At 38.3% G+C, this 135,548-nt stretch overlaps 4 protein-coding genes across 9 annotated transcripts; 2 read left to right on the top strand and 2 right to left on the bottom strand.

Annotated features, from left to right (window-relative positions):
- Window positions 1–11,409: 11,409 nt before the first annotated feature.
- GDF9 (growth differentiation factor 9) lies at window positions 11,410–14,374 on the bottom strand. The gene is made up of 2 exons (XM_029217693.1): window positions 13,920–14,374; window positions 11,410–12,780 (listed from the first exon to the last, which is right to left on the bottom strand). Exons 1-2 carry the CDS (start codon window positions 14,314–14,316, stop codon window positions 11,813–11,815), a joined length of 1,365 nt encoding a protein of 454 aa, XP_029073526.1. The 5' UTR covers window positions 14,317–14,374; the 3' UTR covers window positions 11,410–11,812.
- Window positions 14,375–16,622: 2,248 nt separating this feature from the next.
- Window positions 16,623–17,899, top strand: LOC114891693 (cytochrome b-c1 complex subunit 8). Of its 2 annotated transcripts, none has more exons than XM_029215909.1 (3): window positions 16,623–16,723; window positions 16,881–17,048; window positions 17,700–17,899. In XM_029215909.1, exons 2-3 carry the CDS (start codon window positions 16,895–16,897, stop codon window positions 17,792–17,794), a joined length of 249 nt encoding a protein of 82 aa, XP_029071742.1. In that variant the 5' UTR covers window positions 16,623–16,723; window positions 16,881–16,894; the 3' UTR covers window positions 17,795–17,899. The 2 variants fall into 2 exon arrangements, with proteins under 2 accessions (XP_029071742.1, XP_029071743.1); XM_029215910.1 differs by having other exon boundaries at window positions 16,657–16,714.
- Window positions 17,900–22,415: 4,516 nt separating this feature from the next.
- Window positions 22,416–23,839, top strand: LEAP2 (liver enriched antimicrobial peptide 2). The gene is made up of 3 exons (XM_029215911.1): window positions 22,416–22,873; window positions 23,085–23,224; window positions 23,532–23,839. Exons 1-3 carry the CDS (start codon window positions 22,817–22,819, stop codon window positions 23,566–23,568), a joined length of 234 nt encoding a protein of 77 aa, XP_029071744.1. The 5' UTR covers window positions 22,416–22,816; the 3' UTR covers window positions 23,569–23,839.
- A 205-nt stretch (window positions 23,840–24,044) lies between these two features.
- Window positions 24,045–117,660, bottom strand: AFF4 (AF4/FMR2 family member 4). Of its 5 annotated transcripts, none has more exons than XM_029215906.1 (23): window positions 117,173–117,660; window positions 103,458–104,154; window positions 87,921–88,012; window positions 87,325–87,451; window positions 84,389–85,183; window positions 82,364–82,408; window positions 78,182–78,268; window positions 59,581–59,617; window positions 57,839–57,887; window positions 55,541–55,595; window positions 55,054–55,091; window positions 54,448–54,610; window positions 52,923–53,840; window positions 50,780–50,868; window positions 49,930–50,170; window positions 45,957–46,051; window positions 45,281–45,344; window positions 45,031–45,167; window positions 43,560–43,631; window positions 35,343–35,436; window positions 34,427–34,470; window positions 32,977–33,197; window positions 24,045–30,262 (listed from the first exon to the last, which is right to left on the bottom strand). In XM_029215906.1, the coding sequence occupies exons 4-23, from the start codon at window positions 87,445–87,447 to the stop codon at window positions 30,135–30,137; spliced, it is 3,495 nt and encodes a 1,164-aa protein (XP_029071739.1). In that variant the 5' UTR covers window positions 87,448–87,451; window positions 87,921–88,012; window positions 103,458–104,154; window positions 117,173–117,660; the 3' UTR covers window positions 24,045–30,134. The 5 variants fall into 5 exon arrangements, with proteins under 5 accessions (XP_029071739.1, XP_029071741.1, XP_029071740.1 ...); XM_029215908.1 differs by having other exon boundaries at window positions 87,325–87,470; XM_029215907.1 differs by lacking the exons at window positions 103,458–104,154; window positions 117,173–117,660 and adding an exon at window positions 90,772–90,789.
- Window positions 117,661–135,548: the final 17,888 nt, after the last annotated feature.

Below are 135,548 nucleotides of genomic sequence, written 5' to 3' on the forward strand. Positions count from 1 at the left end.
TGCGGATACCAAACTCCATGATGTTCAAGTCCCTTATATAAAGCAGTGTAGTACAATCAGCCCTCCCTATCCACAGTTTGCACGTCCTGAGGTGGGTCGAATCCAGGTGCAGGACGCCATCCGTACTGAGGGTTGACTGAATAATCTGTGTACTTTGTGTCAGGAGCTCTACCTTGGGGTGGGGGCAATATCAGGGTGGAGTTTAGAGTGAAATCACATGAGGAAGAGGCTGTTGTGCGGTCCAAGAGAAATAGAATGAGCCACAAATGTAGTCTTAAGTTATCTAATAGCCACATTAAAAAGTAAAAGAGAAACAGGTGAAATAAATGTTATATATTAAATATATATAAATAATATATCCAAATAAATTCAACATGTAACTAATATAACAAAATTAGACGTTTTACATTTTTTCATACTAAGTCTTTGAGATCTGGTGTGTAGTTTACCTTCACAGCTCACCTCAGTTTTGATAAGCCACATTTTAAATGCTCAATAGCCACACGTAGCAAGTGACTACTGTATTGGACAGCACAGGTTTGGAGCATCTTAGTTATGGTGGTATTAATAAAAGCAGCACTTAGTGAGAGTCTATTTGCATGACATTGTTCTAAGCTCTTTAGATGTATTAACTTAGTTAATCCACAAGACAACCCTATGAAATAGGTACTGTTTTTCCCCCATTTTACAGATGTGGAAACTAGGTTCACAGAGGTTAACTCACTTGCCTGAAGTTACAGCCAGGGTGGTTCCAGAACTCATGCTCTGTTCCCTGGGGCGTGCCTACTGTCCTCTCTGGAATATGATCTGATGAGTAGGAATAAACCAAGTACTGCTCTCTTGGGGATTCTTTTTACCTCATCTGCCTATAGTTTTGATGGAGAAGGAGCTGGATAAGATGAAGCCATGAATTCCAGGAAGTGCTCAATGTCTGACATCAACTCAGAAAATCCCCGAGATTCCTTAATCTCCACAACCCTGCTTTAGCCCTTTACAAATATTTCACAGACTGGTAATGGTCAAGGGTATGAACACAAGGAAAACTTACGATCCTGATTACTTTCTTCTCCAATCATGCAATGATTTGCAAGGTTTGAAGTACAAATTTTCCTGGCAAATGATGCAATGGAAGCTAGGCACATTCACCTTTATTTCGACTTTAATAAACTCTTAAGCTTGTATTCCCCTTTTCTACAGGTACAATTGAACTCAGTTTTCCTACATTTAGACAAAACTTCAGATTATTTATTGGCAGGTAGTTAATACTAGTCCTGCTAGTCAATAGTATCTAATGAAGTACTTTTTTACATTAAATATGGTATGCATCCCAAATATTGGATGTTCTCCTGTTTTAGACATACTTCCACTTTCCTTAACCAAAACTGACTAGACAAGGATTAGATGGTGAAGTTTATGGAAGCCATCAAATAGAGACATGTGGAAAGTTCTTTTCAGGTCACAAAGGGATTACAGTTTGCAATAGACTTTTTCTTACCCACTTTCTCTAAGCAGAGGTTTGAACAAGGACTTTACATGCTGCTTAAAGATGTACCCATTTTTGATTTGGAGAGCTGAGCACATGCACTGGTCTCTAGTCCCTCCCACTAACATTAGAAGTGATTATCAAATATACCCATAGGGCAAAGAACAGGTAAGGAGATCACAGCAGGTGTGTGAACAAAGTTTTGGAATTAAAATTGTCTGGAAGAATGAGCAGAGCTAATTAAAAAAGAAACCTAAACCTGCAGGGGGTGAGGGTGTCATTGAGAAGCTAGGTGAGTCACAGCAGAGAATGCTGGGAAGCTCAGGAAATGAAGATGCCACGTGCTATGGAAGGCAGCCGTGCCAGCAACAACTAAGTGGGTATTGCCTGAGCATGTAGATGGAACAGTTGGACCCAGTGTGTACTCCCCCACCCCAAGCAGCTAGGGGATCACCCGCCACCCAGCAGGAGACTAGGGGTTGACTTTGTGGAAGAGTTGAATCAAACATGTTCCATACAGAAGAGTTGAAGCAAAGAGGCATGGCGGAGGTTGGGGGAAGAGATGCAATATTGGGATAAAAAGGGATTAGGTAAAATCTTACAGCCCTTTGCACTGCTGGGCTCTAAGAACACCAGCAGCTAAGTGTACATCTTTGCCCCATCTTCCTCCCACAAGAAGGCTGGATAATTCTTTTGTGGAAAAACTTAAAGAAACAGAGGAGCCTCAAACTAAAGAGCCCATTAATTAACACATCCTACCCTCTCATACAGAGCTTCCAACAGCTTTCTAAAGCCTTACACGTATAAATGGACAACAAAAAACATTTGAGAAAAGCCTCCAACATTAAAGGCAAAGACTGAAACAAACAGAAACAAAACAAAACTCAAGAAATAATGCAAGAACAAACAGAACAAAGAAAAACTATAATTAAGAGGCAGCTCATGTGGATGGGAATATGAAGCCAGGGAATGGGATAAGTTTTATCCTCTCATTTCACCATAAGAACCTAAGTGTCTTCTCTTAGTAGAAGGCTGCCATCCTACAACCTTAGAGAAATAGGCCAAGTAACAAACGGAGAAGCCACAAAAGTAAATTTCAAGTTTCTTCACGTCTCTGCATCCCCATCTCCACTGCCATACTCCAAGGCAGCATAATCTCTTCCCTGGACCATGACAATAGCCCCCTAAAACCCAGAAGTTCTCTCTGCTTCAGACTCATCTCTGCCAAACAACACTACATAGAACACTGAGATGATATTTAAAGAAATGAATCTAACCATTTCAGGCCCCGAATTAAACACTCTCAAGGGCTTCCTATTGAACCTAGCATAAAAATCCAACCCCCTTGTGCTGGCCAACAAGGTCTTGTATCATCTGGTCTGTCTACTTTTTCAGCCTCATCTCCTCCCACTCCACTTGCCCTTCAACCCATTCTTTCTCCTTTCCCACTTGCAATCACACGCAGTTCTTCCTGTTCTTTGAACACAAGTTTCTTCTCACATCCATTTGCTCTGCTAGAAGTTCCTGTATATGGCTACTTGTGTTGTTTGTTTTCGTCTGTCTCTTCCCCACTGTAATAGACGCTTCATGAGATCAAGTGCCACGACTATATTGTTTACCACTCTCGTATCAGCATCTAGAAGAGTCCCTTACATGTAGTATATGCCCAATAAATATTGAATAAATAAAATTGTAGTTTAAAAGTCTCCAAGTTTCTGATGAATATAGATACAAAAATCTTCAACAAAATATTAGCAAACCAAATCCAACAATACGTTAAAAGGATCATACATCATGATCAAGTGGGATCTATCCAGGGATGCAAGGATTTTTCAGTACCTGCAAATCAATGTGATACACCACATTAACAAATTGAATAAAAACCATATGATTGATTCTACACATAGAGAATCCGAAAGATGCTACCAGAAAACTACTAGAGCTAATCAATCAATTTGGTAAAGTAGCAGGGTACAAAATTAATACACAGGAATCTCTTGCATTCCTATACACTAATGATGAAAAATCTGAAAAAGAAATTAAGGAAACACTCCCATTTACCACTGCAACAAAAAGAATAAAATACCTAGGAATAAACCTACCTAAGGAGACAAAAGACCTGTATGCAGAAAACTATAAGACACTGATGAAAGAAATTAAAGATGATACAAACAGATGGAGAGATATACCATGTTTTTGGATTAGAAGAATCAACCTTGTGAAAATGACTATACTACCCAACGCAATCTATAGATCCAATGCAATCCCTATCAAACTACCAATGGCATTTTTCACAGAACTAGAGCAAAAAATTTCACAATTTGTACAGAAACACAAAAGACCCCGAATAGCCAAAGCAATCTTGAGAAAGAAAAATGGAGCTGGAGGAATCAGGCTCCCTGACTTCAGACTATACTACAAAGCTACAGTAATCAAGAAACTATGCTACTGGCATAAAAACAGAAATATAGATCAATGGAACAGGATAGAAAGCCCAGAGATAAACCCACGTACATATGGTCACCTTATCTTTGATAAAGGATGAAAGAATATACAATGGAGAAAAGACATCCTCTTCAATAAGTGGTGCTGGGAAAACTGGTCAGCTACATGTAAAAGAGTGAAATTAGAACCCTCCCTAACACCATACACAAAAATAAACTCAAAATGGATTAAAGACCTAAATGTAAGGCCAGACACTATCAAACTCTTAGAGGAAAACATAGGCAGAACACTCTATGACATAAATCACAACAAGATCCTTTTTGACCCCCCTCCTAGAGAAATGGAAATAAAAACAAAAATAAACAAATGAGACCTAATGAAACTTAAACACTTTTGCACAGCAACGGAAACCATAAACAAGACAAAAAGACAACCCTCAGAATGGAGAAAGTATTTGCAAATGAAGCAACTGACAAAGGATTAATCTCCAAAATTTACAAGCAGTTCATGCAGCTCAATATCAAAAAAACAAACAACCCAATCCAAAAATGGGCAGAAGACCTAAATAGACATTTCTCCAAGAAGATATACATTGCCAACAGACACATGAAAGGATGGCTCAACATCACTAATCATTAGAGAAATGCAAATCAAAACTACAATATCATCTCACACCTGTCAGAACGGCCATCATCAAAAAATCTACAAACAAAAAATGCTGGAGAGGGTGTGGAGAAAAGGGAACCCTCTTGCACTCTGGTGGGAATGTAAATTGATACAGCCACTATGGAGAACAGTATGGACGTTCCTTAAAAAAATAAAAATAGAACTACCATACGACCCAGCAATCCTACTACTGGGCATGTACCCTGAGAAAACCATAATTCAAAAAGAGTCATGTACCACAATGTTCATTGCAGCTCTATTTACAATAGCCAGGACATGGAAGCAACCTAAGTCCATCTACAGATGAATGGATAAAGATGTGGCACATATATACAATGGAATATTACTCAGCCATAAAAAGAAATGAAATTGAGTTATTTGTAGTGAGTTGGATGGACCTAGAGTCTGTCATACAGAGTGAAGTAAGTCAGAAAGAGAAAAACAAATACCATATGCTAACATATATATATGGAAGCTAAAAAAAAAATGGTTCTGAAGAGCCTAGGGGCAGGACAGGAATAAAGATGCAGACGTAGAGAATGGACTTGAGGACACGGGGAGTGGGAAGGGTAAGCTGAGATAAAGTGAGAGAGTGGCATTGACATATATATGCTACCAAATGTAAAAAAGATAGCTAGTGGGAAGCAGCTGCATAGCACAGGGAGATCAGCTTGGTGCTTTGTGACCATCTAGAAGGGTGGGACAGGGAGGGTGGGAGGGAAATGCAAGAGGGAGGGGATATGGGGATATATGTATGTGTATAGCTGATTCACTTTGTTATACAGCAGAAACTAACACAACAATGTAAAGCAATTATACCTCAATAAAGATGTTAAAAAAAAAACCACATGATCATCCCATTAAATACAGGAAAAGCTTTTGACAAAACTCAATATCCATTTATGATTAAAAAAACTCTCTAGAAAGTAGGTATAGAGAAACATACCTCAAAATATAATAAAGGCCATATATGACAAACCCAAAGTTACCATCATTCTGAACAGTGAAAAGCTGAAAGCATTTCCACTAAGATCAGGAACAAGACAAGGATGTCCAATCTTGCCAATCTTATTGAACATAGTTTTGGAAGTCCTAGCCACAGCAATCAGAGAAGAAAAAGAAATAAAAGGAATCCAAATTGGAATGCAAGAAGTAAAACTGTCACTGTTTGCAGATGACATACATAGAAAATATACATACTATACATGGAAAGTAAACATACAATACATATAAAATCCTAAAGATGCCACCAGAAAACTACTAGAGCTCATCCAAGAATTCAGTAAAGTTGCAGGACACAAAATTAATGCACAGAAATCCCTTGCATTCCTATACACTAACAACAAAAGATCAGAAAAGGAAACTAAGGGAACAATCCCATTTACCATTGCAGCAAAAAAAGTAAAATACCTAGGAATAAACTTACCTAAGGAGGTAAAACACCTGTACTCAGAAAACCGTAAGACACAGATGAAAGAAACTGAAGACAACATAAACAGATGGAAATATGTACCATGTTCTTGGATTGGAAGAATTAATATTGTTAAGATGACCATACTACCCAGGGCAATCTACAGATTTACTGCAATCCCTATTAAACTACCAATGGCATTTTTCACAGAACTAGAACAAATAATTTTAAAATTTGTGTGGAAACACAAAAGACCATGAATAGCCAATATAGCCTTGATAAAGAAGAACAGAGCTGGAGCAATCACACTTCTTGACTTCAAACTATACTACAAAGCTAGAGTAATCAAAGCTTTGGAACAGAACAGAGAGCCCATAAATGAACCCACACATGTATAGTCAATTAACCTATGACAAAGGAGGCAAGCATATACAATGGAGAAAAAACAGTCTCCTCAAAAAGTAGTGCTGGGAAAACTGGACAGCTACATGTAAAAGAATGAAATTAGAACATTCTCTAACACCATATACAAAAGTAAACTCAAAATGGATTAAAGACCTAAATGTAAGACCAGATACCATAAAATTCCGAGAGGCAAACATAGGCAGAAGACACTTTGCCATAAATCTTTGCAATATTTTTTTGGATCTGTCTCCTAAAGCAAAGGAAATGAAAGCAAAAATAAACAAATGGGACCTAATTAAACTTAAAAGCTTCTGCAGAGCAAAGGAAATCATTGAGAAAATAAAAAGACAACCTATAGAATGGGAAAAAATAATTGCAAATGATATGGCCAATAAGGGGTTAATATCCAAAACATATCAACAGCTCATACAACTCAAAGAAACAAACTCAATTTAAAAATGGGCAGAAGACTTGACTAGACATTTTTCAAAAGAGGACACGCAGATGGCCAACTGGTACATGAAAAGATGCTCAACATCGCTAATCATCAGGGAAATGCAAATTAAAACCACAATGAGGTATCACCTCACACCTGTCAGAATGGCTATCATCAAATAGAACACAAATAACAAATGTTGAGGATGTGGAGAAAAGAGAACCCTCATACACTGTTGGTGAGAATGTAAACTGGTGCAGCCACTACGGAAAACAGTATGGAGGTTTTAAAAACAACTAAACATAGAATTACCATATGACCCAATGATTCTGCTCCTGGGTATATATCCACAAGAAACAAAAACACTAATTTGAAAAGATAAATGCACCCCAGTGTTCATAGCAGCATTATTTACAATTGCCGAGAAAGTAAAGTAAGCGCCCATCAACAGATGAGTGGATAAAGAAAATGTGGCATATATATATATATATATATATATATATATATGTATATACTCACGCATATATATACACATACAATGGAATACTGCTCAATCATAAAAAAGAATGAAATTTTGCCATTTGCCATAACATGGATGAACTTGGAGGGTATTATGCTAAGTGAAATAAGTCAGACAAAGACAAATACTGTATATCATTCACATGTGGAATCGAAAAATGCAACAAACTAGTGAATAAAAAAAAAAAAGAAACAGACTCACAGTTATAGAGAATAAACTAGTGGTTACCAGTGGGGAGAGGGAAGTGGGGAGGGGCAAGATAGGGGTAGGGGATTAAGAGGTACAAACAATTATGTATAAAATAAGCTACAAGGATGTACTGTACAACACAGAATATAGCCAATACTTTATAGTAACTGGAAATGGAGTATAACTTAAAAACTGTAACCTACTATATTGTACACTTGCAACATAATATTGTACATCAACTATACTTCAATTAAAAAACCCTCAAAATTTCAAAGGTAGAGATGAAATGGTGTTAGACAAAAAAATATTGACCATTATTTCCACCCAGAGATATCAAAACTTCATTGATGTTAGGGTCAACATTTCCCTTGACCCAAGTTGGTTTCAACGTGTGAAAAATTCTAACCTAGTGTATCAATGTCAATATCCTAGTTGTGACAGTATGCTATAGTTTTGCAAGATGTCATTGAGGGAACTGGATAAAGGATACATGTGATCTATTATTTCTTACAATAACATGTGAATCTATAATTATCTTTAAAAAGTTTAATTAAAAAATTCTAAAGGTAAGATAATTTAGTATCCATTCAGCCTGCTTATGTAGTACCACCCCAAAATGTCTTCCTCCACAGAATGTTCTGTGGTGCTGAACGCTCACTGATGGAACTTAGGATAATAAAGGAAGTCTCCATTTCTGGTAGGTGATATATTTTTCCCGGAGCTGAGGACATCAGACTCTGTTCTTAAGCACACACAGCACCTGCCCATAGTCAGTGTTCAATAAATATTTATTCAATGAGCTAATTATTTCTGAGAATGCCAAAATGACATCCAGGCACAGGCTATGAACTCCTAACACTGCCTGTCACAGCACTTCAATGTGCAAAGACACCAGCACCACAGACAGGTCTGTAAATGACTCTGAACTGTTCACAAAGCACTTATTCTTAATAAGATGTCCAAAATGTACAGCTGACTCTTATCCACATTTATCTAGTTACTCAATTCTTCCATACAAGTTGTATTACATAGTAAGGTAGAACGAAGAAATTACTGTCAAGCCATCTATAAAATCCTGTTCTTTAAATGGATATTGAAATAGTCCTAGTCTTACTGACCAATCAAGCCCCTTTCCAAAAATTGACTAGTATAAATGGGGTTTGGGAAGGACATCTCCATCAGGAAGTAATTAACCACATGAAGAGAACCTACTTGGCTTGTCAATTCTGGTAAAGGATGAAGTGTCTAAATCTCCAGGTTGTGTTTATTTTTCCGTCTATTTAGAGAACAGTTAATGTATAAAACAGCATACTTTTCTGCTCTATCATAATCCACTCAGCCAATCTCTATATTTAAGGAATGTTTTGGGGACTTAACATCCTCTAAATATTCTAAAGAGTATTTTAAGTGTTTTAATTTCATTTCAATTATCATTTTATAAGTTACAATCTCTCCAAAGTTGCAAATTGAAATCAATTACTTAAAATTTTGATATAAACCAAGTTCTTCTGTCTGAGCATTTTTCTTTTATCACTTATACAGTCAGGAATACTTCCTCCTTTACCTCGTGAAAGAGCAACTTAATTTTTCCCACAGGCTGTCTAAATTGAGTTCTAAACCAACTCGAGCAGCTGCTGCTCCTGAAGCTGATTAGTAAAACAAAGTATTCAGCGTAACACAGGAGTTGATTTAAACCGATAAAGAGCAGGAAACTCAGAGCTGAAGGAGAACCCAGCTCCTGACATGGCCCATTGTTCCTTGGTACACTAAGGCACTCATCAAGTTAGGTGACCTCGTATCTCATCTGGACTAAATACCAAAGCTGAATGCACCTATTTAAGGCAGATGAAGCCTCATCCTTGAATTTCCAGATCTAAATCACTATGGTCCTTTCTCATTTATTTTCTAAATTGGCAGCTTTTATAAGAGTAACTGAAGAAACACAGGTTTCATACGGAGGAGGCAGTTAGGAGACTAGTGTATCCTCCTCGATTGTGCAGAAGAGAATCTTTGAAGTTTAAATTCAGCAGATATAGAAGCCCTGCATATTAACGCTGTCCTCTGAATGAAAGAGACTAGATTTACAAATAAAGCCTAAAGGGATGGGGGAAGTAAAGCTTAAGGTTTTCAAGCTATCATTACTCAGCTATAGCATCAAAACACTGTGCAAAAGTGTTTTAAGTCAGTCAATTTTAGAACTTACCTATACAGATGAACTAAAATATTTATCTACTCCTAATTTTGGCATTGACCCTAATACTTAACTTCCACCAAAACTACGCCACCATTTTCTTCTTTTCAAAACCTCTGATTGCCGACCATATTCCATACTCAGCCGCAGAACTAGGCCATGAAAAAAAAAAAAAACCACCCCAAAACAACAATAAAGCAAAACAAGCTCCCCTGTTTAAGGGGAAAAAATGTCAGTTTAGGGCATTTGGGGAACTATGAGGAATCCTTAAAGTTGATGTAGATTTCATGTGGTCCATTTGAAAACAGCCATATTTAAAGGAGATTTACCTTTAAATAAGCTCAGTTGTACCTTGCCACCATCACTCGTGCCCTGGCCATTCCAAATATTTTTTTACTCCTAAGAATGACAGAGAATGATACAAAACCCTGAAACACCATTTATCTTTTATACTTGCAGCTTCATTTACCCAAGAGTAATGACTCCTTCAAGTTATACAACAGATGGCAAAGTTATTTGGAAACTAGGCCACCTAAAACTTTTCAGTCCCATTTTTTGGAAAAAATGTTTTTTGGAGGGAAGAAAATCATGAGCAGATAAATAGAGCATTTTGGACGGTGTGTGCAGGTTTGTAAGGTGTATACAAGATAACACCAGGAAACAATTCAAAAATAAAGCTAAGAAAACAATTTCATTCCTAACAGCATCAAAAGAGAATACTTAGAAATAAATTTAATAATGTAAAGTGCAAAACATACTCGAAAACTACAAAATATTTTCTAAAGAAATGAAAGATCTAAATAAATGGAAAAACTTCTCACACCTGTGGATTGGAACACTTAACATTGTTAAGATGGCAGTACACCCCAAACTAATCTATAGATTCAACACAATCCCTATCAAAGTCCCAGCTGACTTCTTTAGACACTAAGCACCAAGCAAAAATCATTTACAAGAATGAGAAGTACTTGCATCTTGGAGTTACTTTTGGTTTGTAGATGAGGGTTTTACAAACTCTGAAAAAAATCACTGCATCGGCCCCGGACTCTGCGCCTCCAGGGCTTTCTCAAGGTAGGTTTACTGAAAACCCACATAAAAGCCCTCATATCCAAACAAGGCCCGCTCTGTAATATAACCTAGTCACTGCCAGCTTAATTTAGTGCTAACAGTGCTATATCCACCTGGAAAAAAAACCTGTCGGGGTGGAGTGGTAGGAGCTGAGGGAAAGCAGCAAAAACAAACCAACCAGCCAAGAAGAAACGCTTCTTGACCTCCTTGCAATGGGTCAGAGTTTTAAAATATATAAAGGAGAAAATACGTTTTAAAAACCTTGAACTCTGCATTTTCTTGGGAAAATTTGCAAGGCTATTTCCTTTAAATAAATGGGGCGAATGTTATTGTTTGACATGAGTCAACCAATTTATACAAGCCATCTAAGGAGCAGAGTTAGTACCAATCACTAATACAACAGAAATGGGTTATATTGCATACTCTCTAGTCTAATGACTCTCACTTCGTCAGGATATAGAGAAGTTAGTCTCTCTCACTCTGAAAAAGGGATAGTAAGTGGAGCTGAGACTATCTTTTAGACACATTTCCTCTCCCTCTCAAATGACCATTTAAAAGCAAATCTTTAATTAAAACCACACACAGAGAAAATTTATGCCACTCACAGGAATTTATGGTTCCATTAAATAAGACTATAGCAATCTGAATTGTCTATTTAGAGCTGCAGTTCCATCCAAGATTTATGCTAATTAAGCTTTTTTTTCTTACATCAAAAACAAGACTCCTACAAAAGAAAAAAATAATCACTCGGGAAAAAAATTTAAAGCTTTCCAAAAGAAGTACATTTTATTTACATTTGGAAATGAGAAAGGCAGCTGTTATCCCTTTACAGTGATAGATGCCACAGAATGTGCTAATCTACACAGGCTCCTCCTTACACAACACACTGCATTACATTTAGAGATTTGATACATGAAACTTTCTCCCAAAGGCACAGACAGGCGCACGATATTTACTTTGGCCAGGAGACTCACGGTTTTACTTGAGAGGAGCTTATGTTAACGACAGGTGCACTTAGTGGCTATCATATCTTCATATTCTTTATAAGCGATTGAGCCATCAGGCTCAATTACCAAAACACTCAAAGGGCTGTACTTGGCAGGTACACAGGACGGTCTCGGCACTGAGGAATCGAGCTTCTCATGGATGATGTTCTGCACCATGGTGTGAACCGGAGAGCCATACCGATGTCCGACCGCCCTGGGACAGTCCCCTTTACAGTATCGAGGGTTGTATTTGTGTGGAGCCACAATCCAGTTGTCCCACTTCAGCTGACTAAAGCTGAGTCTAAAGTCATGGAGCTCACACTCATTTTGGGGAAAAAGAAACTGTTTGAAGTATTCACTCAGATTGAATGAAGCTGGAACCAGAGGCTTCTTCAATTCAGAGCTGACAGTTTCCTGATCTCTCCGGTGACGGGACGATCTTACACCCTCAGCAGCCTCTTCTCCCATGGGATAGGCAGACAGCTCTCTCTTCTGGTCAGGACCCTGTGAAGGCCTCTTTTTATAGTGGAGGGAATACCACCTGTGATAAGCCTGAGCACTTGTGTCATTCAGATATAAAAGCAGTGAGGGGGCTACCAGAAAAGTCATGTTAAGTGGACCGTCCTGGGCTGAAGGATGCTGCAGCTGGTCTTTCACACACGTAACGTTTACAGACATGTGAATACTCCTCTTGTTGGAGGCCACTAGAGGCTGAAGGAGAGCCGTCACATCAATCTCAATCCATCTGTATTTCTTTCTAAGTTCAAACTGTGAGGGAAAGGTAAATGAGTATGGAACTCTTGGGAGAGTCTTGCTAGAAAACTCTGGCTCTTTTATCACCAGGTTGCACACACATTTAACAGGAGAGGGAAAAGAAACGGAGTTGTTGAAAGTGTATAGCAAGACTGACTTGAGTAAATGTTCAACAGCAGTAACACGATCCAGGTTAAACAGCAGGTCCACTGATGACGGGAGGGTACCTGAGGAGAAAAACACGCCACCAGTAATGCTCAATACAAATCGAAAGTAATGCAAAGTCAGATCAAGGAATTAGCACCTCAGAATGTGCTTCCACCCTTCTTTTCCCACTTTCTCAAGTCTCAAAACAAAAGCTGGGGTGGGATGGGGGTTATAAAAAAAAAAAAAGCAGGTAACCAGTACCATAACTAAGTCCCAGCACTTACAGCTGGATACTTAATCACCAGCAATTCAGAACAGCTCTGGTGGTGAATTAAAATGGGGACTCACTACATTCTGAAGTTTCAGAATCTTAATAATTTGCTTCAAACATAGAGGAAGCTAAGGAGGAGAGCAGTATTTTTCTCTTGAAGAGTCTCTAAGGGGAAAAATGTAATAAAGACACTTGCCAGGCTTGTTAAGAAAACATTCAAGTCCTTATGGACAGAATCAATAAAGAAAACATAATTGTCTAAGTTAATTTGGAACACTTGAGACCGACAACAAATGGAGGCTCTAAACCCACTATAACAAAACAGGACATCAAGGAAGGAGGAAAGGTTTTAAATAGCCACAAAGGACCTGCTGAGTTAGAAGGGTTTTCTGTAAGTTATGAGCTAGTGAATATAGATTCTGTTTTTTAATAGTGCTGTTCCGTTCTCTCTCACACACAAAATTGTTGACTAATGCTTTGTTCTTATAAGAATCTACTGTTCCACATAGGTACTTAAGCTTTCCTCTCACAGAGAGCAACAAACATGGGGAAATACCCTGTTTCATAAAACACACCAACAACTGAAAGAGATTCTTTAGGCACATATCCAGGCCAGAATTGGTAGAATGAGAAGAATATGCAACTGGAAGTCAAAATACCTCTTTTCCAGTCTTGATTTTGTGACCTTGGACAAGATGCTAACCTCTAGCAGCACTTTCCCAGCCTTTAGGGCCATTAAGTCTCTTCTATCATATTAGCGCAGCTTAACCCATGAGAGCATTAGGAAGAAACAATAAGATCAAGTACCAGATTTGTCTGGAATTTGATATTGAGTATCATGCAAAGTAAAATGTAAGTCAAGGAGCAAGGGCCAGATCCTTTCTGTAACTGAAATGCAGAAGGTCTATCTTCTTCCCTCCACACATTAACCAGTCTGCTCCTACACACCTGTCACCTGGTCCCCAGGAGCCTGCTTGTGCTGGGCACAGGGGGTGAAGAGCCGAACAGTGTTGTAGAGGTGACTTCTGTTGGATTTCGGGATCCCCTCCTTGGTAGCACATGCCTTATAGAGCCTCTTCATGTAGTGCAAAGCTCTGTCATCTGGCTGCAGCCTGGGGGTCTCCGTTTGCCCATCGTACAGAACCTTAAAGAGAGGGGAAAGGAGGCCAGGTCTGTGTCTCCCATCTAGAGGCTGCAGAGAGGACCGAGGCTCAGCCTCAGTTTCCAATGGAGCACCAGCTGCAATCTGAGCTTCTCCTCTAGAAGCCTGAGAACCAAGGCTAATAGGAAAACAGAGCCAGGCAAAGCAGCAAAAACAAAGGAAGAACTTGCTGGGAAGTGCCATGGCTTGGAAGAATTAGCAAGAAACACGTTTCCCCATACCAGTCTTCTTCCTAAAAGCCAGGAAGAGCCTCTGTTGGTCTCTTAAATAAATTTTAGGTGTGTGCGTGGGCTAGGTTCACTTCTGTAATCAGACATCAAGGATGCCTAGCTGAAGGTAATTTTATCAGCTGTATGTCAAACAGCTATTTATCCAATTTCTCCTAATTAGATACAGATTTACTTGGTTATGTAGCTTTCCTTTTCCTTTTCCCTGGCATTTATTTAAAATCGCTTAAGTTAATGGACTAGTTATGTAGCTGAAAGGCTAAGAGGAATTGAGGAAGGATCTTAAAATAAAACCACCCATTTTCTGAGAGAGATTAGCATTCTTAAAGTGTTCCTTAGGTGCTTGCTGAAACTTCCAAGGGACATGGAAAGGCTAACTAATTATTCATGATGATACACAGATCTGTTGGTATGCAACTTATGGTATTCGGTTTACTCTCCCTCTCTATTCTCATCACCTCTCCCACTTCCAGGTGCTTAGAATAATTTACTGCATGTTGATTTGGAGGGTGAGAGAAAGTCACAATTGGCAATGAAATTCCAGAGAGCACAGAACTATTAAGTTGCCTAGTTCTCTCAGGTAGCTTAGTAAGGATATGTACTTGGAATACTGCAATATGCTTTTAAAAAGGAGGACATCACCTTTAATCCTGACTCATTTTTAAATATAATTATCTTGATGCCTTTACTTTGGTCTGCACATTCATCTGTACATACTTTAGTTGAGAGGTTTAGAGGTGTTTTCAGGTGCTAGAAAATAATTGAAAGTTTTATTTTTTATTAATCACTCTAATGGTGGTAGAATTTGCTAGGATATTTTTGTTCTTAACTGTTATAAGTATTTACTTTCTTGCCTCTGAGCTAAAATCAGGCTAGAGATTATGTTTTAGAAAAAATGAGATGCGTGCACAATGAAGAGCTGAATATACTCATGGTATAAGATACAGACCAGTCTATGCAGTACCCAGGCTGATAAAACCGAGGTATATTTGTAAATATTTTTAAAATAAATTTATTTATTTATTATTTATTTTTGGCTGCATTGGGTCTTCATCGCTGCACACGAGCTTTCTCTAGTTGCCGCGAGCGGGGGCTGCTTTTCCTTGTGGTGCACTGGCTTCTCATTGCGGTGGCTTCTCTTGTTGCGGAGCACGGGCTCTAGGCGTGCCGGCTTCAGTAGTTGTGGCACGTGGGGTCAGTAGTTGTGGCTCGCTGGCTCTAGAGCTCAGGCTCAGTAGTTGTGACACATGGACTCAGTTACTCCACGGCATGTGGGATCTTCCTGGACCAGGGCTCGAACCCGTGTCCCCTGCATTGGCAGGTGGATTCTTAGCCACTGCGCCACCAGGGAAGTCCCTATTTGTAAATTTTAAGTTCATTGCCTGCCAAGCCTCCCTGGCCCGTGGCTGGTAAGCAGGGTTATAAAACACAGCCAAACTGTTGAATGAGAACTTAGTCCTAGATTACACATGGCCAGCAATGCCATGAACAAAACATTTACAGACATGCCGCATCAAGTAGAAAAGTCAGTCAGCTGTACAGGACAGCGGCATCCTTAAGCAGACAGCACTTTTCCGAAAATGGAATCGCTCCCCTCCTGGGAAGTGGAGTGAACTGTGGGCAACGTGACATCCCGCCACCGGCAGAACCCTGTCCGAGAGAAGCCGGCTGCTGTGGAGGTCGCCTCTTTCTTCCCTCCTACCACCACTAACAGCTGTTCAGCAGTTGCTGGACTATTACTTGAGGGCTCCTGTGGCTAAATTTGAGGAAACATTTTTATTCTCTCTTGGGAAAGTCTACACCCCACCAGTGGATTCTAATCCGGTGGGTGCCAAGAGAAGTCCCAGATCCGTGTCCCTGATTCGGGGCCTGAGGTCGCTGAGAGCTTGAACATAACCGATTCCTGTTCCAGCTACTGGACAAAACCCTACAAAACCTCGCGTCGGCTGCCGGGCGGCGGCCTCAGGGGCGCTCTCCACCGCGAGAGAACACCTGACCCTAAGCGCGCGGCCAGCGAGGCCCTCGAGGCCGGCGGGGCCCTGGCTCTTCAACTCTTAGCCCGTGCGGCTCCCGGGAAAGGCGGGAACCGAGGAGAGGCCTGAGAGGCTCGAGAGGATGCCGCCGGGCCGCAGAGCCCACTCAGTCGCGCTTGGCCCCACCCCCAAGCAGGCACCACCCACCTCACGTCACTCGGCCGGGGCGCTCTTCTCCCGCCCGGTGAGGGTGGCGCCTTCCACCGGAGACAGCCGAGAAGTGGTCCTCCCGGAAGTGACCTCACTGCCTCCTAGCGCGGCGTCCGATCCTACCGGAAGTGGTGGACGGAAGCCGGTGGATTCCGCGCTGCGGAGGGCGAGGTGACCTCGGTGCGGGAGTGGGGTCCGGTAGTGCGGTCTCGGTGGCCCTGGGGGGGTGGGGGCGCCGTCTAGGCTGGGAGGGATGAGGAGCGCCGGGGAGAGCCTCGGGTTGGGGGCGGCATGTCCAGGGCCTGAGCCCAGCGCCTTTCCACCTTCCGTCCTGCAGGCGCCACCGCGACCATGGGCCGCGAGTTTGGGCATCTGATGCGGATGCGGCATGTAATCACCTACAGCTTGTCGCCCTTCGAGCAGCGCGCCTTCCCGCACTACTTCAGCAAGGGCATCCCCAACATGCTGCGCCGCACTCGGGCGTGCATCCTTCGCGTCGCGCCGCGTGAGTGCTGTGGCCGGGCGGGGGGCTGGACTCCCATCCACAGTGGGCACTGCGGGTCCCTCACTGAGCACTCTACAGCTCGCCATACACACGTTTTCTCATTGAATAGTCCTGAATGACGTTGAACTGGTCATATCCTCCCCATCTTATAGATGAGGGAGGTGAGTCATAGAGAACTTAAATGACAGGCCCAAGGTCACTTGTGTGACTCCAGCGTCTCCCTCTGAGGTCATCTTTACCCACTTCTTAGCGATGAACTGTTTTGTGTCACAGGTGCAGCAGGTAGTGATGATAGTTGCACAACATTGTGACTTTGCTAAAAACCACAGAATTGTACGTTTCAAAATGGTTCAATGATGAAGTGTATGTTATGTGAATTTGATCTCAGTTATCTCATTAAAATATTTTAAAATGTGCAACAGGGGAGCGGTAAGGGAAGAGCTGGTCACAAATTTTCCTGGGTAAACCCCTTTCTTTTACACACCTGTAAAAATGGGTTTGTAATGTAACTTTTCTTGATCGTCTCGTTTAAGAGTGGTTTCTTAAAAACTAGACACAGGAAGGCAGAATATGTTGTGAGTCAGAAAAGAGGACTGAGATCCATGTGTCTTGTAAGTGCTCACTGCTTATTTTCATTTATTATTTTTATAGCATTCGTAGTGTTTTATCTTGTCTACACATGGGGAACACAGGAGTTTGAGAAATCCAGGAGGAAGAATCCAGCTGCCTATGAAAATGACAAATGAGCAACTCATCTGGATAATAGTTCCTTGTCTCTGAAAGACCCTTCTCTGGGAGAGGAGTCTACATTGCAGTGTCTTGAAGACACAATAAACTTATTGTAGGCTGCACTGTTATGATATTGCGTTTTGTGTGAGCAGAGTCCTTGGATGTGACTGTTACTTTTCAAGTTCATGAATCCCCCTCCCCAGCATGAGTCCTGAACGGTTTTGGTTAGTCTGAGTTTGGTGAAGGATTGTAGCTCGCTTCTTGTTCCATAACCTACAAGAATGTAGCTGCAGCTACTCCTGTAGCTGAACAGTTGTGGATGGCATCGACTGTGGGTAATGTTGGCTCCCTGCCCACTATTTCCATACTGACAATAAAATCTAGTAGTTACAGTGTGTCAGGTACTCTTCTTAGCCCTTTACACAAAAAAGTTCTTTTAAACCTCACAACTACCTTTGGTTTTTCGGGTTTTTTCCTTCAAAGCTGCCTTTGAAGTATCACTATTACACTCATTTTGCAGATGAGGACACAGGCACAGAGAGGTTAAGTAATTTGCCTCAAATTATACAGCTCGTGAATGGTAGAGCACCAAAGTTTGTGCTCTTAGAGCTGTGCTGTACCACATGATAGGAAGTCAGCTGTGAAGGGAAAGGGTGAGGTGACCCCTTTGCCTCTAGAGCTGGGGTCAGCAAGCTGGCTGTGTTTGTACCAGGTTGCTAACAGTGCTTTTTAGCTGTGTATGGAAGGAGATTTCCTGCTGGTCCAGAGCAGCAACTTTCACAGGGCAGCCAGCATCTGGCCCAGGCTGTGTCTTTCCTTCTTATTCTAATAATTGTTCCTGCCTTTCAGGAACCAAAACTACCTCAAAACAAAACAAAATTCAGTAAGATGGCACTGATCGTGAGGCAGGAGAAGGAGGTACAGCTGAGACTGACAGACTGGGGCCCATAGCCTTTAACTGTTGCTTCCTCAATGTGTGATAAAGGCAAGAAACCCTCATTCCTTAGCTGTGAGCTTCACATTCATCAAATAGATGTATTAAGACAAAGCCATAGGTCTGAGGTAACAGTGAAATGAGTGGCATGTAAGAGTCTGGCAGGGTGGTACAGGCTTAACAAAGGACAGCGGTGTGATGAAAACTCTTGTCTCACCAAACATAGTCTAATTTTCCTGTTTGGCTTTTTGTCCAAGTTTATTCCCAGGGCTTGCTGCCTGATCTGCAACGTATATGGGTTATAGACTCCTTTGAGAATCTGGTGAAAGCTGTGGGCCTGAAGAAGGTGTAAATGCATCCTTAACCTGGCATAGTTTGAACAGGTTCACCGGCCAGGGGAGGATCGATCACTGCCTTGACAGGCCATTGATCTCTGTTTTTTTTTTTCCCTCCAGTTTTAGCCCCAAGCTTCCTAGGGACTATGGCCACCCTTCCTTGTCCCATATCTTGGCTTCATTTTACCCTTAGACTTTTATTCTGGTTCTTTTGAGTCCTTTGGAGATATCAGCCCGAAATCAAACTTACCCTTTCTTAGCCCAGACCAGGCACTGAGCCTCTTGGTCTGAAACCTTTTATCCCAGGAGTGCTCTACGGAGAAGCCTGTCCTATAAGCCCTTGCACGTGCTAAGCTGCTGCGTTTGGATAAAATTGTTAAAGGCTGCTTTAAGCCTGTCCCTCACCAAGGGGCTTCCCTCTCTACGCTTGGAGACCCAGAGCTCTGTGTAGCAGGGTCCTGCGGGGGTGGTGTGGGGCTGGTGGATGGTGTGGAATGTGAGTTATAGCTCAGTGCTCCTGTACGTGATATGTATGGGATCTGGGATCATTTTATGGTTTATTCTATCTGTAGAAATCCATAAAGAAAGGAAAATGGGTGAAGTCTCTTAACGAGGGATCACTGTTGTGGGCCTCTGTGCCTATAACCCACCCACGTGGAGCCTCCAGCCAGGGTGTGGCTCCTTCATCTGCTGCTGGGGCACAATCCCGTGTTCATTTAGCCCTTCTTTTCCCCAGCAGTGCACCTGCTCCCACAAGGGCTTTTATCTCTGCAGAATGCGGCAAAGGGGATTCTTCCCGTTGGCCAACAGAGTCCCAGAGATGCAGGCCCAGAAGTCTGTGCCAGTTCTAGCCAGCAATTGAGCAAATACACTTTGACCCTTTGTTGAAGTTTTACCTGGAAAAGTCTTTCCATTTCAGAGGCTTTCATTTTTCATTAGGCATCTCCTGCTCAGGGGCAGCAAAAGTTTCCAATTACTGTCAAGCCCTTCATGATTTCCCCTCTACCTGGAATGTGTTTCAGATAGCTGGTCATGTAGCTACACACTCTGTCTCCCATTTCACCCTAGGCACTTAACCTCAGAAACACTTGTATTGTTGTATTCAGAGTTTCCAAGCTGTAAGCTATCAAACATGCTTCAGTCTCACTTTCTTCTTCTAAATCATTTGAACCCCCAAATGTCAGTGCCTGAGGGGCCTCAGAGAGACGCTCCCATCTCATTGACAGAACAAGAAACTAAAGCCCAGAGAGGGTCAGGGCTGGCATCTGGTCAGCTCCCCTACCTGGGCCCCCGGCTCCTGCCTCCCAGCCAAGCATTTCTCCTTATGGCCGCCTAGACCTTTCTGCTGGAGGAAGGAACATGTACTTTGGGTTGATTCGTTCAGCAAAATACTGGATTGTAGAGAACCCCTAGACTTTTACAATTTTTATTTTTTAATGTCAGGAATAGGCCACAGCTACTCAAGGGATGTGGGATGGCTGTGGACAACTTCTGTCACTTCAGTTTAATGCTGTTTGGATGCTGCTTTGTTTTTAAAAGTTTGATTTTGCTCCATATTTAAATAAAACAACTACAGAGTTTGTAGACACATGAAATACTCTCCCTCACAGTGATTCCTTCCACAGGCAGTAACTAATGCATCTTTTCTTTTGGGAGGAGGGATGGCATACAAGATAGAGGCTTAAGGGACTTCCCGGACGGTCCAGTCGTTGAGACTCTGCGCTTCTACCGCAGGGGGCGCGAGTTCCATCCCTGGTCGAGGAACTAAGATCCTGCATGCCTTGTGGTGAGGCCAAAATAAGAGAGGCTTGAGCTACAAAGGCTTCTGCAGTGTCGTCACACCCATGATGATGAATAGTCCTTCTCCCCGCCCACAGAGGGGGCCCAGAGTCTCAGGCCCTTATCCTTGGCTGTCGTATTGGCTTTATAAGTTAATACAAAAGGCTACTTTGATTTTCCTTGAAATACAGGAAGGCAGAAATGGAGGATTAGGAGAAAGTATCCGTCTTTGGAATCAGCACTTTCCAAATCCCATTTGGCACATCCGTCTATGCTCGTTAACGGGAGGCTGGAACTCAGTCCACAGACCCAACTGGCTCTAGGATATCACGCTGTTCAGTCTTTCACTTAATCAGATTTGTGTTCTTACCCAGTGTTCACTAGGTCACCACACAGCCTCTTCCCCACCCCACAAAAGTTCTAGCTAAGCCCCTACTTGGGGTCATTCTGTATCAAAGCTCAGGAGTAAAGGGAAGGAACAGCTAACTAGTCTCAAAATTGCAGGATTGCTTAGGTGAGTTTGGCATAGTTCTGCTTCTCAGTGTTCCTTAAGTGCAAGCAGTGGTATCTCCCTCCAGGCCTTGCCTGGTCCTGAGAGGACTGGAACCAAGCAGACAGATCTGTGGAGTCACAACCCGCCTGATTCTGAAGTCAGAATCAGCTCTGAGGCCCACCATACCACCCTCTTCTCCCTTGGCAAGAGGATTCGTGACTGTCCTGTTCCACCTTCAGCTGTGCCACATCTCCTCCACTTTTCCTTGGGAACAGGCAGGCCCTCACCACATATCCAACCTGTGAAGATGAGAAGGGCTTTGGGAAGAGGTAACAGCCAGGTGTTCAGGGGGACACAAGGCTGAAGAAAAATCTTGTTGCATTTGTCTTCTTGGCTTTTCCTTCCAGGTTATAGGAAAATCTGAAGTCCTATTTATCTTACTCAGAATTCACACCTTTCCGCACAAATTTATTAAAATGTCTATGTCATTTAATGGGTACCCATAACTACTCATGGTTTAGGTACATGCTCTTTTTTGGTCTAGAAACTTGTGTTGGTTCCTACTTAAGGTGACAAGATTTTGCGCTTTGGAGAGATCTCAGCCCTATGCCTGCTTCCCTGAGGCTGCTGGAAGGATGTGCTCTGTAAAAGGCCCAGTCAGCTACTGGCAAGAAAGCTAGTAATTCAAGGTTGGCAACGTTTATCACCACCATCAAGCTCTCTCACTGATTTAGGGGCCCCTGCTATCTCCTCATTCACATTTTAAAAAAGGAAACAAAGTCAACCTATACTTATTCATTCAATTCACCCATGATTGAAAACACCACCAGTCAGTCCTGATTGTCCTTCCCCTGGGAGATGGCAGGTAGGCCAGACTTTGAACTTTCTGCAGCTGGGTTTCCATTCTTTACAGAGATGATGTGGAACAAATAATTAGGGTGATAGTCCATCTATACAAATGGGGATCTGGGGCACTTGTAGAGCATGCTTGCTGAAGTATCCTCCCACAGATGGGAGATAAGGGCCTTATCCAATTGCCTGTAACAAAATAGGTCAGTGCTTCTTTCCTAGGCAAGGCTGAAAGGGGTCAACACTATTTCTGAAGACCTCATTATTAGAATTCTGTTTTGACTAAAGTAATCTCACTAAGCTATTTTGGAATCAAAACGTGGCCAGGTGTCTGGTCTCCCTCAATGGCTTCACGTGGCTTTTCAAAGGGGAGGAGGTAGTGCTGACTTTTGGCAAAATGGGTGAAAAGGTCCACGCCAGCAACACGATCACTCAAAGTCCAGATGAGGGATCAGTAAATACTACATGCCTGAAAGGCAGGCCTTGAGCACATTCCTCTCTGGTAGACATTAACTTATTAAATTGACCCTGACTGCAAACATAAACTTTGCCCCCATCTCACTTGGCAACCATAGAAGAGGCAGATCTACCTATAAAAGGGAGTGGGAACTGTCCCCAGCCTTCATGATCCAATATCCCATCTACTGAGATGTGGCACCTCAAACTCTTTGCAGTACTCCTGGTCTGCCTGTTGCTGTTAGGCCAGGTAAGAAGAGAAGGATACATGCGTGGGTGGGTGGGGATGGTAGTGGTGGTGCAGGAACTGTAAGGAGACCTTGAGCACCAGACTCAGTCCCGAGGAATGGACCCTCTGCTCTGAGTCTACAGCATCTGGGGCGGGGGGGATCATTATTCCAAGTTGTACAGCAAGGCTTCAGCTCTTCCATACCTGAGGTGAATCTGTCTTTGTCCTACAGGTATATGGCTCCCCAATACCAGAACTGAGTTCAGCAAAGAGAAGGCTGAGGAGAATGACCCCATTTTGGAGAGGGGTTTCCCTCAGGCCCATTGGAGCCTCCTGTTGGGATGATTCTGAATGTATCACAAGGCTATGCAGGTACTCCACAAAGCTGGGCCCAAGAGGCCTGGGAAGCTGCGCAAAGGAGAGATCAGCACATACACAGACCTAAAAATAAAATTGGGGTGGAAGAGTGCCTGGGTTGAGGTGGGAGCTCCACAGGGGAGAATCCCTCAAGAGTTAAAAGCCAAGAACGGCTCCACACAGGTACCATGAAAGAGTAGTTCCTTTCCTTTCTTCGCTCTACCCTGAGATTGGATATCAAGCAGAGGAAGGAAATGCAGTAGACGTGGCTCTGGGCACTGCTAGACCTCTGTCTTAAAAATCACCTTTTCTTCTCCCTTAGAAAAAGACGCTGTTCCCTAAATGTGGCCCAGGAATGATGTATATACACCAGGGGAAAAGAGGACAGCACTTACCTACAACAATGCTCCGTTCTATGGAATATTGATTAACTGCATTTGGTTGGAGGCACTTAAGTGAAGCAATGTTGTGTTTTTAGATGTTTAAAGGCAGGTGTATGCTTTAAATTGGTCTCCGTTTCTTCTTACAATGTTGATATGCAGATAAGCATAACTAAACTTGTCAACTTAAGAGTTTATTTTTCTATGTATACTATAAAATGTCTCAAACTGAAATTCTGGCAGCCTGGAATTCATGCTTTTGAGGGGAAGAAGGATTTATTTTGTATACTATAGAAAACCCAGCAAGGCCTAATAATGTGTTAACTTCTCAATCCGGAAAGCGCAGTGAGAGTTAACATTTCTTGAAGAAATAAAGAACACAATGGCAGGCTAAAGGCAAAAGTTTACTAATAGCTAGTGATTAACCTCGGCAAGTTCATAAACTATGGCCCTGGATCCTAACCCTTCACTCCATGTAAAGAACATTTCAGTGAGGTGTCAAAAGACAGGCGATATTGGCACTCAGTACCTGACGATGTGCCCTAGTTTGTCTATGAACAGAGAACTGGAAGAAAATGAAACAATAAAAGCCCAAGCCATGAAGAATAACAAAAAGGATGTGTATGAGATTTCTGTTGGAGCAGGGTGAATTCTGATCTATGCAGAAGGACCCATGGCCAGCCAGTTCAGAATTTCTATAATCAGAAATTAAGACCTGGACTGATGGGACCAGACTTTTAAAGAAGAGTAGCACTGGACCCTAAAATACAAAACAGAAATTACACGAAAAGGGCAAAGTAGGAGTTGAAGAAGTGTAGAGAGCAGTGTTTATAAACTTTAATACAGAAAATCTATTTGATATTTATTAAACTTCGTTTCTCCAGCTATGGTTTGGCATTATACAAAGCATCTTAATGACACAGTAGAGTTAAAAAGATCTTTACAAATTGAAATGTGATACCCTTGTCTCCAAATATTTTAATTGCCATAAATTTGTTTAAAAATACACATTAAACGCATGTTTGACACTCTAAACTTTCTATAATCTCAATACCACAAAATACATATAATATACTATACAGATGTGGAAAAATCTAGTTAGTATATAATACTTTGCTCACCATTAACAGCTTTGTTATGTGAAATGCACATACTGACTTAGAAATCCTAGCTTTTGAGCCCCAAAGTACCTCTGAAATTTTAATGTATTACAACAAATAAAAATCACAGTATATAATTGAAATTTTGGTTGAAAATGTCAGATGCCTAAATATTCTGGATAAAAGAAATGTAAAACAAAGATTTGGATCATGTACAAAACAAAGGCATTCTATCAGACACTAACAGTACCTTTCTGCAGAATCAACAAGGCTTTTATCAGCGGCATTACCTCCCCTCCAAAACCCTCCCCAAATATCAAACCATTATTCACCAAATAATTTTAATTTCAAATAAAAGGATTTTCAATAAATATATAAGTATTTCCATCCTCCATATACAAAATTTCTTAAAACCATTCAAAACGGAGGCTAGATAGAAATTTTCATAACTGTGCTTACCAACCCTACATCTGGTCCTCAAGGATGATGCCTTTTCAGGCACTACCACCTGGGCCAGCTCTGTTGGTGAGCCCCGTCCCGTCCCGTCCCGCCCCGCCCCGACCCCAGTACTGCTGAATGCTCATGTCAATGATTTGCCAGGTGTGTGCATAAAGTTGTAAAATGGGGACACTTCTTGAACAGCAACAACAAACTCAACAGTATGGATAATCATGGCATTGATTTGAAAGGCAGCATTTCCAAATAGATATTTTCCAGAGAGGAACACAGCAGGTAGAAAATTCCAATGGATAAAACCTGAAAAGAAACCCTATGTGGAAGCAGTAAGAGGTCAAAACTGAATATTACTAGAATTTCTGGGTGAGAGCATTTTTCCCCATGCTCATTTAGAGAGCTTTTTAGCTGTTTCTTTTTAAAAATGGGAATTTATGCTTAGCCAAGCAATGGTGGCAAGGAGAGGTCCAAGCTGACATTCCTGAAAGTCAACTTCGTTACATGACGATTACTTAGGTTGCTATTTTAGGTTGCTTAAAGATTATAAGACTTGGTTTAGACTTAACTCTAATGCCTTATTCTGTGATCAAATTCTATCAAACAGAAGAGACTGAGATATTCTTTCCATTCGCTTTTCTGGAGACTGTAAGTTCTTTTTAATTAACCATACGGTTTGAGTAAATAGAATCTGTATCTGCTTTACCAACTGTTAATAACTTACTTCCTATCACTTGCCAGCTTAGTTACAGGGTCTAGGGGTCTAAAATGAATTTCTCTATTAGTGAATATGTGAAAGATATGCTCACAAACATGAACAATTTGGCCTCTTGTCACTACATATTCTAAGTCATTCAATACTTATCTCTTCTATTTATTTTACTGAATAGCAACCTTAGATGTGCAATATTATTTATTATTGGGAAAAAGTTTGCCTCTCCAACACATAGATAGATAACATGAAATTGAAATGAAATCTGTGTTCCACATAATTAGGGAATATGAGTTATAGGAATCCATATGGACTTGATATGTTTTGCTTCCCAATTTATTTAGGAAAACTAAAAAATCATCACAATCTGCCTAAAGCATCATTCCCAGTAGATGTTCATGGGACCCAGAGGCAAACTTCTATAATTCAAAATACATTATGAGGCCCTTTTGTTCAATTAGCAACTGGAAAATTAAAATCCTTCCCACCCTGTAAGAGCCCTATTATACTACGGAAGGGCTCAAATATATTTTAAAAGTTAATTTACTACAAATCATAGTAATTAAGCTTTAACAATCTAAAAGGAATATACATTGCACCCTTGAACATTAATATTCAAGGTGTCAACAAGAAAGTGTCTTAGATCAATTTAATAAATAATGTGGAAATAGTTGCACTAAGTTAAAATACTAAACACACACATTTTTGACAAACTAACTTCATGTTTTCATACATACATACATACATATATATAAAGTGTGTATGTGTACATAATTTTAAAATCCAAAGTCGCATACCCTCACACTTATAAGAGTGCACAGCGTACCTCTCTCCTACACAACTAGGCATCACTGACTGGAGCGATCACGGGCTGTGCTGAAACTCCGCAGAGTGCTGCTGGCCTCCAGAGCCAGAGATTTCACTTAGAACAGGTGTGTTTTGTAGGCTCTTGCTTCACAATGCAAGCTTATTCAATAAGGTAATTTCTCGAAGTTACTGTCATTAAATATAAAAATGATGCTGTCTGATCTAGCTGATTAAACCTTTCTTTAATGAAAAGAAACAAACAACAATTAAAAAACAACAACAGCAGCGAACCTAATAAAGCCGTAAGTGTGTCGCTCAAAGTGCAACCCAGATGCCTGTGGATCCACCAGCATGAGAGCCCCACAGAGCACAGGCATGTGTGGGCATGTGCACACATTTCTCTAGACAGCTTTTACATTGGAGAGTTAAACTAGTGATGCTCAACCTTCTCTACTCTTCAGCAACTACAGCTGTAAATTTATCTGAAGTACTCATTGCTTATAAAGTCAGTTCTTAACTACTTGCCCAGAAAAAGGTGGCAGTGAGGCAAGAAATGGGCTGAATGCTCCCCAGCCAGACTGGACCTGGGCTGGACTGAGGAAGCCTGAATCACCTGGAGGGGAGTGCTCCCCACAGGCCAGCCTAGGCCGGGCAAGACTATACCATGTGACAACTTCATCCACCATAATATGTTCGTTGGTTGCCTGTAAAGAGTCCAGTGGGATAGGCTACTGCCTCCTGGCATACAAGTGTGGTCTTCGAGCAGTCAACAGAGTAATTTTTTAAATAGCTGCTATTTTTATAATTAACTATATTAAATACAAGTCTCAGACTAAGTAAGTTTTTAGCTATTTGTCAAAATCAGTTGTAAATAGTTAGAGAACACTGAAGACACCTACTGAGGAAGAAGGAATGGTCGCCTGTGAAGGAGTGCAAAGTATGTGCTGGAACAGATGAAGACAGACAGAACTTCTGAGGAGATGGACACAGAGGAGAGGGAGTGGTGTTTCCAGAGACTATTACACTGAAAATTCAATTATTTAGAAAAGGATTTTGATCCATTGCCCATTACCACCTGGTGGGAAAAACCCTCAACAATGAAAAGCTTGTAAAAATTCATTTTCCAAGAATTAACACAGTTTTAGAGAGAGAGTACTTTACCACAGCACCAAAAAACATGCAGGAAATTCTGCTTTAACAAATTATCACTGTGATCTGGGAAATGCTCCTGCTACCTCTCAAGACCCACAAGAGACTAGAACACACTGGAACTCAGAAGTGCCCCACTGGCTGCTGTTGCTGGAAGTCTAAAAGCTCAGAGGATACTTTTTCCATTTCTAAGATATCATGGAAAATTAAGGAATCAGAGTCAGAGAAATCAGAGAACAGGACAAACATCTACTTGATTAACTGTGGCAAGTTTCTTACTGAATAACGATCACTGAGAAGCTGTCCTCTTAAGGAAAACTGTTCCTAAAACACACTAAGATTAAGTTAGCAAGGTATCAGAGGCAATTTCTCCAAGGGAAAATTGTTAAATTCAGCATAATTTGGAGATCTGAATCTTCAGTGATATGCAAAAACAACTTGAGGTACAAAACCATTAAGAAGCTCTATAGAGGCCACAGGACAATGAAAGTTCACTAGCCTCATAAGTAAGTGTAGACTCAGATGCAGAGGAGTCATTATACCACTGGGCTTGGAGATTTTCTATCCCTTCTTTCCCATTTCAAGCCTTAGCAATCATCTATAAATAGCAGGGCAATCCTTTTTTCTGATTGGATGGATTCATTTTTGAAATTGGGAGAAGGACAAACTATTTTTTGAAGCAGCATTACCCAACAGGTTAGACTAAGTCATGTACCAAAGCATTAGCTTTTCTGAAATAATTAATCTTTATGTGACCCTAAAGGACGATTGAAAAGGAAAGAGAATTTAACATTATTACTACAGAATACCAACCATATGGGTGATCTGCAACTAGTGTAAAACTTCATCTGTAAACAATCCATAGACCCTTCATTTAAAGGTAAGATTTAAGGCACACCAGACATGATAGGGGCACTAAAAACAAAAGATAGAAGGTATATTTCTCACTTTTGACTCCTATATGCACCTTATAGGGAAAGGTACTTTGATATACAACTCTTACAGAGCTGGCTTCTCAAGCTCTACCCCTGCTTCCCTCCCCTTCCCAAGAGAATTCATACTGAACCAAGTTAGGTACTTTTCTAGTGTGAATTTTCTGATCCCATCAGAAACATACATCATTGATGAGGGCCTTCATAGTACAAAGGTAGTAAACACAAGACAGGTTTAAAAGGAGAAACTGATCATCTCTACATCAGGCATTAGAGCTCTAAGTTGTATAGCAAAAGCACACACACCAAAGCTCCAGCCCATTCCTACACCAGTCACTGAATGCTCCTATCAGAGCATCACAATCTAGTGTGGGAAAAAAATTTTAAATTAGAATTCTGAAGAGAGATTTTACCCTACAAACATCATCAATGCAAGAGATATAGGCAGCAACGCTCAGGAGTTAGATCATCCTTTGTTCAACAGTAACTTATTCTGTTTCAGTGTCAAATTATTAGTAACAAAAAACCCCAAAAAACAGAAAACATGGTTTTAATAAAATCCATAAGGTTCAAGATTGTCCTTTTATGAAACCCTTCACATGATATGCTTCTCCTAGAAAGTTTGCCTGCCCTCTTTTGTAATGCATTAAATGCAAGTTATAGTCACCTTGTGATTGCTATAGTGTTATTAACACATGTTCACAGTTCTTGAAATAATGCATACCAAATCAGACACATTTCCTTTTACATCCACGTAGAACGCCATCTTCTCATATTTAAGTGATTTTTCATGTGTAGAAGAATATCCTTAATATTAAGTATAAATTCTGCAATAATAAAATTGTACTTAAGATCTGAAGTAATATCAGGTAGTAGGTGTAGAAAGAACATGTCCACATTCTAGATGAACCAACTCTTACTCTTAGAAGAGTTACCACAAAAAGACATTATTTTTAGGTAACAAAGCTCCCAAAGTATATAAATAAAAATGCCTACATTAAATTTACACAAAATATTCAACAGAGTAAATTCATAGGCAGAAATAACTAAGTTTTAAACTAGCCCCAATCTGGGCACTTAAAAAATTAAAATAAATAGAATTTCAACTGATTAGTTATGAATTGCAACTGAAATTTCAATCTTATTACAGATCATTGAAACCAGCTTATCAACGTGCTGCAGATTTAAAAGCATTTAAATAATTTTTCATATTGGGAATATTGAAGGGGTCAAACTACATGATGGCTTTGGGTTATAAAAAACAACACATGAACCAGGGAGGAGAAAACCATTCCTCATTCTTAGTGTCGACTAGGTGGTATGTTATGGCAGTTTTCCTTCGTGATGTGACACAGTGTTGTGGAGAAAATCAGAGGCAACAAGAATGTGTTCAGTTCAGGATATCAACTTGGCATCCTGGCGAAGCCAGTGCAGTCCCTGCCGGGTATAACGAACTAGGTCTGTCATGATGCTTGCGTTAAAGATGAGAGGACCCATTACTTTATCCAGTTCAGCAAAGAATTCTAGAAAACCAAAAACACTTATTAAATGATGCACACTCTTTTGAATAAGTGCTTTATAAAGTTTTTAGTCTAGACTGTAAAATGCTATTCATATAAAGTAAAAAGCACTCCCTCCTGCACTAAAATAACTCTTCGTGTTTTAAAACAAATCATCCCATAGTCTGTCAAAAGTTATATTTTTTCCCTAAGTCACGAAACATTTTTAAAAGACTATACGGTCAGGAATTAAGAGTTATACATATAAACAAAATGTCACTGATGGAAATTGCTAGTATGCAGCAAACATTATTAAAATGGAGACCTAATTCTACAATGTACTATGACTCAAAACATTCTCTGTGTACTGTTTTTGTATAAGAAGCAAGTGGTACAAAAAAGGAGGATGTTATCTGCATTTTTCCCGATAAGAGCCACTGTGAGGTTAGACAACCTTTCTGCTATAATCATATGTCATACAACTTCGATACATTAAATCTCATGTTTTAGACAGTAGTTTAAAAATGTAAGAGACAGAAATGAAAGGATTCTTCCTATGCGAACAAATACAGACTGATGTGCATGTAAGGCAGGGTGCAGAGAGGAGGAAGGAATGATAACATCCTGACATTTGATCCCAATGCAATTTTGGAAGAAGACGGATGTAGGACTCAGTAAGGAGAGTTTTTACATGTGCAGTGATGACAAAGACCTCGGTATACTTAAACAAGATAAGAAGTAATCAAACAGTTGAGGAGAAAAGAATCTTCTTTATAGAATTCCAGCTAATAAATTCCTGATGAATTTTCTGTTTCCTAATGGAATAGCACATGTAGGTGATGACCATCAATGGATGCTAAAAGCCTAAGTTAAAGTTTAATAGGGAATCTTAACATCAAACTGAGTCAGGCCGACACCATCTGAATGAATCAATGGTCAAATCTTACTGACACTAAAAAAGGGATAATCATTACATGCCTCGTAATATGATGTAATAGGAAATATGGAGTAACACCTATGAAAAGTTCTTATCTAAAATAATGAACTTGAATCTAATCAAGTCTCAAGATATAACTATCAGCATGAACGAAATGAGGTGGACAGAAGAGCAAGCTAAATGTACCACGAAGAAGTAACCAGCCAAATCTAAGACTATGACACATGCTATGCTGCAGTTTCTCCTTGACATCAATGGCATGCCTGCCCCCCACCCCCCCAAAAAAAAGTGGAGGAGAGGGAGATACTTAAGGACTGATTAATGAATGTTTGGATCCTGTTTGAAACAAACCCAACTGTTTAAAAAAAAAAAAAAAGGCATATTTGAGAAAATAGGGAAATCTGATGGGAGACTATGTCTTAGATGACATAAAGGAGTTATTGTTAATTTTGGTGGCTGTGATAAAGGCATGGCGGTCATGTTTTTGAAAACTCCTTATCACCTAAGGATGCGTACCAAAGTATGTTCAGGTGAAATGTTTTATCTGATACGTGCTTTAAAATACACAGGGTAAAGAAAAGTAGGACGGGGGGCGGTGGGGAGCAGTCAAGGGTGGGAGATAAAACAAGATTAGCAAAATATGTTGTTGAAGCTGAACTTGAGTAAAAGGTACATGGGGTTCATTATACCATTCTCTTTCCTTTAGTCAATGTTTGCAAACTGCCACACAATAGGTAGGTAGGCAGACAGGCAGGCAGGCAAGTAAGTGTGTAAGCAAGAAGTCCGGGAGAGAAGAAAGAAAGTGAGGGGGGAAGGGATGGAGGGAGGGAGGGAAAGGAAAGTAAGAATGATGCCAGAAAACTGGCATCAGGGAGAAGAATGTAAAGTAGGGATGACTTAAGAATTTCAGCTTTGTAACCTTTCCTGAGTAGCACTGACAATATTTAAAATTTTAGAAACAAATTAGGTTTTCAAAAACACAACTTTTTACTGCATGTTGGGGTTCCCCTTCTACCTTTCTCCCACTATGATCCCTCTTTAGGGATAGGAATTTTTCATTTTCATCTGATTACCTGTTCATGCTCTAAGTATTTAAATATACTCTGTGACAAAAGGACACTTGATTGATTTGCTACTTCAAGTGTTTCTCTACAAAGGAACTGCCTGAATAGATGCTACACACACATATTTACTAAAAACATCTACTAAAATAAGATGGTGTTTATCTTGTTCTTTTCCAAAGATCCTTAATACTTTCTAATTCTCAGTGTTCTTAGTTTTGGAGATAACAAACAGGGTGCAAGGCCTCAAACGACCTAATATTAAAGAATGTTATATGTCCATTCATTTTGCAGTCTCTTTTATCATATAAGTTTCTTCCAATATACCTAAAAATTCAATATGAACATGCTTTCTTACATATTAAATATCTCATATGTACAAGATGTCTGGATGTAATCCTATGCCCATAGCCAAATTTACTGTTAACTATCCCAGAGTAGAATATACATTTTATTACTTTTACAGTATAAGCTGTAATTAAATTTGCCTGAATAAAGGCATATCTGTCTTAGACCAAAAACTATTTTTTGTTTAGTTTGTGTCACCACTATAGTACAAGGTATTTTTTGACTGAATTCAGTATATTCACGATTGATAAGCAATGGCAATCAGCAAACTGATTGTCATTAACTCTAGACTAGATAATAAACTAAATGCATACCAGAGACTTACTTAATTATATCACAAAAGCTCTTTTTAACAATTCCATCATTCAGATTCTCTCCAGAGACCTCCCTACCTTTCTGCTCTTTGGAAAGCTGTTCAGCTTGGTCCCAAATTTCGGTGGCATAGAGGAAGTTGGATGTAACCTGAACATAGCTGGCTGCCATGTGGTGGATCCTCTGTGGAATGGTCACTGAAGAACCACTTGCTGAAGCACTACTGGCCCCAGAAGAATAATTTCCCGAATTGCCTGGTGACAGCTTTGGAGAAACAGGGGAAGGCATCCCAGCAGCTTTGCTACACACAGAGAAATAGGAAGTTTATTCATATGAATATGGTGAATGTGATGAAATCAATGTACTACTGGCTCTTCCTACATGAAGACCTTTAAAATTTAAAGATTCTTTTAAACTAGAAGAGTTTCGAGAGAAGTACAATTTCTTTTAAATAAATACTTAGCTCACTGAAGACCACTGCAAATTATCATTTTATCTAGACTCTTTCCTTTAACCAACGGCAACAGAACAAAAGATGGGAAAGAAGTGAGGAAGTCATACACCTTAGTAGTAGCGGTTCCAAGACCTAGAAGCTACATCATCTCACTCCCAGCTCAACACACTTTCCACCTATTTGGGCAAATAATTGGGTACTTTCCAACTGTTTCATAGAAAGCTGGGTGGATTAACAACTAACACACAAAAAAATGTGGTAGTAGATGGAAACATCTTATTTTGAACTCCATAATTTCTGGTACTTTCCTAGTTTAACCAACTTATTCAGAGCTGACAAAGAAGAACAGCTTTCTCAATCAACTGCAATCATCTCAAGCTTCCTGTCAATTAAGCATTTCCTAGAAAACACATGTTGAAATCTGGCAGGTTCATTTCAGCAGTACTAAAATTTCTGAAAAGGCCCAAGACCATAAAAAAAGGAAAGTCAAACAGTAGTTGAGGGGAGAAAAGCTATTTGTTAAGAATATTTTTATCTGCACATTTCGCACTTTAAATGTGGTTAAGAAAATACATAAAGGCAAAAGACAGACTGTCGATTAGCATAAACAAAATAATTGAACAAATAAACTTAGGAAAAAAAGATTTCATGGTGTTTTTCCTCCTTTTTGTGGGTGGGTGGGCTGGGAGTGATGTGGGAATGGAGGAGAAACTGTAATCATGCCACTGTTATTAAATTCGTGTCAAAACATGAGTAAAGATAAGCTCAAGGTGATAAAAACTAGGCTAGCCACAGAAATCAAACTGTGAAAAGGGTTGAGGTGCTGTAAAAAACTTAAGACTTCTGCAGGTGAAACGTCCCCTCTTTAATCTTTCTAAGATCATGTTCATGATATTTTCAACTTAAAAAAAAAAAACAGAAAAAAATACTTTAAAAAATACATTATTAGACATGGCCTTAATTTTTTTTTAAAGTTGTCATCTTTCCATTTTTGGAAAGTGGCCAAACCCATTCCACTTTTACATAAAAATAAATAAACTTGTCATATAATATTTTATAGAATAAAATTTACCCACCTTCCCAAGCCTGGTGATGGTGCTTGAGAATTATTATAAGAATTCTGTAGAGAAAAGAGAATGTACTTAATAAAAAACAAAAACAACAACAACAAAAAACACTACTTATGAAGTACTAAATATATTCAAAAGCATTGGGCCAGACTGATCTTAAGAAAGTTTACAAACTTAAGAAACCAAAATGTGTGTGTGTGTGTGTGTGTGTGTAAATGTGCAACAGAAGGAAGTTATTTAGATGGGAGCTGGGGTGTTGTGGACAACTGAAAGGGAGAGACAAAGAATGAGTAACATTCAGATGGATAAAGAACAGGAGAGAAGGCAAAGAGAGGTAAGTCATACTATGTACAAAGGCTGCAGAAAAGAGAATGTATATGACCCATATAGTTTATCTACAGCAAAGATTTAGAAAAGGAACGAGAGAACGACAGAGAGAGAGAGAGAGAGAGAGAAATCTTGAGGGCCTTGCAGGTCAGGGTAAGAATCTTTGACTTGACTTGACTCTGCAGGGAATGATAAGCTATGAAAGGGTTCCAAGTCATAATCAGGGCAGAATTTTAGGAAGACTTATGTAGTGCTATCATGAAAAAACATATGAAGATATTTTAGGAAACTAAGAGAATAAGTTAAGGAAGGATGGTAGTGAAAACAAAAGACCATTTAAAAAGTATAAATTAGGTTTTGTGATAAAAATAGGCTACATCTACTGAAATATTATTAAGAGCTACTGAATATGGCTACATAGGTTCTACAATTCAGATACGTGTGCAGTTTAAACATCAAATTATTTGAAAGTTCCCAAATAGTAGCCTCTCCCCTGTTCTGGTAGGGAAAACATGAGGGCACTTCTGGGGTGGAGATAGGAGACTTTATAAATTTTTTGCCCTGGGAAACAGATACTCCTCTTTTGCACACTTACCTTCAGGTGCTCTGTTAGTGTCTTTGAATACTTCAGAGCAGTTTCTTTCTTCAGTTTGAATAGCCTCAGGTACAGCAAAGACTGGCATCGCAGGCTAGCCAATGGAAAAGGGCAGCTTATTTACCAGGACAACAGACTCTGGCCACATCTGTATAGACAACCTTTGCGTCGTGCCAGACTACATGACTGGCTCATGTGAGCAGACCATGGCATAAGGACAACAACACTAACTCTTAGGCAAAACCAAAAGATGTGATCTTCTTATGGTACATACCCTAGGGAGAGGAAGGAAGGGGAAGAGACCTAGGACTAGCCTCCTATTTGTTGACATTCAAAAATCAAAACCTCACCCACAGGACACCAACATGTTATTATAACATATGGACTAAAAAAATCCCTGCGGGGAAATTCCCTGGCAGCCCAGTGGTTAGGACTCAGTGCTTTCATGGCCACGGTCTGGGTTCAATCCCTGGTCAGGAAACTAAGATCACGCAGGCCACGTGGCATGGCAAAAAAAAAAAAAAAAAAATCACTTTGGGGCAGAATCTCTACATCAAATTACAATATAAATAATGTAAAATAGTAAAACTAGGAACTCAACTATGAATATCACAATTCTTTCCTTTTTATACATCTTTATTGGAGTATAATTACTTCATAATGCTGTGTTAGCTTCTGGTGTACAACAAAATGAATCAGCCATATGCATACATATATTCCCCATATCCCCTCCCTCTTGAGCCTCCCTCCTACCCTCCCTATCCCACCCCTCTAGGTCATCGCAAAGCATCGAGCTGATCTCCCTGTGCTATGCTGCTACTTCCCAATAGCTAAATATTTTATTCGGTAGTGTATATATGCCAATGCTACTCTCACTTCGCCTCAGCTTCCCCTCTCCCCGGCCCCATGTCCTCAAGTCCATTCTCTATGTCTGCCTCTTTATTCCTGCCCTGCCACTAGGCTCATCAGTACCATAGTTTTTAGATTCCATATATATGCATTAGCATACAGTATTTGTTTTTCTCTTTCTGACTTACTTCACTCTGTATGACAGACTCTAGGTCCATCCACCTCACTACAAATAACTCAATTTCATTTCTTTTTATGGCGGAGTAATATTCCATTGTATATATGTGCCACATCTTTTTTTATCCATTCACTGTTGATGGACATTTAGGTTCCTTCCATGTCCTGGCTATTGTAAATAGTGCTGCAATGAACATTGGGATACATGTCTCTTTTTGAATTATGCTTTCCTCAGGGTACATGCCTAGTGGCCAGATTGCTGGGTCATATGGTAGTACTATTTTTAGTTTTTAAAGGAACCTCCATACTGTTCTCCATAGTGGCTGTATCAATTTACATTCCCACCACCAGTGCAGGAGGGTTCCCTCTTCACCACACCCTCTCCAGCATTTACTGCTTCTAGATTTTTTGACAATGGCCATTCTGACCGGTGAGAGGCGATACATCATTGTAGTTTTGATTTGCATTTCTCTAATAATTAGTGATGTTGAGCATCTTCTTATGTGCCTCTTGGCCATCCATCTTCTTTGGTAAAATGTCTGTTTAGGTCTTCCTCCCATTTGTTAATTGGGTTGTTTGTTCTTTTGATATTGGACTACATGAGCTGTTTATACATTTTGGAGATTAATCCTTTGTCCATTGTTTCATTTGCAAATATTTTCTCCCATTCTGAGGGCTGTCTTTTCGTCTTGTTTACTGTTTCCTTTGCTGTGCAAAAGCTTTTAAGTTTAATTAGGTCCCATTTGTTTATTTTTGTTTTTATTTTCATTACTATAGGAGGTGGGTCAAAAAAGATCTTGCTGTGGTTTATGTCAAAGAGTGTTTTTCCTATAAGAGTTTTATAGTGTCCAGTCTTACATTTAGGTCTTTAATCCATTTTGAGTTTATTTTTGTGTGTGGTGTTAGGGAGTGTTCTAGTTTCATCCTTTTACATGTAGCTGTCCAGTTTTCCCAGCACCACTTATTGAAGAGGCTGTCTTTTCTCCATTATATGTTCTTGCCTCCTTTGTCGTAAATTAGGTGACCATATGCGCGTGGGTTTATCTCTGGGCTTTCTATCCTGTACCATAGATCTATACTTCTGTTTTTGTGCCAATATCATACTGTCTTGATTACTGTAGCTTTATGGTATAGTCTGAAGTCAGGGAGCCTGATTCCTCCAACTCTGTTTTTCTTTACCAAGACTGCTTTGGCAATTCAGGGTCTTTTGTGTTTCCATACGAATTGTAAGACTTTTTGTTCTAATTCTGTGAAGAATGCCATTGGTAGTTTGATAGGGATTGCACTGAATCTGTAGATTGCTTTGGGTAGTCTAATCATTTTCACAATATTGATTCTTCCAATCCAAGAACATGGTATATTCCTGCATCTGTTTATGTCATCTTTGATTTCTTACATCAGTGTTTAAAGTTTTCTGAGTACAAGTCTTTTGCCTCCTTAGGCAGGTTTATTCCTAGGTATTTTATTCTTTTTGTTGCAATGGTAAATGGGAGTATTTCCTTAATTTCTCTTTCTGATTTTTCGTTGTTGGTGTATAGTAATGCCAGAGATTTCTGTGCATTAATTTTGTATCCTGCAACCTTACCAAATTCATTGATTAGTTCTAGTAGTTTTCTGGTGGCATCTTTAGGATTTTCTATGTATAGTATCATGTATAGTACCTGCAAACAGAGACAGTTCTACTTCTTTTCCAATTTGTATTCCTTTTATTTCTTTTTCTTCTCTGATTGCCGTGGCTAGGACTTCCAAAACTATGTTGAATAAGAGTGGTGAGAGTGGACATCCTTGTCTTCTTCCTGATCTTTGAGGAAATGCTTTCAGTTTTTCACCATTGAGTATGATGTTGGCTGTGGGTTTGTCATATATGGCCTTTATTATGTTGAGGTAGGTTCCCTCTATGCCCACTTTCAGGAGAGTTTTTATCATAAATTGATGTTGAATTTTGTCAAAAGCTTTTTCTGCATCTATTGAGATGATCATATGGTTTTTATTCAGTTTGTTAATATGGTGTATCACATTGATTGATTTGCGTATACTGAAGAATCCCTGCATTCCTGGGATACATCCCACTTGATCATGGTGTATAATCCTTTTAATATGTTGTTGAATTCTGTTTGCTAGTATTTTGTTCAGGGTTTTTGTATCTATGTTCATCAGTGATATTGGTCTATAATTTTCTTTTCTTGTGATATCTTTTTCTGGTTTTGGTATCAGGGTGATGGTGGCTTCATAGAATGAATTTGGGAGTGTTTCTCCCTCTGCAATTTTTTGGAAGAGTTTGAGAAGGATCGATGTTAGCTCTTCTCTAAATGTTTGATAGAATTCACCTGTGAAGCCATCTGGTCCTGAACTTTTGTTTGTTGGAAGATTTTTAATTATAGTTTCAATTTCATTACTTGTGATAGGTCTGTTTATATTTTCTAATTCTTCCTAGTTCAGTCTTGGAAAATTGTACCTTTCCAAGAATTTGTCCATTTCTTCGTGGTTGTCCATTTTATTGGCATATAGTTGTTTTTAGTAGTCTCTTATAATCCTTTGTATTTCTGCAGTGTCAGTTGTGACTTCTTTCTCATTTCTAATTTTATTGACGTGCATCCTCTCCCTTTTTTTCTTGATGAATCTGGCTAAGGGTGTATCAATTTTGTTTATCTTCTCAAAGAACCAACTTTTAGTTTTTATTTGTTTGTTTATTTATTTATTTATGGGCTGCATTGGGTCTTTGTTGCTGTGTGCAGGCTTTCTTTAGTTGTGGCGAGCGGGGGCTACTCTTCGTTGTGGTGTGAGGGCTTCTCACCGTGGTGGCTTCTCCTGTTGCGGAGCACAGGCTCTAGGTGCGCGGGCTCTGTAGTTGTAGCTCGCAGGCTCTAGAGCATAGGCTCAGTGGTTGTGGCTCACAGGGCTTAGTTGCTCCGCGGCACGTGGGATCTTCCTGGACCAGGGATTGAACCCATGTCTCCTGCATTGGCAGGTGGATTCTTAACCACTGCGCCATCAGGGAAGTCCCCAACTTCTAGTTTTATTGATCTTTGCTACTGTTTTCTTTGTTTCTATTTCATTTATTTCTGCTCTGATCTTTATAATTTCTTTCCTTCTACTGACTTGGGGTTTTCTTTGTTCTTCTTTCTCCAGTTGCTTTAGGTATAGAGTTAGATTGTTTATTTGACATTCTTCTTGTTACTTGAGGTGAGATTGAATTGCTATAAACTTCCCTCTTAGAACTGCTTTTGCAGCGTCCCATAGGTTTTGGGTTGTCACGTTTTCATTGTTATTTGTTCCCATGTATTGTTTTATTTCTTATTTGATTTCTCCAGCGATCTCTTGGTTACTGAGTAGCACACTGTTTACCCTCCAGCTATTAGTGTTTTTTACAGTTTTTTTCCTGTAACTGATTTCCAATCTCATAGCGTTTGTGGTCAGAAAAATGCTTGATATAATTTCAATTTTCTTAAATTTTCCAAGGCTTGATTTGTGACCCAGGATGTGATCTATCCTGAAGAATGTACCATATCCACTTGAGAAGAAAGTGTATTCTGCCACTTTAGGGTGGAATGTTCTATAAATATCAACTAAACCTATCTGGTCTATTGTGTCATTTAAAGCTTGTGTTTCCTTATTTATTTTCTGTTTGGATGAGAGGTCCATTGGTGTAAGTGAGGTGTTAAAGTCCCCTACAATTATTGTGTTCCTGTTGATTTCCCCTTTCATGGTTGTTAGCATTTACCTTATGTATTGAGGTGCTCCTATGTTGGGTACATAAACATTTATAATTGTTATATCTTCTTCTTGGATTGATCCCTTGATCATCATGTAGTGTCCTTCCGTATCTCTTATAACAATCTTTATTTTAAAGTCTATTTTATCTGATATGAGTATTGCTACTCCAGCTTTCTTTTGATTTCCATTTGCATGGAAATATGGAATATATTTTTCCATCCCTTCACTTTCCCTGTATGTGTCCCTAGGTCTGAACTGGTCTCTTGTAGACAGCGTACACATGGGTCTTGTTTTTGTATCCATTCAGCCAGTCTGTGTCTTTTGGTTGGGGCATTTAATCTATTTACATTCAAGGTTATTATTGATATGTATGTTCCTATGACCATTTTTTTAATTGTTTTGGGTTTGTTTTTGTGGGTCTTTTTCTTCTCTGTGTTTTCCACTTAGAGAAGTTCCTTTAGCATTTGTTGTAAAGCTGGTTTGGTGGTGCTGAATTCTCTTAGCTTTTGCTTGTCTGAAAATCTTTTGATTTCTCTGTTGAATCTGAATGAGACCCTTGGTGCGCAGAGTAATCCTGGTTGTAAGTTATTCTCTTTCATCACTTAAGTATATCCTGCCACTCCCTTCTCCCCTGCAGAGTTTCTGCTGAAAGATCAGCTGATAACCTTATGGGGGTTCCTTTGTATGTTATTTTTTGCTTTTCCCTTGCTGCTTTTAATATTTTTTCTTTGAATTTAATTTTTTGATTAATATGTGTCTTGGTGTGTTTCTCCTAGGGTTTATCCTGTATGGGACTCTCTGCGCTCCCTGGACTTGGGTGACCATTTCCTTTCCCATGTTAGGGAAGTTTTCCACTATAATCTCTTCAAATATTTTCTCAGATCCTTTCTTTTTCTCTTCTGCTTCTGGGATCCCTATAATTCAAATGTTGGTGCGTTTAGTGTTGTCCCAGAGGTCTCTGAGATTGTCTTCAATTCTTTTCATTCTTTTTTCTTTATTCTGCTCCTTGGCAGTTACTTTCACCATTCTGTCTTCCAGCTCACTTATTTGTTCTTCTGCCTCAATTATTCTGTTACTGAATCAGTATTTTTCATTTCAGTTATTGTGTTGTTCATCTCTGTTTGTTTGTTCTTTAGGTCTTCTAGATCTTTGTTAAACATTTCTTGTATTTTCTCAATCCGTGCCTCCATTCTATTTCCGAGATTCTGGGTCATCTTTACTATCATTACTCTGAATTCTTTTTCAGGTAGATTGCCTATTTCCTCTTCATTTATTTGGTCTTGTAAGTTTTTACCTTGCTCCTTCATCTGTGACATATTTTTTTGCTGTCTCTCTCTTTTTTCTTTTGATGGTTGGGATTGTTTTCCTGTCTACTGGTTGTTTGGCCTGAGGCTTCCAGCACTGGAGTTTGTAGGCTGTTGGGTAGAGCTGGGTCTTGGTGCCGAGATGAGGACCTTTGGGAGACCTCACTCTGATGAATATTCCCTGGGGTCTCAGGTTCTCTGTTAGTCCAGCGGTTTGGACTCGGAGCTCCCACAGTAGGAGCTTTGGCCCAATCCCCAGCTCGTGAACCAAGATCCCGCAAGCCATGCAGGGTGGCAAAAAAAGAAAAAGAAAAAGAAAAAAAGAGCAGAGCAATAACAAAGAGTGAAAAATAAAATGAGACCAGGAAACTAACAGATATGTTAGAAAGAATATAAAAATAAAAATACAGATGAAACAACAATCGGAAGGTAAAACAGAACCCCAATAGTAAAAATGGGGGAAAAAAAAAGGAGAAAAGGCCTTGGCTGTGTGGGTGGGGCTTAGGCAGGGGTGGGGTTTTTAGGCTGTGGGCAGGGCCTATGTTTAGGACCCACAGGGCTGGAAAAGGCCCTGGAGGGGGGCGGGGTTGGGCCTAGGCTCAACAAAACAGAAGGGGTCCAGGCGTGCCCCTGGTTTGCCCTGAGCGGGCAGGGCAAATGCCATCCTCACCTCTCCTGCTCCTCAGGTCCTGGAGGGTCCCTCCCACTTGCCTCTCCTGTTCTCCCCCGCCTCCCTCCTATGCTCCCAGGACCCACAGGGCCTGGGAGGGGGCTGTGGAGGGTTGGGGACCCAGCCTGGGAGCCCAGCAGGCTTCCTAGGCTGAGTGGGCAGGGCAAAGCCCTCTGCATCTCTCCTGCTCCTCTGGTCCTGGAGGGTCCCCCCACCTGCCTCTCCTGTTCTTCCCCACCCTCCCTCCTATGCCCCCAGGACCAACACAGCCTGCAGCGGGCCTCTGAGGGCATAGGATCTGGCCTGAGAGCTGGGCAGGCTTTCCGGGCCAACTGGGCAGGGGAAACACTAGGCGCACTCCCCACTGATCCGAGCCCCCAAGGGTCCTTCCAGGTGTGGGAACCCCTCCCCCATCCCAGCCACCCCTCAGTGGCGTGGTCCTGTCCCGCCTCCACTTCTCCTCTCCCCTCAGTCCCCCCACGTCCTACCCGGTCGCTTGGGGGTTCCTCCCGTCTCCTTGGGCGTCAAGGTCTCCCGCCAGCATCCGGCAGGCGCCCTAGTTGTGGGGAGACGCTAACTCCGCGTCTTCCCATGCCGCCATCTTGACTCCTGGCTCTGAATATTACAATTCTGATGTAACATATATAAACCCAACACGGCTTACAAAGGCCCTGCATGATCATCACTGCCTACCTCTCCAGTTACTTTCACTTCTCCCTGTCTTTTAGTTCCTTGACAGAAAGTTTCCAGTTTCTTTCCACTATCCAGCTGTGTACATGTTTCCTCTACCTAAGGATTAAGTATCCCTACATTTTACCGTTATAGTTACATAAACTTTTGCTTCAAAGTACTTAATTCATATACTTGTGTGGTTATTTGATTAATTTCTGTTTTTTCACACTAGACACTAGACTCCATGACAAATAGGACCATGACAGTTTTTCCCAAGGCTGCACTCCCAGTTGTTAAACATGTGCCGGGTAAAGTATATACCCACAACAAATAAACTATCCCTCTGGGAACAAGCAAACAAACCATATTCTTTATCCTGAGCAAGCTAGATGTTTGCTCCCTAAGGTAAGGCATATGTATATGTAAATGGAGAGAGAGGCTACCAAAAGAAAAAAAGCCTGGATTTTTTATGGTGTCCACCTTTACTTCAATACACAACAGAAGTCTGAGAGTAATAAAAATAAACTATAGTTAAATATAAAAAACAAAAAAACCCCCAGAGTCTGAAAAAGTGACCACTTAAGACAACAGAAAGTTCTAATATCAGTCCCCCTCTACCAAGGCTTTTGCCAAGAGGGCAATGGATTAGAGACTCACAGCAACTAAAGTATTTCTGAAGGAATTCTGAGTTATTTTCTACTTTACCCATAAAGAACGGATTTATGACTGAGTTATGGAAGGAAGATTCAAGGATAACTTTCAGACGAACATAGCAAATTCATTATGAAACTGCTTTGTCATCTAGCAGAGGCTAAAACACATAATACTTACCAAAGTACTGTGAGTCTTTTATCTGCAGCTGTAGCATCTGGTGCCAAGTAATTCTTTAGCTTCATGGTGTATCTGTGAGATAATATAAGAAACAAATGACACAAAATAAAATACTTCATCTGTCTTATGACCTCCTTAGTCCTCTAAACATTAGAATCAAACCTAAATAAAGGCAAAAATACCCACTAAAGCAGAGGTCCCCAACCCCTGGGCCATGGACCGGTACTGATCTGTGGCCTGTTAGGAACTGGGCAGCACAGCAGGAGGTGAGCAGTGGGCGAGCAAGCGAAGTTTCATCTGTATTTACAGCTGCTCCCCATAATTCACATTACCGCCTGAGCTCCATCTCCTGTCAGATCAGCAGCGGCATTAGAGTCTCATAGGAGCATGAATCCTACTGTGAACTATGCATGTGCGGGATCTAGGCTGTGTGCTCCTTATGAGAATCTAATGCCTGATGATCTGAGGTGGAGCTGAGGCGGTGATGCTGGCTCTGGGGAGTGGCTGCAAATACAGATTATCATTAGCAGAGAGGTTTGACTGCACCGAGACCATAATAAATCAATTGTTTGCAGACTCATATCAAAACCCTATCAGTAGGGCTTCCCTGGTGGCGCACTGGTTGAGAATCTGCTTGTCAATGCAGGGGACACGGGTTCGAGCCCTGGTCTGGGAAGATCCCACGTGCCGCGGAGCAACTAGGCCCGTGAGCCACAATTACTGAGCCTGCGCGTCTGGAGCCTGTGCTCCGCAACAAGAGAGGCCGCGATAGTGAGAGGCCCGCGCACTGCAACGAAGAGTGGCCCCCACTTGCCACAACTAGAGAAAGCTCTCGCACAGAAATGAAGACCCAACACAGCCATAAATAAATAAATAAATAAATAAGAGTAGCCCCCGCTCACCACAACTAGAGAAAGCCCACGTGCAGCAACGAAGACCCAATCAGCCAAAAATAAATAAATAGATAAATCATTTAAAAAATAAAAATAAAAAAATAAAACCCTATCAGTGAGTGGCAAGTGACAATTAAGCTGCATCTTACAGAGTAGACGGGACATAAGCAACACACTTTGGGTGTGACTGTCTCCCATCACCCCCAGATGGGACCATCTAGTTGCAGGAAAACAAGCTCAGGGCTCCCACTGATTCTGCATTATGATGAGTTCCATAATTATTTCATTATATATTACAATGTAATAATAATAGAAATAAAGTGCACTATAATGTAATGCGCTTGAATCATCCCAAAACCATCTCCCACCCCCAGTCCATGGAAAAATTGTCTTCCACGAAACCAGTCCTTGGTGCCAAAAAGGTTGGAGACTGCTGCACTGAAGGGTCTAGTTCTCCTTATCCAAGGACAATAAAGGACTAAGGATTCTCTTTAGCTTTACTGTATATAACTATATTAGTCTTTTCCTAGGACCAGAGAAATGTTATTGCCAGTGATGTGGCAAGTCTTCCCACTTACTTGATGAGCTCCACTGTCTCTGAATACATAAGGAATGGGGATTTGGATTCCTGAGCATTTTTCTCTAATGCATTCCCACATTCAATGAAAGATACCACAGCATCAAGATAGTATACAGCTTTCTCAAACCTATCAGACTGAAGAAAGGAGAATAAAGGTAAATGAGAGCCGCACTGATGTACTATGAGAACAAATGAAGATTTAAGTTAATTTGATTAAATATATAAATGTGAGGAGAATATTTACATACCAATGCATCTGCATTGTGTTTTAGCTTTTTTGCTTCTTGTAAATAATGGTCTGCTGAATAATTTCTGCAATGTAAATTTTTATTATAAGTAAAATGGTAAATATATTCATGATACTAGTTCACTTTAGTCTCTAATATTCCTCAGTTTTCATGTCCTCAAGTAAAGAAAATGAACTATTACTAAACATTCAATTCAGTTTTTTCTGATGAATGTTTAAATTGGGTTAAGAGCATAAATCATTTTGGCCAACTTGGCAAATTTTCTACTAGGAAAACAGAAATCAAACTCCCTAGTATTAACTGCTAACTTACCCAAGTTGTTTGAAAGATTGAGAGTAAACAAAATGTGGGTAGGAAACATAACCTTTTATCAAAATGGAGGGAAAAAAAGCAACATTGCTCTTACTTATTTAAGAAAGCCCTTATTTTAAACAGTAAAGTCAGCAGCAGTAAGATTCTACTGGAAGGTACATTATTCACATTCCCCATGAGAATCATGGAGTTAATAAGGTAAAGGAGCAATACTTGGACTAGTAGGTGCCTTTCAAATTAAAATCTGAATATTCTTTGATCACAACTCAATCAATTCTTCTGGTCACTGACAGAAATTAAAATGAGTTTTTATATGCTGACTGGAATGATTTCTTGAATGCATAAAAAATCATATTTATCTCACCTGTCATCAAAGGCAAGCTTCGTTCTCCGAGGCTTAGAAGCATCAGGAGTTGGTGTAGATGGAGGACAGTTAGAAGAGCTATTTGGAGCCTTTTCCTGACCAAAAAAATATATATAACTATGTTGAAAATTGTGAGATTAAAATTAAAAGTATTTGAGCCAGTGGTTAAAAAGCAAACAAAATTCCATTGCCTTTGGTAATTAATTTCCTTGTTATAAAATATTAAAATTTCAGAATGTAAATGTCCTTTTTATGGAATAAACCCATTTTATATAACCAAAAATATTCTTTATAATATCAGGGGTCTACTATGTGCCAGGCACTGACCCTGGCACTTGTAAAAACATAAGGAAGACACAAACCTATTATCAATATAGCAGTACTACTTAAGACAAAATTTACTGGTAATAACTGGTCGATGAAAACAACAATAATATCTAACATCTACTATGTGCCTCCTACTTACTAGGCACTCAGTTAACCAAGTACTTAGCACAATCATTAATCCTTCAACAACCCTATGAAATATGTACTGCTATTAGGATAGAATAAAAAGTAGTCTCAAGGAGACTGAGTAACTTGTCCAAGTTCAAACAGCTTTAAGCAGTATTCCTGGAAACAGGGCTTTAAGTCCAGATCTGTCAGATTTCAAAAGCCTGGACAGGGACTCCCCTGGGTCCAGTGGCTAAGACTTCAAGCTCCCAATGCAGGGGACCCGGGTTTGATCCCTGGTCAGGGAACTAAGATCCCACATACCACAACTACTGACCCCGAGTGCTGCAACAAAGACCCACCGCAGCCAAAAAAGGAGCCTGGACACTTTCTTAAATTTTATTCTGCCTCCTATCAACATGTCCATCCTGTCTCCTATCAACACAGACCTCTATGCAATGGCTATGACCCTGTCCTCCCAACTGCTTCCCCATCCAACCCTATGATACAATAATATATATTTTATTACTTCTGCTTAAAATTTATTTTTAAAAAACCATGTAACCATTTTTTTTTCTTTTCTTGTAAAAGAGTCCTTCAGTTCCACCCATTACAGTTTCCTTCAAGAATGAAAATAAAAGCCTGAGATTTGAGAAAATGCTAAGCTCTTTACGCAGTCTGCATGTTTATGAAATTGCTTCCTAAATACTGTTGCAATCTAACATTACTTGGACAGCTTTCCCTCTGTGTTTTATAAACAGATCTACAAATGCCTAAGTTTAAGTTTATTGATGGAAAACTGAAGTTTCTGAAAATAAAAAAAGAAATTACTATGTGTGGTAAGAGATGCTAACTAGACTTACTGCAGTGATTGTTTTGCAATATATACATATATGTAATCATTATGTTGTACACCTGAAACTAATATAATGTTATATATCAACTATATCTCAATTAAGAAAAATCTAGAAGAACTTCTCTCAGTGAACAATAGGACAAACTGACAAAATATCAGTCAGCATATAGGTGTGAAAACATGATTAATCTAATTGAATTATATAGCTCCCTGTCCCCAATTCATGTGGAAGACACAGTCTTTTCAAACAAATATAGAACATTACAAAAATCTACCGTATACTATGCTCTTTTATAAAGCAACTCTTAACAAATATCGAAAGACTGCTACACGCAGATCACTTTCCAGCCCCATTGCAACTAAGGTAGAAGTACTAACCAAAAGACAACTAGAAAAATCTCTATGTTTGGAAAGTGAGTAACACACGTTTAAATAAGTCTTGGATCAAAGATGAAATCAGAAAGGAAATTAAAAAACATTTTAAACTGAATTATAAAAATATTATATACCAAATCTTGAAGATTAAGCTAAAGCAGTATTTAGAGGGAAATACATAGTCTAACTGCTTATATTACAATATTAGAGAAAAAGGACTGAAAATTAATTTTAAAAAACTTGAGCTAGGTATCCATCTTTAAAAGTTAATAAACAGAGCAGCAAAACAAAAAGAAATTAAAAGGAAATTATAAAGCATGTAAGTTAATGAAACAGAAAACAAAAATAAACTACAGAGAATAAAGACAAAGAAAGGTTGTTTTTTGAAAAGACAAGTAAAAGTGATAAGCCTCTGATGAGACTGATCAAGGAAAAGAGAAAGATGGCACAGAAAACTAATACTAAAAATAAAAGAGAATCATGGGCTTCCCTGGTGGCGCAGTGGTTGAGAATCTGCCTGCCGATGCAGGGGACATGGGTTCGTGCCCCGGTCCGGGAAGATCCCACATGCCGCGGAGCGGCTGGGCCCGTGAGCCATGGCCGCTCAGCCTGCGCGTCCGGAGCCTGTGCTCCGCAATGAGAGAGGCCACAACAGTGAGAGGCCCGCGTACCGCAAAAAAAAAAAAAAAAAGAGGATCATAAGTAGCAATATTATAGATATTAAAAACATAAGAGACTATAATGAACAAAATTTATGCCAGCATATTTCAAAAATTTGATACCAGCAAATATCTAGAAAAACAAAATAAAAATTATATGTAATTTTGGTTTTTCACGTTATCTAATTTTTCTTTAGTTGATATGAGAAAGAGCATATTTTCTAAGTTAATTATAGAATTTTCTTTAATAAACCCATATATAATTGCCTAAACTGGAAACTGCCAAGACTAACATTAACAATTTTAACAACTGTTAAGTGCCATAAGATCTTGAAATCAAAGGGGTCAGGGCCAATACATTTTATATTTTGTTGATAACAACAAAGAGCCAAATAACTACATTTGATCCAAATGTTTCCTCATTATCCAGTAAGTTAAACACTGGATAAAACACAAAACAAGTGAGATACAAATCCCTGCTTTCAAGAACCTGACAAACCAATAAGGAAGAGACACAGAGAGTGTTACCTATGAGCTAACAGAAGGCAAATGAGCAGGTGAGCTCACTTAATGAGTGCATTTAAAGCGAGAGACAGAGAGACAGAGAGAGAGAGAGACAGAGACAGAGAGAGACAGAGACAGAGAGAGGGAGAAGAGATTTAAAGAAAGAAGCACACAGGCCTGAAATCCTACAGTTCCAGGATGGGAAATGGAGAAAGAGCCAGTCAGGAGGTAGACAGAGAACTGGGACAGTGAAAGAGGCCAAGAGGACAGGTTCCTCGAGGGCACTAGGACTAACTCTCTAAACTACTACGGAAGGGGGTCCAGCAGGAGAAAACATCTTCTGTATATCTCAATTGAGATGTTCACCATTTAAATTACCTCAAAATTTGAAAGATTTAATTACCACATTTAATAAGCACAACTAACTGCCTTTAACAGTCAATTTTTTTCAACTCTTAAGTCTCTGTTTGTTTAAGTCACAAATAATTCAGTAAATTATATACTTAAAAATCTAGGTATTTTCTTAATTTTGTCAGGTAGTTTGCTCCTGATCAGAACACTTTAGAAAGCAATACAAATAACCTGGTAAAGAAATTCAGGGTGAGAGCCTAAAGTATAGCCTTGAAAAAGCTTCTTTGATCTAATTACATACCCACAAACATTAACAGTATTCCCCTACATTATGATCATACTCTAGAAATAATTCCAGTGGTAGCTCAGCTAAAGAAATTTTTTCTTCTTCATGAAACCAAATGGTTGCTTTATCACTTTATAAGTAGTATAACTTGCTTGTAAAATCTAATTCTAAAAAATCCAAAGTCCATTTAAAACCACAGATAAGAACCCAATCAGAACAACTGGAGCTATTTACAAATTTGATCATAATCAACTGTTTTTCCATAACCAACTTTTCCAATTATGGGTTTCTATCCTAACTAATATGCATATGGCCAGATGACTTCATTCCTTTCATGGTCTCAGACCACTGCACAAGTTTATTAACAAGATTATGACATTTTGAGAGTAAAAATGCACAGGTCTATAAAATTAAGATGTTTACGAAATTTTCAAAGCACAGTGTCACCTTGGAGAAGTCACATGGCAAGGAGATTTTTTTTTCAAAAGGCTCAAGCCCCCAATGCCTTACCTTGACCTCCTTAGAGCTACTGGAAGTCTTCCCTTCAGTCCTCTTCTGCTTTGATGTGGAGGAACTGTTTTTGCTGCTGCTGCTATTTTCCTTGTTGCTGTTATTACTTGACTTTAAGGAAGAAGACTGACTAATAGTCCTCTTCCGAGAGCCATGCTCTGTTTTTGGATCTTTTGAAGGAACAGGCCCAGCAGGAGAAGGCAACAAATCTTTTTCTTTAGCAGCACTCTGTTTAGATGACCTGCCAAACCAAACAAATGCCCTCATTTCTCCACATGGTCATACAGGAGTGATGGATTTTTTCCACTTGACTCTGCCTGCTTTCAAGACAAATTCGTTTTTCCCTATTTGATTACTAGAACACATGATTTCTGCAAAACAAAATAAAACTGTAAATTTCATGAGGGCAGACATTTTGTCTGGTGTTTCTCCCCATCATGGTTGTATACCCAGTGCCTAAACCTTGGCCTGCCACACAAGTATTCAATAAATAGTGGTTGAATAAATTAACGAAAAGATGAATGGTGAATGATGATATTAATGCTCGTAAGTCTCCTGCAAGTTATACCTAAGTTTGTCACCGAGCCTGAAAGTGGTAAAGCTTTACTTTAATTCTTATCCTATAAATACCTCCTATTCCACTAAAAAAAGGAGAGAGGAAGATGTGACTGAATCTTAATTGCTTTTCATCCCAATTAGCTAAAAGCAAAACCTCCCACTATTTGGTATATGACTGTGTATAGATGTGTATGACATATACTTACTAAAAGGAACAGTCTAAGAGCATGTTAGAAAGTACCCAATAGCAAATAACAGATTGACACACATGTAACATGTTTTGCAAACGTACTCTTTGTTGCTGGATGGCTTGTGGCCTGCCGAATTCTTGTCTTCCGTTTTGGGTTTCTTGCTCTCATTGGCTCTGTTATCATCTTCATTCTGCATGAAAAATAGAAATAAAGCAGCTAGGTTTGACTTCTATTCATCAAATTTCAGTTTCCAGTACTAGTTACCATCAAACAGTTTATCTCTGATAAACTTCAGAAAGAAGATAAATGTGAAGTGAAAGAATTCATTTGAACGATGTTCAATAAATTAGGTTTTAAGTCTGAGAAGAAGCCTCCTATTTTAGATAAGAGCTGAAATGCTGCAACAGTCTTTTAGTGGCATCTTTTCAGCCTAATGATTTGGGGAGGGCTGGGGATGAGATTATAATTCAGATATAATTCACAAACCATACAATTCCCTTTAAAAGTACACAATTCAATGGCTTTTAGCATATTCACAAAGTTGTACAACTATCACCACAATCAATTTTAGAATATTTTCATTACCTCAAAAAGCACCCTGTTCTCCATTGGCAGTCACTCCCCATTCCCTCCACCCCCAGATCTGGCAATCACTAATTTACACATTTTGTCTTTATGGATTTGCCTATTCTACACATTTCAAAAAGTGTAATCATACAATATGTGTGGCCTTTGTGTCTGGCTCCCTTCACTTAGCATAATATTTTTAAGGATCATCTACGTTGTAAGATTTGTCAGTACTTTATTTCTTTTTATGGCTGAATATATGGTGGTATGGATATGCCACATTTTATTTATCCATTCATCAACTGAGTTGTTTCTACTTTTCAAGTACAGGTTTTTGTATGGACATGTTTTCACTGTTCTTGGGTATACACCTATGAGTGCAATTGCTGGGTCATAAGGTAATACTACATATTTACTTTGTGAGGAATTGCTAAACTATGTTCCAAAGTGGCTACATCATTTTACATTCCCACCAGCACTGCAGTTCTCCATATCTTCACCAATACTTGTTACTGTCCATCTTTTTGCTTATAGCCAAGCCTAAAGATTTTTGAAAAACTTTTTTGCTGAAACAAAAGCTATGGGCCTGTCTATAATCCCCAAGATACTTGCTTGATGCATTTAAGATTTCCTATTGACTTAAATATCAGGGCATGAATATTGCAAACTTTCTGCCATAACAAAAGAATTTGTTCCCATACACAAATGATTAAAGTTGGACATGTGAAAACATGCGAAAAAGGAATCCACATTCTTCATTATCCTTGGCTGGGTCTCTTCTCAGTACTATCTGCTGTATCTTCAGGAACTTCCCCTGACACTTAATTTTACCAAAGCAGCAAATCTCAAAAATCATCACTGGGAATTCCCTGGCGGTCTAGTGGTTAGGACTTGGCGCTTTTACTGCCGGGGCCCGGGTTTGATCCCTGGTCAGGGAACTAAGATCCCGCAAGATGCGGGATCATCACCCAGTTTCCTGGTGATATACATACATTTTATAAAATCAAAATTTGACTTATAGGTATTGATATAAAAAACCTGTGAGGGGGCTTCCCTGGTGGCGCAGTGGTTGAGAGTCCGCCTGCCGATGCAGGGGACACAGGTTCGTGCCCCGGTCCGGGAAGATCCCACATGCCGCGGAGCGGCTGGGTCCGTGAGCCATGGCCACTGAGCCTGCGCGTCCGGAGCCTGTGCTCCGCAACGGGAGAGGCCACAACAGTGCGAGGCCCGCGTACCGCAAAAAAAAAAAAAAAAAAAAAAAAGTGTGACTTGGTCTGGGTGTAAGAGAGAAAAAAGTGTTAGGGACTGTGACAACCTGAAGAGTAAATAATCCCAACTAAAGACATTGAAAACCAAAATTTAAAGAATGTTGTGAAGGCCAGTTTGCAATCTCTGCTTCACTCTCACCTCTATACTGGCCAGCACACATCATGAACAGAAGCACTGGCTCATTTCTTATTTGATTAGAAACTATAATTCTTTACTAAAGGAGACAGGCACAGGCAGAATGGTCTTCAAGAGACTCTTATGTCTGTAGCTTCATTGGGGCTTTAGGCTCATCTCCATTTTCCCTCATAGCTGACTCAACTAGCTATTTTTTGGCTCACTGAGATTTCCATTGCATTTTAGATGCTGATGTTCAAACAACAACAACAACAACAAAAACCCTTTACAAACCTTATGTTTCCTTTTGCCTTTGTTGGAAACTTTTTCTGAGGCTTGTTTCTGAGCCTCTCTTGTGTGCTTTTCTGGAACATTTTTCTTTTCCCCCTTGGGTGTCTCTGTTTCTTTGTAAGGCTTTCCTGGTATTCTAGTCAAGAGATTCAGGTCAATCTTCACAATAAGTGGATACCTGTCATCAGGCTCACTGAGGGGTGAAAGAAGTTCCTTCTCTTCCATAGGAGAGAACATTCGTTGCCGAAAAAAGCTATCTTCTTCCTCCACTGAGGAGGGCTTAACGGGAGTCCTATTACTCTCAGGGTACTTAGGAGTTTGTGAGGAAGGAGGAAGGCTCTCGCTTTCATCCGAATCTGAGGATGAGGTATCTGTTTCTATGATTTCCCTTGATTTCTGGGAAGATTTACTTGTTGACTTGTATTTCTTTTTCTCTGCTGAAGGTCGAGGGGAAGATTTGGACTCCTTTTTTATATTGGGTTTCCTTGAGCCTTTGGTAGCTGCTTTGTGTCTGCTGGAGGGCATGCTGGTAGCCATGTCTACAGGGGTTTCACTCTCTATCTTCAGGCCTCCGCGGGGCTCTTCAGCAGCTGCCTTCTCAGTCTTTTTGGGTTGTTTTTTGCCTACAGTTCTCCTCTGTGCTGTGCTGTCACTCTGTGCAGGAGACTTCTGCCTCCCACGCCCACTCTCTGATCCCTTTTGGACAGTTTTGGAGTCTCGTCCAGGAGTAGCAGAACTTGTTTCTTTAGGACCACCTGGATCAGTATAGCTATTCCCTGTGCCCTGTTCTCGGCCTTCCTTTTTATAGCCTTGAGATGATGGGATATTACTGTCTACAGAAGAAGCTGGTGACACTTTATGTGGATTCACTTTATTTAGCCAATTATCAAGTTGCCATTTGTTTGTGGGTGGTGGTTCAGGCTGAAAAACAGAAAAAGAAGTATGCTTTTTCAGTACTGAAACTTTCTCCTTCCTTTAAAATCTCGAGGAAGAGGGAAAAACATAATGCCTAATGCCACAAAGGCATTTGTTTTTCATTGTTCTGACTGAACCAAAGCAAAAGGCTTAATGTTATATATAGCATTTAATTACTGAATATCCCTGTCAGGAATCCAAATGACCATAGAGTACATTTAATTCCAGAAAGTAAACAAATGATGTAGGTACCACAGAGATTTTTAACAACATTTTATCAACCTATAGTGAAATTATACTATTTAAGACTTTTTTTTCACCATAACTAAATAACATTACCAGGTTGAAACAAAAATAAAACCCAAAGTAAATAAATCCAATATTTTAGTGACCTGAAATATGACTGCAAATAGTCCCTATTCTAGACCAAATATGTTCACATAACAAGGACACTGAAGTATCTAAATTTCCTCCAAGATACACAGTTCAGTTTCTTTTTGTCAGAATATGTAATCTTCTTTTCTTCATTTTTATATTTGAAACTAGTCTTTACTGGCCATCACCAGGGGCCTTCCGAGGGCGTATGGAAGGCACCCCCTTGCCCCCCTCTCACCTCAGGAGATGCACTCTGGGATGGCTCATTTGCCTCACTGTCACTGGAACTACTTTCACTCTCTGAGTCAGATCCAGAGCTGCTTTCAGATCCACTGTGGCTGCTAGAATCATCCCTGGAGTTATCTGCCCCTTCACTATTATGGTGTGAAGGTTCAGAGTTACTAAAAGAGATAAATCATATAAATGACCAAAAGTTTTTTTTTTAGAGGGACAACAGGTAAGCATTCAAATCTGACAATGAACTTTATTTAAAATGTTTACTATTTGTTAAGCTCTTATAATTCTATGAATCTAAAACTTCATTATAAATGAAATAAATACTTCCTTAAAAAATATCTGAAATGCGGCTCAGCCATTAGTACTTACCTTTAAAAAACAGTTTTACTGTGGTATAAATTACACACCATAAAATTCACCCATTTTAAGTATACAATCCAATGATTTTTAGTCAATTTACAGAGTTGTAAAACCACCATCACAATCGATATTTACTTTATAATCGATAATATTTACTTTTATAAGTATATTCAATTACTCTATCACTACACTGTTATGAGGCTGACCCTTCCACTCTAAATAAAACAAGAAATAAAAGGATGCCTACCTTCCAGGTGTACTCCTTGGCATTGTCTTATCACAATCCTAAAATTAAAACATGAAAGGAAATCTGTGAATGAATAAATAGTACTCTATCTACTTGATGTGAACAATATCTGAAATCTTAATAGAAAAACTGGCTTCTCTAATGTATGCATCAATGGTCACTTAACACTTACAAAAATACTGTTTTTACCTAAAGAATAATTGCCAGGATAAGATTAAAAGCTGTGTTAATAGTTCTTGTCAACAATCTCATGCTTCATGAGTATATTCTGATATGATAAGTATTAAGAAAAAGCCAGTTTTTTTAAATAAGAAAAAAAATGGAGGTTTAAAGACAAAGTGGAAAACTATAACATTCTAGTGTCAGACAGCAGGAAGGAACTTATTTTAAATAACTGAATCATAAATGTATTATTCAATTATAATTCTTATAAACTACAATGAAAACACTGTATGAAACTGGCAAAATTATATAGTAGTAGACACACCTGTTCCCCATCACTGTCTTCACTGCTGCTTAGTTTTAAGTCATCTTTTAACATACTAAAAGGAAAAGGCAGAAAGGATTATTATTTTTGGAACTTCATCATGGCATACCAGAGTATTAAATATCTACCAATAATTCTAGGAATAATCACTGTGGTAGCCAAAGATTTACTTGAAAAATAAAGAAAACAACAAGTAAGTCTTACTCTATCTGGTCTGGTGCACATCTAGAGTAAAAAATTAAGAAAGGTGGAATTTAACAGTTTTGGAAGCTCACTTTTCCATAAGTACAATATTCATCTTTCTTTTCTAATTAAACAAAAGCTACCTTCCACAAACTCTTATACTCACTTCTGTTATCTCTAGCTTTTCTCTAATTGCATACACACAAACTCTTCCATTATTAAAACAAATGACCATATGCATACCCAACAGTTCACTAGAGAAATATAACTCCTAAAAGGAAGGAAGATAAAATGAAAGCATCAGCAATTCTCTTTCACTGTCCCCAATGTTTCATGAAGAGATATGTACACTTGGGTGATTGTGAAAACCAGAACACACAGCCAAAGTTCTAGTCATAAATGCCTTGCTATGAAAGACGACTGATCCTTGCAGATGTAACAATTTTGGGTAAGAACCTTGGTTATACAAGAGAAATAACCATGTATAAATTAAAAATAAACTCCAGTCTCCAAATCTTCCTTGATCAAAAAAAACACAAATAAATACTATAAGTTGATAGTTTCTGGAATTAGTTTTTGAAAGTAAAATTACAGATTTAAATTTTCCTTAAGGCCATAAAACCAAAATTAAAAACTGAGTAATGAACCACAAAACACTCCTTGCCTTTTTACAAGAAAGGAAAAATTAATACAAAGCTTAGGGAGAACTACAACTAGAAAATGTTTATTAATTTCTCATTACCACTAGCTCCATTTACCTTTCTTCTTAAAATTTCACAATAGTCTCCAATCAGCGGAAAGGAAATCTTCTTTCACTCCAACAACTACTTATACTCCCCCCTCAAAGCTTAACCTGAGTTTCTAAAACTGATCCCAAATTCAGAGTATCACATAAAAGATCACCTTGAAACAAAGTAACCACATGATTACAGAATTAGGAAAAGTGTTCTAAGGATGACCAATTAAGTGGGACAGAGAAAAAGAGTTTTTTCTTTTGGACAAGGGCTTAGTGCATCTTTATGACTGATTTCCTGTAAAGAAATGTACTTACTCTGAATTCTCTCAGCCCTTATGCTTTAATAATGGCAGCTCAGTGAACCTGTTTACACATGTGAATATGTCAAAGCTTTTACCAGACCGCTCAAGGTCCTTCATGCTTTTGTTCTGTCAGCAACCAAAGTGATATGCACATACATGGTAAGCTCCCATCAGTTTTCTGCCCATGAATAAATATGATAAATAGGAATTTATATAATTTGAATTCTTCAGCAGTGAGGCTAATCTCCTTGCATTCATATATTTTCATTCTCAGCTCCCACTATGTTTAGCTGAAGAGGCTGACAGACTGTGGTTATGGTATAAAGCTAGCACTGTGGCCAGTTTCTTTAGAATTTTGTTTTAATCATTGGGTTAAATTGTGGTCTCAGGAATTCAGTAGTTAGTTCATTCTTTAAGCTTGGAATTTATTATCATCCAATATACAACCCTATCGTATTTTGATTTATTGGGATGGCCAAAAAGTTCATTCAGGTTTTTCGTAAGATGTTATAGAAAAACCCGAATGAACTTTTTGGCCAAGCCAATATATTCCTGGGTCTACCTACAAAATAAAAGCAGGAAAACTTATACAGTATGAACTATGTTGCTTTAATATTCTACACTTAGTGGTCAAATGGAGGGCATACTAAGAAGAATCCTATACTTTTTCATGTTTTTTTAAAATTAAAAACAAGCTATCAACACACACAAACACACACACACTTCTGAAAGATGAAAAAAAAGTGTAATCGCAATCGCAGAGCAGGGGTAGGCAATCTATGGTCCACAAGCGAAATCTAGACCTATTTTGTAAAGAAAGTTTTATTGGAACATAGCCACACCCATAGTTTACGGCTGCTTTCATGCTACAACTGCAGAATTGAGTAGTTGAGACAGAAACCATTTGGCTCCTAAAGCCCAAACTATTTCACTATCTGGCCCTTTACATAAAAGTTTGCCTACCGCTGCCTTAAAAGATTAAGTACACATTTCTAAGTGTTGTTCTAAATATCGAGACTACAGTTAGACTTTTAGCAAAAAAAGACAAACATTAAACTTACTAAGCCATAAACTTACGATTTAGACTGGTGCCCATTGGAAGTTTTAGAAGAAGGATTATATCTTTCTGGAACAAAAAGGAATGCAGAAATCAGCAACTATAGTATGGCTATTTATATTTTTAAATATCTATCAATATAACCTCAAAGAAATATAAATCAAAAAATTGGGATAAAATTCTTCATCCATCAATTTGGTTAACACGTTAAAATGCAATAATATGAAATACTGGTGGAAATAGGCATGTTCCTATGTCATTGGTAGGGCTCTAAACTCATACAATCTTTCTGGAGAGCAATCTGATAATATTATCTTACCAATACTGTAAATGCACATATCCACTGACCTAGCAATTATAAGGAAAGGAATTTACCTTACAGGTATATCTAGAGGAATACATAAACACACAGACACACGGACACACACAGACACACACACAAAGTTTATTATAGTATGGTTTGCAACAGCAAAAACTGGAAACCAATGTGCATCTACAGGGGACTAGATAAACAAATTACAATACTTTCAACAATATAACACAATTTTGTTTTTAAAAATAATGAACTAGAGCTTTATACTGATATAAAAACTGTTCTAAAATAAATTAAGTGAAATATACAGGTAATAAAGAGTAGGTGAAGCTTATGAGCCCGGTTGCCAATAGGGAGCTTTGGGGAGAGAGAATGGGGGAAGGGGAGAAGTAAGGATGAGACAATTCTTAAAAGATTTTAAGAGAAAATGTAAACTTTCTGGCCTACAGCTAGCTATTTGCTGTATATCAACAATGTTGGGTCCTTTTTTTCCTGTAACTGCAGCTTTAAGGCAGAACGAAGAAACACATACATAAAAAGTTTGTTAACCTTAAAATGGATATTCTTCTAGTTTTGTCTCTGCTTTAAGATCACTAAAGACAACTAAGGATTAAAATGCTCCACATATTAATCTCCCAAAATAGCTTATTACCAGAGTAAACCTACCTGAAAAGTTATTGCTCTTGGCAAAAGAACATTTGTTTTGTTAAAGAGCTATATGGTGAAGCCCAAACATTTGCAAGGTTCCTGACCTTACCATTACCAATTCACACAGCCATCAACTCTTTGAATCACACTTGAATTCCCCAAGGCTATCTTCCCCTCAAGTTCTTTTGAGAGGCCAAGAGAGTGGAGGTGGAGGGGAGTTGTGTAGCAGACAGGAGACTTTCTTCCCAGCCAAAAACACCCAGGAAGAATAGATAAATATAGACACGGGAAGAGAAGAGCCATGGTAAGCTACAATGACCCCTTCTTGCCTGGAGTTTTACCATAATAGAACCCAGTATCTTCATGAAGGAGATGGAAAGACAGAAGTATGGCTCTTGGGGTTATGAGGTGCCCATCAAATTGAATTCATGAACTCTGAACTATTAGTTCAAATACTTAGTAAAAACAGTTAATTTTGATCTCCAATGATCTTTAATTCTTCATCTTTCAAGCCAAGATTCAGTTCAATCCATTACTGATCATCAGATCATAAACACTGGGATAAGGGACTTCCCTGGTGGTCCTGTGATTAAGACTCCTCGCTCCCACTTCAGGGGATGCAGGTTCAATCCCTGGTCGGGGAACTAAGATCCTACATGCCATGCGGTGTGGCCAAAAAAATTTTAAAAACTGGGATAAGACATACAAAAGAATTATTAAAGAAATACATGATGTGACCATGAGAAATGAATGTGCAACAAACAGCTTAATTTGAAAACCAAGAGGAAAAGAAATACTCACTTTGTTCTCCAGGGCCAAAATTGGACTGCTGAGACTCCTAAGAAAAAGGGACATAAAATTATATAGTGACATTAAGAGAAAAAGGTTCATTAGAGAAAAATGCTTCAAATTAAACTATTCAATTCCAGCTAACTCAATGAAAGATCCTGTTGAGTTCCTAAGAACGCATAAAAGAAAAAAACACCAAAAGAATTTAATGATTCCATCTGATCAGCCTCAGCAATTTTGTGGTCAGTAACAGAGTTTCCCAGAGCTTAATACAAAAAGCATCAAGCTATGTAAGTCTTTCTTTATCATTCATTTCTATTCAGCAGCATCCATGGTACTCATATCCTAATTTAATTCTTGGTCTTAAGAAAATGTTATTTTTAAAAAAGTAATATTAATAACTGTATACTAGAGTGAAAATAACTGTACAAACTATATAGACTCAAAATATACCACTTTTATGAACTAGCAACTCCTACTATGTTATTCCCATGTCATTTTACTTCCTCTCCCTGTTCCCAATATCTTACAATTAGCAAACTGAGGAATAGATTTTCCATACTCGTTTTGTATACTTCTTTGTAAGCCCTACTAGCACAGTGCCTGGCATTCAGGAAGCATCCGTAAAAAGAAAGCCAAAAAGAAAAGAAAACCAAAATGTCACTGTCCATGAAAGAAACATGACTTTCCAAACTCAACTTTCAAGATCAGAACAGCTGTTTCACAAGTGCAAATTGTGCATTTTTCTAGGTGAAGTCTGTGGTACACAATGTAGTACTAAGATTACACAAACATCCCTAACATCTGTAACAGCTTGCTTAAAAATAAGCACAATCTTCCTTTAATGACAGAATTATCTGTGAAAGAGAAATCCGAACAGTATCTAAGCTAAAATATAGTTTTGGTGTTAAAAAAACTGTAAACCTACATCAATTGTCAGCTGATTTTCAACAAGGGTGTGAAGACCATCCAACAGGGAAAGAATTCTCTTTTCAACAAAAGGTTCTGGGACAAGTGAACAGCCATATGCAAAAGAATGAAGTCGGATGCTTACCATAGACAATATTAAAAAAATTAACTTGAAATGGATCAAAGACCTAAATGTAACAGATAAGAGATAAAACTACAAAACTCTTAGAAGAAAATGTAGTGCCCAAATCTTAATGACCTTGGATTTGGCAAAGAATTCTTACATGACACCAAAAGCACAAGACACAAAAGAAACAAACAGGTAAATTGGATTTCATCAATATTAAGAACTTTTGGGCTTCTCTGGTGGCACAGTGGTTGAGAGTCCTCCTGCCGATGCAGGGGACGCGGGTTCGTGCCCCGGTCCGGATGGATCCCACGTGCCGCGGAGCGGCTGGGCCCGTGAGCCATGGCCGCTGAGTCTGTGCGTCCAGAGCCTGTGCTCCGCAACAGGAGAGGCCACAGCTGTGAGAGGCCCGCGTACCGCAAAAAAACCCCAAAAACAATATTAAGCACTTTTGTACTTCAAAGGACACCATCAAGAAAGTGAAAAGACACTACCATAAAATAATAATAATGCCAATAAAAACAAAAATATTCTAAGAAAAAAAGTGAAAAGACAACACACAAATTGGGAGAAAATATTTGCAAATCATATATCTGATAAGAGACTGGTATCTACAATATATAAAGAGCTCTTACAACTCAATGATAAAAGTCAAGTAAACCAATGAAAAAGGGGGCAAAGGATCTGACTATATATTTCTCCAAAAAAGATATACAAATGGCCAGAAAGCACATGAAAAGATGTTCAACATCATTTGTCACTGGGGGGAAATACAAATCAAACCCACAATGAGATAACCACTTCACATTTACTAGGATGACTAGAATCAAAAAGACAGATAATCACAAGTGCTGACAAGAATGTGGAGGAATTGAAAGCCTAATGGGAAATACAAAATGGTGCAGCCAGCTGCTTTGGAAAACATTCTGGCAGTTCCTCATATGATTAAACATAGTTACCACATGACCCAGCAATTCTGCCCCCAGGTGTATAACCGAGTGAAACAAAAACATATGTCCACACAAAAACTTGCGTACAAAGGTTTACAGAAGTATTATTCATAGTAGCCAAAAGCTCAAAACAAAACAAAACAAAAAACTCAAAACAACCCAAATGTCCATCAGCTGATGAATTCAGAAACAAAATGATATACATCTATACAATGGAATATTATTTGGCCATAAAAAAGAATGAAGGAACTGATACATGCTACAACTTGGAAGAACCTTGAACATTATGCCAAGTGAAAGAATCCAGTTGCAAAAGACCATATATGATATGATTCCATTTACATGAAATGTCCAGAAAAGGGAAATCTATAGAGAGAACAGGTTAGTAGTTGGGTAGCACTGGGAGGGGAACAGAGGGGAAAAGGTTGATAGCTAAACAGTAGGGAGTTTCCTTTTGAGGTGATAATGTTCTAAAAAATTATTTATTTATTTGTTTGTTTGTTTAGTTTTGGCTGTGCCATGTGGCTCGTGGGATCTTAGTTCCCCGACCAGGGACTGAACCCAGGCCCTTGGCAGTGAAAGCACAGAGTCCTAACCACTGGACCACCACGGATTTTCCAAAATGTTCTAAAATTGACTGTTGTAATGGTTGCATATGTCTATAAATATAATCAAAACCATTTAATTGTATACTCTGAATGGATAATTTGCATGGTATGTGAATTATATCTCAATAAAGCTATTCTAAAACACTCTTTAAATACAGCAGTGGCCAAGAGGTCACTCCTGTGAATCTTATTAAAAATGAAAAGAATTCTCCACCCCCCTTGAAAGGCTAATTGTCTTATACTCATTTACCTAGTAAATGGCCTAAAAGTTTAATAGCCCAAGCTTTTAAGTAATCTCTGACTCCGTCCCCTCAGCTCTGACAATAATCAGTCAGCTAGTTACCAATGCGACTGGATTCTGTCTCCAGACCATCTACTACATGCAACACCTTCTCCTCTCCATCTACGCTGCAAAGACTTTAGGTCCTCACCCCTCTTCATCTACGATGGCCATCTAATGGATCTTCCTGGCTCTAGTCTCTCTCTCCTTCACTCAGCTATAGCCTCTAGTTGACCTTTCTAAAGCCCAAGTCTTAGTATTTGTCATCATTACTCCTATTTTTCACAGAGCCTCCAATGGCTCTTTGTTTTTCCTAGGGATGAAACCCAAACTCCTTGATAAAACATTCACTCACATATCTAAGTACTGGAAAAACAGAATTAAGCAAAAACTAACATGGGCCTTGTCCTCATGGAGCTTAATGTCAATGAATATCTTTGCAACTACTCATGCAAATCACGGTAAAATAGCAATTGTGTTAAGTACAATGAAGGGTAAATGCTTACACAGCATTATGAAAGAGCTTACAATTGTGTGTGTGTGCACGCGAAACAGACACATACAGATACATACATACACGCACAAACACACACACAGACACACCCCTGATTGGGAAAATGAACAAAGGCTTCCCTGAGTAGGTACTGTTCAGTATGAAATTTGACGGTTATGTAGGAAGTAAACTGGGAAACGAAGGGAAAGGTAAGTGTTTAGGGTAGAGAGAAAAGCATGTGTAAAGGCAAGAAAGAACAGGAGCACAGCTAGTATAAAGAACTTAAAGGCAGCCCATGGGAGGAAAAAGTACAGAAGGAAGAGGGTTAAGAAATTAGACTCAGGACCAGAGAGGCTAGATCACATAGTTTATCGACTTTATAGACCATATTAAAGATTTGTGTGTGTGTGCAATTTACTAAGCAGAAGAATTATACAAGCACATCTGCATATTGTGATGATTACCTGGGCTATTAAGTAGAGAACAGCTTTGAGAAATCTAGAATGGAAGTAAAGATATTTGTTAGGAGATAACTGCAGTGGTACAAATAGGAGATGACAACAGCTTAAACAAACTGGTCTCCACGCTTTTTTGATCATGTACCTCCCACCACTAAGAAATTTTTGCAATTGTATCTCCCAAATACGTATACTGTATGCATTGTTATTTAACTAGTATATATTATGTAAAACCAAACTATTGAAATTTTAAAGGGCTCAGATAATATTCTAGAGTAATTTAAAAATTATATTTATCAATGACAACAACACTTTTCTTACACACACAAAAAATATATAGTGCTTCAAAGGTCTGACACCAAAACTGGCTTGATATTTGGTTTCATTGGACATCACAAAGACACAGCTATACAAATGGAAGTGCTATACTTACTAAATCATGATATCAAAATTTCAATTTATACCTTAATTATGCAAAGGTTTCTGTTGAAATTGAGCTAATAGATTTCCAATGTTCAATGATACAAAACAGGTTTTCAAGAAAATAAATTAAAAGGTTGTGGTTTAATATTTTTAGGAAATAGGTTCAAAACCCACTGAAGTTAGAAAATTCTGTTTCTAAGTCTTTAAAGTTTGCACATATGACAATCATCATAGTTTCTGTCAACAAGAAAAAATACATAGTAATGACATTATTTTTTAAATCCTGTTTTCCTAGCTTGAGGCAGTTACTTTTTCACTCATTAAGACATCACTTTTATTCTAAGAAGAGGGTTTAATTTATTATTATTTTAAATATGTTATGAAAAGATCTAATGTATTTGGGACTTGTGTGTGAAAGAGTGAGAGGGAAGAGGGGAGAGGGAGAAAGGAGTGAGGGAGGGAGGAAGGAGAGAAGAGGGAGGGAGAGAAAGGAAGGGAAGGAGATGTCTAATTCATGTTTTTTTTAGCTTAAATTATGCGTTTATATAATTCAAGATAGAGAGGTACAGAGACTATATTTATTTTTGATGTGATTATTTTAAAATACTAACATTGTAGTGGTTTGGGGGACTAGGTCAGAGCCAGATATTCTTCAGAATCATTATGGATTAAGCACTGCCTTTCGATGAATTATTTTCTTTTTTTTTTTTTATAAGTGAGCTAACTTCTTATGTCATTAAACAAATAATCAGTGAACTTCTGCGTTAGTATAAAAGGTATCTGGGAGTGCCACACAGGTTCTCCATGAAGGAAGGAGGAAGAAAAATTATTTATACTTTAGGATTTAACTTCTGTTATATCTTTCTTTGAGTGGTACACACACAAAAAAATTGCTTTTCAAGTATTTTATAACTAAAAAAGAAGCTAACAATATCTTAAACTACCAGAAGCACCTGCACTTTCACCAATCTATATACAGCTAACTTTGTACACTGCATGATTTATTCTAATATTTGTTTCTTGAATCTTTAGCTTTGCTTTCTAAGCCTGTTTCAATAGTGTTTCCTGACAAAAGAATGCATTTTAGTATGTTTTCTCTGTGTTCTCTCTGTAGTGGATTTCAGTCATTTTCATTGGAGTAAAAAGACTGAGTTTTTAAACAAAGATTATAGAACACTGGGAGAAACATCAAAAGAAGTTTTTAATAAAATTTTATTAGGCCTGATCTATGTATAACGATTGAACTGAATACCACATAATTCAAAATGTCACTAAGTACAAATTATGATGCTTTCAGTTTCATCAGTTACTATCTCAAGGCACTTGCTATATACACTAAAGGCAAGGTTAATGATAAACATGCATTTTTTCTGCTTATGGCATCTTTGTTTCTACTTTGTAGTGGCAGATGAAGGGCTCATAACAGGAGAAGGACAATCTCAACTCTGCCATTTTCTTGTTTGGTCAGAAATGCATTTTAGTGTTATTTTCATTCAGTAGTTTCACTGCAGGTATGTCTTTTAAGCCATTTGTGCATTAGTGAAGATTAGTTGAATTAAAACCAGTTAATACAATCTGTAAATCATCTTAACCAAGCACACTTAAAACTGCAATATGACACAGCTAGGAAGAACAAATGAATGAAAACAACTCTATCAATTTTCCATATTGAAAAGACCTAAACTTCTCTTGGGATACCTCACATACCAGACATAAAATGTGACCATCTGCCATTCGGATCAAGAGACAGCAAAATGTACGTATTTGATTTTTCTTTTAAAATTAAAAAGCAAATAAATTGGGATTTTTAGAACTAAAATATAAGAATAAACTTTTCACCCCCATCCCCCATTCTCTAATGCACACAACACTGGGGTATATATTTTCCACTCTGGAGACCACTGACTTACCACAGCGGTAACAATAAAGATGGAGAAAAATGAATGAAATTGAAATGCATTAAAGGAGTTAAAATCATTAGGACTTGGTGACAGTCTATGAGGTGTGATGAAGAGCAAAGTGCCAAACCTAACTCCTATAAGGTTTTCTAGCTTCACTAAGATATGGAACAGCAGAAGAGAACCATGCTTGTTTTTCTCTTTGCTTTTTGGTTGGGAGAAAAATGACTTCTCCTCATGTTTAACTGTGCATCCAATTAAACACTAACATGTAATTCTTTTTTCTTTCTTTTGTATTACTTCATTTCCACAACCAAATGCTTGACACACTGGCAGAACACATTTCTTCTTTTGAATTCTCTTATAGTACTCAACACAATGCCCGGAAAACTTACTTTTAATGGTAGAGGGAGAGACAGAAGAGAAAAATGAGCAACTGAAGAGACAAAGTAAATCTAGATGAGCAGTGTATAGTGGGAGACAAGGAAGAAATAGGTTAAACAACATTCAATACTCATGAGAAGCTCAATGAAGATAAAAAATGAAAAACATTAATTGGAGTTGCCAAAATGGGCCCCTGGTGATCTTAATGGTTTTGGTGAGACACTGAGAGTGAAAGCAAGATCAGCTTGCACAGAGGATTAAATGGAGGAAAGTATATAGACAGCAAATATGAACCACTCTTTAATAAGATTAACTCTAAAGTGGAGGAGTAGCTGGAGAACAACATGGAACTGACTGGATTTTGTTGTTGTTGTTGTGTTGTTTTTAAATGGCACAGATAAAGAATGGTTAAGCAAATGATAGTGATTCACTAATAAACTAGCTCTCCAAGTAGTAAACTCAAATTCTCACCCATGACTGTGAACTGCTCTTTCAGATCTGTTAATGGGTAGGAAATCTTCTCTGTTGTGGTCCTCTTCTTCCCATGTGCTTCTGGCACTCCTGCACTTCCCGCTCTAATCCCGGTTGTTGTCATCTTCTCTAGGATGCCATCTCCAAATTCCCTGAGTATCAAAACTTTGTCCCTTCTCTGTCCGCTCATTAGACTTAGTCCATACGGTTAGTGCACAAGGAGAATAAATACCTATTAAAGCTTCATATAAAGCTTTAAGCTATATTATACGTGAAGCTGTATTCAGTGAAAATTCAGAGCATGAGACAAGCTATAAAAGAGCAAAACCCTGTAAAAGCAACCCAACCAAAGCAATAATCATTAAGCAGCTAACTGAGCTGTTTCATAAATATCAAAAATCTAAACACAGTTACCTGAGTATATATACCCAAATTCAGTCAATAAACATTTACTGAATAGCTATTATGTGCTAGGAACTATTCTACACATTGATGCCATCTAAATGGTTCAGTGCTGCGTGTACAGCACCTAGAACACTGCCAGGGATTGTTCAGAACATACAGTGAATATGAGTAAAGGCAGTCAAAAGCTTTAGCTTGCTTGAAACTATCACTGGAAAATCTACCAACCTATCTCTAACTACACCCATTCACTCTGCTTTCCCTCCTGTGAAAAAGAATGACCTAATTGTGCTCTATTCTAAGGCCAATCTTCTCTACTTGGGCATGAATGTCAATCCCTCTTGTGGAGATTTCCTAAGGTTGCCTTCTCTCTTTCCCATATATCACTTGTTTTTCCTTTTTTACAAAATCATTTTCATCAGCATATAAATACGATAAAATGTCCTCATCTTATAAAAAATACCCCCCTGATAATATCACCATACCCTTTTGGCACCACCACATTTCTCTGCTCCCTTTTACAGACAATGCCTCAAAAGAAAATCTCCATTTATATAATCATTGCCTCCAATACTTTTTGAGCCCACTGCAATCGTTCTTTTGCCCTCACCTTTATAACTAAAAGTGTCACCAATAAAGAATACATTGTCAGGGATATGCTGGTGGGCCAGTGGTTAAAAATCTGCCTTCCACTGCAGGGGACGCAGGTTCGATCCCAGGTTGGGGAACTAAGATCCCAGAAGCCGTGGAGCAACTAAGCCTGCGTGCCACAACTACTGAGCCCTTGCACCCTAGAGCCCGTACACCACAACTAGAGAGAAGCCTGCATGACACAACAAAGAGCCCACACACCACAATGAAAGATTCCACATGCCGCTACGAAGATCCCACGTGCCACAGCTTAGACCCAATGTAGCCAAATAAATAAATAAATATTTTTTTAAAAAAGAATACACTGTCAAGTACCATATGATATCACTTGTATATGGAATCTAAAATATGACAAAAATGAACTTACCTATGAAACAGAAACAGACTCACAGACAAAGAACAGCCTTGTGTTTGCCAAGGAGGAGGGGGTGGGAGAGGGATGGATTGGGAGTTTGGGATTAGCAGATGCAAACTATTATATACAGAATGGATAAACAACAAGGTCCTACTGTACAGCACAGGGAACTATATTCAATATCCCATGATAAACCATAATGGAAAAGAATATGAAAAAGAATGTATATGTATGTATAACTGAATCACTGCTATACAGCAGAAATTAACACAACATTGTAAATCAATTATACTTCAATAAAATTTAAAAAAAATTTTTTTAAAGCTGGAAAAAAAGAAAAAGCATTGCAATAAAAAATACATTCTCGGGAATTCCCTGGTTGTCCAAGTGGTTAGGACTCCACGCTCTCACTGCAGAGGGCTCAGGTTCAGTCCCTGATATGGGAAATAAGATCCCACTAGCCCTATGGCGTGACCAAAAAGACTATAAATAAATAAAATTTTTAAAAAATACATTGTCAAATTTAGTATCTGAAACATAGTAAGAACTTAGTACCTGTTTGATAAAACACATAAACATAAGAGGTTTACAGAGATGAAAACTAAAATATCTGAGATTAAAAATATGTCAAATGGGATTAATAGCAAACTAGACAATGCAGAACAAAAGTTTACCGAACCTGAAGATACAGCCATAGAAAGAACTCAAATGAAACAACAAAAGATAAAAGATTGAGAAAAATGAAGAGCACATTACTACACTGTTGAACAACTTCAAGAGGCCCAATATACATGTAATTGGAGTCTCTAAAGAGGAAAAAAGGAAAGAAGTGAGTACAGAAACATATTTGGAGGTAGTAATAGAAAAATTTTTCCAAATATGATGAAAACTATGAACCCAAAGTTCCAAGAAGCTAAAATCAAACAAACCCAAGCACAAGAAAGATGAAGAGAATCACACCAAGACACATCATAAATGAACTTAAAATCAGTTGCAACCAGAATACTCTTAAAAGCAGCCAGAAAAAAAAAAAAGACACATTATACACAGATGAAGAAAGAACAACAATAAATTACTTATCAGAAACAATGCAAGCCAGAAGACAATGGATCAACATCTTCAACCTAGAAATCTATATTTAGTGAAAGTATCTTAAAAACAAAAAAGAAAAGGTGAAATAAAAATTTATTTCAGACATACAAAAGCTAAAAGCATTTATCACCAGCAAATAAGCACTATAAAGAAAAGTTAAAGAAGTCCTCCAGGCAGGAGGAAAATGATACCAGAGAGGAATCTGGATTAACACAAAGGAAGAAAGAGCAAATGGTAACTATATGGGGAAATACAAAAGCCTTTTTTTCCTATTATTTAAATCTCTTTAAAAAATAACCGACTTTTAAAATGATTAACAATTTTGTGGGGTTTATAACTTACATGAAAGTAAATGTATGCAACAACAGATGCGGAGAAGTGAAAAACACAAGCATAATGTTGAGAAATTTTTATATGATAGAAAAGAATGGCTTAGTATTACTTGAGATAGATTTCAGTAAGTTAAAGATACATTCTACAAACCCTGAAGTAAACATTCAATAACACAAGAATTACAGCTAATAAACCAAAAATGATATGTAATAATAAGAAATACTCAATCCAAAAAGAAGGCAAAAAAGACCAGATGGGGCCGGTAGATATCAAAAAGCAAGATGGCAGAGATAAACCCACCCATATCAATAATCACATTAAATATAAATGGACTAAATACCCCCCAAAAAAGGAGAGTGTCAGACTGAATACAAAAAAGCTCTAGACAAAATTATGTTACCTATAAGAAATGCATTTTAAATGTAAGAACACAGGTTAAAAGTACAGGATAGAAAAAGGTATACAACTTAACATTAATCAAAAGAAAGCTAAGTGGCTATATTAATATCAGGCAAAGTAAATTTTATAGCAAAGAATAATATCAGGATTAAAGGGAGGTCATTTCATAATGATAAGGGGCCAATTCATCTAGAGCTAATCACAATCCCAAATGTTTAAGCACCTAAAAGCAGAACTTGAAAAAGCAGGAATGAATAAGTAAGGACAAAGAGACAAATTCAAAGTAATAGCTGGAGATTAACTATAAATTAATAATTGGCAGAACAAGAATTAAAAAGAATAAAAACACAGAAAACTTGAATAACACCATAACTAACTTGATCTAATTGACATTTACAGGACACTCCACTTGACAACGGTACACTCTTTTCAAGGGTACACGAAACATTTACCAGAAGAGACAATATTCTGGGCCATAAAATAGTCTTAACAAATGTAAAAGGATTCAAGTCACACAAAGTATGTTCTCTGACCACAATGGAATTAAACCACAAATCAATAACAGAAGATACATGAAAAAAATCTCCAAATATTTGGAAACTAAATGACACTTCAGAATAACCCACAGAACAAAGAAGAAATCAAAGAAATCAGACGTTTCTGTTGACGGAATTCCCTGGCGGTCCAGTGGTTGGGACTCTGTGCTTCCACTGCAGGGGGCACAAGTTGGATCCCTGGCCAGGGAACTAAGATCCTGCATGCCATGCATGATGTGGACAAAACACAACAAAACAAACACAACAACAAAAAGTTATGTTGAACTGAACAAAAATGAAAACATAACATATCAAAATCTCTGGGATGTAAACAAAACATTACTTAGAAGGTAGTTTATAGCATTAAAATCCTATATTAGAAAGTGAGAAAGATCTCTAATCAACAACCTTAGCTTCCAGTTTAAGAATTTTTTTAAAAGAAGAGCAAAATAAAGCAAAGCAAAGCAGAACAAAAAAGTAATAAAGATCAGTGTAGAAATCAATGCAACAAAATTGAAAAACAATGGAGAGAGGGAAAAAAAGCAGTTTTTTAAAAATAAGATCAATAAAACTTACAAACCTCTAGACAGATGAAAAAGAGAGAGAAGAAACACATTACCAATAACAGGAATAAGAGAAGTGGCATCACAACAGATTTTTAAAAGTATAATAAAAGAAAATTATCGAAAACTTTAAATCAATAAATTTGACAACATTTGACAATGAGTGGATAAAATGGACAAATCCCTTGAAAGACACAACTGCCAAAGCAGACGCAAGGAGAAATAGATAACATGATTATAAATTCAATTTTTACAAACTGTCCTACAAAGGAAACTCAATACTCATAGGGCTTCACTGGTTAATTCTAGCAAACATTTAGGAAGAAATAATATCAATTCTACACAAACTATTCCAGAAAATGGAGAAGAGGGAATAATGTGCCAATTCATTCCATGAATTTACTCTGATACCAAAGCCAGACAAAGACAACAAGAAAAGAAAATTACAGACCAGTATCCCTCAGGAACATAGGTGCAAAAATTCTGAAAAAAAATTTTTTTGAAAATCGAATTCAACACTACATAAAGCAGATAATACATAATGACTAAGTGGAGTTTTTACCAGGAAATGTAATGTTGATTTAAAAATTTAAAATTAACCAATGTAGTCACCATTTCACAGACAAAAAAAGGAAAATCCTCTGACTATATCAATAAATTCAAATAACACATTCAAAAAATCCAAAATTCATTCCTGACAAGAACCCTCAGGTAAATAAAAATAGAAGGGAACTTCCTCAACTTAATAAATGACAGCAGGCTTCCCTGGTGGTGCAGTGGTTAATGCAGGGGAAACGGGTTCGATCCCTGGAATCTGCCTGCCAATGCAGGGGACACGGGTTCGATCCCTGGTCTGGGAAGATCCCACATGCTGCTGAGCAACTAAGCCCGTATGCCACAACTACTGATCCTGTGCTCTAGAGCCCGCGAGCCACAACTACTGAGCCTGCATACCACAACTACCAGAGCCCACGTGTGTAGAGCCCATGCTCCGCAACAAGAGAAGCCACTGCAATGAGAAGCCTGCACATTGCAATGAAGAGCAGCCCCCACTCGCCGCAACCAGAGAAAGCCTGTGCACAGGAACGAAGACCCAATGCAGCCAAAAAACAAAAAACAAAAAAAACCAAGAAGATCCAGTCACAAAAGACCACATGTTGCATGACTCTATTTATACGAAATGTCCAGAATAGGCAAATCTACAGAGATATAATGTAAGATTAGTGGTTGCCCAGAGGCTGGGGGTTGGGGAGTGGGGTTGGAGGAAACAGGAGGGTGACTGCTGAAGGGTACAAGGTTTCGTTCTGGGGTGATGAAAATGTTCTAAAATAATTGCGGTGATGGTTACACAACTCTAAATATACTAAAACCCAGTGAATTGTACATTTTAAATGGATGAACTGTATGTTATGTATATTACATCTCAATGAAATAGTTACCGAAAAAAAGGAAAAGTAGCTATTAGCCAGAATTACAAACTTATATTCAAAGTCTTCTGATAAACTCAAGCTTTAACTTACAATTAAAAAAGAGGTATAGCTATTAAATAATATAAGAGACAGAATATTAAAAAATAATTATTTAACCCAAAAGGATCTCAAGAAAGGGAACAAAGAAAGAAAAAGCTGATGGGACAAATAGAAAACAAGTAGCAAATGGAATATTTAAAGCCTACAACACTAATGATTACATTAAAGGGAAATCTTTTTTTTTTTTTTTTCTTCTGTACGTGGGCCTCTCACTGCTGTGGCCTCTCCCACTGCGGAGCACAGGCTCCGGACACACAGGCTCAGCGGCCATGGCTCACGGGCCCAGCCACTCCACGGCATGTGGGATCCTTCCGGACCAGGGCACGAACCTGCGTCCCCTGCATCGGCAGGCGGACTCTCAACCACTGCACCACCAGGGAAGCCCCAAGGGAAATCTTTTGAATGTGCCAAGATTACACACTACATGGGCAGAGTAAATAAAAAATCAAGACCCAATTATATGCCACCTATAAAAAATTCACTTTAAATATAAAGGCACAAAAAGATTAAAAATAAAAGAACAGAAAATGTTAAACCATGTTAACCATAAATTCTTAAGAAGCTGGAGTGGCTTTTATATGAATATCAGACAAAGGAGAGTTGATTGTGAAACTAAATAGCACAGCAAAAGGAACCATAAACAAAATGAAAAGACAACCTACAGAATGGGAGAAAATATTGCAAACAATGCGACCAACAAGGGCTTAATTTCCAAAATATACAAATAACTCATATAACTCAACAACAAAAAAACAAACAACCCAATCAAAACATGGACAGAAGACCTAAATAGGCATTTCTCCAAAGAAGACATACAGATGGCCAACAGGCACATGAAAAGATGCTCAACATTGCTGATTATTAGAGAAATGCAAATCAAAACTACAATGAGGTACCACCACACCCTGGTCAGAATGGCCATCATTAAAAAGTCTACAAATAGGGACTTCCCTGGTGGCACAGTGGTTAAGAATCTGCCTGCCAATGCAGGGGACACGGGGTGAGCCCTGGTCTTGGGAAGATCCCACATGACGTGGAGCAACTAAGCCCATGCACCGCAACTACGGAGCCTGCGCTCTAGAGCCCATGAGCCACATCTACTGAGCCCACATGCCACAACTACTGCAGCCCACGTGCCCAGAGCCTGTGCTCTGCAACAAAGAGAAGTCACTGCAATGAGAAGCCCGCACACCGCAACAGAGTAGCCCCCTCTCTGCAACCAGAGAAAGCCCGCACACAGCAACGAAAATGCAACACAGCCAAAAAATAAATAAATTAATTAATTAATTTTTAAAAAGTCTACAAATAACAAATGCTGGAGAGGGTGGGGAGAAAAGGGAACCCTCCTATACTGTTGGTGGGACTGTAAGTTGGTACAGCCACTATGAAAAACAGTGTGGAGGTTACTCAGAAAACTAAAAATAGAATTATGATAAAAAAAAATAAACTTCAGAACAAGCATTAATACCAGGTACATACAAGGAAATCTTATAATGAAAAAAAGAGATCAATTCATCAGAAAGACACAGAAATCCTAAATGTATATGTACCTAAGGACAAAGCTCCAAAATACATGAGCCCAAAATGGACAAAACTGAAAGGAAACATACAAAACCACGAATACAGATGCAGATGTCATCACTCTCCTTTCAGTAACTGAGAGGACAAGTTGATAGAAAGTCAGTAAAAATATAGATGACTTAACCACTCTCAACCAACCATATCTAATTGACACATATAGAACATATTGTGTCTGGTGCACATGGAAGAGTCACCAAGAGGGATCATTTACTAGGCCTTAAAACATTTGAATAAATTTAAAAGGACTGAAATTCTACAGCATATATTCTCTGACAAGAATATAAATAAATTAGAAATCAGTAACAGAATAATATCTGGAAAATCCTCAAATACTTGAAAATAAAACTACATATTTCTGGGCTTCCCTTGTGGCGCAGTGGTTGAGAGTCTGCCTGCCGATGCAGGGGACACGGGTTCGTGCCCCGGTCTGGGAAGATCCCACATGCCGCGGAGCGGCTGGGCCCGTGAGCCACGGCCGCTGAGCCTGCGCGTCCAGAGCCTGTGCTCCGCAACGAGAGAGGCCACAACAGTGAGAAGCCCGCGTACCAAAGAAAACAAAACCCTACATATTTCTAAATAAAACAAAGAAGAAGTCACATAGGGAATTAGGAAATATTCTGCACTGAATGATAATAAAAACACAATATATCACCATTTGTGAGGTATATTTAAAACAGGCCTTAGAGGGAAACTGATAGTTTTATATACTTAAAACAAGAAATGTTTACAATCTATGATCTAAGCTTCCAACTTAAGAAATCAGGAGAAAAGCAAATGAAACCCAAAATAAGTAGAAAGGGACTTCCCTGGTGGCGCAGTGGTTAAGAATCTGCCCGCCAATGCAGGGGACACGGGTTTGATCTCTGATCCGGGAAGATCCTACATGCCACGGAGTAACTAAGCTCGTGCGCCACAACTACTGAGCCTGCGCTCTAGAGCCTGCGTGCCACAGCTACTGGAGCCCATGCACGTAGAGCCTGTGCTCCGCAACAAGAGAAGCCACTGCAATGAGAAGCCCCACGCACTGCAACGAAGAGTAGCCCCTGCTCACTACAACTAGAGAAAGCCCACGTGCAGCAACAAAGACCCAATGCAGCTATAAATAAATAAATAAATAAATATTTTAAAAAAAGAATCTTCAAAATAAGTAGAAAGAAGATAATCACAGTAAAAGCAAAAATCAAAGAAACAGAAAACTGAAAAAAACTAAAAGATGGTTCTTGGAAATGACCAACAAAACTGAAAAAGGTCTAGCTAGACAAATCAAGGAAAACAAAAAGAAAGAGAAACTACAAATCACCAATAGCAGGGAAAAAAGTACTTCACTATATATCTTACAGACATTAAATAGTAAGTATAGATTATAAATTAACTGTGCCAATAAATTTGACTGAAACGAACAAAATTACCAAAACTGACGTAAGAAGAAATCAAAAATCTGAATAGCTCTATATTTAATAAAGAAATTTAATTTGTAATTTAAAACCTTCCAATATAGAATACTAGGGGTACAGACAGCTTCACTGATTAATTATATTAAACATACAGGGAAGAATTAATACTAATATTTCACAAATTATTTCAGAAAATAGAGATGAAGGGAACATTTCTTTGCTCCTTTTAAGAAGCCAGCATTATCCTGATATCAAACCAAAGACATTATTAGGAAAAACAAAACTACAGTCATCACCCACCCAACTCTGGCATCACCACAACCACCACACACACACACACACACACACACACACACACACACACACACACACGGCAAAGTTTGAACTGATATTTCAAAGAGAAGAATGGCCAATAAGCTCATAAAAAGGTTCAACATCATTAGTCATAAGGGAAATACAAATTAAAATCAATATGAGATACCTCTACATGCCCACTAAAATGGCTAAAACTAAACAGAATGACAATAGAAAATGTAGGCAAGGATGTAGAACAAATGAAACTATCATACACTGCTGGGAAATGGGAGTGGGATAAGGTAGGAGTGTGATACAATCAATTTAACACACACTTAACACATGACCCAGCAATTCTACTTTTTTCCATATGACTCAGCATTTACCCATAAGAAAATATAAACACAGAAATGACTGTTAGTGAATGTTTATAAATACTTAATTCTTAATAGCCCAAATCTAGAAACAACCCAAATGTTCATCAACAGGTGAATGGATAAATAAATTTTGGTATTTTCATACAACAGAAATAAAAATGAACTATGAATAAAAAGGAAAAAATTACTGATATATTCAAGAACATGGAAGAATTCCAAAAGTATATACTGAGCAAAAGAACGCAAATAAATATGCCAAAAAAGTATACACTGTATGGAGTACATTTATATGAAATTCTAGAAAAAGCAAAACTTACCTATAGCAACATAAAACAGGTCAGCCATTGTGTGCGGCCAGTGGTGGGGGTGAGGGGGACTGGAAAGGAACTTGAGGGAACTTTGTGGGGTGACAGAAATATTCTAATTCTTGACTAACGTGGTGGTTACACAGGTGCATATGTCTATCAAAACTGAGGCTGTACATTAAATATATGTGCATTTTTTATGTGTAAATGAAGTTGACTTAAGAAAGTAAAAGAGTGGTATGGCACACATATAGGCAGATGTGAGTGATATACCTCACATCACTTACAAAAATAAACTGGGCTAAATATAAACAAAGAAAACAAAACTGCAATCACATTAAAGGAAAAATAAGAAGATATGTTTGTGATCCTGGAGAAGGAAAAGCTTTCTTTAACAAGACATTAAAAAGCAAAAGCTTTATAGAAGAAAAAGATAAATTTATTCATCAAAATTAAAATCTTCTAGACCATAAAACTTCAAAGGGCTCTAACTGGGAGAAACATTTGCAGTATATGGAACAAATTATTTGAATCCAGAATTCAAACAACACAAAACAAAAAAAGAAGTTCTGCTGAAACTTATTCAGTGAAAGATGTAGCCCAAAAGGCAGAGGAAATAGGCCAATTCATCCACATAGAAGTTAAATGGACTAAAGATGATGAAGCTCACTAGCAATCTAGGAAATGGAATGCCATTTCCCACTCAAAAGACTGGTACTTAAAATAACAAATAGTGCTGTGCATGTAAGGAATAATAGAGAATACAAGTGGGAGTACTGACTAGTACAATCACTATGGAGGGGATCTGAGAGAATATATTAACTATATACCCTCAATATCCAACAACTATACTTCTTGCTCTTTACACAAAAGAAACTCATATGCACACAAGAAGGCATTAACAAAGTTATCCACTATAGCAATGTTTACAATTTAACTTGGCAACAAGTTAAATACCAACGGGAAATGGCTAAATAAAGTAAGATATACTTATAAAATGGATGCAGTTAAAAGAACTGAAATACCTCTATATGTAATACATTATCTATATATAATCTCTCTCTCTCTATATATATATATATACACACATAAAATAACATGAAAAATTCTCTAAGACCTATTGCTGACTGATGAAAAATACAGTAGACTGTATCTGTACAGAAATTAAACAAATGAGAAAATGCAAGTATGTAACAATTACATTACATGTGTATGTAAATGTATATGAAAAGACTTGTAAACATATGTATGAAGTAGCTCTGGTGAGATGTAGGAAACAGAATATGGGGAAGACTATTATTAGGGGTCCTGCCCAAACTTTCACAAGGAGAATATATTTTTGCATTATTTGTATAAGTATAAATTAATGTAAAAAAACCAAATCTGCTGATTTTAGATGAGCTTGGAACTGTTGTCTGAGGAACCTTTACCATATGACGTAAGTATGGTTGTTGTGTCTTCTGGAAAGGAGTTCCTCATACAAACAGTTTGGGAAGTCCTTATCATCTGTGGCCTAGAATATCATAATAGTTTGCAACAAACATTGATAGCTTCTAAGTCTCTTTCCCATGTTGCCTTCAAAGATTTTCCAAGTATCTCTCAATCCAAGTTAATCTCGATTCTATGTTCTGGTTTTATTTTCTTCATAGTAATATCACTATCCAAACTTACCTATTTATTCACTTATTTATTATCTATCTCCCACTAGAATGGGAATGGCAAGATAATTCTGAATTCACATGATTTTAGTCAAGCCATTTAGAGTTTTCTTACAGTATATAGACACACTTCATTTACTTACCTTAGTTGGAAAAGGAAATTTGGAAGGTTCGGTTTTGCATGGTGTATGAATAGCCGTTAGAGGGGGAGGCCATGAATGCGTCATCTCCTGAAATGTAATTATTACAGTTTGTTTTCAAGCAGGTCAAGGATAAAAATTACACAGCTAAAAACCAGATTTGTATTATAAATGCTGGTTTCATGATTGCTCCTCCAAAAGTATACATATTTAATCAATCAATATTAATTAAGCACAGTGTGTGCAAGGCACTATGTATGGGGTAGGTAATAGGAAGATAAACAGTTTACACTCTCTAGCTTCAAGGAGCTTAGAGTTAAGATGGTAAGACCTGTGAACAGTTATAGAAATCAGCCTGTAATCAAACACAAGGCTAGTAAAATGCTACTGAGGAAGAGCTTGCTGTGGGAGTGGGAGGAAGGGATTAACAGTAAGAAAAGCAGCCAGCATTTACTGCGTACCTTTAATGGGCCAGATACTGTTATTTTACATGTTTGTAACTCAACTGGTCATCATAATGACATTATGAAGTAGATACCGTTATTATCCTGACTCTATGTAGGACAAAACTGAAGCACAGAGATTAAGTTATTTACTCCAGGTCACACACTTAGTAAGTAATGGACGCAGAATTTGATCCTAGGTAGTCTGGCTACAGAGCTCATTCACTGAAAGGAAATTTTGGTCAGGTGGAGGAAATAAGAAGAGAGCTATCAAAAGCACACAAGGAGGAAGACAGACAAGAAAGGCCATAGGTCTGATTTTATTCAATGCCTTCTGTCTAATCATATGCCAAGTATGTCCAAGTAGAGGTTTGGATATAATCACAATGTATATGTTAGAGAAGCAGGAGAGAGAGAGGTATCAGAATAAGGAGGGAGTGTTTTATCTCTGGCATTTAGTTCAAAGTAAGCCATCAAGTAGTCTGAGAAAATACAATAAATTAAAGGTGATATAACTTTTAGGAATTTACCCTATAGCTATACCCACACAGTTATGTAAAGATACATATTCAAGGGGTTCACACTTTTAAAAAATGAAAACAACCTAAATATCCAACAACAAAGGATTAGATTACCAGACATTCATACAATGGAACACCAAGCAGACAGAAAAATGAGAAAGCTACCTACTGAAATAAAATGATATCCACAGTTACTGTTAAGTGGCAAATACAAATCATAGTGTATATCCTCGTAAATGCTTATCGATGAAAAAATCTCTGGAAGACAGTTAACAGTGGCTACCTCTGGACAACAGAATGACTGAAGGAGGAAGAGACAAGGGCACTTGATGCAGCTTCTACCACTTGAATCTTCTGAAACAGCCACCTGCACTAAACTTGCTCTTTATCCTCTTACAAGGCTTTATTTTTTAATAGCATTTCACTTTCTGAAGTAATTGTATATAATTGATTATTTCCTACATCCTGCTCGAGAATGTCAGCTCAAAGGATGCAACACTATCACTATTATCACCACTATGTCCCTAGTGCTTGACACACAGTAGGTACTCAATTAGTAAGCTTTGAATTAATACATCATTTTTTACAATAAACATATATTACTTTTAGATTAGAAAAACTTTTTTTCCTTTAAGTTTGTGATGGGGTTCCCAGAAACAATATGACTACAAATATCAAGAAAACATGAAGGGGGACTTCCCTGGTGGCACAGTGGTTAAGAATCCGCCTGCCAATGCAGGGGACACGGGTTTGATCCCTGGTCTGGGAAGATCCTACATGCCGCGGAGCAACTAAGCTCGTGCGCCACAACTACTGAGCCTGCGTTCTAGAGCCCATGCACTCTAGGGCCTGTGTGCTGCAACTACTGAAGCCCAAGCACCTAGAGCCTGTGCTCTGCAACAAGAGAAGCCACCACAATGAGAAGCCCGCGCACCACAATCAAGAGTAGCCCCTGCTCGCCACAACTAGAGAAAGCCTGCGTACGGCAACAAAGACCCAACACAGCCAAAAAAAAAAGAAGAAAAAAGAAAACACGAAAGGAATGTAGACCTGAACTTCCTTGCACGCTGTACATAGGGAAGGGAAAAGAAACAGAAACTCATATGCCCCAGGTTTTCAATGTTGGCATTTTACACCTCAAATACCAAAATACTCTCAATAGAAAATCTATTTAACTCCCTACCATCAAATGACTGAGCACCTATTACACCCAAGGCCACGTGCCAAGTCCTGCATATACATAAAATGTAGAATAAATGGTCAGTAACATCAAAGATATAATTAAATATAAGAAAATCTAAGATTTCTTCCAGGTATTAAAGTGCCATGCATTTTTGAGGATTTAGGAGTAAAGATATATGCTCCCTTAAACTTTTTATGTACATGGCAACTGAAAAATGAACGCAATACGAGTTATCACTGTAGTCTGATGGCCTGATACAGGGGGAATAAGGATTTCAGTGGGATTCTAAGAAAAAACAGAATCTATGTATAACTGAAGAGGAAGGAGAAACACATTCCATGAAAGTTTACTTTACAAAGATGAAAGAGCAAGAAAGTGTATGGCTTAGGGAAACCACTTTGGCAAAGTGATCAATCAATAGTGCGAGAGGGTGAAACTGGCCTGTGGACAGCCTAACATTTAAAACGTTAAATTTGCACACTATTCTTTCTAGGGGCCTTAGAGAGCCACTGAAAACTTCTAAAAAGGATATCATTTTATGAAGACAAAGGATTAAAGCAAAGAATCTGGCAGCAATACAGAAGACAGATGAGCAGGGAGACTCTGGAGACAGAAAGGCAGAGTGAGGACTGTATATTACAATTACTGAAGCTCAAAGTGGCAGAAATGGAAATGAAGGAATGAACATTTTCAAGGAATTTTCAAAGTCTACATGAAGTTTTTGTGATTAAATAGAACATGAGAGAAAGAAGTGGAAAATAACTAGGATTCTACACTTATAAGCAAGGGAGAATGGAGATACTACTAACAGAAGTTAACTCTGATAAATATGGCTTTAGACATGTTGAGTCTGAAGAAGCAGGGAGAAATCCAAATGGAGACCCAGCTAAGAAGCAATTAAGAGACACAAACCAAAACCCAAAGGAGGCCAAAGCAGGAAAGACTGAATAGCTGTCTAACAGATAAATCCCAAAGGATGGAGGAAAATCACATCAAAGAGGAGAAAGAAAAGAGGAGAGGCTAGACAATGCACCATATTTAAGAGATAAGAGAAGACACAAGTGTTCCCAAAGGGCAGAGAATGTGAGATAAGAAAGGTGTGCGGAAAATAAGAAGAGTGAAGCACGACAACAGTCAAGAAAGAAAGAATGATGTTTTCTGAAGAAAAAAATAAAAATTCTTCAAAACAGCAAAAAGAACTCAAATGAAGCCTCTGATGACATGGAAGATAATGACCTTGGAGAAACAAGTTCAGCAGAATGGTAGAAGTAAAAGAGATTTTAGCAAGTTAAAGGAAGGAAGGAGAAAATAAAGTGGAAGCAGCCAATGCAAGTAGTCTTTCAAAAGTATCCATAGTGAAATACAAGTACAGACACAAAAATTCAAGAGTGTACACAAAAAATACAATTAATATGTAACTGATGCTTTTTGTCTATTGAGCCAAAAGCAGTCACTGTCACTCAGTTCACTGGACTTTCTCTTCTTCCAAAGGATAACGTTTTCTTTTCCCAACAGAAGAGTGTACTCTTTGGTCATGTGTCAAGTTTAAACATATTCCATTAAACACTCAAAATGTGTAGTATTCAGAGAAGATCTTTCATCGTAGGATTTGACCAGTATATACAGATGAACTACAAAGCAAGCTATTTTCAACACAATGGTTTGACTGATAACTACTGAGATTTTTAGTACTTCAAATTATTAACCGATAAACCTGAGAAGGTACAGTTTATATTTGGTTTCTTCCTCTTTTCAAAGCAAGCTGTTAAGACTAGAGTTTGTTTTTACTTACAAAACAAAAAAACAAACCAAAAAACCCCAGCTTTTTGAGGGCAAATAGTAAACAAACCAAATGATTTAGAACTTAAGTATGAATATAAGTAGAACAGTCAATTATTTTTGATGGCCATAATCAGGTTATACATGTAAGCAATCTGCTGCAGTTTCAGATATTTTGTGAAATACAAAGGGAAGGAGGGTAAGAGGGTAGCAAAGCATCATAATTAAAGAGACTAAAACTATTTTTTAAAAAACTTACTTTAAGAATTTCATCCACACAGCTCACATCACCAGAAGCAGATGCCTAAAGAAAGAGGAAAAGAAACACACATTAGATATGGAGTCATTTCTTATTAGATTTTCATCATTTGTTGCACAGCTTTAACATTATTAGAAATGAGATTTAAATTAAAGGCATATTTAGTATCCCACTACTCTAAGTCAGAACACTAATTAGAATCTTTGGACTAATTTCCTTAAATACAAATTTTCAAGCACTAAAAAAATTTTAATCACCAAGCTGTACATGACTGGAAGAACTTTATATTTAAAAAAATTTTTTTAATTAATTAATTTATCTTTGGCTGCGTTGGGTCTTCGTTGCTGCGCGCAGGCTTTCTCTAGTTGCGGCGAGTGGGGGCTGCTCTTCGTTGAGGTGCGCAGGCTTCTCATTGTCGTGGCTTCTCTTGTTGCAGAGCACGGGCTTGAGGCATGCAGGCTTCAGTAGTTGGGGCAGGCGGGCTCAGTAGTTGTGGCACACGGGCTTAGCTGCTCCGCGTCATGTGGGGTCTTCCCAAGACCAGGGCTCGACCCGTGTCCCCTGCATTGGCAGGCAGATTCTTAACCACTGCGCCACCAGGAAAGTCCCAAGATAAGATTCCTTAAAAAAAAATTTAAGGACTTTCCTGGTGGCGCAGTGGTTAAGAGCCTGCCTGCCAATGCAGGGGACATGGGTTCGAGCCCTGGTCCGGGAAGACCCCACATACCGCAGAGCAACTAAGCCCCTGCGCCAAAACTATTGAGCCTGCGCTCTAGAGCCCGTGTGCCACAACTACTGAGGCTACACGCCTAGAGCCCACGCTCCAAAACAAGAGAAGCCACCACGATGAGAAGCCCATGCACCACAATGAAGAGTAGCCCTCACAGCAACAAAGACCCAACGCAGCCAAAAAAGGTATCTTATCTTTCTTACACTTGGATTAGAAATAATTTTTAAAATGTACTTTTTTCAGGTGAACAATTTGTCAAAAATTTAAAAGCTGGTTTATATACAACATATACCATGGTACTGAGATCATCATTTCACATAAATAACAAACAGAATAAAACCAATATTATCGAAAGATTAGTTGTCTGGAACATGCTGGACATTTTACATAGTATTTCTTAAATCTCGAAAGTTAATTTTATTCTGAAGTACAAACAGGAACTGGAGAGCTACAGTGAAGTCTAACTCTAAGGATCATGTTATATTGTTTGAAGAAAGAACAAGTTACCACTTTACTGTTCTCTTGAGAGGAGTAATTAGATGACAAATGCTACAAACAATGAGTTTCCCAAGGCCACAAGAAAGATTTTAAAATGTCCTTAAGACAGCATTTTACCTATTCCTGATCCCTTCCCCCACCGTTTTAAGCTATGATTTTCAGCTACTGATATTACTTTTTTATTGCAAAAACTAGATTAAAAGATAAAATTTCAGCTGTTTCACAACGAATGCTCACTGCTTTGGTTATTCTGAATAGCATGTTTTGGTACATAGTTATAACTACTGTAAATTTCAAACCACCACTATGCCTGGAGCAGCTGCCTCAAACCTTTAAGTGTAACCAGAGAAAAGGATCATGGCCTCCAAAACATAAAACATTACCATCTTCATTTACCCAAAAAAGTTCCAACATTCACTGCAACGAACCATGCCCACATCTCATTGATGAGTATCACAATGAGAAGAGAAGTAATTTTTTTTTAAAACAAAAGAACACAAGATGTATTATTCCATAAAATCAAAACGAGGAAATCTAAGGTATTGATAGACCATGTTTTAATTCTGTAACTGACTTGTCATTTTAATATTTGAGAACAATGAATGACATTTTCTCTACTGCTCAAGAGGGGTAGCTAAGAGCTCTACAGATTCACTTGGGAGTCAATCACAAGTCTTTCCTTAAACTTTTACATTCCTTACTATTAAGACAAAGAGACAGTTCAAGTTCAAACATAATTTCAGGGTGAATTGCTTCATATAGTTACAATGTTAAAAAGCTCTAAATGTGTGACTTACATCCAATGGTTGGGAAGGTATTTTCAGCTTGGTGAGATGAGCTTTGCTGCTGGGCTTTAGTTCAGTCATACTGTTGCCATGAGATTGGCTGCTGTAGTGTTCAGAGGACAGTTTTGGTTCCATGGATTCCTGTCCATCCATAGGCCGCACATAGGCAGTGGGTTTCTGTAACATTGAACTGGACTTTGACATCAATGAAGGCGGGAAAGACTGATTTGAGTGCTGCCCACTTGAAAAAGGTACTCGGGAAGGAGAATCCCAGTTTGCATCAGGGTCCCGAGGTGATTTGGAACGTTGATGTTCCTTGCTATGGTGATCATTCCCATGAGACCTGGAATGACTGGAGCTTAATGAAGAAACAGCCTGGGGTTTTCCAGGGCTGGAAGAGCGTGATTTGGAGTGTTCTGATCCATGCTGGCCTTTTTTCCGGCTACTGCTCCCACCACTGCTGTATGAGTCACGGTCATGCCTCTGGCCACTGCTATTAGCGCCACTGCTGGCACCTGCACTGGCCCGCTGGCTACTGTGTCCACTCTGTAAGCCTGAGGACCGTTTCTGAGACTGAGAAGTGCTGGGTGCAGGTCCTACTGGAGTCCATTTGCTACTCTGATGGGAGCTCCCATGTCTCTGTTCAAAGAAATTTGGGTTAGATTTTTCATCTGCTGTCGGTGGTACTGTAGGCTTGGGAATTGCAACAAGCTTTGGTATAGATCTGTCTCCTATGAAATCCTTCATTTCATCGTAGTTTCCAAGCATACTCTGAATACGACTTGACAGCTTATCTTCTTTGCTAGTCTACAAAAAAAATTGTAAAATAAAATTATAAAATTAGCAAAACTAGAAATAAAAGATGCTTCTAAACTAACTTTACAAACTTCAAATGGAATGGAACTTTTCAAAAGGAAGTCTCATCTCATATCTTAAGGTTAAAAATCTCAAAACAAACTCCAAATATATATATTTTTTATGATAAAAAAATGAACTGAAAGTGAAAAACCTTCATGTTAAAACACAAATATCCTAGAGGACACTGAGAAATATACACAATACACAATTTTTTCTTTTAAAAATCCAAATTCACCAATAAATATATTGGAACAGTAGTAAAATCTTTTGAAAAGCAGGAAAATTATGCCTTTATGTAATTAAGTTCCAAGTCACAGATTAGCCAATATGCACATTTTGGCAGTCTAGGAAAACATCATATTCCTTATAATTCAATGTTACAGTTAGAGGCAGAAATAAAAACTTAGTTAAACAAGTTATACGCAAATGACTTTTTAGAATTCCTTCTGTTACTGTGACTCAAGAAGTTAATAAAAATCAACAACAAATTAAGCATGGAAAATCCAGTAATAAAGTTTTAAATCTTGACTATTAATTCTGACCATCAAATGCTCCAACTTTTGAAGTCAATAACATACTTTAAGTTTCAAGAATTATTCTTGAATGGTAAGGTCTAAGATGTCTACAAGCTTTAGGACTCTTTTGTATTCATATACATGAAAGAAAAAAAGTTGACTGATTACATTAAAAGGGAAATCAAGACTTTGAAACAAACAGAAAAGCCTGAACCACCACTATTTATTTTGAGGTTAGCAGGAATCAGTAATGACTTTAGATTATTTGAAAATCAGTCTGAGAGGTAAATCTACAGCAATTTATTGACAACATCAAGATCAGTCATCAAATCCAATTCATTACAATGTAATTACAAAATAAATTGTAGTATGATTCAAAGAATCTGGACCAAACTCCTGTTTTTTTTTCAAAATGTCTTTTATCCCAAAGTTTTGTGTTACACTCATAAATAATGTCAGTATAACTGGCCTTCACTGGACAATCCTTATAAGCTCTGAATAAATGGTTTTTATAGAGCTCCCAAATGGTTTCTACAAACACCAAATGTTATAAGGGTAAACACAGGATATGTCATTACATTCATATTTCATCAGAAAAAAGTCTAACACACTCTCAATCTCATACTATAAAGCCAACAATGGTCACTAGTGCTGCAATACATAGTATTACAACTATTATACACAGTACAAGCCTTTAAATTATAATAATACTTCCAATGAAATCCAAAGCCAAATCAAACATTAGAGAGACATTTGTGGCCACTACAGCTACAACAGTCATCAGATTCAGTGTTTTATGTAATCCCAAATCAAGTACCATGATAGTTAAAAAAAAAAAAAAAAAGCAATTAGTTCAATTTATTGAACACGTTTGATAACATGCTTTAATCTAAATTTGATATTGTTAATTAAGCATTAAACATATAGAAAATCAGAATTTAGTATATAATAACAAAAAAAGAATCAGATTGATGCTGAAGACACATTTATTCAAACTTACTAATAATCACTGAAACTTAGTAAACTAAGTAAGCAAATGGCAAGAAATAGGGAGAAACAAAAGAATCTATGAAATATTTGTCTTTGATGTTATACCCAAACAGCCAAGGAAACAGCAGACAATGCACAGTGATTCACAAACTTTTAATTTAATTCAAGGCTCAGAAAGGTGAAATGCCTGCTCAGGGTTAGTGGTAGAGCCAGTAATACAGATATGAATGTTTGAGCTACTCCAGACCATATTTCAAGAGTATAGGGTAGCAATGGGGGTAGGGGTGGGGGGTTGTGAGGATGACATTAGGGTACTAGTGATGCTGTAGTTCTTGATTTGGGTACTAATTATGTGAGGATGCTCATGTGGTGAAAATTCTTTCATTTGTAACACTTACTTTGTGTACTTTTCTATAGTATGTTATACTGCAATGAAAAGTTTACATCAAAAAGGTATATTATGAGAAAAGGAAAAACTGTTAAAAGGTGTAACATAATAACTCTAATATAAAAACTCAAGTTTAAAAATTTTAAAAGCAAAAAATGTTATGTTACAGGGGAAAAAACATTCAACAGACAACTTACAACTTTGTATGGCTCAGCAAAGAGAGGAGAGCTAGGTGGGAAGGCGTCGTCCCCCTGCTGAATTTCTTGATTCCGCCTTTCCCGTTCTTTCATACGCAGCACATTCCGGTCTTCACGGTTCATGTTGCTATGAAGAGAAACACAACCTTTACATCACAAGAAGAAAAGGAAAAATTAAATGTTCTGTACTCATTTTGTCACTTTAACGCTTCAATCGGAGATTCCCTTTCAACTTTCAAGTAATAACAGGCATTAGTACTGAAGTTGGGTTTTGGCAACGGTTTTATCAACTAAACCAACAGTGTCTTCCACAACTATCCAGACAGGAAACATTAGCCCAGAATATTAGGATCCACCCCACTGAAATACTTAACCTTATGAATTTTTAAATGTTCTGCTAGCTAAAAGTCAACTAAAACTTCTATATTCAGAGGGAAAGTAGTACTTAAACCCATAATTCTTAATATTTCCTATAAGCCTTCTGTGGTTTCCTCTTCAGAAATCTAGCTATTCTTTGCCATTAGAGGCATACAACCCACTCCCACCTACCACCCTCTCCCCCCAGGGTCCAGTGCTTTTCTCTACTTTGCATCTACCTTATCTTGATTTCTTTTTGTCCCAAACACAGCTTCCTTGGTGTCCATCCTTATGGCAGTTTGACCTCAGCTTTGCTGTTGCTCTAGATTCCCTAAAAAACGACATTTCTGCTCTAAATACATTAATATTTCAATTAGCACCTCAATAAATGGCAAAACTGAGGCTTTCAGCAATAGAATCTAAAATTAACTTGGGTTAGTAACAGTAGTCGAAATTGTATGGAAAAAGAAAAAGTCTTTTGGGAGAAAGGGTAAATGAGGGTGTCATTTCTATAATCATGACAGTATGTTGTCACTGTTGTCACTAAGAACAAACCAAGGAAAATAGTTTATTTATAGCAGCGGGAATTTTGGTTAAATAGATAATGAAAAATGTTGTCAACACACTCTTCCCAGGAGATAGATTTAATCATCTGTGCTGGTTATGTTTTGTTTTGTTTTGAAAGTGCTGTTGGAGGCCAAAGGGAAAAAACAGGTTATACTGTAGAGTATTTCCAGCCTTATGGTTCATAAATCAAATCAAATCAGAAAATTAAAGTCAATCAAGACTGGGGGAAACTATAATCATAAAATGAGAATGGACAGCAAAACCAATATATTCTTGAGGACTTTTATAAGTACAAATAAACATTCAAAGATAAAACATCCTGATTTGCACTGTTTAATATCATGCAAATAAAGCAATTTAGTGTTTTAAAAAATGTTCTAAGTGTCCAAATGTGTATTCAAGTTCTTTCTTATATGCACAATTTTCTAATAAATTTATAAAAGAATATAAACTATTTTGAGGTTATGGAAATAGTGTGTGCTTGCTTTGGTCTCCCATCAGAACCACAAAAAGCATTTGATTCTTTCTTTAATAAATACCATAAAACATCTACACTTTGGTACTCAAAAATAAAAACAAAGAACATTTATTATCCTCCAGCACACTTGAACCAACTAATAATTGTATATCACCAACAGTCAGGTTTCAAATAGACCTCTAGGGCTATGGTGCTGCAACATACAAACTTATCTGTATCTGTTAGGTCTATGTTAACGACCGATTTCCTTATGTTTCCCTAAATTTAATTCTTGAAAGATCAGAAAACAACAGAAATGCCTTACTTAAACTATGATTTAATTTTATGTATTCAACAGCACTAAAATAATCATGCAAGAAACAAGTGAACATTTACTTCAAAAACGGATGATTCCCACAACAAAATTCCTCCTATAATTCAATAATAAAAAACCTTTTCTTAAACAATAAGTCATCACACTGAATACTTCCTCTTTTAAACAAGGCTGCCAAGAAGCTCATAATGAAATTAAATGATTATAAGAACTAATATTAAGTTCTATAAGCTTATAGAACTATAAGCTTATAGAACAATAACTTATATAGAACTATATAAGCTTATAAGAACTAACATTCTAGTTGTAGCTCTTATTCTCTAATTTTTTTCTGATTTGACTTACTTTCACATCTAATATGTCAGTTCTATTTTTTTCTCCTGTGTCTTTCAACATCAGTATCTCTGCCTAAAATAAAGTTTTCCCCAAAGCAGTAATTCCGGTAATTCCACTTGAGCTGCCCTAAAATTATTATGAAATTTAAGTATGACTCAATTTGAAGTATATCTCTGTTTGTAGAGGCAAAACGATATTCCTCAGGACATCTGCAACTGTACTGAAACAGGATTCAGTAAAAAATAACAAATTGGTGTATCACAACAATATGTGACCACTAGATAAAATTTTTTTTTTTTTTGCGGTACGCGGGCCTCTCACTGCTGTGGCCTTTCCCGTTGTGGAGCACAGGCTCCGGACGCGCAGGCTCAGCGGCCATGGCTCACGTGCCCAGCCGCTCCGCGGCATGCGGGATCCCCCCGGACCGGGGCACGAACCCGCGTCCCCTGCATCGGCAGGCAGACTCTCAACCACTGCGCCACCAGGGAAGCCCAGATAAAAAAATTTTTAAAAGAAAATTAGCAAGTAGAAAGGAGGTTCTCCATCTAAGATTTTTAATTACTTAAGGTACATTGTTTAAGTACCCATCCGGTACTTATTTTAAGTTGATATATTAATGACAAATTTTTTCTTCCCGTTTTACTGAGGTATAATTAATATACAGCACTGTACAAGTTTAAGGTGTACATTATAATGATTTGATATATATCATGAAGTGATCATAACAGTAAGTTTAGTGAACATCCATCATCTCATATAGATACAGAATTAAAGAAATAGAAAAAAATTATTTTTCTTGTGATAACTAATGATTTACTCTCAACTTTCATATAAAACATACAGCACTGTTAATTTTATTAATCATGTTGTACAGTACCTCCCTAGTACTTATTTATAACTGGAAGTGTGTACCTTTTGACTGCCTTCATCCGATTACCCGGACCCTGACCCCAACCCCCCCATCTCTGGTAACCACAAGTCAGATCTCTTTTTCTGAGTTTGTTTTTGAAGTATAATTGACCTCCAACACTATGTTAGTTCCTGTTACACAACATAGTGATTTGATATTTCTATAACATTTGAAACTGATCACCACAATGAATCTAGCTAAAATATGTCACCATACAAAGATAGTACATAGTTATGACCATATTCTCCACACTGTATATTTCAAACCCTTGACTCATTTACTTTGCAGCTGGAGTTTGTACCTCTTAATTTCCCTCACCTGTTTCTTTCCTTCCCCCCAATCCCTTCCCTCTGGCAACCACCTGTTTGTTCTCTGTATCTAAAACTCTGTTTCTGCTTTGTTGTTTGTTTGTTTTTTAAGATTCCACATATAAGTGAAATCATACAGTATTTGTCTTTCTCTAATTTATTTCACTTAGCATAATACCTTCTAGGTCCATCCATATTGTTGCAAATTGCACAATTTCATTCTTTGTTATGGCTGAGTAATTTTCCATTATAAATATTTATAGATCACATCTTCTTTATCCATTCATCTACTGATGGGAACTTCAGTTGCTTCCATATCTTGGCTATTGTAAATAATGCTGCAATGAACATAAGGGTGCACATATCTCAAGTGTTTTTGTTTTCTTCAGGTAAATACCCAGGAGTGGAATTGCTGGATCATATGGCAGTTCTATTTTTAATTTTTTGAGGAATCTCCATATTGTTTTCCTTAGTGGCTGCACCAATTTACATTGCCACCAACAGTGCACAAGGGTTCTCTTTCCTCTACATCCTCCCCAACACTTTTTGTTTTCTTTTGATAATGGCTATTGTGTGTGAGGTGACATCTCATTGTGGTTTTGATGTGCATTTCCCTGATGATTAACCATGCTGAGTATCTCTCCTGTGCCTCTTGGCCATCTATAATGTTTTCCTTGGAAAAATGTCTACAAATCCTCTGGCCACTTTTCAATTGGGCTGTTTGTGTTTTTTATGTTGAGCTGTATGAGTTCTTTTACATTTTGGATATTAACCACTTATCTGACAGAGCATTTGGAAATATCTTCTCCCACTCAGTAGGCGGCCTTTTCATTTTGTTGATCATTTCCTTCACTGTGCAAAAGCTTTCTAGTTTGACACAGTCCCATTTGTTTATTTTTGCTTTTGTTTCCCTTGCCTGAGGGAATATATCAAAAAATATTACTGAGACCAATGTCAAAGAGCATACTATGTTTTCTTCTAGGAGTTTTATGGTTTCAGGTCTTACATTTAAGTCTTTAATTCATTTTGAATTTATTTTTGTACATGGTGTTAGAGAGTAGTCCAGTTTGACTCTTTTGCATATAGCTGTCCAGTTTTCCCAACACCATTTACTGAAGAGGCTATATTTCCCTCATTGTATATTCTTGTCTCCTTTGTCATAGTTTAATTGCTCATGTACGTATGAGTTCATTTCTGAGCTCTCTGTTCTGTTCCACTGATCTATGTGTCTGTTTTTGTGCCAGTACCATACTGTTTTGATAGCTGTAGATTTGTGGTATGGTTTGAAATCAGGGAACATGATACGTATAGCTTTGTTCTTCTTTCTCAAGACTGTTTTGGCCATTCAAGGTCTTTTCTATTTCCATAGAAATTTTAAAATTATTTGTTCTAGTTCTGTGAAAAGTGCCACTTGTATTTTGATAGAGATTGCATTGAATCTGTACATTGCCTTGGGTGGTATGGTCATTTTAATAACATTAATTCTTCTAATTCATGAACATGTTATCTCTTTCCATCTATTTGTATCATCTTCAATTTCTTTCATCAGTGTCTTATAGTTTTCCAAATACAGATCCTTTACCTCCTTAGTTAGGTTTACTCCTAGGTATTTTATTCTTTTTGATGCAATTGTAAATAGGATTATTTTCATAGTTCATTGTTACTGTATAGAAATGCAACAGATTTCTGTATAATAATTTTTTATCCTGCACCTTTACCAAATTCACTGATGAGCTCTAGTAGTTTTTCGGTGATGTCTTTAGAATTTTCTATTTATAGTATCATGTCACCTGCAAACAGTGACAGTTTTTACTTCTTCTTTTCCAATTTGGATTCATTTCTTTTTCTTACCTGTTTGCTGTGGCTAGAACTTCCAATACTATGGTGAATAAAAATGGCAAAAGTAGACATCCTTATCTTGTTCCTGATCTTGGAGGAAATGCTTTCAGCTTTTCACCATTATGTTGTTAGCTGCAGGCTTATCATATACAGCCTTTATTATGTTGAGGTATGTTCCCTCTAAACCCACTTTGCGGAGAGCTTTTTATCATAAATGGACACTGAATTCTGTCTGAGGCTTTTTCTGCATCTATTGAAATGATCATATAATTTTTATTCTTCAATTTGTTAATGTGTATAACACTGGTTTTCAGATGTGGAACCACCCCCTTGAACCTCTGACATAAATCCCACTTGATCATGGTGTATTATTCTTTTAATGTATTATTGAATTCAGTTTGCTAACATTCTGTTGAAGATTTTTGTATCTACATTCATCAGTGATACTGGTCTGTAATTTTCTTTTTCTGTGTTGTCTGTGTCTGTATCAAGGTAATGCTGGCCTCAAAGAATGAGTCTGGAAATACTCCTTCCTTTGCAATCTTTTTGAACAGTTTGAGAATGATAGGTGTTAACTCTTCTCTAAATGTTTGGTAGGATCCTCCTGTGAAGCCATCTGGTCCTATACTTTTGTTCGTTGGGACTTTTTAATTTTTTTTTTTTTTTGCGGTACGCGGGCCTCGCACTGTTGTGGCCTCTCCCGTTGCGGAGCACAGTTCCGGACGCACAGGCTCAGCGGCCATGGCTCACGGGCCCAGCCGCTCCATGGCATGTAGGATCCTCCCGGACCGGGGCACGAACCCGTGTCCCTTGCATCGGCAGGCGGACTCTCAACCACTGCACCACCAGGGAAGCCCGGGACTTTTAAAATTATTGATACAACTTCATTACTGGTAATTCGTCTGTTCATATTTTCTATTTCTTCCCAATTCAGTAAAATTCAAAAGTTTTAAATGAAATCCTAGGGACAAAAAGAAATGCAAAGAAATATCTGCAACTTTAGTTGGTTGGTTGCTGGTAAAGATAATGGTGTAGCAATTTTATTGCTACAAGACTGAACAAATAAGTAAATGTAAACATCCTGAAACTTTTAGGGAACCAGGGACGTTACTATGAGGAAACAGATACAAATATAGAGTGGAATAAGGAGAAAAAGAACCTTTGGGGATTAGGAAGTAGTACTATGAACTCATGCTTATATTAAAAATAAAATAAATTATATCTAAGTATATATACACACATATACATATATACACACACACACATATGGTGTCTCTAGCTCCATCCACTGAAAGAGTCTAGAAGCAGTGACAATATGGTAGAAAGAAGCACCCTCAGCAACCAAATTTTGTTTTCTAATATCATTCCCTGCTAAAATGAAATAGGACTTCTTGGGGAAATAGTGAATTCCAGAGTTATAGCAAGGAAAGTAAAAAGTGAGCCTAAAGTATCTTGTTGTAACAGTAAGAAAATGCTCAAAAACAGATGGAGACATATCAAAAGGACACAAGATCCAGCTTGAAGGGGCTCTCACTGGTCAAATTTTAAAACATGAGCATCACAATGAACAAGCAACAGAATATAACAAATTGAATAAAAAAAGAATCCCCGAGAACTATACCCAATATCTTGTAAAAATCTATAATGGAATATAATCCTCAAAAAAGCCAGAATCACTATGCTGTACACCTGAAACTAACACAATATTGTAAACCAACTATACTTAAAAACAAAAGAAAAATCCCTGAATCCGCAGAATAATAGCAAAGAATAAAATTAAAAGACAAATAAGTCAGGGAGCAAATGTACTTCTTCATAGAAGAATGCCAACTAATAAATGTAGGAGAAATGAAAGAATTAAAAAATCGCTTTTCTGCAGCCACTAAAGTAATAATTAAGGCAAAAAACATCAATGGATGCTAAAACCATTGGGTAAAAATTTGGGAGGCAATGGAATATTCAGTATCACCCCCACAGAATATCAAGTATAAAGAAAAAAATCTTTGAAGTAGAGAAGTAAACACTACCCATAATCAAGTGATCAGACTTATATCAATAATGGGGCAAACTGACATCATGTGCCTTCTAATGTGATGCACTAAAGACATATCACCACCTCAGTATTCTACCTGCTAAAAATATTTAACCTGAATCTAATCACAAGTAAGCAGACAAACCTAAACTGAGAAACATTCTTCAAAACTGGCCTGGACTCTTCAAACAATGTCAGAGAACAAAAGGAGAGACAAACAGACATGGGCAGGCACTGGAGATTATGTCTATATTCTACATTCAAGATGACACAACAGGACTTCCCTGGTGGCACAGTGGTTAAGAATCCGCCTGCCAATGCAGGGACACGGGTTCAATTCCTGGTCCAGGAAGATCCCACATGCCGCAGAGTAACTAAGCCTATGAGCCACAACTACTGAGCCCACATGCCACCACTACTGAAGCCTGAGCACCTAGAGCCCGTGCTCCACAACGAGAAGCCACTGCAATGAGAAGCCTACACACTGCAACGAAGAGTAGCCCCCGCTCGCCACAACTAGAGAAAGCCTGCGTGCAGCAATGAAGACCCAATGCAGCCATAAATAAATAAATAAGAAAGAAAGAAAGAGGACACAACTAAATGCAATGCATGATCCTTCATACCCCAGACCCTGGATCTGAGGAGGAAAAAATGATTGTGAAGGTCATTAATGGAAAACTTGGGAAATTTTTAATATGAATGGTATTTCAGATAATCATAGCAATGTGATAACTGTATTTGTTTATGCAGGAGAAAATCTTTGATTCTTACTTAGGACATACACAACACACAGGCTAAATGTCATCATGTTTGCCAACTCTCAAATGGTTCAATGACCACTGGAATATATATTTATTATGTATAGATAGCATGTATATAGATAGTATGTGTGTGGAAGGTGGGAGAGACAGACAGGGAGACAGAGAGAGAGAGATGGATAAAGGAAGGAGGGAAAGACAGAGGGTGAGGGAGGGAAAGTCAGGAAGAGGAGAGGGAAGAGTAGCAGCAGCAGCAATTAAATGTTGGCAGTAAAAATGTTAACAATCTAGGTGAAGGGTACACAGATGTATATTATACTTTTCTTATAGGTGTGAGATTTTTCAAAATAAAAGATGGAAGGATAAGAGTGATAAAATTTACATATTAGAGCACTATGGGTGCTTTCCAACATTTTTCAGCCTTGGGATTTACCATCAAACTGTCTCTTCTCTAGGGCTTAAAGTATTTCTCTCAGGACTAAGGTGCACCCCTGTCTCCAAATTCACACCGATATCCAATTCTCCTCAACTCCTGTGTGTCACAATTTATTACATTTCAGAAAGAAATTACATTTATTACACTGCTAGGAGGGGACAACATCCACATGCCAAGCTCAGCTCCCTAAAGTAAATGGGCATCCAAAATTTATCTAAAGCAAGATTTAATGTTTATTATTAAGTGTACTATTAACTTAATATGCAACAAGCGTCTATTAAATACTTAGCATTGGGGAGAGAACAAGAAGAATTGGCCACACTAGATTAAAACTTACTATAAGCCATCACCATTATCAAAATAGCATGGTAGTGCACAGAAATGAACAAACTGATCAGTAAAACAGAGGGAAGAAATAAACCCAAAGATATATGGGATTTTAATAGTTAACAAAACCAATTCAATAATAAAATGTTTTGGGACTTCCCTGGTGGTCCAGTGGGTAAGACTCCTCGCTCCCAATGCAGGGGGTCAGGGTTCAATCCCTGGTCGGGGAACTAGATCCCACATAAATGCCGCAACTAAGAGTCAGCATGCTGCAACTAAAAGATCCTGCATGCCACAACTAAGACCCGGCCCAGCCTAAATAAATAAATAAAATTTTAAATAAATAAATATTTTAAATGAATGTTTTATTTAATAACAACAGTTAAAAACCACGTACTTTTCTAAGATGACAGTTATAAAATGGTGAAGACATTTCAAACTCAGCCAGAAAAAAGACAAATCCTTCAGCCCAGTAACCTCACTCGTGGGACTATATTCCACAGAATTAAAAGCACAGCCATAAGCTATGAAGATGTTTACTGCAGCACTGTTTTTAGCGGTAAAACAATTTAAAATAACTGAATGCCCAAGAACAAAGAAATGCTTAAATAAACCATCGTTTTTTAAAACAAATGAGGTAGATCATTGCCAGTTACCTTGGAGGAATTTCCATAAATGCTGTTTTGTGAGGAAAAGTAGATGCAACACAATGTATGCCATATGACTGATGACCTCATTATTTCTTTAGGGTAAACTCAGAAGTAGAATTGTTAGGTGTTGAGTATATAGAAAGAATGAGATACAACTAACTCAACTATCAGCAAAATATGCCAACTACTATTCTCATAAGCTAAACACAAGAAAACTGAAATCTGAATATCCAGTTTTCACACATAATATGGAGGATGTCTCTCTATTTAGGTAAATCTTCTTTCTTGTCCCTAGTAAATATTTTGGCTGTTCTTGTAAATGTTAATAAGGAACAGTCTTCCACTTTTGTATTTTCCAACAGAGATAAACCTTTCTAAAACAATTTTTATTGAAATATAGTTATTTACAACATTGTGTTAGTTTCAGGTATACAGCAAAGGGATTCAGTTATACACATATATATATGTATATATTCAGATTCCTTTCCATTATGGGTTACTACAAGATACTGAGTATAGTTCCCTGTGCTATAACAGTGGGTCCTTGCTGGTTACCTATTTTATATATAGTAGTGTGTATATTTTAAACCCAAACTCCTAATTTATCCCTCCCCCCCTTCCCCTCTGGTAACCATAAGTTTGTTTCTATGTCTGCGAGTCTACTTCTGTTTCGTAAATAAGTTCATTTGTATCATTTTTTTAGATTCCACATATAAGCAATATCATATTTGTCTTTCTCTGATGACTTACTTTACTTAGTATGATAATCTCTAGGTCCATCCATGTTGCTGCAAATGGCATTATTTCATTCTTTCTGATGGCTGAGTAATATTTCATTGTGTATATATACCACATCATCTTTATCCATTCATCTGGTGATGGACACTCAGGTTGCTTTCATGTCCTGGCTACTGTAAATAGTGCTGCTATGAACACTGGGGTGTATGTATCTTTTTGAATTATAATTTTCTCCAGACATATGCCTAGGAGTGGGACTGCTGGATCATATAGTAACTCTGTTTTTAGTTTTTTTAAGGAACCTCCATACTGTTCTTCATAGTGGCTACACCAATTTACATTCCCACCAACAGTGTAGAGGCTTCCTTTTTCAAAAGAGATAAACCTTGATGGGTCTGTTTTTCCAATTACACAAGTAATACTCGCTCTTTGCTCAAAAACTCTAATATGATTAACGTAAAGTAGAAAGTAGAAGTCACCAATAGTTTCAGGGAAGTGAAACTTCCCTTTAATATTGCAAAGAGTCGCACATTAGTCATGTAGAAAACTGTTACACATACAGTTCTTATTTCATTTAATAAGTAATGAACATAGTTCCATATCAATACATATGAATTTTCATTCTTTGATTGACTGCATAGTATTCATTTAGCCAGAAAGCCCCTGATAGTTAGGTTGTATCCAGAATTTAGTATGATAAACATTATAATGATTGTGTGTGTGTGTGTGTGCACGTGTGCACCCGCACACTATTTCAGTTTCAGATAAATTTCTCCACGTGAAATTGCTGAGTCAAAGGATATATGCTATACCATTTTAACGTATATCACTAAACTGCTTTTCGAAAAGATGTGTTAACTGACAGCGCCCCAATGGAGTATGAAACTGCCCTTTAACCATGCCATTTTCAATCCCAGGCATTATGAGTCTTTTTAATTGTGCCACCAATCTAAGAAGTAAAAAAAAAAAAATTATTCCAACGTTATTTGTTTATTTCATTCATTCAACAAATACATGAGCCTGTCTACTATGTCTAGGTACTGTCTTAGGAGCCAGAGATAAAACACGGAGAATGACTCATGGTCTTTGACCTTATAAAGCTCATAGTCAACTGCTTTCTAGTCAATTTCTCCGACAGTTAAACCACACATCTTTTTCATGTCCTACTTAGCCATTCATATTTCTTCTCCTGTGAACTGCCTATTTACATCTTTTGCCCATTTTTCTATTAAAGTGATAATCTTTTGATTATGTAATAACTATGCTTTCCCAACCTGCCCTATATCTTAGCTGAGGAATATAAGGTTAGGACTAAATCTTATGCTAAACTGCATCCTAATTCTACTGACCACCTCCTTCAAGTCGTCTGCCTCCTCTTTCAGGACCACTCCCAAACTACAGGAAGGCCATGCCTAAACTCTCCTCAATCTAAGATGCAAACTTCACACTGTGGTTTTCAAAGTTTGTCAATGCTCTCTCCAAGTCTCTTGATTTGTTTCTGACTGGCTCTTTTTTTTTTTTTTAATTTATTTGTTTGGCTATGCCTGGGTCTTAGTTGCGGCATGTGGGATGTTCAGTTGCGGTATGTGGGATCTAGTTCCCTGATCACGGATCAAACTCGGGCCCCCTGCATTGAGAGCATGGAGTCTTAGCCACTGGACCACGAGGGAAGTCCCTCTGGCTGGCTTTTTGACTTTCACCTTGATCTGAATCTGTTTAGCCTCTATGGAGTTTTCCATTCTTTATTTCTGTGGTCTAACTAAAATCAATCTAAATAAATAACTTTAAATGTCTATACTACAGATAATGTGCTATCTGTATCTTTACTTCTCAGCTACCTAGTATCTGAAGAGACTAAAAGTGAATTATACTATGGACTACATGGGACTGAGGTACTAAAGGAAGGAAAGGGCTGGCTTTGATAGGCAGCCTCTGCTACCCATTGCAGGTATTCTAAGTCTTATCCACCCACTACTAGCAGCTCTGTCCAAGTGAAACTGCATTTATAGTGGAACTGGACAAATTTGAAAGCGGTTATTTCTCAGTCATTTATATTTCTCTGAAGATCCTTGGGACCTCCTGGGGAGAAAATGGAAGGAAATGAGAGAGAGGTTAAGAATACCAATCTCAGGGAATTTCCTGGCAGTCCAATGGTTAGCACTCGGCACTTTCACTGCCGGGGCCCAGGTTCAATCCCTGATCCGGAAAGACACTGCAAGCCGTGCGGCGAAGCCAAAAAAGCAAAGAAAAAAAGAGAATAGCAATCTCAGAAGAGCATCAAAAATAACTCAGAGCATATGGTACATGTGCAGTAACTATATACTGGAAGAATATTTGGGGGAAAAAGGGATGTCTTCCCTTATTTCTCCATAATCAATATCAAAGAAGCTAAGGTATTAATTCACAAAATGACCCTCTATTTCCTAACACACAGTTCTTCAAATCGTAGTGATTCAGGTGGTTTAGTTATAAGCAAAGACTACTGGATAATCCTGATGTAGAGTGGTATCCTTGCTAATAAAAACTCTCAAACATAAAACATCTAGTAACCAAAAACCAATACAGGCAATTACCTCTTTATTAACTTCTTAAATACCTTAACAAAGTAATGTAACTTCCAAACTTCAATTGAGCTGTAAACAGCTGAGGCACCATAATTTTATAAATGGGACGATTAGGGATACCTGATGTTTAGTTGTAATTATATAACATACTAGACATATGATTTAGGCAAATAATCTCCCTAAACCTCAGTTTCGTCTATTATAAAGTGTTCATACTAATCTGATGGTAAGGATTAGATGAGAGAACTATTTGAATGTAGTTGAGTATTTAACACTATACAAGAGGGCTTCCCTGGTGGTGCAGCGGTTGAGAATCTGCTTGTCAATGCAGGGGACACGGGTTCGAGCCTGGTCTGGGAAGATCCCACATGCCGCGCGCGGGGCAACTGGGCCCGTGAGCCACAGCTACTGAGCCTGCGCGTCTGGAGCCTGTGCTCCACAACAAGAGAGGCCGCAATAGTGAGAGGCCCGCGCACCGCGATGAAGAGTGGCCCCCGCTTGCCACAACTGGAGAAAGCCCTCACACAGAAACGAAGACCCAACACAGCCATAAATAAATAAATAAATATTTTTTTTTTAAAAGTAAACACCTCACTTGTAACCAAATACAGCAAACAGCTAACATAATAAATAAATAAAACCCACTATACAAGAATAAAGGGGGGACTTCCCTGGTGGCACAGTGGTTAAGAATCCGCCTGCTAATGCAGGGGACACAGGTTCGATCCCTGGTCCAGGAAGATCCCACACGCTGTGGAGCAACTAAGCCCGTGTGCCACAACTACCGAAGCCTGTGCGCCTACAGCCTATGCTTCCCAACAAGAGAAGCCACCACAATGAGAAGCCCACGCACTGCAACGAAGAGCAGCCCCTGCTCACCGCAACTAGAGAGAGCCCACGCGCAGCAACAAAGACCCAATCCAGCCATAAATAAATAAATAAATAAATAATAAATTTATTTAGGGAAAAAAAAAAGAAGTAACAGGAAGCCTGAATAGACCCATAACAAGTGAAGAGACTGAATTAATAGTCCAAAAACTGCCTATAAATAAAAGCTCAGAACTGCATGGCTTCATTGCTGAATTCTAACGAACGTTTAAAGAAGAATTAACACTAATCCTTCACAAACTCTTCCCAAACAATGGAAAAAGGAGGAAACTCCTTCCAATTCATTTTGTAAGGGCAATAGTACCCTGATATGAGAACCAGACAAAGACAAAGACATTACAAGAAAAAAACCTACAGATCAATAAAAAGCTTATTACATATACATAAAAATCCTCAACAAAATATTAACAAACCAAATCCAGCAATATTACAAAGGACTGTACACCATGACTAAGTGAGGAATGCAGGATTGGCTTAACATCCAAAAATCACTTAAAGTAATACACCATAACAACAGAATATAGGACAAAAACCAAATGACCATCTCAACGGATGGAGAAAATGCATCTGACAAGTTGCGACATCCCTTCTTGACAAAAACACTCAACAACTATGAATAAAAGAGAAGGGGGCTTCCCTGGTGGCGCAGTGGTTGAGAGTCCACCTGCCAATGCAGGGGACACAGGTTCCTGCCCTGGTCGGGGAAGATCCCACATGCCGCGGAGCAGCTGGGCCCGTGAGCCATGGCCGCTGAGCCTTCGCGTCCGGAACCCGTGCTCCACAATGAGAGAGGCCGCAACAGTGAGAGGCCCGTGTACCGCAAAAAAAAAAAAAAAAAAAAAAAAAGAGAAGGGAATTTCCTCAAGCTAATAAAGTGCATCTACAAGGAAAACACAGCTATCGTATTTAATGGTGAGGGACTGAATACTTTTCCCCTAAGATCAAGAACAAGACAAGGATGTCCTTTCACCACTTCTATTCAATACTGTATGGAGGTTCTAGTTAGTCAATTAGGCAAGAAATAGAAATAAAAGATATCTGAGCTTGAAAGGAAAAGTAAAATGATGATGTTGTACATAGAAAACCATGAAGAATCCACTGAAAATCTGTTAGAGCTAATAAACGAGTTCAACAACGTTGCATGATACAAGATCGATACACACACAAAAAAGGATTGTATTTCTGTACAGTAGCTATAAACAAACCAAAAATGAAATTAAGAAAACAATTCCATTTACAATATCATCAAAAGGAATAAAATACTTAGAAAAAAATTTAACAGAAGAACAGCAAAATTTACACTCTGAAAACTACAAAACATTACTGAAAGTAATTAAAGACCTAAATAAATGGAAACAATCCTATTCACAGAATGGAAAACGTATTAAGATGAAAATACTCCCTTAATTGATCTACAGTTTCTACAGAATCCCTATCAATATCCCAGCTGACTTCTTCACAGAAAGTGACAAGTTGATTCTAAAATTTACATGGAAATTCAAAGGATCCAGAACAGTCAAAACAACCTTGCAAAAGAACAAAGCTGGAAGACACACACTTCCCAATTTCAAAACTTACTACAAACCTATAGATCAAGAAAAGAGAACTGGGAGTCCAGAAATATACCTCACTTTTTTTTTTTTCCTGGCTGCATCACGCCTCATGTGGCATTGTAGTTCACTGACCAGGGGTCGAACCCACGCCCCCTGCAGTGGAAGCAGAGTCTTAACCACTGGACCACCAGGGAAGTCCCTATACCTCACATTTGTAACAGATTTTCCACAAGAATGCCAAGACAAACAACTCAGTCAAAAAATGGGAAAAGGATTTGAATAAGTTTTTCTCCAAGGAAAATATACAAATGGCCGATAAACACATGAAAAGATGCTAAACATCATTAGTCATTAGAGAAATGCAAATCAAAACTAAGAGATACAACATCACACCCATCAGGATGGCTATTATCAACAAATTAAAATTTAAAAAAACAAACAAAAAAAGTGTTGGCAAAAATATGGAGAAATTAGAATACTTGTGCAGTGCTGGTAAAAATGTAAAATGGTGCAGCTGCTGTGGAAAACAGTTTGATGGTCACTCTAAGAGTATAACATAGAATTACCCTATGACCCAGCTATTTTACTCTTATGTATATATGGCCAATGAAAGCAGGAACTCAAACAGGGAGTTGTACACACCATGTTCATAGCACCGTTATCCACAACAGTCAAGAGGTGGAAGCAACCCAAGTGTTCACCAACAGATGAATGGACAAACAAAATGTGGTATACACATAAAAGAAATATAATTCAGCCTTAAAAAGGAATGAAATCCTGACACATGCTACCATGGATGAAGCAGTCACTTACATGAGGTATGCAGAAAAGGCAAACTGACAGAGATAGAAAGTAGAATGGCGGTTGCAAGGGGCTGGGCATAAGAGGGAATAGAGAATTACCGTTTAATGGGTATGGAACTTCTGTTTAGGATGATGAAAAAGTTCTGGAAATGGACAATGGTGATGGTTGCACAACGCTGTGAATGTAAATAAGGCCACTGAACTGTACATTTAAAATGACTGAAATGATAAATTTTGTTATGCATATATCACAATAAAAAAAATTACAGTACTCACAGTTCAAAAAAAAGTGTGCATTCCCAATGAACCAGAAATTCATCTCCTATAATCCTTTTAATAAAAACATGTATTAGTTTTATAACCTTTTAAAATTTAAAACTTCAAAAATAAAGAGTAAAATGTGACCTTTAACTTGCCCCTTTCAAGTGTTCAGAACCTGTTACAATGGTTTTTTTTCAATTAGTATCTTAGAACTATCCTACTGAAAAATGAAGCCATTCAGCTACCAGATTATTAAATGATTTACACTCCAAAAGTCAAAATGAGACTTAAGCTAAGATTTCAATTATTTTAGAATCCAGTTTATTACAACTGCTATTAAACTGTAACTTTAAAATACACTATCTTAAAGCAAAAAGCCTTATAGGTAGAGAAATCCCTCTTGGCCTCACTTGGCAGGATTTCTCTACCCATGAGAGTCTGAAGAGGTCAGTTCCTACAAGGTAGGCAAACAGAAGTTGTACACCTGGAGATCAAAGCCAACAATAACAGAACATCAGGTCCCAAAATGGTGTTTTGCATAAAAGGACCTTTCACCCAAAGTTAGTCATGAGATTTCTATAGCTTTCAGGTTTAAAATAACATAGTAAAGGGACTTCCCTGGCAGTCCAGTGGTTAGGGCTCTGTGCTTCCAGTGGGGAGGTGGGGGGGGTTGTTTGATTCCAGTTGGGGAACTAAGATCCCACGTGCTGTGCTGTGTGACCAAGAAAAAAAAAAGGTAGTAAAAAACATGAAAGCAAAGATAATTCCATACCATTTTTGCTTTCTTCATTATATCTTTATACATTATCTAATTTCTCATAATCATGTTTCATGAATCACTTTCAACTAGGCCCTCAAAGTTTCCCGGAAATTTACTATCCTTCTCTGACGAATGCTCTTTCCTATTCCACACAAGTATTTTCATGGAGTTCTATGACTCTTCCTCCTAGCTTCCATTCCACAAATGACCTTATCTTACTGGACAAAGATTACAAAGATAAAGACCAGAGAGAAATCAACTATCAACTTTCAAACTATTAACATTCCATCCATTCTCTTCTTTCCTCTGGCTAAAAAAGAAAAAGCATCTCTCTATCAAAGAACAATTATGCCCATTTTGCTATCTTCTCCTAGACCTTTATCAGTTACTGCCTTCTCTCCAGCAACTTCAACTTTTCTCTCTTTAATGAATCCCTTTCATCATCATTCAAATATATTCTTCTTTAAAAAAAAAAAAAAAAGTCTTCCCTGATCCCATAGATCTCTCCAGCTATCACTCTATCTCTCCTCTATTCTCCTTCACAGCCAAAAGGACTCTTGGTGATTCCCCACTCTCTCTGCAACCATTTGTTTGATAAAAAGTGACCCAAAAAGGTGTAAGGAGCAATATAGTGAACACTTGTGTTACCCATGAACCACCTTGGGAAATATAGCATTGCCAATATAGTGGAAGGCTACTGTGTACCCCTCCTGGATCACATCTCCTGTGCTCCCTTCCCCTTCAAGAGATAGCCACTATTCTGATTTTGGTGTATACTTTTACTATGTATGTGTGTATCCCTAAGTAAGACATTGAATTGTTCTGCGTATTTTTCAACCTTTAAAAAGGGTACACTTTAAAGACTCTGAGCCTTTTAAATTCTCAGCATTATGTTGAGGTTAATCCATCATGATACATGTTGCTGTAGTTCATTTATTTTCACTACTGTGTATCCACACAATTTACTTATCCACTCTCCAGATGATGGATATTTAGGTAGTTTCCCCTTTCTCTGCCATTACAAACAATGTTGTAATTATCTTTTTTTTTTAATAAATTTACTTTATTTATTTATTTATTTATGGCTGCGTTGGGTCTTTGTTGCTGTGCGCGGGCTTTCTCTAGTTGCAGAGAGCAGGGGCTACTCTTCGTTGTGGTGCACGGGCTTCTCATTATGGTGGCTACTCTTGTCGCAGAGCATGGGCTCTAGGCACGCGGGCTTCAGTAGTTGTGGCACATGGGCTCAGTAGTTGTGGCTTGTGGGCTCTAGAGCGCAGACTCAATAGTTGTGGTGCACGGGCTTAGTTGCTCTGCGGCATGTGGGATCTTCCCGGACCAGGGCTCAAACCCGTGTCCCCTGCAATGGCAGGCGGATTCTTAACCACTATGCCACCAGGGAAGTCCCTGTAATGATCATTTTTATACACTTCTCTTTGTACCAGTGAGTGAGAGTTTTCCTGGAAGACACCTACAAGTGGAATTGCCAGGTTGCAGGGAATGAGCATCTTCAATTTTAATTGATATACACAAACTGCTTTCCAAAATATATCCAATCACTATTCCACATTGTTTCCAACCTCCCAACATTGTTTCCAACTTCCCACACTCCACTCCTTTGCCAAGATCACACTGATTTGCAAGTTGCTAAATTCAACAGACACTATCATTTTAGTTGACCTACTGTTCAACATATTCAGCCACTAATGGCTCCTTAATATACTTTTGGCTTCTATAACCCCAGCCCTCCCAGTTTTCCTAGCACCTCTGGCTTCTCCCATTCTATCTACCAGACTTAAAAATTGGTGCTCCTCTGCACTCAGCCACGGGTCTTATTCAAACTCTGATTAAGTCTACATTCTTTCCCTACATTCTCATGGCTTAAAATACCATCTATATGTCTATACTACAAATACCAAAATATACTCCACATCAAGCCTGTTTGATCATGTCCTTTGACTGAGGAATATCAATCTTAATACATCCAAAATTGATTTCTTGATCTCTTTTCCCTACTGCCAACAACTTCTGCTCCAGTGATCCTCATCCTACCAACGACCTGCTCTTGCTGAACCCTCCCTTCAACCTCTCTCCACATCCACTCCATAACCATGGCCTCCAAAATATGTTTTGAATTTATCAGTTACCGTCCTTCTCCACTGCCACTGTTCAAAACAAGCCATCATTTGACCTCAGACTTGGACAAATGCTACAGCCTTCTAATTGGGACTCCTAGTTCCCCTCATCTCTCTCTAATCCATATTTCATACAGCAGCTAAAGTGATCTTTTTTAAAAAAAAAATAAATTTATTTTATTTGTTTATTTATTTTTGGCTGTGTTGGGTCTTCGTTGCTGCGCGTGGGCTTTCTCTAGTTGTGGCGAGCGGGGGCTACTCTTCGTTGTGGTGCGCGGGCTTCTCACTGCTGTGGCTTCTCTTGTTGCAGAGCATGGGCTCTAGGCGCACGGGCTTCAGTAGTTGTGGCTCGCGGGCTCTAGAGAGCAGGCTCAGTAGTTGTGGCACACGGGCTTAGTTGCTCCGCAGCATGTGGGATCTTCCCGGATCAGGGCTCGAACCCGTGTCCCCTGCATTGGCAGGCGGATTCTTAACCACTACACCACCAGGAAAGCCCTAAAGTGATTTTTTTTTTAAGTGATCTTTTTAAAACACAAACCCCAGGAAAACCCTAAAGTGATTTTTTTTAAGCGATCTTTTTAAAACACAAACCAGATAATTTCACTCAACCCCTGCTTTAAAAATTTTAGTAAGCTTTCCACTTGCCTTAGGATAAACTTTAAGGTACTTAACATGGCCTTCAAAGCCAGGATTTGACTTCCTACTGATGTGACTCCTGCCTATCTCATCAGATTTATTTTATATCTCACTGCCCTCCCCTCCCAGCTCCCACCAAGGGCCTTTTTTAGGCTTCTTGAACTGTGGCGCTCTTTCCAGCTTAAAAAAATTCATGTAGACAATTCCTGCTTCCTTCAGAGTACCTGATCACAATTACGATAATAATCAGGGAACGTGCTTGTTTTCCAGCATTGCATACCTAGTAGAAAATCACTTAAATGAGTAAACTAATGAACTTCACAACTTGGTTAGAAAGTAGAGGTTCTCTCATTTACTAGGGGTTATCTCATTTACTACCTCATTTCCTGCGTTCAATATATTATCAACCCAATAAAGCATTAATATTGATACTAAATGAATTCGGTTGTTTTTAAAGCAATTTCTCTAAAAGAGTTTATCTAAAAGAAAAAAAACAACATATGTACAAGAAAAAAAAACACTTGTACAGAAATGATCAATTTCTATTTTTACTTAAAACCTACACTCTCAAATGTTCACCAAATACAAGTGCTAGACTGTAAAATCTCATAATCATACTTGGCAAACTGAGACGGTATAAAAACTGAGTGTTTCAGTAACAACACCCAGAAAGAAATGATCTGTTCAAAAGAGTACTTCAAGACTGCTTTCATTTATAGTACCTGAGGAAGCCAAGAGAAAATAACACACGTCAAAAAGGCAAAATAAAGGCAATTTTATTACTTAAAATGCATATAGCAAATTAAACAAAAGTTAAAAAGCATTACACAGCAAAGGTTCTTTAGAGTTTACACTAAAAAGGAATTATTTCTGATTAATTTCATCTTCATCTGCATATGTGGAAGACAAGTGATAATAAAGTATCTGGGTTTCCTAAAATATATTTAGTGCCTTAGAATATTACAAAAAAGGTTAGAGAGAAAACGCTAATGTACTGAATGAAGAAGGCATATACTCAAGGCTTGTGAACTTAAATTAGCCCCTATCCTAATTACCCTAACTTCTTGTTAATAAGGTTCTATTAAAATGTAAATAAGCATATTGCTTTAAAAGGTAGTTAAGGTCATTTAAGGCTATTGCTCTTTAGTCACGGAATACAAATTTATATATTAAATGAGTTATTATGGCAGAGAGAATATTTACTTTGAAAAATCAATTTATAAAGTGATAAGAGTAAACCTATTGTCAAAATATTTTCTAATTCAGACTTGTAACATATTTAAACAGAACTCAGAAGATTCTGAAGGCTTTATAACTCTGATTTTAAAATCTGTCTCTTCAGTATAGACCAATATTATATATACGGTACAACGTTAATACTGTAGTTAACCAGGGCATATGTTGTGTCACACACTGCACTAAGGCTAAGGATATAAAAATAAAAATTACCCATCATCTCCAAGATTTGGTTGCAGCTAGACCAACTACAGAAAGGTGGCAGGAGGACAGGAGGAGGGAAGGGAAGGAAGAAGAGGAAGGGAGGGAAGTTAGTTCTGAGCAGAAAGAATGCCATGTGGGACAGCCCTGAAGAGAGAACATAGCATACACCCAGGGAACAGAGATAGATCAAGAGTACTTGGAAAATAGGGTTGGGGGAGTACAAAATGAAAGGTAAGACTGTTGAAATACATGGGATCAGACTAGACCTGTGGGTTTGTTTCTGAAATCTGAAAGACATAGGATACCTTTCCAGAGAAAATTAATATATCCCAGATCTTGAGTGATGACCTTTTAAAAATTATAATATTAAGAATCTGGTATGGATATAAAATTAGGTATGAACTCATTATGTTATATAGCTCTTATGTAACCATAACACTAAAACAACATTAAAAAATTAAATACAAAACAAAAATTTAAGTAACACTAATGTGGGACTTCCCTGGTGGTCCAGTGGCTGGGACTCCATGCTTCCACTGCAGGGGGCACGGGTTCCATCCCTGGTCAGGGAACTAGGATCCTGCATGCCACGCAGTGCAGGCTAAATAAATAAATTAAATAAATAAAATGCTAATGTAACAGATTATGTTGTTTTACATAAACTAGACCAATGATGTATTCAATCCTGGAAATATCTAGTCTCAGGTCTAGTTTTATACACACACACACACACACACACACACTATTTCTTTTTTCGGCTGTGCCGCGTGGCTTGTGGGATCTTAGTTCACCGACAAGGGATTGAACCTGGGCCCTTGTCAGTGAGAGCGCAGAGTCCTAACCACTGGACCACCAGGGAATTCTCATAGTTCTATATTTTTAAACCACTTCTGTAATTTGACTTCAATAACAGTAGTGCATAAAATGCTTATAAATATGTAAAACTAAACAGATTTAATAACTGCAAATGTTTATTTGCTAATTTAGGGAAATACAACCTTATATATACTACCATACCAGCTAGCGGTCCTTAAATGTCAGTTTTAAAGAGGCCCACTTGTTAACTCTGGCAATCTTTCTTGTTCATTTGTGGTTCAGTACCTTAATGAAAACTACATTAAATGTGTATCTAGTATAATCACTGCTGAAGTTTGGAATAAAACACGCACACTGCAAACAAACTGTTTCACGTTGATTAATTACAAGATGGGATCTACCAGATACATCTCACAGTGAAAATATGATACTAAATACTAAGCCGGGGTTTGGCCTGCCTATACTAACATATACCATGACATGATCTAATTTAACTCACCATCTTTCCCTGTCTGAGCATCATCAGTACAATGCTTTATAAGTTGGCACAAACACAATAATAAACAAAATCTAAACACAGCAACAAACTCCCAAGGGATTACTTGGCTATAAAGCAGTCCTTTAGAAGTTACATAAAACTCATTAATGTACAAGAATGCCCAGTTAGAAAAATACTACAGAAAATACAACATTACTAAGGATTCTAAGAGAAGTGAATTTGCAGTTTAGAGGGGAAAAAAAATCACTTTGGTACAGGATGAAGTAGATTATAAGGAAACAAATGAGAAGACTGTTGCAGTAACCCAGGTAAGAAATGAAAGCCTAGATTAAGGCAGTAATAGTAGGAGTGTTGATAATGTAGATAAAGGGTTTGGATTCAAAGATGTTAAGGAGGTAGAATCTTGGGGCCCGACAGATGTGAGATGTAAAATGGAGGAATCAAGGACAACTTGCAGGTTTCTAGAAAAAACAATGATAGTGGTACATCCTCCAAGGCAAGGAAAATAGCAGAATTTAAGGGTGAGGGGATTGAGAAGTAGCAGAATCAACACTTACAGGGACTATTTGATCATCTTCTACTCTCACCTAACTCACCCCCAGCTTTCCTCAAAATTCTCTCCCCCATTCACATAGCTGTACTAAGAGCAACCATGTTACCATGTTACAATGTAACCTATAGTGTGATCCTACCTTCAGGGTACAGTTGACAGATAAAGTCTGAATCCTTAACTAAAGCTAGGCCAATATGCAGACTCCACCTGTTTTATTTATATCTCTATATGTATATGTAAATGGGTATGTACACACACACATATGTATACACACATGTATACCCACATTTATACATACACACAGAGATATGTATATATACATACACACACACACACACACACACACTCAAACAAAAAATCCCCTAACAACCACCATAGTAAATAGTACCTTGTAACTAACTGCTCAACCCTAAGGCAATCGTCAGACTCAAATATCCACTAAGGGCCATTTGATCTGCTAAGACAAAAGTTGACAAACTGTTTTAAAGCCACACAGTAAATATTTTAGGCTTCACAGGCCATAAAGTTAGGACTACTTAACTCTGCCACTGTATCAGCAAATGCACCTACATACAATACATAAAACAGATGGGTGTGTTCTCTGTGCTCCAATAAAACTTTATTCATGGACACTGAATTTTGAGTTTCCTATAATTCTCACATACCACAAAATATTCTTCTTTTGACTTTTTCCCACCATTTTAAAAAAATGTAAAAACCATTCTTAGCTCTCAGGCCATACAAAAGCAGGCAGCATTGGGCCTACTAACCTTAGTGTGTCAACCCTTGTGCTAAGGTAACACAGAACTGCCCTCTCCTTTCTTTCAAATGTCCTCTAAGTGTCAGAAAAGGAAAATCTTTCTGGTGGACAGAACTGAAAATCTTCATTTGGCTGCCAAAGAACTCACTCCATTTGCAAGGAAGTAAGTCAACAAATGAAGGCCCATGCAATTTGCTGGTTCTATCATTTACCTTCTACTGTACCTGTCCAGCAAGATACGGTGTTAAGTTTCAGAACAATGATACCGTCCTCTTCCCTCGCCTCATAAGAGTTTTAGCTATTTTTTTTTCCTACCACTGTGTATCAGTTATGCTGGGGATGGTTAAATTCAGTATTTAGTCCACAATTTTCAAACATGTGACAAAGCATAGCTAGGCCTGATTAACAAAGAGCATCACCTTTAGAATCTGGACTCAGAGAACAATGACCTCTGGATGTGGTAAGTAGGTATGAATTTGGGTTGTTTCCATAGAAGAGATGAGAGTGTTTGCTGGTATATAGAGATAGTGAGATTATGTTAAAGAAAATATTTAATATATATAAGAAAAGTAGGACTCTGTGTGGGTGCGCTAAATAGCCATGGAATGAATGAGCTGGACAACTATGTTTTAGAGTGCCCTTTACTCCTCTTCTTTCTGGGATGTAGCCCGCTAGCCAGAGCTGTGGTCCAGAGCTGGACCTATAACCTAACGAGTCCCTTTCCTGAGATTTGAGACTGAGAATCAGGTCAGTCTCTCTGATGGCAGAAGCTATAAGATTTAAAACTCAAAAGATATTAGTAAGTGTTAAAAACTGACCTGCAGCAAGAAAGAACTAACTGAACACACAAAGAGTATCTTGTGTGAAAAAAAAAAAAGAGTATCTTGTGAGACATAAAGAGATACTCCTGACCACATATGGAGTCCCTGGATCTAGCTGTTCCTGAGTTCCAGCTGTCCTCCTATGGCTTGGTTGCCTTTCTGAGAATTCATAGGATACCCGTATGTTTCCAAAAAATTCTTCTTTTTGCTTCAGTTAGGTATGTGTCGCTCTCCTAACTAAAACAGAGTACCTATTGGACAATCTAAATAGGGATATTCAGTTGGATCAAACAGTTCTGGTGAGTTTAAAACACTTAAGGATGGTAGCTACAGCAACAAAAATGGAAGAAATCACCAGGAAGAGTGAAAAGAGGTGGTCAAGGTGGAAATTCATAAATATCAATATGATTAGCAGAGAATTAAGAGTCTGCAAAGAAGCAGCTAGTAGTAAGCAAGGCAGGAAAGGGACAGTCATAAAAATCAAGGAAAAGAAAACAGTATCAAGGAGACAATGGTTAACAATGTCAAGTAGAGAAAGAGGTAAAGGAGTAAGCAATGATTATACAATTTGTCAATGTACAAGTCACAGGTGGCCCTGATAAGAGCAATTTCACTGGCATGCTAGGATGAGAAGCCAGATTGAGGGTTTAAGAATACATAGGAAGTACACAACTCTACCTATGAAGTACTCTTCCCATTGAAAAAAAAAAACATTCAAGCCTGAATCGGAGCAAGCTTCTAGAGGTAATTACCAATTTACAGGAAAAACTGTGGACAGAAGAACATATTACATGAAACCACAGGGATGTAATCAGCAAAGTCCAGACTATGAGAAACCTCATAGGGCAAAGGCTTGGTTTCTTTAACAAACCAATTGTATAGGAACAAAAACAAAAAGACAGAAAGAAAAGAGGGTTGAGACACACATCAACACAATAAAATGTATGAACCTTATTTGGATCCTAATTCAGACAAACTGTTAAAACAAAACAAAAACTGTAATTGAGGAAATTTGAACACCGACTAGAATATGTGATGATATTAAGGAATTAGTGTTAATTTTTTTGGTAAAATCTTAAATTGGATTATTATTTTAATTCTTAGAGATATACAATAAAATAGTATAACACAGTCTTTATTCTACTAGTGAGTCTTCACTGATTGTGCTCAAAGTCATCCAGCCTGCTACAGTCCCATAGTTAGCTGCATAACAAATATTAGAGAGATACAAAGCGATACAGGGATTCAAAGGAGATAAGTCACTATTGGGGTAGGGAATCAAGCAAAACTTAAGGCAATGGTATTTGCACTGTGCCTTAAAAGATGATGAAATGTTAAGAGACAAGGAACAAGTCAGGAAAAGTGATATTCCAGATGGAAGAAATGATAGCAATTGGAAAGAGGTGGGAAGGCCTATCTATGAAGAGTATTGACTCCACTCACCTTTTCATAAAACTGTCCCTACCCTAGTGATGACAAGAAAAGGAAAAGTTAAAGTGAAACATCATAACCCACTAGGCAGCTCCAAGTTGACAAAATCATGGGAGACCCATTCAGGCCCAAAGCAGACCGAGGAAGCCCAGTCCCAGGACAGATCACGACAGTATCTGGGTAGCCAAACCATACTGGCTTTCCAGAGTAATCTATTCATGTCAATCTCTGGGTGTGGGGAGTTACTGCAAGTAGGGGTGCTCTCCTTAAACCAAAGGGAAAAGCAGCAAGGTAACAGGTCAGGTTAGCTTTAAGCAATTTTTAGTCACTGACTACACCTTATTTCACAATTAACTGAGACTAGCAAACACCCTCCCAGAAATCAATATAATTGTTCCAACTTTTCAGAGAAAATAAAAAAGGAAATGGGAAAACCATAATGAAGACTGGGGGTTCAAAAGCTGGAAATCCTTTACATTATACAGGAAAGTTTCTATAGTAAGTTATCTGTAGAAGAGAGCTGAAATAAAAAATAAAATCTACCATATGATCCAGCAATCCCACTCTTGGGCATATATCTGGACAAAACGATAATTGAAAAAGATATATGCACCCCTATGTTCATAGCAGCACTATTCACAATAGCCAAGACATGGAAACAACCTAAATGTCCATTGACAGATGAATGGATAAAGAAGATGTGGTACATATATACAATGGAATACTACTCAGCCATAAAAAAGAACAAAATAATACCATTTGCAGCAACATGGATGCAACTAGAGATTATCATTCCAAGTAAGGTTAAGTCAGAAGGAGAAAGACCAATACCGTATGATATCACTTATATATGGAATCTAAAATATGGCACAAATGAACCTATCTACAAAACAGAAACAGACTCAAAAGACAGAGAACAGACATGGGGGCAGGGGATGGACTGGGAGTTTGGGGTTAGTAGATGCAAACTATTACATACAGAATGGATAAACAAGGTCACACTGCATAGCACAGGGAACTATATTCAATATCCTGGGATAAACCATAATGGAAAAGAATATAAAAAAGAATGCATATATGTATATAACTGAGTCACTTTGTTATACAGCAGAAATTAACACAACACTGTAAATCGACTATCCTTCAATAAAAAATAAAAAAATAGTAAAATAAAATCAAATCTAAGTTATCAATTTTTATAATACACACTGCACTTCTGGGTCACTGTCCAGGTGTGCCTTCGATATTTAAGACTACCTCTTTGGGGACTTCCCTGGTGGCGCAGTGGTTAAGAATCTGCCTGCCAATGCAGGGGACACGGGTTCAAGCCCTGGCCCAGGAAGATTCCACATGCCATGGAGCAACTAAGCCCGTGCGCCACAACTACTGAGCCTGCACTCTAGAGCCCGCGAGCCACAGCTGTTGAGCTCGCGTGCCACAACTACTGAAACCTGCGCACCTAGAGCTACAAGAAAAGCCACGGCAATGAGAAGCCTGGTACCGCAACAAAGGGTAGCCACCACTAGCAGCAACTAGAGAAAGCCCGCGCACAGCAATGAAGACCCAACACAGACATAAATAAATAAATAAATAAATTTATATTTAAAAAAAGACTACCTCTTTGATTTTTATGAAAAATACTATGAAGAGAAGGCCTCATACATTTTGGACTCCATTCTAAACCAGTAGGTGGCCACAAAAGAAGAAATACCTGTTTTCTTTGTTCCTCTCAGGTACACATAAAATCATGACATTTACCTTAACTCTTAAAAAAATGTAAGATACATAATTTTAGAAAGCTTCACCTTCTGTCATCTTCTGTAGCTGATAGCTACTTTTTCCCCTACAAATAAATACTGATCACTTGCTCATACAGCTTTTTTTTTTTTAAGAGTACCCTTTTGTGAAATATTGGGTTGGATATCACATTCAAATTCAACCTAGTAATTGTATAAAATACTGGGGAGGACACAAAGAGGTATAAATATAGTTCTTGCTATAAAGACATGACAGATCTATAAAAAAATTACAATACAAAGCAGAATGCATCAACTGTCACAAAGGGGGTACAGTATCTCAAGAGCACAGAGAAGGGAATGTACATCATCTGACAAGCAGAAACTGAATCTGAATGAAAATATGCTATCTTTAAGAATGCTTAATTACACAGCTTCAAAGTACTGTAGAATCACCTTTACACCTCAAAACTGTAGACCATTTTCGAATAATCACAGCTAAGCTCTTTTTCTTAAAAAATCAAACAGTAAAAGTTTGGTCACTCACAAACATCCTATCTTGCCTCCACTTGACACAGAATTTCATTTAAAGCAAAATCTGCCTACTGTTCCAGTAGAGCTAACAAAAACCAAAGCCATCAAGCCTGCAAGCCACCACAAACTGAATGAAAATGCTGGTGTTAAAAAAAAAAAATTTTTTTTTATTGCCTCAGGTAAGTTAACGCTAAAAGATAATTTAAAATAACTTCTTAAGATTTTTTTTTAATGTTTGGAGACTGAAGGAGGCATTGATGAATAAGTAAAATAAACCTGAGCAATTTAAAGAAGCCAGCTTTGTTAAAAACCAGATGGCCACTTGCCAACACTTCTTCATGCATGTAAAACCAAAGATGATTCTAGGCAAGATTCACAGGCCACAGAGGCTCTTTATTAAACGTCAAATTAAGAAAGTTCTCATATTTCAATTTTGATAAGTTAAAGGACAGTTAAATAAAAGAAGCACTTTACAAAGCTTTGCAGAATCAATATGGAAACAAAGCTTTGCGCTTTTAACATCTGAACCCTCAAAAACAAGACATTTTAAACGTCACATTTACAAACATCCTATTCACAAGGAACTATCGCTTAGATTCTGTAAGGAAAAACAGTGGTAACCGGAAAAGGGACTGGCCTTAGTTTAAAATCTCCAACAGGCCAGCTGAAAAGAAATCGCACAATACTTAATTGCAAGTGACCATGAGAACCCTAAATCGAACTCTTCGTCTTAGTTTGAACTCCATACAAAAGCATTTCAGATTTGTATCTTTGTACAAATTTGCACCTTTGTATCATTCCTACAAATGATACCGTTTGTGAAAGAAAAGGCAATAAAGATACAACTCAAACTCCTATATCCCATGATCCATCCTCAAAGAGTGGAAGGAACAGCAAAGTGGAAGGAACAAAGCACTGACGTCAATTACGAGATTAACCCCGGGCACAGGCAGCTGGAGGAAAGGCCTACACATCAATATCCAAATGCAAGGTATCAGGGTAACTAGCTAACCGATTCTGAAGTTATGGGGGGGGATTCAAGTATTACACCCCCACATTCCCATTTTTAGTCAACCCCCTTCGCCAGTCGAAGGCGGAAATTTTTTTTCCTTTTTTTTTTTTTTTGTGGGGGGGGGCGGGGAGGAGGAGGAGGAGGAGGAGGAGGAGGAGGAGGTGGAGGAGGAGGTGGAGGAGGACGTAGGATCTCGCAGGATCGCGAGAAGGAAAGCGAGAACTAGTTGGGTAATGATAGCCAGAACCTAGGCCTATTTTCTCTTTAACTAGAAATAACTTGAAATTGAGAAGGGTATTAAAAAGTAACAGATCAGTCGATGGAATTTCTGAGGGAAGGAATGGATTAATGGACGAAAGGGGAAAGGAGAAACAGTGAAAAGACTGATTTCTGGTAATTTTTGTTAGGACTGGGTTAGCCTTTTTAATTAATTTGTATTTTTGAGGGTCGGGGGTGGAACGCGAAGACGAGGGAAGCCGTCTCGAGCAGCCCTAGCCCGAAGGGTCTCTCCGGGCCCCCAAACGGACCCTGTCCTCCCCTCCCCCCAGCCCCTCCCCGCGGCCGGGCCCGGCCCTCAGTCCGTCTGTCTGCTCTTCTCACCTCCAGTCCCGGCTCCGCTAGGCCCGAACCATTTCCCGGCTGCGGCAGAGGCGGCGCCGGGCCTGCACCTTCACCGGACGCGCATTCGAACCCGCTCGGGGGGCGGCGACAAACTGCCAAGGGCGAGGAGCTCCGGGCGGCGGCGGGGGTTCGGCAGGTCTCGAAAAGCGCAGGCGGCGGCGGTGGCGACGCACCTCACACAGCACAGGCGGAGGTTCCGCCCCGCTCCATGACTGTCGAGCCCAGACCGGGACGGCTGGCTGAGGAGGCAGGGGCGGGCTGACGAGGACCTGGCACAGGGATCCCCCGCCCCGTCCGCTGGCGGCGGCAGCGACGGCGCTCGACTCCCGCAACCAGGACAGTGACTGACGCAGCGGCCGCGCCACCCATGTGACCAGGGCCGGGCGGGGACGAGGCGTCACGTGGCGACGCCGCGCCCCTCCCCGTCAGAAAAGCGGAGGGTTGCGGATCCTACAGCGCCGGGAGGTGACACTGGAGGTGGTGACGTGCTCCGACGACGCCGGGCTGGCCGGGTACTGGCCCAGGTGGCCTAGGTCCGAGCCCCTGAGCCCGGCGGCCGCGTCTGACAGGGCGGGACCGGCAGGATCGGGCCTCCACACTTCGCGCGCGCACGCTTCACGCGCGCACACTTCGGCGCGCACACCCTCCAGCGCGTAGCCGCTAGCGAGGTTCAGAAGGGCGGGGCCGGGTGGAGCCGGATCTACTGGTTCTGGGGCTCGGGAGGTCAGGCAGTCCGCCCCTCCTGAGGGTGTGGTCGAAGCCCGCAGGCCCGTGGTGCGGTGCTGCCGTCGAAAACTGGAGTCAGTGCGGCGGCCTTCGACAGGTCCGGCCGGAAAAGGAAGTCCGCTGAAAATTTCTCTGCAGGAGGCCGCCTAGAACCTCGCTTGAACTTCTCAGACGAAGCCAAGCCAGCCCTTCTTCTTGATCATCTAAACATCTTCTACTGTTAATACTTTTTTTCAAGATATCATTCCGAACACTTTTCTTCAGTTCTTAACATCCTGCCAGTTAGGGCAAACTATAATTTAATTGAGAGTAAAGCCATGGTTATAGATTAGACAGGATTTTCAAAGGGTCTCATAGAACCCAGTACGGTAACTGTCCAGAGAAACTACTTTGGGTTCATTCTTTTGGAAAACACTTTATAATTTCCTGCTTCTTATCTGTTTTCTTTCCATGAAGGAGCCTCATGAAGGTGTTTTTTTCACTCTCTACTAATTTTGAAGCAAGCATTTTAAAGATTTTTTAAAATAAAATTCAAGGATTTTGAGGAACTTTATGATAAACTATAAAGAGTGTGCATATGAAAATGTTTTTATTAGCCCTAAAAGCTGGTAATTCATCAGCAGCAATAGTAGTATAATATTTTTCCTTTTAAAATTCTGAAGTGACCACATATTCTTTTAAGCTAAACTCTTTATATAGATTTTTATCTATCTATATAAATTAGGAAATGATTTCATGCAAAACTCAAAATGAACTGTGACAAAATATAGTGAAAAATAATTGGCAGTCCCATCCCTGCCCTTCAACTACTCCAGTTCCGGAGGCAATCACTTAACATTTTCTAATGTAGCCTTCCCAAGATATGTTGTAAATATATATTAAAATACACTTATATGTACCTCTTTTTATGCAAAAGATAATGTACTATATACACTGTTAAGTTCCTTCCTTTTTCACTTAAAATATCCTGGATATCTTTCCATATCACTGTGTGAAGAACTGTCTCATTCTTCCTAGGGGCAGTATAATATTCCATTGTATGCAAATATCTATTTTAACCAATCTCCTACAGGTGGACATTTAGGTTGTTGCCCAGCCATTACTAAATTACAAACTAAGCCGCAACTAATAGTCTCATAAAATGATATACCAATAACTCATTAGACTGCAATCTTTAAATCAAAAGGTATTTTCAGTTTGGATAGAGATTGCCAAATTGTCCTCCATAGATATAGTGCCAATTTCACGTGTTTTCTTTTGTATTCTGCCTTGGAAGATTTACAAGCCTGTATAGGAAGGGAGGGAAGATGGAGACTGACAACAAGAAAGATTATCATTTTACACAATTAAAGAAGTACTAAAACATTGAAGATATGTCGTAAACTTTACAAGAATATTCCTTTACTTATTCTGGTGTAAATGTTACTTGGCTAACCAAAAGATAATATGCTTTTTGTTCCATAAATTATCACGATAATTTTTCAATATAAATGAAACCTTACTTAAAAAGCAAAAGAGGGGACTTCCCTGGTGGCACAGTGGTTAAAAATCCGCCTGCCAGTGCAGGGGACACGGGTTCGATCCCTGGTCTGGGAAAATCCCACATGCGGAGCAAATAAGCCTGTGCGCTACAACTCCTGAGCCTGCACTCTAGAGCCCACGAGCCACAGCTACTAAAGCCCATGTGCCTAGAGCCTATGCTCCACAACTAGAGAAGCCACCGCATTAAGAAGCCCACGCACCGCAACTACTGAGTGCCTGTGCGCAACAACGAAGACCCAATGCAGCCAAAAAAAAACAAAAAACAAAAGGGGGCCTGGGTTGGAAAAAATCGACTTTCCTTTGGAATTATTCAGCAAATAGGAATTTCTTTCCCTTTTAGCAATGAGAGAAAAAATTCGTAATTATATATTTCTCAACTCGTAACATTTTAATACTCTGTCATTTTATTTTATCAGATGCATCCATTTTAACAAAGTGAATTTTCTGTCTCTAACTTCATGTTCTAGAACAATGTAAGTCAACTGCACAGTTTGGTGTAATCAGAAAATACAAACCATAGAATTTTAAGAGAAAATAATCTCAAAGAAAAGTATGACTTTTATTAACAGGCAATATTTGAACAAAGTATTCAGTATATATTGTTACAGCAGCAATTCTCAGTAGAGTTCTGGGGTGTTTTTAAGTCAGATTTTTGTGAAGGTATAATTTACATACAGAGAATATATATATAACTGAGTCACTTTGCTGTACACCAGAAACTAAGACAACATTGTAAGTCCACTATAGTTCAATAAAAAATTAAAAAGTAATAAAATTTACATACAGTAAAATTTATCCTTTTCAATGTATGGTTCTATGAGTTCTGACAAATGCATACAGCTATGTGACCACCACCCCAATCAAGATATAGAACATTTCCTTTACCCCCAAACATTCACTCTTGCTCCTCTGTAATGAATGCCTCACCTCAACCCCAGTTCCTGGCAACCACTGATGTGCTTTCTGTCCCTATACTTTTACCTTTTCCAGGATATCACATGAATAGAATCATACAGTATGTAGCCTTTTAAGTCTGCCTTTGTTCACTTAGCATAATGCCTTTGAGATCCATCTATCGTTGTCGCGTGTCTCAGTAATTTATCCCTTCTTATTGCTGAGTAGTATTCTATTACTATAACATAGCCTGTTTAGGCATTCATCCATTGAAGGACATTTGGGTTGCTTCCAGTTTTTAATGATTATGAATAAAACATATAAACAGCCACGTACAAGGTTTCACTCAGTCTTTAAAATGATTTTCTGAAAGTCACTTCTAGACATAGGAATTACTAAGTCATAAATATATCTACATAAATATTATTCTATGTTATTTTAGAAACTCAGATAATTTATTCATTATGTATCAAATGTTTATTAAACATCTACTATATAGCAGGTACTGTTCTAGGCATATAGATAAAACGATGATCAAATGCTGGCACCCAAAAAAATAGCACCAAAATGGTGGGTTGATAAGGCAAAGTTGAGTTTATTACTTACTGATAAAAGAGACCGGTGCCTTGATGTTTTCAGTAGCATTTCCAAGGGGAAATTGGAACACTTATAAGGTTTTGGGGTCTGGTCTAAGGGGGTTTTTCAGTTTAGGGGGCTTGATTAGGATTGGATAAGAATCATGGTATAATAGGATTAGACCACACAGCAAAGTAAAGGTTTTAAAGAGTCTTGAGAGTGTGTTAGTTTTTATTGCTGCTTTAACAAATTACCACAAACTTAGAGGCCTAAAATAACACAAATTTATCATCTTACAATTTTATAAATCAGAAGTCTGACACAGGTCTCCCTGTGTTAAGATCAGAGTGTTGGCAAGACTGCTCCTTTCCAGAGGCTCTTTTCCATCTTCTAGAGGCTGCCCACATTTCTCGGCTTGTGACCCCCTTCATCCATCTTCACAGTCAGCAAGGGCTGGTTGACTCCTTCTTAAATCACATCCTCTGACCTTCTGTTCTGCCTCCCTCTTCTGCTTTTGAGAGCCCTTGTGATTACTGCGGACCAACTCAAATAATTTAGGATAATCTCTCTATATTAAGGTCAGCTGAATTAGTAACCTTAATTCCATCTGCCACCTTAATTCCACTTTGCATGTAACATAGCATATTCAAAGATTCCAGGGATTAGTACGTAAACACCTTTGAGGGGCCACTATTCTGCCCACCACACAGTGTAAACTGTCATTTAAAGTCATCTGTTGAATGGGGAAGGTATGGGTTGGGAGTTTGAGGTTAGCAGATGCAAACTGTTTTCTATAGAATGGATAAACAACAAGGTCCTACCATATAGCACAGGGAGCTATATTCAATGTCGCACAATAAACCATAATGGAAAAGAATATGAAAAAGAATATGTATATGTATATATATATAACTGAATCACTTTGCTGTGCAGGAGAAACTACACAACAATGTAAATCAACTACACCTCAATAAAAATAAATAGGGAATTCCCTGGCAGTCTAGTGGTTAGGACTCTGGTCTCCCACTGCGGGAGGCCCGAGGTACGATCCCTGGTTAGTTGGGGAACTAAGATCCTGCAAGCCGTGTGGTGCAGCCAAATAAATAAGTAAAATTAAGTCATCTATTGAAAAGTTGACTAGGTTTTTGTTCATTTAAATGAGACTTTGAGAAGTTTCTGAAATGAAAAGTTGCAATTTTTCTGTTCCTGGTCAAATGTTCCTGGAATAGTAGTAATGTTGAAGATGACAATGAAATAATAAAATTATGTTAATGTTGACAGTAATCCATGTGGATACAGACAGTTTCAATTCTCAGTGTCTGACTTTGCAGCCATTTTTCAGCCTGAGTTGGAGAACATTAACATCTAGAGCCATGATCAGTCCAAATCTTCACTGTTACATGAGGTGTCATGATTACGAATCAAATTTCTGGGGGATGGTTGTTTCAAATTGCAAAAGTACCAGGTTTTCCCATTCGTAATCCTTCTGGGGAACACTGGAGAACACATATCTCAGTTACCACATCTGAGGGGCAAGGAAGCTGGAGTATTTTTTTAATTGTTACTTATTTATTTATTCATTTATTTGTCTGCGCTGGGTCTTAGCTGCAGCACGCGGGATCTTCCTTGCCATGTGCGGGATCTTCCTTGCCGTGTGCAGCATCTTCGTTGAGGCACGCGGGATCTTTTAGTTGCTGCATGCGGGCTCTTAGTAGCGGTATGCGGGGTCTAGTTCCCTGACCAGGGATTGAACCCGGGCCCCCTGCACTGGGACCCCGGAGTCTTAACCGCTGTGCCACCAGGGAAGTCCCTGGGGTATTTATATAACTACTCCTGTTGATCACTGTTGAGGGCTTTCCAGCAACTTCGGCCTGTTACATGTAAGTAGAGCAAACTACAGCAGCCAGAGACGTTTTTCAGGCAAATAAAATCAGGAACATCTGCATAATTCAAAGTTACACTGATATTCCTGAAATGGTAGAGGTGAGGGACATGGGCGGGCAACATCCATGTCTGCTTCAATGATAATTACTGTACATACTATGTGCCGGGCACAAAGCTAAACATTTTCAGATGCATTATTTAATTTTTTTAACCTTTTCCTCTCTATCTTTTCCGCTACCAGCATGTCACTGAAACTACTCACCAAGATCACCATCAGTTCCCACACTGTCAAATCCAAAAGTTGAATCTTTGTCTTTACCTTACTAGTGTTTAACACAGTTAACCATTTTTTCTTGTTTGAGACACTTCCTTCTCCTGGTTTTTGAGAGGCCACACTCTCCAAGTTTCCCTCCTGGCTGCTGCTTTTCAGTCTCATTTGCAGGAGATCCTTTCCCTTTCCCTGACTTCTGAATAGAGGTGTCTCAAGACTTGATCTTTAGCTCTTTTCTCTCTCTTTCTTTCTGGGATCATTCACTTAGCATAATGCCTTTGAGATCCATCTATCGTTGTTGCATGTCTCAGTAATTTATCCCTTCTTATTGCTGAGTAGTATCCTTTTTCTGTAAAGGCCAGATAGTAAATATTTTAGGCTTTACAGGCCAAGTGGCAAAAATCAAGGATTTCGTGTAGGTACATAATAGGTTAAAATTTTTTTCTGTCAATTTTTCATGAAATTCAAAATGTAGTAATTAAGCTTTGTAATTCAAGTCTACTAATGAGAATAATAATTTTTCTTTTTTGGCAGGGAGCGGGGATAACATTTCACTTACTTGGGATTCAAAGTTAATATTTCCTATCATCAAATGTGATTTCAGATATTCTTCTGTTAATGTTTACCTGTTGTAAAGTTTTATGTATTTAATTTTGAAAACATCTTTTCACACAGATAGGTACTGCCAAATACTGATATCAATACACTGGCATGTGATATTAGTTAAGAATATTCATTGCTGGGAATTCCCTGGTGCTCCAGTGGTTAGGACTCCATGCTTTCACTGCCACAAAGTCCAGAAACCTCCATGGGCACTGTAGTTCAAGCTTAGAAAAAATATATGCTGCAAATCTGTATGGTAATAGACATTTTACTTATAACTTTGAACAGCACAGGAAGTATACAAAACAACTTGATATTGTGATTCAAAAAAAGTTGTTGCTGAAATGACTTGTCTGCAGTAAAATTTCACATATAAACAGTTTGCCTTGTAACTTAGGTTGAACTTGTTAATAAGCATTATTGAGTCTTCAGTAAAAGTTTTCCAAGCCATTTAGTGTTCAACAGTCGTTGAGGGCACTTATTCACAAAAACTTCCATCTGACAACATTATTCCCAATAGCCAAAAGGTGGAAGCAACCCAAGTGTCCATTGATGGATGAATGGATAAGCAAAATGTGGTATATTCATTAGCAAAATATTATTCAACCTTAAAAAGGAAGAGAAATTTGCACATGCTACAACATGAATGAACCTTGAGGATATTATGCTAAGTGAAATAAGCCAGTCACAAAAAGACAAACACTGTATGATTCCACTTATAAGAGATACCAAGAGTAGTTAAATTCATAGAGACAGATAGGAGAATACAGTTGTCAGGGGCTGGGGTGGAGGAAATGCGAAATTATTGTTTAATGGGTATAGAGTTTCAGTTTTGCAAGATAAAACAAGTTTTGGAGGTGGATAGTGGTGATGGTTGCACAATAATGGGCATGTACTTAATACCACTGAACTGTACATTAAAAATTGGTTAAGATGTTAAATTTTATGTTATATGTATTCTACCACAATTTAAAAAAATTTCTATCTCAGTCCAGAGCTCAAATAATCACAATAATACTTTACCATTACTAAGCCATCAAACTGCTGTGTGGTACAGCAAGTCAGAATATTCAGGTTTATTTCTAAAAAAATTCTTTGAACAGGTGGTGGTTAAGTCCAGAAGAGCAAATGAAATTCACTGTTGATAATGTTGGTCTGATGACACATGATAAATTCAAATATTTGCAACAGGTTTTAAACACCTTACATTTTCAAAAGCTTTGTAAATCTGTCCAACTAAGCTTTTTCTCCTCCACACATATTGGTACCACCATCAATTATAACACATCTTATTCAGCTCAACGGCAGGTTATACTGAATTAGGGTTTCCTTAACTTCTTTGAAAATATTCTCATGTGTAGTTGTCCCACACAGACTTCTCTTAGTGGTAATTCTTCAAACTCAACATTGATTCCTTGAATAAGCAACTGACTGTTATCAGTAACTTCTGTGTACTCATCAAGAGTCAAGTACATATATATGAATGGAATAGGATTGAAAGTCTAGACATAAGTCCTCATATTTATGGTCAGTTGACTTTCAACAAGGATTCTAAGACAATTCAATTGGCAAACAATAGTCTTTTCAACAACTCGTGCTGGGACAACTGGATACCCATATACAAAAGAATGACATTGGACTCCTACTTCACAACATACAAAAATCAGCTCAAAATGAATCCAAGCCCTAATTGTAAAAGCTAAAACTATAAAACTCTTAAAAGAAAACATAGGCATAAATCTTCAATGGTTTATTAGATTAGACATGACACCAAAAGTACAAGCAACAAAAGAAAAACAAAAACTGGACTTCAACAAAATTAAAAAGTTTTGTGCTTCAAAGGACAACATCAACAAAGTGAAAAGACAAAAGACAGATACCCGGTTTTTGAAAAATGCACAGAGGTTTTGTTTTGTTTTGTTTTGTTTTGGCTTTCCTCAAAAGGTTAAGCATAAAGTTGCCATATAACCCAGAGTTTTAAGAATACACCCAAGAGAATTTTTAAAAGTCCTCAAAAAACTTGCACATGAATGTCCATGGAAATATTATTCATAATGGCCAAAAGATGGAAAACAACATCAATGTCCAACTAATGAATGGATAAACAATGTGGCATGTCCATACAATAGAATATTATTTGGCAATAAAAAGAAATGAAATACTGATATATGCTACACTATAGATGAACCTTGAAAACTTTATGCTGACTGAAAGAAGTCAGCACAAAGGACAATACACAGTATGCTTCCATTTATATGAAATGTTCATAATAGGCAAATCTACAGAGACCGAAACAGATTAGTGGTTACCTACGGCTGGGTGCCTGGGGGCGAAATGGGTAACGACTGCTAATGGGTACAAGGTCTGTTTTGAGGGTGATAAGAATGTTCAAAAATTGATTCTGGTGTTGGCTGTACAACTCTGAATTGTATACTTTCAATGGGTGAATTGTATGGCATGTTCATTATATCTCAAGAAGCTATTACAAAAAAATTAAAGAGTCAAGGAAAACCAGTCGATATGACTTAGCTTGTGTCTTAATTGACTATTGATGTTGCTCTCAATGTCTTCAGCTCTGAGTAACTGTTCTCACAGAAAGGCTAATAATCTTAAGTTTATTTTCTGTGGATATATTTCTTTGGCTGCTACAATCAAACATGATGTAATGAACCTGCCATCAGTAAATGACTTTCCTTGCTTGCATAATGAGTCACTCAGAAACTTTGGTTAAAGCCTCTTTTTCATTTTTTAAATTGTTTGAAGAAATTCAGTTGGAATGAGATATTCCATTTAAAATTTCCAATGTCTTTTATGATCAGAAGTCCCATTCATTTCTGCCATATTCTATTGGTTGCACAAGTCAGCCCTATCCAGTGTGAGAGGGGACTGTACAAGGACATGAATACCAGGACTCAAAAGCCATTGGGAGCCATTTTAGAGGCTGCCTACCCTACCACAATGCCTTGTTAAGAAAAGGGAATCAACAAAAAATATTGCTGTAAAAATGATCCTAATTCAAACATTAAGAAAAGTAGTTAGTACAAATTCACACATTGCTCATAGTCTCTATACATATCTGCAACCCTAAAATAAAATCCAAGTATACTATTAAGGCAAATGAGAATATTAATGATTTTGTTATTATTAATTTATTCATTCTTTCAACAATTATTGGTAGAGTGCCTAAGCACTCTCGGTCTTAGGGGCAGTAATGAACAAATAGTCCTTGTTCTCATGGGGCTTCCATTTTAGTGGAGAAGAAAGACACACACACACACACACACACACACACACACACACCTCTAAATTTCTGGGTATAAATGTAAAGAAGAAAAACCAGAGCAAAGGGATAGAATGAGTTCAGGGGTTATTTCAGCTAGGTTGTCTAGGAAAAACTTCTCAAAGGAGATGAGCGGAAGCTTGAATGTGGTCTTTGAATAAATGTTTACTTTAAAATATATGAGCGTTAGGTTTTTAAAATTATTGCATAACAAATTGCTCAAAACTTAGTGGCTTAACACAAAATAACCAATTATTATCTCTCACAATTTCTGTGGGTCAGGAATTCAGGTGTGGCTTTGCTAGACAGTTCTGGCTTGGGTCTCTTAAGAGGCTGTAGTCATATGAAGACTTAACTCCGGATGGAGGACCTCCTTCCCAGGTGGCTCCTGGATGTGACTGGCAGGTTGTTGCTTGGAGGACTCAGTTCCTCTCCATACGGGTCTTTCTACAAGGTTGCTTGAGTATCCTCATACCACAGAGGCTGGTTCATCCTAGAGTGAATGTTTCAAGAGACAAGGCAGAAACTGCAATGCCTTTTATGACCTAGCCTCTGAAGTCACACACTGTCACTTTTGTACTGTTCTACTGGTCACAGAGGTTAGCCCTTATTCTTTTTTTTTTTTTTTGGTTAGCCTTTATTCAGTGTGGGAAGGGACTATACAAGGCCATAAACAACAGGAAATAGGATCTTTGGGAACCATCTAGAAGGGTAGTTATACCAATCCAAACCATAGTTTTCCTTCATATGATTTCAAGCAATTTACACAGGAAAAAAAACTCACTAATGAACAGTAAAGTCTACATTTTTTTATATTGGTTCAATTTCATTTCCAGTCCTTATCCACATGCATAACCTGTGCACATTAATACTTATAGAAGACTCCACCCAACAATAGCAGAATATACATTCTTTTCATAGTGCACTCAGAACATTTACTAAAGTGTATTTACTAATGTAGTCCATATTCCAGATTGTAAAACAAGTCTCAATAAAGGTAAAAGGATTCAAGTCATACAAGATATTTCCAGGTATTATATCTGACCACAGTGGAATTAAACTAGAAATCAATAACAGAAACATCTCTGGAAAATCCCCTAATATATGGAAACTGAATAATACACTCTATATAACCCATGGGTCAAAGAAGAATTCCAAAGGAAAAATTAGACAATATTTTCTATTTCATGTATAAATTTAAATGTTTATAAAAGTACAAAATCACATTTTTGAAAATGTGAGTTTTCTTTGTGGGAAAATTTTTAACTAAAAATTCAATTCCTTTATAAATATACAAGTATTTAGTTCATCTGTTTATTCTTGAGTGAAACTTGTTAGTTCGGGTTTCAAGGAATTTTTCCATTTTACCTAATTTATTTTATTATTTATTTATTTATTTATTTATTTATTTTGGGGTATGTGGGCCTACTCACTGTTGTGGCCTCTCCCGTTGCGGAGCACAGGCTCAACGGCCATGGCTCACATGCTCCATGGCATGTGGGATCTTCCCGGACCGGGGCACGAACCCGTGTCCCCTGCATCGGCAGGCGGACTCTCAACCACTGCGCCACCAGGGAAGCCCTTACCTAATTTATTAAATGAGTAAAGTTGTCTTACTATTCCCTTAGTGTCTTTTTAATATATGTGGAATCTGTAGTGATAGCATCTCTCTATTTCTGATATTGGTAATTTGCCTCTTCTCTCTTTTTGTTCTGAGTTGTCTGGCTAGAGATTTATTGATTTTATTAATCTTCTCTTAGAACTACCTTTTATGTTATTTTATTTTATCTCATTTTATTTATTTATTGGCCACACCGAGGGGCTTGTGAGATCTTATTTCCCTGACTAGGGATCGAACCCAGGCCCTCGGCAGTGAGAGCGAGGAGTCCTAACCACTGGACTGCCAGGGAATTCCCATAGAACTACCTTTTAGATTCATTGACTTTCTCTATGGTTTGTTTTCTATTTCATTGATCTCTGCTCCTGATCTTTATTATTTCCTTTCTTCTGCTTGTTTCGGGATTTATTCGCTCTTCTTTTTCTAGTTTCTTAAGGTGCAAGCTGAAGTCGTTGTTTTGAGAACTTTCTTTTTCTCTAATATTTAGTGCTATTAACTTTCCCTAAGTATGCATCAGAAGCATCCCACAAATGTTCTGCTTTCATTTTTGGTTAGTTAGAAGTATTTTGGGGAAAAAAAAAGTATTTGGGGGACTTCCCTGGTGGTCCAATGGTTAAGACTCTGTGCTTTCACTGCTGAGGTCCCAGGTTCGATCCCTGGTCGGGGAACTAGTATCCCACAAGCTGGGCGGAGTGGCCTGTATATATATATATATATATATATATATATATATATATATATATATTTGTAATATTCCTTTTGAGTTCATGAGTTCATTTTTTTAAATTAATTTATTATTTATTTTTGGTTGCGTTGGGTCTTCGTTGCTGCACACGGGCTTTCTCTAGTTGCGGTGAACGGGGGCTGCTCTTCATCGTGGTGCATGGGCTTAATTGCGGTGCGCGGGCTTCTCTTTGTGGTACACAGGCTTCTCATTGCAGTGGCTTCTCTTGTGGCAGAGCACGGGCTCTAGGCACTTGGGCTTCAGTAGTTGCGGCACCAGGGCTCAGTAGTCCTGGCTTGTGGGCTCTAGAGTGCAGGCTTAGTAGCTGTGGCGCACGGGCTTAGCTGCTAGGCAGCATGTGGGACCTTCCTGGATCAGGGATCGAACCCATGTCCCCTGCATTGGCAGGCGGATTCTTAACCACTGTGCCACCAGGGAAGTACGAATGAGTTCATTTTTGATCCGTGAGTTATATAGAAGTGTTGTTATTCAGTTTCCATATATTGGGGAATTATCTAGAGATGTTTCTGATATTGATTTCTAGTTTAATTCCACTGTGGTCAGATATACCTTGTCTGTACTGTAAACAAAGAAAAACAAAAGAGCATTTTTGCTCACCACCCAATTCTATAGGGATTAACCTGCTGCAGACACTCACAGACAGTGCAGTCCGTGCTTCAGACAGAGAAAATGACGATATCAGGATGCTCTGCACTTTTGACAAGGAGGCCCCTTAGATGTATATCTCAGGAAGAATTTTAATGAACTCAGATTCTTGCATCTTCCCACACATAGGAAAGCACTAAAATCATATAGACATCATGAGATATCTATTCTTTGTGATCAAAAGTAATCTTTTACCAAGATGTATACTTGAGTGCCAAAAATATCACATATAAACTGGCTTCTCTCCCACCTCTTCGGAGCAGTTTACTCAGAGCTACTGAGTAGCTGTCTGCTAGGCTATAGTCCTCAGTAAGACCTTGAATAAAACTCAAACTCTGACTCACTTTGCTGTACAGCAGAAACTAACACAACATTGTAAATCAACTATACCCCAATAAAAGTTAATTTAAAAAATTTCTTTCAGGGACCTCCCTGGTGGTCCAGGGGTTAAGAGTCCGCCTTCCAATGCAGGGAACGCAGGTTCAATCTCTGGTGAGTGAACTAGGATCCCACATGCCGTGGTGCAAGTAAGCTCAAGAGCTCTAGAGAGCAGCAACTGGAGAGCCCTCATGCCGCAACGAAAGATCCCGCATGCCACAGCAAAGATGCCGTGTGCTGCAACTAAGACCCGACGCAGCCAAATAAATAAATATTCAAAAAAATTCTTTAAGTTGACTTGAATCCTTTTAGCTTTATTGAGACTTGTTTTACAATCTGGAATATGGGCTACCTTGGTAAATATACCTTAGTAAATATTCTGGATGCACTTTCAAAAGAATGTGTATTCTGCTATTGTTGGATGGAGTGTTCTATAAATGCTAATTATGTCAAATTGGTTGGTTGAATTGTTCAAGTCTTCTATACCCTTAGTGATTTTCTGTCTACTTGTTCTGCCAGTTACTGAGTATCGGTATTGAAATCTTTGACTATACTTGTGGATTTGTCTATTTCTCATTTTATTATTTCCATCAGTTTTACTTCACATATTTTAAAAATCTGTTATTATGTATAAATGTTTAGGATCATTATGTCCTCCTGATGAATTGACCACATTGTCATACACAGTGACTTTCTTTGGCCCTGGTAATATTCTTTCTTCTGAAATCTACTGGTCTGATATTAATATAGTCTCTCTAGTTTTCCTTTTATTAGTGTTAGTATACCTATGTGTGTGTTTATATTTAAGGTGCATTTCTGGTTGGCAGCATGTCTTGCTCTTTTATCCAATCCGATAATCCCTAACTTTTAATTGGAGTGCTTAGATCATTTATATATAATGCGATTACAGACATGATTAGGTTTAAATCTGTCATGTTGATATTTATTGTCTATTTGTCCCACTTGAGTTTGTTTTCTTTTCCTCTTTTACTTTCTTTTTTTTTTTGAATTCCATTTATTGCCTTTGTTGGGTTATTAGCTATAGTGCTTCCTTTTGTTATTTTATTGGTTTATAGGGTTCATAGTATATTTAATCATTCCCCGCTAGGACTTTGCCCGAGAGAAATGAAAGCATATATCCACACAAAGACTTATACATGAATGTTCATAGCAGCTTTATTTGTAATAGCCAAAAACTGGAAACAGTCTAAATGTCCATCAATACATGAATGGATAAACGAATCTGGCATATCCATACAGTGGAATACTACTATCAATAAAAAGGAATGAACAGTTGATAGCCATAAGAACGATTCCCAAAATAATTATGCTGAAAGAAGGCAGACCAAAAATGTACATACTATATAATTCTATTTATATAAATTCAAAAAATGCAAACTATTCCATAGTTAAATAAACTATATTTGTGGTTGTCTGGGGATTGGTGGGGGATAGGGTAAGCAAAGAGGAATGGGTGGGAAGGATTCCAAAAGGGCACATGGACGCTTTGTGGGGCAAGGTTTAATTATCTCGCTTGTGGTGATGATTTCATGAGTGTATACATATGTCAAAATCTATCAAATTATACACTTTAAATATGTGCAGATTATTGTAGGTCAAGTGCATCTCATAAAGTTTTAAAAAGAAAATTGAAGGGAATTTCCTGGCGGTCCAGTGGTTAGGCCTCGGCACTTTCACTGCCGTGGTCGAGGTTCAATCCCTCTTTGGGGATCTGCAAGCCACACAAGAAAGAAAAAAAGAGAGAGAGAAGGAAAGAAAGAAAGGAAGGAAGGAAGGAAGGAAGGAAGGAAGGAAGGAAGGAAGGAAGAAAGAAGGAAAGGAAGAAGGAAAGAAAGAAAATAAAATTGGAAAGTAAGGAAATAAAAAGTGTAATTTATAATCTTACCACCCAAATATGATAACTATTAGCAACCTGGTCACTATCAAACTCTATAGACACATTTTCAGATACCCAAGTGGTATCTGAAAATTTTCACAAACTGTAATATTCCATTGTTAAAAATAGTTTGACATTTCTCCCATTGCTAGCGTCAGTTTATATTTGCCAAGATAGTAGTTGCTATTATTGTTATAATTATACTGAAATGAATACTTTTATTATACAGTCATCCAGACAACAGATCTTGAAACCTTCCTAGGTATACCTCTCTTACCACCAAAATCAACTGATCACTAAATTCTGTCATTTCTACCTTCTCAATCTCTCTCATATGTCACCTCCTTTCCACTCTCATCTTTAATGTGTTAAGTTAGTATAATTGTGTTAGGCTTGCATCAGTTACAAACAAGAACACAAAAATCATACAACAGAGACTCTACTGTAAGGGGATGTGTTCCCTCTGGCCTTGCAGAGAGTGATGGGGATGAGTAGCTGTATCAAGGCTCTGAGGACCAACGTCCCCAGGAGTGACCCTCATTATTCTTCTGAAAAAGTGAAATAATATCTCTCATTCTTTTATCATAATGTTAAAGATATTAAACCAATAAATCTAGTAAAATGTGAAAAAATCAATTTTTCTTGGACATTTAAATGTTGATTACAAGCTGATCAATTAATTAAATAACTATATTTTATATATCTGAGTATTAATCACACACATATATATATTTGCATGGGCTCAACAACTCTTTCTCAGCCAAATACACCTCCCTTGAAAGGCTTTACCAAACTCTCCCTGCAATTTTCTACTCTAAGCTCTCTAGTGACTTAAGCTTGCACCACTTAAGACATGTCTATAAGTGTTTAATAGCCTATGAATCTTCAGAGGACAAAGACAGGTACTTAATACTAGCTGTTAAATTTTATGTGAATGAGTGTTTTCTCCTTTGTCCACATACTCACTGATTCCCCTCAAGGCAGCTAACTAGTTAGGGATGATTTTCTTTGTGCAAGTATCTAGTTGTATTGGCTTATATGTTTAGTGATCCTATGGATTTGCCTAGTACAGAACCAATCTTTTCAGAGTACCCTCAGGACTTCTTAAGGAAGGGAATTGTTTTATCAAGTGTATACCACAATGTCCATGTAAAAATGTTACCCAATAGTTCCATGGTTTTTCATTCTTGATTTTTTCCAGAATTTTGGGGAGAGTAAGATCCAGTGCTGGGGATTTATCAACGAAGTTTAATAGCATTTATTATCTATAACCCAAGTGGCTTGTAGCATATGGCAACTTGTACTATGTCTTATTTAATTTTAAATTAACATAGTATTCATTAATCATAGCAGGTTGAACCCAGGTGTATACTACTGTTAACTCACAGTACGTCACATTCAAGTAATAAAAAATAATAATAAAAATAAACCCACTGAAACAGCACAAACAGGAGAGGAGTACACAGGGGCACAGTTTCTTACATAAACTTAGCACCACTCTTTCTGTCTTCGAGCACTCCCTGCACCTTGGCTGATGAGTGTATGGTACCATCAAGTTTGGAGCCTTTGCAAAGTTCTGTGGCATAAATTGGTTTGCTTACCGTTGAATTTCCGTCACTGTAGACCAACAATTTGGCCTTGTTTTGTTGTTTAAGTTGGCATTCAGGATTCTATCAACTTTCCAGCTTCCAAAAGAGTTGCAATTTCTCATGTTTCATCTCCTCTACTTTTCTCTTTGCCTTATGGGTTTATGCTCTTTGTTTCTTTTCCACCATTTTAGTTAGGTGTGTTATAAACATGGGTTCAATTTGCTATGTTTCAATGAAAGTCTTCTTTCCATTGCTCTCAATGATTTTGTGTGTGTCTCCCCAACGGATAGTGAACTCCAAGGAAATCACTGTTGAAGTGTTATTTGTACATCGTGGTACAGTACCTTCCAAATAGGAGTTATACTGTTTGTGTTTATTACTGATTACCTTGAATAGCATGTACAAGTGTCTTTGGGGGTACACAAAAGACTTTTCAAGGACATTGGCAATTTCCAGGTCCTCAACTTCCATCTGTAACCTCTCCTAAAATTCATCTGAGAATGTCTGCAACCCAGGTATTGTACTGGCTTTCCTTTCTCTCTTCCTCTCTCACACTGTCTTTCTCCCTCTTTCACACACACCACCACCACCACCACCACCACCACCACACCTACATCTTTTTATTTATTTATTTACGGCTGCCTTGGGTTTTCGCTGCTGCGCACAGGCTTTTCCCACTTGCGGAGAGTGGGGGCTACTCTTCGTTGCGGTGCGCGGGCTTCTCATTGAAGTGGCTTCTCTTGTTGCGGAGCACGGGCTCTAGATGTGTGGGCTTCGGTAGTTGTGGCAAGTGGGCTCAGTAGTTGTGGCTCGCGGGCTCTAGAGTGCGGGCTCAGAAGTTGTGGTGCACGGGCTTAGTTGCTCCGGGGCATGTGGGAATCTTCCCAGACCAGGGATTAAACCAATGTCCCCTGCACTGGCATGCGGATTCTTAACCACTGCACCACCAGGAAAGTCCCCACACCTAAATCTTTTTATGGCACAATTTTCCCAGGATGTATAAACCCACAGGACAGTATATAAAAATACAATTTGAAATATTACTTTGGGCCAATTTCTTTCAATTAAGGCACCATAACCCAAGGTCTGAATATGGATATATATTTGGCCTATGTCTCAATTTAGATATACTGTAGAGTGGGGGATGGGAGGAAGTAATGACAAATTTTTTTTTTTTGACTGCACGGTGCAGAATGTGGGGTTTTAGTTCCCCGACCAGGGATTGAAACCTCGTCCTCCGTCCTCTGCATTGGAACCACAGAGTCCTAACCACTGGACCACCAGGGAAGTCTCTAATGGCAATTTTTAATTAAAGACTTTGTCTCTTCCACCTGTTGTCAAAGACCTTTGCTGCTGAGGAAGAGTCCTGTGAAAGTAAAAAAAGCTAAGCTGAGAAATGTTGAATTAACTAATTTCTTCCTGCTAATGGCAGGTCTCCATGTCTTAACTACCTACCTTAGAACACTATTATACAAAATGTATAAGAAACCTACTAAGACAGCACCCAGATCATGGATTCTAAACACCACTCTCCAATTAAAAACCAGGGCAGGCCCCTTGGAGAAGTGGTTGCTTCCAAAGATGGGGCAAGGAGTCCACAAGATGAACCCGGAACATCTTGTGGTCCCACAAAGTAAGGAAGTCCTAACAAAAAGATGAGGATTTGTTGAAAGAATGAAGGAGCCTACATGAAGGAACTCTTCTAAT

The sequence above is a fragment of the Monodon monoceros genome, unplaced genomic scaffold, assembly GCF_005190385.1.
Source record: "Monodon monoceros isolate NGI ecotype Baffin Bay Population unplaced genomic scaffold, NGI_Narwhal_1 Super_Scaffold_12, whole genome shotgun sequence".
NCBI classification, from domain to species: domain Eukaryota; kingdom Metazoa; phylum Chordata; class Mammalia; order Artiodactyla; family Monodontidae; genus Monodon; species Monodon monoceros.

What these genes read in the sequence shown, in the direction of transcription:
- GDF9 (XM_029217693.1), bottom strand. Translation starts at nt 14,316, where the DNA reads ATGGCACTTCCCAGCAAGTTCTTCCTTTGTTTTTGCTGCTTTGCCTGG. An exon ending in TCCTGGGGACCAGGTGACAG is followed by an intron (nt 12,781 to 13,919) that starts GTGTGTAGGAGC and finishes TTTTCTCCTCAG; the next exon opens with GTACCCTCCCGTCATCAGTG.
- LOC114891693 (XM_029215909.1), top strand. Translation starts at nt 16,895, where the DNA reads ATGGGCCGCGAGTTTGGGCATCTGATGCGGATGCGGCATGTAATCACC. An exon ending in CATCCTTCGCGTCGCGCCGC is followed by an intron (nt 17,049 to 17,699) that starts GTGAGTGCTGTG and finishes TTATTTTTATAG; the next exon opens with CATTCGTAGTGTTTTATCTT.
- LEAP2 (XM_029215911.1), top strand. Translation starts at nt 22,817, where the DNA reads ATGTGGCACCTCAAACTCTTTGCAGTACTCCTGGTCTGCCTGTTGCTG. An exon ending in GCCTGTTGCTGTTAGGCCAG is followed by an intron (nt 22,874 to 23,084) that starts GTAAGAAGAGAA and finishes TTTGTCCTACAG; the next exon opens with GTATATGGCTCCCCAATACC. An exon ending in TGTATCACAAGGCTATGCAG is followed by an intron (nt 23,225 to 23,531) that starts GTACTCCACAAA and finishes CTTCTCCCTTAG; the next exon opens with AAAAAGACGCTGTTCCCTAA.
- AFF4 (XM_029215906.1), bottom strand. Translation starts at nt 87,447, where the DNA reads ATGAACCGTGAAGACCGGAATGTGCTGCGTATGAAAGAACGGGAAAGG. An exon ending in CCCAGAGTGCATCTCCTGAG is followed by an intron (nt 53,841 to 54,447) that starts GTGAGAGGGGGG and finishes TCTGTTTTTCAG; the next exon opens with CCTGAACCACCACCCACAAA. An exon ending in AAGGCAAAAGGAAACATAAG is followed by an intron (nt 50,869 to 52,922) that starts GTTTGTAAAGGG and finishes TTTTTCATGCAG; the next exon opens with AATGAAGATGATAACAGAGC.